This window comes from Giraffa tippelskirchi, chromosome 5, assembly GCF_054371585.1.
Source record: "Giraffa tippelskirchi isolate mGirTip1 chromosome 5, T2T-mGirTip1v1.2.pri, whole genome shotgun sequence".
Taxonomy (NCBI): Eukaryota; Metazoa; Chordata; class Mammalia; order Artiodactyla; family Giraffidae; genus Giraffa; species Giraffa tippelskirchi.
The window spans coordinates 98368429-98510467 of NC_137279.1; the positions used below are offsets into that span (position 1 = coordinate 98368429).

Sequence of the window (142039 nt, forward strand, 5' to 3'; positions counted from 1 at the left end):
CAACAGAGGATGAGATGGTTGGATGGCATCACCAACTCAATGGACATTAGTTTGAGTATGCTCCAGGAGTTGGTGATGGACAGGGTAGCCTGGGGTGCTGCAGTCCATGGGGTCACAGAGAGTCAGACACAACTGAGTGACTGAACTGAACTGACTGAATAGTTGTATGTCAATGATCATTATTTTAGTTGTTTCTTCTAGTATTTACCTTCTGATAGATTTGTATTGCTATTTTTTACTTATCAATTTTAAATGGTATCTATATGCTTATTATTATGGTAGTTGATATTTTAGATTTCTTGCACCATCACCACCCATTTCTCCACTCTCATCCTCAAAACAGAGTCAGTGATACAGTTAAACCAGTAGTTAGATGTTGCATTGAAGGAGTTCAATGTGCCAACCCTAAATGTGCCACTCTGGTGTATTGACTCTTTTGAGTTAAAGGCACTTGAAAAACAGTGGCTACACAAAGGACATTCTGATCTTCCTTCTTTTTCTTAAAAGCAGGAGATCAAATTCCCATGTGAAAGATGTCCTTTCTCTACCAGAAGGAAAGAAACATTCTTGATCAAGGACGTGCTGAAATAAATCTGTACAAACTTTGTTTAACTAACCCTCACCTTCCTAGTCACTTCTTCATTCATTTAACTATCCCAATGCACTCCCCCCCCCCCTTTGCCTAGTTACATTTTCACAATTTTACTACTTGCCAGTTCAATATACTTGCACTCAACTCTGCTTCTGTGGGTCCTCACTTTTCTTGTGAAGACTCCCATATACCTGTAAAAAACATATAATTAAAACTTGTATGTTTTCTGCTGTTAATCTACCTTCTGTCAGTTTAATTCATAGGCCCAGCCAGAGACTCTAACAAGGTAGAGGAGAAATTATTCCTCCCCTACAACATTATTATGATTCTGTCATTCACAGATGAGCTATTTACTTTCTCACATGTTTTTTGTTTCTTGTATAATTGTTAATGACTCAAATTAATATGAAGCACTGTATCATAGGGCTTTCCACGTGGTGCTAGTGGTAAAGAACCTGCATGTCAATGCAGGAAATGTGAGACTCAGGTTCAGTCCCTGGGTGGAGAAGATCCCCTGGAGGAAGGCACAGCAACCCACTCCAGTATTCTTGCCTGGAGAATCCCATGGACAGAGGAGCCTGTCAGGAGCCTGTCCATAGGGTCGCACAAAGTCAGACACGACTGAAGCGACTTAGCACGCATGCACTGTGTCATAAAGTTATTATGTCAGCATTAGATGGTCTAGTGACTGCCCATCTTCCAGCACTGAAATTACTTGTGAGGTCATCTCAGGAAACCAATTTTACCCTAAAATAGAGTAATACTTGTGTTATCCTCACAAAATTCTTGGAAGAAGCAACGTAAAATAACAGAAGAATGAGGTAATGAATGTGAAAGCTCTTTGTAAACTGTTGACCTGAAACAGACTGCCAGATATTTTTCCAGCAAAGATGGGTCTATTTGGGATCAGCAGAAAATTGCAATTCCAATGATTTGCAACCAGGGCCAGCCATGTGCAAGTCCTTACATAGCATAGGGAGGAGAATGCTTTTATAGAGAGAAAAAGGAAGTTGGGAAGGCCACAGTAAACAAAGAGTCTATGACTCTTCATTGGCTGAATCCATGTAAGGAAAGAAATGAAGTCCTTCTTCCTATTGACTTCTGCTGTCTCTCAGGGCATGAGAACTCTCCATTCTGATCTCCCAACTTCACTTAAGTGGGGCTTCTGTTTAATTTTTTACAAAACATTAAGTGTAAGGGAAATAAAAAGCAAAATAATTAGACCAGGGGATTTTCACTATTTTTGACCATGAAAACAGAGTTCTAGTCTTCATTCCTCTCTGAATTGACCGTGAGAAAATCTTTTCATATCTAGGGTGGCTGTTTTCTAACTGGTAAGGCAGGTAGGCCTACCAAAGACTATGAATTACTAATTTATGTCTACACCACTGACACTACTTGGATATATAACAATCTGCAAACTAAATTTGTATTACTAGACAATCTTTAACTACCTGCCAGCTCTGAGTATTATTTTGCTTCTAAATGAGACATTAATTACACTCAAGCTATCACTGTCCCCACAGACACAGCAAAGTAGAAATATCTAGGTAGGAGACTGCTAGAGTGACTGTTTCCTGAAGACACAGGAGACTGTAAGATGGGAAGGCACGCAATATGTGGTAGATCCCGTAACAAAATCAAAACTGTGAAAACAATCAGAAATTAATATGATTAATTAAATGGCTGTTGAGAACATTTTGTTCACTGTAAGACGGTTATGTACATCGGGAGGGCTTGGCACACACAATGAACCTTCCCCGCGGGTTTGCGACTGAGAAGGAAACCTTCATACTCTCGGGTTTCCCAGCGCGCCTTGCGCTGCTCTTGGCGGGAAAGGTGACCTGTAGTTGAGGTCAAAATCGACTGTCTCGCCTGCGCAGGCAACCGTTGAAGGAAGGCGCATGCGCGACAGACGGCGCGCGTGCTGTTTCTTTCCGGGTCTCCTGATTGCTGGCGGCCGGACTCTCAGACGGTACGTACGTAATACATGTTTGTTTCGTTTTTGTTTTCATTCTTTTCGTCTTTTGCTTTATAATGTCTTTCTCCGTTACCTCCCATCTACTTTTAAATTTCTTAAGATCTTAGTGGTGAAACATTCAGGGGAGGGGGGAAAATCTATACCTGCTTATTTTTCACAGAGGTGCTTGAGGTCAGGTGAACTCTGGCATCCAGTCCAGGCCTTATTAGGATAAATGGTTACGGTAAATAGACTCTTCTGTGTGAATTCTTCTAGATGAATTGTCTGGTTAAGCAAAGTGAAATTGGGACCAAAAAAAAAAAACCCTCAAAACTTCTATCAAAGAAATGAGAAATCTGAATCAGTCCAAAAAATCTAAAATATGTTTTATTGCTGTTTTATGGCTGTTCCACAGAGTAGGACAATATGTTATACCCAGAGCCATGCTCAAGTTCAGGGAAGGAAAGTTACGTGATTTGGTCATTTTGAAACTACAAATTTAAAACAAAAATTAAAAAAATATTTTAAAGGATTTGGCAGGGGCAATTTTTCATTACCTACCTGTGCAGTGTTATCAATGTTTGAATACTGTGAAGTGAAGAAAATAGTAGACTGTGCTTCAAAAAAAAAAAAAAAGCGCTCTTTTAAAGCGCTTTCTTAATAATCCCTTAAAAAAAAAAAAGACTTTTAAAGAGCTTTCTTATTAACCCTTTTTTGTGTTAGGCTTGCTAGTCAAGCAGCTTTAACAGTTTACCTAATTTTATAGCAAAATGAACCTCTGTTTTCAAAGATTCTAAGTAAAAAAAAAAAGTCCCGTTATTTATTCCCATAAAACTCTTTTGACTTTACATGTAGTGAACCAGATTAGGGATAAAAATAAGATCTGAAGTTAAAGCTTGTATTTCTGTCACAAGGTTGAATTAAAGAAAATATCAGAAGATGGCCACTGCACAATTACAGAGAACTTCCATGGTATGATTTCTTGTATTTTAATATATCTTAATTTAGCTAATTTTATTGTTTCTTGAATTATCAACTATTTTTATGTTTGAGAGAGTTGAACCTTTGAGAGTTTAATGATGCCAGTAAACTCCATGTTTTAAGAAATGAAGATATTTGCTAAACTAAATTGAATTAATGGAGAATTTTATTGGATGCTTGATGCATTGCATTAAATTGCTGCTTCAAATTCAGCTTGCATTAGGTATCAAATGAATGCTATTATGTTGCCTTGATGAAATTATCACTAATAGCAGTCATCTCCTAGAACATGAATTTTTATGCCCCACAAATATAAAATTGTCTTCTCTTCACATATCTTGCATTACAGTTACCTGGCTGTGTTAAACCCAGTCAGTGACTAAAGAGAAAAGAAGGAAAAAATTAGATAGAAAAATCAGTGCTATCTATCCATGTGTTATGCAGTTAACCTACAAGGGGATTTCTAATGATATTTAAGCAGTTTTTGCCTGTTACCTTTAGAATGCCACCCTGGAAACACCCTCACAGTGTAGAAGCCATCCTGATTTTCTGGGGATTCTAACCACCATGGTTAAGAATTTTGAAGTACCATGTTTATGCAAAAAAAATTAGATCTACTTTAAGTTCAAAAAGACTATATTTTTAGTAAAGCTAAATATAATGTTTTTAATTTCCCTTGAATTTTAGAGTGCACTAATATTTCCTAATAAGATATCAACTGAGCAGCAGTCTTTAGTGTTAGTGAAGAGGCTCCTAGCAGTTTCAGTATCCTGCATCACATATTTGAGAGGAATATTTCCGGAATGTGCTTATGGAACAAGATATCTAGATGGTAACGTAATGTTTATTTAAAAACTTCCTTTAAATGTGGTATTTTTTAGCTTGGCTTGCTTTAAAATGGTAGTTTTTTACTTAGAGGTTTTGTTTTTATAATAACTATATTGAGATATGATTCGCATATCTAACAAGTCACTGATTTAAAGTGCAGAATTCATTGATTCTGGGTATATTCACCACAATCAGTTTTAAAGCATTTCATCACCTCAAAAGGAAACCCCATACCCAGTAAGTCACTCTCTACTTCCCCCATTTCCAGTCTTAGGCAGCCACCAATCTGCTTTCTGTCTTTTATGGATTTGCCTATTCTAGACATTTTAAATAAATGAAATCATATAATATGTGGTCCTTTGTAATTGGCTTCTTTCACTTGGCAAAATGTTTTTAAGTTTCATTCATTTTGTAGCTTAGATTACTACCTTTTTTTTGCTGAATAGTATTCCATTATATGAATATACCACATTTTATTTATCTATTACCAGTTGGTGAATATTTGGGTTGTTTCCACTTTTGGCTTTTCAAATAATGCCACAATTATATACAAATATTTGTGTGGACATCTAAGTGATTTTATAAAGTATATTCAATACCTTTGAAAGCACTTAATCATAAAATTTTCCCTCAATCTCTCAAGTATAATATCACCTGACATTACGTTTATAATGATGAAATAAATAGGTAAAAACATCCTATTACTTATAGTCTCCTACAGTGGTAGTATATGTTCTTGTGTTATTTTAAAGAAGTGAAAGTAATACAGCCATTTTATACTATAAAAATGACTTACTGTCTATCACATAATGTGTACCTTATATTGTCCACCAACTTTGTTGGCAATATGTTAAGTACCATGTTATGTGTAATATCTTGTTAGTTCATATTACAGGCCTATGAGTTAAGATACTATTCCTGTTTTTCACATATGAAACCTGAGACTGATTGATCTTAGTCCTTTCCACTGTATTAATAATTGCTTCCTTGCTGGGCTCTGTCTAATAACCTTTAAACTTCTTGGTCTTTTGCAAGTATTTAATCGGGATAAGGGGCCAGAGCAAATTTTCTAAGACTCTTAGATAACAATGGCATGAAAGCATTATATCTAAGTGTTCTATAGCTTTTAAAATGGAAAATTTTTTCTATCCACCAACGTGCATCCTAATCAATTATGATGCTATTTTATAATAAGGATAAAAAGATGATTTGTTTCCATGCAACCTTTCTTTCTTTAATTTTATTAACATCAATCATCTGGAAGTTCATTGCTATTAATAATAAACCTGTAATACACAACTGAAGGAAATAATCTTCAGTATGGAGAAGGAAATGGCAACCCACTCCACTATTCTTGCCTGGAGAATCCCAGGGACGGTGGAGCCTGGTGGGCTGCCATCTACGAGGTTGCACAGAGTCGGACACGACTGAAGCGACTTAGCAGCAATCTTAACTCTATATCCTTATTTTTGTATTTAGATCTTTGTGTCAAAATTCTGAGAGAAGATAAAAATTGTCCAGGATCTACACAGTTAGTGAAGTGGTAAGTAAAATAAATAACGAAAGAAAATTATCTTTCTTAAATCATATTTTTTTGGTACCTTGTATACATTTAAGTGTTTAACTCAGTTTTAGTGATTTCCCCCTTTAACACTGGATACCACTTCTGCAGATCTTTGGATTTTTGCATTAAAATTTTCTTTATTTCATGCTCCATGTGAGCAGGCTTAATTTTCCTATTTTTGTTCCTCTGTCTTCCTTTTTTTTCATCCCCTGTTGACATTTTATATCTCTACCACATTGTTTTGTTTTATTGTTTAAGCTAATAAATAGGGAGCGTCATTATTAATAATAACTGTGTATTAGTAATGAGATAATGAGACATTAAAATAACTATTGTCTGGAAGTGCATTCAGTCTAAAAATGAATCCTTGATTATTTTTTAGGATGTTAGGATGCTATGATGCTTTACACAAAAAATATGTAAGTCAGTACCTCTTTATTCTTTTTTTTCATAGTTTATATTCTATAAATGTGACAGCGGTTACCATATAGTAAAAGATTAATTTAAACTAACTTGGGTATAGGCAAGCCCAAAGCTAAAAGTTTGAATATTTTAAAGATTAATATTCAACTCATTTAAAGCTAACAGAATTATTACTTAACAAATTTTGACAAGCCCGTTTTGATTATTAGCACTCATTTGCCATGCCCTTCTCCAGGAGATCTTCTGCATCCAGGAACTGAACCTGTATCTCTCATGTCACCTGTATTGGCAAGTGGGTTCTTGACCACTAGCACCACCTGGGAAGCCCCATTTGCATTAATAACGTATATTAACTTATAAAAACTTAATGAATTAAAACATCCTTTGAAATATTTCTTTCATCAGTTTCACATGCCTTCTAAAATCATATTTATACTAATAATAAATTATTCTTCATGAGAGTTTAAAAATAAACTTACATGTAGTCTAGGTTAAACAGTGACAAGGCTTTGTGTATACTTACTGAGCTTACATTTATATCAACAAAGCAAATCTAACTCTAAAAAATTAAGAAAAAGATAAAATTTTATCCATGGTCACCAGCCTTCTTCATTAAGACATTATGTTTTTAATATTCATTAAATGAGTGCCTGTTTTGTGCTAGGCACATATATTCTAGGTAGGAGCTGGTAAGTTAAAATGGTCAACAAGACAAAGAGGGCCTCTTCTATAATGGGAAAACAGCCAATAAAACAAGGAGATTAGATAACATCCAATTGTGTTAAATGCCGTTAACATTTTAAGAAAAAGGATGTGGCAAATGGAGAGGTGGTGTAACTTTAGATTGGGTAGTCTGAAGAGCTTCTCTGAGGAGGTGATACTTAAGCTGAGACTCGAATTAGAAGAAACCAGCTAGGCATTGATATTGGGAGAATATTCCTGACAGAGCAGCAAATGCAAAGAGTTGGAGGGGAATTTGGCCAGTTCAAGGAATAAAAAGAAGACCAGAATGATTGGAGTGTGATGAGCAGAGCAAGAGAGTGGCAGGAGATGAACTTGTGGAGATAGGGCCAGAGCATTCAGGGCTGAGTAGGTAGAGCTTGGACTTTAAGTACAATAAAAGCCATTTGGAAGATTTGAGTAGAAATGTATCATCATTAGATTTATATTTAAAATTAAAAGAAAAATCACTTTGCTATTTAGAGAATATGCCATCAAAGGAGAATAAGATTGTAATTAAGGTCAATGGCACTTAATCCATTACTGAAGTACTGATGAAAAATAATGGTGTCTTAGACCAGGATGGGGCTTCCCTGGTGGCTCAGTGGTAACGAATCCTCCCGCAGTGCAGGAGACCCAGGTTTGATCCTTGGGTCAGGAAGATCCCCTAGAGGAGGGCGTGGCAACCCATTCCAGTATTCTTGTCTGGAGAGTCTCATGGACAGAGGAGCCAGGCAGGCTACAGTCCATAGGGTTGCACAGTCAGACACGGCTGAAGCAACTGAGCACATACACACATAGACCAGGATGACAAAGGAAAAAAAATGAAGATTCAGGATATATCTGACAGAACTGATTGGATTTGTTGATAGATTGGTTCTGGAGTATAAGGAAAAGGTCCAAACTGAGGGTGACTCGGATTTTGGCAGATTACTAGAGTGAATGATTTCCTGTGATTCTCTATTCCGATAGGCCCCAAAGCCTCTTCCCTTTGTTCAATGAGCAGGGCCCTGAACTGTTTTTCTCGTCTCAAAACCAGTTCTCATATTGGGTAAGATTTAATGAGTTATTTCACAATAACTCATTAACTGGCAGTAATGCCTCATTTGCTTAAGTCAGTGATATGAATTTTGACCTTCAATAAGATAACTAGAAATAGATATTTGGGGGAATAGGGAAGGATATCTGAGATACTGCTTTACCTGCAACAAATCAAGTTTGTTTTCTGCGAGATTATTTTTATTAGAAATAAATGTTGAAATAGGACAGATAATTCTTATGATCCATCATGCAAAAATATAGAATAAAAATAAGATTTTTGTTCTTTGTTATATTTCAGCTGAGGATGGTTGTTCTAGCTGTAAGTATTTTTAAATTGTATGTTCCTTATAAAAGACTGTTAAATTCAGCCTTGCTTAATTAAATAATGCTGAAACCATCTGTTTATTGTATCATTTGATACAAACCACTGATCTGTTCATTAGAAAAAAGTAACATTTATTGCGGGGGGGGGGTGGGTTCTGTATTTTGTTTTACTGAATTCATTTAATATTTTAGTCTAAATATCCAGTTTAGTTCTCCTTATATGTAACTTATGTAACTCAGTTGTAAATTATTTTTAAATAGGTGTACACCAATCCAGAAGACCCTCAGGTATGTTTAAGTTAGTAAAGAAACATAATGCCTGTAATATCTATAAGTAACATAAAAGTATAATAGTTTCTAATGCTTTAATTGTGCTTTTGTCAATGCACTTTCACATATATTTTCACATTTGAACTTCATAAAGACTTCTGAGTTAAGACAAGCCTTGTATTGTTACCCTTAAACAGATTAACACCCTTAACTACAAGGGAGATTGTGTGACTGATTCAAGGCCACAAAGATACAAACCATTAGAAATAACCTAAATCTCCTGACTTCTGATCTTTTACAGTGTTCTTATTTTTAACGGCATACTTTTTATAGAATTTTAAAAGGAGTTGAGTTTTAGAAAAATAAGATACTAATCCTTAATCTTTGACTGTAAACCCTAATCCAATCATGTCTACCTGTTCATCTGACAAAGAAAGTGTTATAAGAAATGAAAGGGAAAACCAGAAGACGAGAAACAAAAGGGTGTACTTCCCTGCTGACCCAGGGGTTAGGAATCCACCTGCCAATGCAAGGGACACAGGTTTGATCCTTGGGTTAGGAGGATCCTATATGCCCTGGAACTACTAGGCCAGTGCTGCACAACTACTGAGCCCACGCATCTGGAGCCTTCTCTAAATTCTTTTCTGCCTTTTCTAAATCCAGCTTGTACATCTGGAAGTTCTCAGTACATGTACTATTGAAGCCTAGCTTGAAGGATTTTGAACATTACCTTGCTAGCATGTAAAATAAGTGCAATTGTATAGAAATTTGAACATTCTTGGCATTGCCATTCTTTGGAATTGGAATGAAAACTGATCTTTTCCAGGCCTGTGGCCACTGCTGAGTTTTCCAAATTTGCTGGCGTATTGAGTGCAGTACTTTAGCAGCAGCATCTTTTAGAATTTGAAATAGCTCAGCTGGAATTTCAACACCTCCACTAACTTCGTTGTAATGCTTGTGCTTACCATATAGTAAGGATTTAAGTCCTGTGCTTAACCATTCTGTTAGTGGAAGAGGTGTGCTACCTCCTTTACCTGCCTATTAAGGAGTTCCTTCCCTCTGGTATGTAAAACATAAATTGCAGTGAGTGGGGAGTAAGTCTTTCACTGGCACTGGAGTCCCAAATCCCAGGCCCTGGAAATTGACTATTTAGAATTGGAAAGTTTCAATGGATGAATATGGATTATCATGCAGAAAGAATTATTAAATGGTGAGACATAAAAAACATCCATATATAGCTACTTAGCCACCAGTATTATAGATCAGATTTGTAACTATGATATTTTCTATTTTAGACAATTTCAGAATGTTACCAATTTAAATTCAAGTACACCAGTAATGGACCAGTCATGGACTTCACAAGGTAATTATTATTCTATAGTGTTCTCTTCATATTGCAGATTACCACTTATTCATAATAATACTGTATAGCTAAACTTCAGAAATAATTCTGAAACTTGTTGAACATCCCTAATGTACTATCAAGGATACAAAATATCCTTGGAGTGGCTACAAGCCAGAATTCTGTGGATAATTATATATATTTTAATTGTGAAACAGAGCCAAAGAGTAGGAAAGCTATTGTATGCTTATGTGACTAGAAATACAGTAAAATTCATAATTTGTTTCCTTTAAAAAACATCTGACATAAAATGTGTATTAATATATGTAAATTAGTTTAGAATTATAATAACAATTATATTAATTTTTTATAATAGTGGTATTACACCCATGAAATAGTAACTTTTTTAAATTAGTTTATTTTCTATTTTTTAACTTTACAATATTGTATTTGTTTTGCCATACATTGACATGAATCCACCATGGGTGTACATGTTTTCCCCTTCCAGTACCCCCATTCCACCTCCCTCCCCATCCCATCCCTCTGGGTCATTCATCAAACCTGGACTGGCGATTTGTTTCACATATGATAATTTACATGCTTCCATGCCATTCTCTCATATCATCCCACCCTCGCCCTCTCCCATAGAGTCCATAATACTGTTGTATTGATCTGTGTCTCTTTTGATGTCTCGCATACAGGGTTATCTTTACCGATTGACTAAATACCATATGTATGTGTTAGTATACTGTTTTGGTGTTTTTCTTTCTGGCTTACTTCACTCTGTATAATAGGCTCCAGTTTCATCCACCTCATTAGAACTGATTTGAATGTATTCTTTTTAATGGCTGAGTAATATTCCATTGTGTATATGTACCACAGCTTCTTTATCCATTCATCTGCTGATGGGCATCTAGGCTGCTTCCATGTCCTGGCTATTATAAACAGTGCTGCGATGAACATTGGGGTACATGTATCTCTTTCAATTCTGGTTTCCTCAGTGTGTATGCCCAGCAGTGGGATTGCTGGGTCATATGGCAGTTGTATTTCCAGTTTTTTGAGGAATCTCCACACTCTTCTCCATAGTAACTGCACTAGTTTGCATTCCCACCAACAGTGTAAGAGGGTTCCCTTTTCTCCACACCCTCTCCAGCATTTATTGCTTGTAGTCTTTTGGATAGCAGCCATTCTGACGGGCGTGAAATGGTACCTCATTGTGGTTTTGATTTGCATTTCTCTGATAATGAGTGATGTTGAGCATCTTTTCATGTGTTCGTTAGCCACCTGTATGTCTTCTTTGGAGAAGTGTCTGTTTAGTTCTTTGGCCCACTTTTTGATTGGGTCTTTTATTTTTGTGGAATTGAGCTGCAGGAGTTGCTTGTATATTTTTGAGATTAATTGTTTGTCCGTTGCTTCATTTGCTATTATTTTCTCCCATTCCGATTGCTGTCTTTTCACCTTGCTTATAGTTTCCTTTGTTGTGCAAAAGCTTTTAAGTTTAATTAGGTCCCATTTGTTTATTTTTGCTTATATTTCCAGTATTCCGGGAGGTGGGTCATGGAGGATCCTGCTGTGGTTTATGTCAGAGAGTGTTTTGCCTGTGTTTTACTCCAGGAGCTTTATAGTTTCTGGTCTTACATTTAGATCTTTAATCCATTTTGAGTTTATTTTTGTGTATGGTGTTAGAAAGTGTTCTAGTTTCATTCTTTTACAAGTGGTTGACCAGTTTTCCCAGCACCACTTGTTAAAGAGATTGTCTTTTCTCCATTGTATATTCTTGCCTCCTTTGTCAAAGATAAGGTGTCCATAGGCACGTGGATTTATTTCTGTATTATCTGTATTTCTGTCCTTGTGCCAGTACCGTACTGTCTTGATGATTCTGGCTTTGTAGTAGAGCCTGAGGTCAGGCAGGTTGATTCCTCCAGTTCCATTCTTCTTTCTCAAGATTGCTTTGGCTATTCGAGGTTTTTTGGATTTCCATACACATTGTGAAATTATTTGTTCTAGTTCTCTGAAGAATACTGTTGGAAGCTTGATAGGGAATGCATTGAATCTATAGATTGCTTTGGGTAGTATACTCATTTTCACTATATTGATTCTTCCAATCCATGAACATGGTATATTTCTCCATCTATTTGTGTCCTCTTCGATTTCTTTCACCAGTGTTTTATAGTTTTCTATATATAGGTCTTTTGTTTCTTTAGGTAGATATATTCCTAAGTATTTTATTCTTTTCATTGTGATAGTCAATGGAATTGTTTCCTTAATTTCTCTTTCTGTTTTCTTGTTGGTGTATAGGAATGCAAGGGATTTATGTGTGTTGATTTTATATCCTGCAACTTTACTATATTCATTGATTAGCTCTAGTAATTTTCTGGTGGAGTCTTTAGGGTTTCCTATGTAGAGGATCATGTCATTTGCAAACAGGGAGAGTTTTACTTCTTCTTTTCCAATCTGGATTCCATTCATTTCCTTTTTTGCTCTGATTGCTGTGGCCAAAACTTTCAAAACTATGTTGAATAGTAGTGGTGAGAGTGGGCACCCTTGTCTTGTTCCTGATTTTAGAGGAAATGCTTTCAGTTTTTCCCCATGTAGGATAATGTTTGCTGTGGGTTTGTCATATATAGCTTTTATTATGTTGAGGTATGTTCCTTGTATTCCTGCTTTTTGGAGGGTTTTTATCATAAATGGATGTTGAACTTTGTCAAAGGCTTTCTCTGCATCTATTGAAATAATCATATGGTTTTTATTTTTCAATTTGTTTATGTGGTGTATTACATTGATTGATTTGCGGATATTGAAGAATCCCTTGCCTCCCTGGATAAAGCCCACCTGGTCATGATGTATAATCTTTTTAATATGTTGTTGAATTCTGTTTGCCAGGATTTTGTTAAGGATTTTTGCATCTATGTTCATCAGTGATATTGGCCTGTAGTTTTCTTTTTTTGTAGCATCTTTGTCAGGTTTTGGTATTAGGGTGATGGTGGCCTCATAGAATGAGTTTGGAAGTTTACCTTCCTCTGCAGTTTTATGGAAGAGTTTGAGTAGGATAGGTGTTAGCTCTTCTCTAAATTTTTGGTAGAATTCAGCTGTGAAGCTATCTGGTCCTGGGCTTTTGTTTGCTGGAAGATTTCTGATTACAGTTTCAATTTCCGTGCTTGTGATGGGTCTGTTGAGATTTTCTATTTCTTCCTGGTTCAGTTTTGGGAAGTCGTACTTTTCTAAGAATCTATCCATTTCTTCCAAGTTGTCCATTTTATTTGTATATAGTTGCTGATAATAGTCTTTTATGATCCTTTGTATTTCTGTGTTGTCTGTTGTGATCTCTCCGTTTTCATTTCTAATTTTGTTGATTTGATTCTTCTCCCTTTGTTTCTTGATGAGTCTGGCTAATGGCTTGTCAATTTTATTTATCTTCTCAAAGAACCAGCTTTGGCTTTGTTGATTTTTGCTGTGGTCTCTTTTGTTTCTTTTGCATTTATTTCTGCCCTAATTTTTAAGATTTCTTTCCTTCTACTAACCCTGGGGTTCTTCATTTCTTCCTTTTCTAGTTGCTTTAGGTGTAGAGTTAGGTTATTTATTTGGCTTTTTTCTTGTTTCTTGAGGTGAGCCAGTATTGCTATGAATCTTCCCCTTAGCACTGCTTTTACCGTGTCCCATAGGTTTTGGGTTGTTGTGTTTTCATTTTCATTCGTTTCTATGCATATTTTGATTTCTTTTTTGATTTCTTCTGTGATTTGTTGGTCATTCAGCAGCGTGTTGTTCAGCCTCCATATGTTTAGAATTATAATATTAACAATGATATTAATTTTTTTATAATAGTGGTATTAAACCCATGAAATCATAACTTTTAACTTAACAAATTGGTACGTTAATAGGAATAAGACTCTTAAGTAGGAAGACATGAAGTTATGTTATTAAAAGCCATGGATGTCATAAAAGAAACTGTGTGATTCTCTTCTAGTAAAAACCAAAGCAATGAACCTAGTATGTCATCTGCTGACACCAAGAAAGCAAGTATTCTTCTCATTCGCAAGATTTATATTCTAATGCAAAATCTGGGACCTTTACCTAATGATGTTTGTTTGACCATGAAACTTTTTTACTACGATGAAGGTACTATTTCCAGATCATCCTGTTTTAGTTGGTACCTGTATATTTTCTTATTAATGAAAGTTAGTTTCCATCCCAAATATTTTTAGGTGCCTAAATTGTTCTTTTATATATATATATATATATATAATATTTTAATTTATATTTCATGTTGGTATTTGAAAAAATGTACACTTCTCCAGTAATAAGAACATGTCCATTTGAAGCTCAGCCTCATTCATAACTAAAGAAATGAAGCAATGAGATACCAGTTTTCACTTACCAGATCATACAGCTTATAAAATCATTATTGGCAGGGGTGTGGGGAGAAGCAAGCACTTTTGTATACTCTTGAGGGAATGTAACCATTAATGTGCCATATAACATTTTAAGAGGACTATTTGGCAATATAAAAATGTTAAGTGCACGTTCTCTTTAATCTAGAAATTCTGTAGCTAGAAAATTATCTTGGGAATATACGTAGACAAATATGCAGGGTTATATGTTTATGTATTATGGCATTTGTTAAACTGGAAACAAACTGGAAATTTAACCTTTAATGTTCTTTATTGGAGGATTGAGTAAATAAATTATAGTGCATCTATATAATAGAATGCTGTGCAAGCTATTTAAAAGAATGTGCTGATAAATTGTTATCCAAAAAATATTAAAAGCAGATTTAAAAGTGATATTAAAAACAGCTAGGTACAGAAGAATATGACTTCATTTGTGTTTTTTAAGAATATATATATATATATATATATTACATGCATAGTATCTTCTAGAAGAACACAAAGCATCAACAATAATAATTAATGTTTACTGAATACTTCCTCTGTGTCAGTTCTGATCATTTTATAGACTTCAGTACCACAGTGACTCTATGAGGTTGGTACTAGTATTTTCCCCGCTTGACAGATGAGGAAACCGAATTAAGAATGACAGATAGTTTCCTCAAGTCACATAGCTAGTCAAATGTAAGGAAAAAAGTTTACCTTTAAGGAATAAAATAGGAACTTGGAGATAGTAGGAGACTGCTTTTGACTAAGTATTATATGTCCCTCTATACTATTTAAAACTTCTTCAATATGCAGTATATTCTATAAAAATAAAAATTAATATACTTCCTTCCATTTCATGAACAGCATAGTTTATATTTACTTTTCTGAAGTTACACCCCCAGATTACCAGCCTCCTGGTTTTAAGGATGGTGATTGTGAAGGAGTGATATTTGAAGGGGAGCCTATGTACTTAAATGTGGGAGAAGTCCCAACACCTTTTCACACCTTCAAAGTAAAAGTGACCACTGAGAGAGAACGAATGGAAAATATTGGTTCAGGTATATTATCACCAAAACAATTAAAAACACCACTTCAAAAAATTCTTACGGACAAAGATGATTTAGAAGATGACCAGGAGCATTATATAAGTGTAAGTACATTTAAAGAGTTACAAAGTACAGTAGTAATAAATGTTTTATTCAATTCTGAGTGCTTTAATAGCTATAAATACTTATTATCACCATAAACTCAAGTTTGAAAGATACCATAAAGAAGGTTTTAAAGTTTTAAAGTGGTTTTAAAACTTTTCACATGGGTGCGAAGAATATTATTCTCAGAAATTTAAAAGCACAACTATTATGAATGAAGTAGGGAATGGTCCTGGAGGCCCAGCCATTCACCATCTCACCTACCCTCATGGTGGACTCTTAAGAAAACCCCTTCGTCTGGAGCATAATTTGAAAACCATGGAATCCCCTGGTGGTCCTGTGGTTAGGACTTGGCACTTTCACTCTCTGGGTCTGGGTTCAAAAAAAAGAAAAACCACTGAATGACTCCAGTCCCCCAGACTAATGCTGGAATCTTTTCTTCAACACCCCTATTAAGTGTTCATGTAAGCCTGTGGTTGAATTTCTTCAGGGCCTGAAAACTCAGTGTCCTGAAGGAGCTTGGAAGTTCCTAGAAGGCAGGAAAAGTGTCTTATTCAGCTTTGTATTTCTTGTGTACCTAGCATTTAGATTTACAGAATGTATTCTCAATATTGGTTGAATGGATGGATGAATTGAAGTATTTAAAAAGGCTTTTTTTTTATTATAGCGTCATTCCCAGAAAATCTTTCATCATTATTATGTTTGTTCTTTAATCTCACCTTTGTGGTTTTCTCTTGTCTCATTTTATTCTAAATTATGATCACAGTTCTTATGATAGGGACTAACTATTCTGTTTTAGCCTCTGTAGCCAAATCCTTACAAATAGAAAACTCAATTTTCAACCAGTTCAGTCAAGAAGGAATCGTCTTCCTAAAACCTAAATGCCAGTCTTGCTTTATAAACAAATATGGCTGGGATTTATGAAGCATTCTTTAAAATATTTAAAGCTCTTTGACGTATATCACAAAGGGAATAATAATTATAAAGTAGACATCAAACCTTTGCTATTTCTGTCATACCATAACTGTGCTTATCTTTTCCCAACTCCCTGAAGAGAGTTCAGAGTTTATACTAGTATCTCTACAGAAATTTCAGAGCTACGGAAGTTGTAGCTTATTATGTCACCATGTCTAATTCAATGCTGTCAAACAATAGTAAGATCTGGGGTTCTTAGAATCATCATACATTTTTCAGAAAGTTGTATATTTTTACTGTCTACCTTAAAGCAATCTTGAAAAGTAAAGAAAAATAGGATATTATGCTTTGGATAAATAAGCTGCCTTATAGTAAGTATCGGACCACTTTATTTGTACAAAGTGTGAGGTCATTGTAATTTTATGTTATATTTAACCTTCATGTAAAACAAGCTTGTTAATAAATACTACCCAGTTGCTTTAATTTCTTTTTGGAATGTGTCCATTGTTTTCCTTCATGTAATTATGTAGGATGAGTTGGACACTGAAACTAAAATGGAAGAGCAGGAAAAAAACCCTGGCTGTTCTGTACGTAGAGGTGAGAAGTTAATGAAAATGTAAATTAATTCACTTCCAATTCAGTTTATACCATTTTAACTCTTTTATTTATTTATTTTTTTAACAGAACCAGGTTTCGTTTGTGAGGAAGATGAAATGAAATCTAAAAGAAGTCCAGATTTTTCAGTTTCTCATTCTCAGGTATAAACTTCACAGTTCTATCTCACTTTTAACTTGAATTTTTTCAAAAGACAGGTTCTTATATGCTTATCTGGTTATTTCTCAGATTTTCTTATATTCTAGGTATTTTAGAAGAGAATTAGGTGTTAAGAATGCTTACTAACAAAATTTGGGAATTATATGTTGAAAAGTTTTGAGTGTATTATTGTTTGATTTGGTTAGTAATAAACCTAAATACTGTTCAAAGAATCTTAGAATTTCAGAGGTATATAGAATCTTAAGCAATTATTAATTTAACTCAACCACCCTTTGTATTTGCAAATGGAGTATATAATACATTTTTGTTGCCTTGGAACAGAACAGAACATGTTTAATTTTGTTTTCTATATATAGTAAAATCCTGAAATAACATTTAGAAAAAATCAACATGAAAATAATGGGGCTGATGATTGCCTACCTTTTTCTGCACAGCCCTCTCCAGTGGGTGTGGGCTGAGTTCTTATCTTCTGAAAGAGTGACATCTAGTGATAATTTCGATCTTTCTCAATTCCGTGAATGGTCAATGTACAGCATACAGTGTCAGTTCCAGTATCTTTACCTTTGTACTTTTTATTACAGTAAGAATCAACACAAAATTATTGACTTTCATTAACTCAACATGGCAACACCCTAAATTTTACGTGATTGAATTTTTGACCCCCATTATTATGAAAAGCTTCTCTTGTATTATTTTAGTGGTTTCATGTAATTATTTTCTTTTCTAGGTTGAGCAGCTAGTCAGTAAAACATCTGAACTTGATGTGTCTGAAAGCAAAACAAGAAGTGGAAAAATTTTTCAGAATAAAATGGTAAACGCATCTCTTTAGAGTTGATTTCATTCTAACCTTGTTATTTTCCCCGTAGTTTATTTTGCTTTTAATACTTCATTTATTGGACCAACATTTAGTAAGCACATACTATTAATATGTGTCACTTTACTAGGTACTGGAAATATAATATGCTCTTAGCTTAAAGTTTAGTAATTTGAGGTAAACAAGCAGTGATATAGCACTATGATAGCAGTCAGAATAGGCTACATAGAGAAACAAAGGAAAGACTGATTAATTTTACTGAAGGTACATTGGGGAGGGAAATCCAGAAGAAGCTTTGAGAAGTGACACTATCCTCCAGACTCCCAAGGAAATTTCCAGGAATGCTTAAAGTGTTCCCATGTTCTATCTTGTGAGTGGGTTATCTTATTAATAAGACATTAAAAATGATTATACATTAAAATATATATACATACATATCTTACATAAAGTGAATCTCATATTTTAAGGAAAAAACACCACTGCTTTATTTTAGTTTTTTATATGAGTTGTACTAAATACAGATTTGGGCTTCCCAGGTGACACTAGTGGTAAAGAACCCATTTGCCAATGCAGGAGATGCAAGAGAACACGAGTTCCATCCTTGGGTCGGGAGGATCCCCTGGAGTGGGAAGTGGCAACCCACTCCAGTATTCTTGCCTAGAGGATCCCATGAACAGGGGAGCCTGGCGGACTGTGGTCCATAGAGTCACAAAGAGGAGGATACAACTGAGGCAACTTAGCATGTATGCAAATAGAGGTTTATATTTTATTTTAGCTCTTTTAAGTTACTCTCCAAGGCTCAAAGGTGAATAAAAAGCGTTCTGTAAAATATATGAGCTATTATATCAGGAAATTCCCTGGCAGTCTGGTGGTTATGACTCCATGCTTTTGCTGCAGGGGCACAGGTTCAATCCCTGGTCAGGTAGCTAAGATCCCACATGCTGCACAACTCAGCAAATAAAAAGATAACCAAAGTTAGGAAACAAATGGCACACTCTAACAGTGGTATGCTGGAGGATTTCTTATCCCGTCTTCATTCAGTGACATCATGTTTTTCCTACCTATCTTGAAACTGGACATAATGAAAGTATTCACAGCATTGTTGTTGTTCAGTGGCACAGTCACATCTGACTCTTTGCATCCCCACGGATTGCGGCACACCAGGCTTCCCTGTCCTTTACCATCTCCCAGAGTTTGCTAAACTCATGTCCACTGAGTCGTTGGTGCTATCCAACCATCTCATCCTCTGTCATTGCCTTCTCCTCATGCCTTCAGTCTTTCCCAGCATTGGGATCTTTTCTAATGAGTTGGCTCTTCATTTCAGGTGGCCAAAGTATTCGAGCTTCAGCTTCAGCATCAGTTCTTTCAATGAATATTCAGGGTTGATTTCCTTTAGGATTGACTAGTTTTATCTCCTTGCTGTCCAAGGGACTCTCAAGAATCTTCCCCAGCACCACAGTTCAAACGCATCAAGTCTTCAGTGCTCAGCCTTCTTTATGGTCCAACGCTCACATCCATACATGACTACTGGAAAAACCATAGCCTTAACTAGATAGACCTTTGTCGGTAAAGTGATGTCTCTGCTTTTTAACATGCTGTCTAGGTTGGACATAGCTTTTCTTCCTAGGAGCAAGTGTCTTTTGATTTCATGGCTGCTGTCACCATCTGAAGTGATTTTGGAGTCCAAGAAAATAAAATCTGTCACTGTTTCATTTTTTCCTATCTATTTTCCATGAACTGATGGGACTGGAGGCCATGATGTTAATTTTTTGAATGTTGAGTTTTAAGTCAGCCTTTTCACCCTCCTCTTTCATCTTCATCAAGAGGCCCTCTAGCTCCTCTTTGCTTTCTGCCATTAGGGTGGTATCATGTGCATATCTGAGGTTGTTGATATTTCTCCCAGCAATCTTGATTCCCACTTGTGCTTCATCCAGCCCAGCATTTCACATGATGTACTCTACATATAAGTTAAATAAGCCAGGTAACAATATATAGCCTTAACGTACTCCTTTCCCAATTTTGAAGCAGTCCATTGTTTCATGTCCAGTTCTAACTGTTGCTTCTTGACCTGCATACAGGTTTCTCATGAGGTGGTCTGGTACTTCCTTCTCTTGAAGAGTTTTCCGTAGTTTGTTGTGATCCACACAGTCAAAGGCTTTGGTGTAGTCAATGAAGCAGAAGTAGATGTTTTTCTGGAATTGCCTTGCTTTTTCTGTGATCCAGGGGATGTTGGCAATTTGATCTCTGGTTCCTCTGCCTTTTCTAAATCCAGCTTGTACATCTGAAAGTTCTTGGTTCGTGTACTGTTGAAACCTAGTTTGAAGGATTTTGAACATTACCTGCTAGCATAAGAAATGAGCACATTGTACAGTAGTTTGAACATTCTTTGGCATTGCCCTTCTTTGGAACTGGAATGAAAAGTGACCTCTTCCAGTCCGTTGGCCATGCCTTAACTCAGGATTTATTTCCCCCAGAGAACTGGTTAAACATTTACCAGAACACCAATGATGATAGTGCCATTTTTAGGTGTCCTTTTTCCCCCACGTTCTTGATGGAAAGTTAGAACTGGAAAGTAAGAAATAAAAGGATTCCAAAAATTACTACCTCTAGTAGCAAAATGTTCTTTCTAGGCAGCTTCTATTTAAGATGAGTATCCTTTACTATCCTTTACTCCACCGAAGTACTCCTAATTTTGTCAGTAGTGACTGTATTATGGTTAGAAACAGGCAGGAAGTGAAAATATTTATATAGTAAGGAAGTTATTGAAAAGTACATTTCAAGCATCAGAAAATAAATATGTACTTTCAGAGGATAATACTATGACAACTAATAACTTGTCACCATATAATACTCATTTTAAAAACTGTATGTGTAGCATTATTCACAGTAGCCAAAAGATGGGGGAAAAACCCTAAATGTTCCTAACAGATGAATGGATAAACAAAATGTGGTATATCCATATAGTAGACTATTATTACTCAGCCATAAAAAGGAATGAAGTATCAGTCCATGCTACAACTTGGATGAACCCTGAAAACATTATGCTCAGTGAAAGAAACCAATCATACACACACACATGCAAAAGTATTATATGATTCCATTTATGTGAAAGTCCAAAATAAGGATTTCTGTAGAGACTAAGTCTTAATGCTGGTGGAAGAATGGGGGAATAGTGGAGCGATAGCTGTACGAGTACAGGATTTCTTTTTAGAGGATATATTGTGTACTTAGTCATGTCCAACTCTTTGGAGCTTCATGGACTGTAGCCCACCAGGGTCCTCTGTTCATGAAGTTTTCTAGGCAAGAATACTGAAGTGGGTTGTCATTTCCTACTCCAGGGACTCTTCCCAACCAAGGGATCAAATTCAGGTCTCTTGTGTCTCCTGCATTGTCAGGCAGATTTTTTACCCCTAGTGCCACTTGGGAAGCCTTTTAGAGGATGAAAGTGCTCTAAAATTGACTGCGGTGATGGTTGCACAACTCTGTGAATATACTTAAAATCACTGAAATTTGTATATTTTAAATGGATGAATTTTATGTATCTGAATTATATCTCAGTAAAGTTGTTTTTTAAAAAACTGCATATAGTTGCTTGTGGTTGAACAGTCATGCTGATTGTTCTTTGAGAAATAACCAATTGGTAATCATTCTATCTTTGTGGAGGCTAATGGAAATCAACAAGTAAAATCTTCTAAGGAAAATCGGAAGAGAACTCAGCTTGAATCTGGGAAAACAGTAAGTCTTATAATAATATATAGGTTGAATGAAATGGCAAGTATCAGAATATTATTGCTGTAGATTAAGTTAATGATAAATGTGATATCCCTGGATATACCTCAGAGCTCTTGTTTTCAGATCTTATTTAGATATATTTAATTTTAAAAACTTGGGTGATTTTAAAATAAAATATGGTACATTGTTTTATTAATTTTCCTATGTAAACATTTACTGTCTTATTCCATGAATGATTTGAAATAGTTGGAGGCATGTATAAAACAAAAATCAACATCAGGAAAAATATGACTAGAATAAGAAAAAAAAATGAGAGTACAAGAATACTCAGGCCATTTTATTTATGTAGAATTAAAATTGGGCTACAGATTTGATCTGAGCTTTCTACAGATTAGAACTAAAGTAGAAACAAGTTAAGTTACTAAATCCACATGTTCTCTAAAAATATAGCATCTCCTCTTGGTACCTTAGAAAATTTTCTTGACCTAAATTCTGTAACAAGTTGTATTATATTTGTAACCTTATTTTAGCAAATCAGATAATGTATTTGTCATTTCTGAGATAAATATTTATGTGTTTTCAACCAGAATTTTGAGTATTATTACTAGGTTAAAATTAGACAACTTAAGGACTTCCTTGGCAGACCAGTGGTTAAGACTCCATGTTTCCAATGCACAGGGTGTGGTTTTGATCCTTGGTCTGGGAAATAAGAATATACATACCATGTGGCATGGCCAAAAAGTAAAAATCTTTTTAAAAATTAGATAACTGAAAACTTGACAACTCTTGAAAATCAAATGTTAAAGGGGTAGTCTCAAAGATATAGTTGGTTAATACTGTTTTCATTTTATGTATCTTAAAAAGGAAATGGAATAACCTGACATTTCATTAATAGATTAGGTTCTTTCGTTTTTCCCAATATTTTAGGCCTTGATTTTATTCTGCAAAATCATAATCCAGTTTGTATCATTAGTGAGTTTTACCAGAGAAATAAAAACTCAGTAAATCAGAATCTTCTTAACAATTTTCCTAATTCATCCTCCCATTCATTCAAGGATACACTGAACATATAAAATCTATCAGTCAGTTCAGTCACTCAGTTGTGTCCGACTCTTTGCGATCCCGTGAACCCCAGCATGCGAGGCCTCCCTGTCCATCACCAACTCCCGGAGTTTACCCAAACCCACGTCCATCGAGTCAGTGATGCCATCCAACCATCTCATCCTCTGTCGTCCCTTTCTCCTCCTGCCCCCAATCCTTCCCAGCATTAGGGTCTTTTCCAATGAGTCAGCTCTTCGCATGAGGTGGCCAAAGTATTGGAGTTTCAGCTTCAACATCAGTCCTTCCAATGAACACCCAGGACTGATCTCCTTTAGGATGGACTGGTTGGATCTCCTTGCAGTCCAAGGGACTCTCAAGAGTTGTCTCCAACACCACAGTTCAAAAGCATCAATTCTTCGGCGCTCAGCTTTCTTAACCGTCCAACTCTCACATCCATACATGACCACTGGAGAAACCATAGCCTTGACTAGACGGACCTTTGTTGGCAAAGTAATGTCTCTGCTTTTAAATATGCTATCTAGGTTGGTCATAACCTTCCTTCCAAGGAGTAAGCGTCTTTTAATTTCACGGCTGCAATCACCATCAGCAGTGATTTTGGAGCCCCCAAAAATAAAGTCTTGACACTGTTTCCACTGTTTCCCCATCTATTTGCCATGAAGTGATGGGACCAGATGCCATGATCTTAGTTTTCTGAACGTTGAGCTTTAAGCCAACTTTTTCACTCTCCTCTTTCACTTTCATCAAGAGGCTCTTCAGTTCTTCTTCACTTTCTGCCATAAGCGTGGTGTCATCCACATATCTGAGGTTATTGATATTTCTCCCGGCAATCTTGATTCCAGCTTGTGTTTCTTCCAGCCCAGCGTTTCTCATGATGTACTCTGCATATAAGTTAAATAAGCAGGGTGACAATATACAGCCTTGACGGACTCCTTTTCCTATTTCGAACCAGTCTGTTGTTCCATGTCCAGTTCTAACTGTTGCTTCCTGACCTGAATACAGGTTTCTCAAGAGACAGGTCAGATGGTCTGGTATTCCCATCTCTTTCAGAATTTTCCACAGTTTCTTGTGATCCACACAGTCAAAGGCTTTGGCATAGTCAATAAAGCAGAAATAGATGTTTTTCTGGAACTCTCTTGCTTTTTCGATGATCCAGCGGATGTTGGCAATTTGATCTCTGGTTCCTCTGCCCTTTCCAAAACCAGCTTGAACATCTGGAAGTTCACGGTTCACGTACTGTTGAAGCCTGGCTTGGAGAATTTTGAGCATTACTTTACTAGCATGTGAGATGAGTGCAATTGTGTGGTAGTTTGAGCATTCTTTGGCATTGCCTTTCTTTGGGATTGGAATGAAAACTGACCTTTTCCAGTCCTGTGGCCACTGCTGAGTTTTCCAGATTTGCTGGCATATCGAGTGCAGCACTTTCACAGTATCAGCTTTCAGGATTTGAAATAGCTCAACTGGAATTCCACCACCTCCACTAAGTTTGTTCGTAGTGATGCTTTCTAAGGCCCACTTGACTTCACATTCCAGGATGTCTGGCTCTAGGTGAGTGATCACGCCATCGTGATTATCTGGGTTGTGAAGATCTTTTTTGTACAGTTCTTCTGTGTATTCTTGCCACCTATTCTTAATATCTTCTGCTTCTGTTAGGTCCGTACCATTTCTGTCCTTTATCGAGCCCATCTTTGCATCAAATGTTCTCTTGGTATCTCTAATTTTCTTGAAGAGATCTCTAGTCTTTCCCAGTCTATTGTTTTCCTCTATTTCTTTGCATTGATCACTGAGGAAGGCTTTCTTATCTCTCCTTGCTATTCTTTGGAACTCTGCCTTCAGATGGGAATATCTTTCCTTTTCTCCTTTGCTTTTCGCTTCTCTTCTTTTCCCAGCTATTTGTAAGGCCTCCTCAGAGAGCCATTTTGCTTTTTCACATTTCTTTTCCATGGGGATGGTCTTGATCCCTGTCTCCTGTACAATGTCACGAACCTCTGTCCATAGTTCATCAGGCACTCTGTCTATCAGATCTAGTCCCTTAAATCTATTTGTCACTTCCACTGTAAAATCATAAGGGATTTGATTTAGGTCATACCTGAATGATCTAGTGGTTTTCCCTATTTTCTTCAATTTAAGTCTGAATTTGGCAATAAAATCTATCAGGCACTGAAAAATACCAATGATACAAAAAGCAAAACATGATTTTAATCTTACATGATGCCAAAGTGAAATGTTTCTCTATTTGCATCTCATTTTTTAATCTTCCCCCCTTCTCACTCCCCTCCAAATATTTTACTGTTTTGAGATGGTGGTTTAGTTACTAACTCATGTCCAACTCTTTGCAACCCCATAAACTGTAGCCTGCCAGGCTCCTCTGTCTGTGAGATTTCTCAGGCAAGAATACTGGAGTGGGTTGCCATTTCCTCTCCAGGGGATCTTCCCAACCCAGGAATCAAACCCAGATCTCTTGCATTGCAGGCAGTTGCCTGCATTGGGGGCAGATTTTTTTACCAACTGAGCTACCAGGGAAGTTCTACTCTTTTGAGGACATAATATCAAGTCTTCTAACTACTCCAACATCCCTAATGAAAACCTTACACTTTGCAAGACTGTATTCAGCAGCCATCAGGAAATATAAATAACAAAATTTTTAAAGTAAGAAAATGAAGGAATGGAGGAAGGAAGGAAGAAAGGGAAGAAGGAAACTCAGAGACATAAAAAAACTCTAAAATTAAAGATATTTAAACTGGAAAGTATTCTTAGTAGTTGTTTTCTTTTGACAGGTCCTTCATCACTTTGATTCTTCTAGTCAGGAGTCAGTGCCAAAAAGAAGAAAGTTTAGTGAACCGAAGGAGCGTATATAAAAATTTTTTTTTCTGCATGTTTGCAGAGTTCTTCACAACACTTAAACTAAAGGTTGTTATATTACTATTTTAAGGTGTGTTCGTCCTACCTCTGAAAACTTATATATAGTCTTAAGCAGTCAGCACACTAAAATGAATCCTTAACTATCATATTATGATCCTTAATCTTATCTGAGACAAATTCAAGAGAACTTTTGTATAAAAACAGAAATACCAGTGTCATAATTCTATTAATTATCCTCTCGATATTGATGTATATCTTCCATTTTGGCAGACACTTCCTTTAAACACATTAATTTTTTAAGGCCCTCTAAAAGCCATTTTTTGAAGTAAATAATGTTTATTTTTGTATTAAATTTTTCTAAAAATTCACTTTTTACCTATGTTAAAACTACAGTTTAACTGGCTGTATTTGTTAATTGTTATTAAAACAATGTCTTCAGTACTTTGATACAGTGTATTAACATGATAATATATAATGTACAGTTTAAAATTGGTGCTTTACCTTTGTTAACAATTTTTACAAGACAAAATGACTGATTTTAAAATGTAGCATTTTTGGCAGCATAAATAAAATATTGTTCGGCATCTAGACTCTTTCATGGCTTCTGATTTTTATTTAAATAGTAGAAAATGTTTAGGCACTAATTTTGAAATCATTGTGGTAGATGTTTCTTTCAAGAGTTGAGCACACGTCCTAGAACTTTTGGGTGGTAGTGTGAAAGATATTGTACCCTCAGTGAGAAACCTGGGACCTGGTTCTAGACTTGACTATTTCCTGTGCTCTAGAAAAGGAAGGCTTAAAACTTAAGTCTGTTTGCCTCCTGCATTTTCAGCAGCCATATTCTAAAAAATATACATTATCCACGAACTTGCCAGTAAGAAACAGTAATGGAAAATGTTAGTATGAATGCTGTGGTGGAAATGTGCCTATCCTGTTTAATGTAACTAAATAAACGTGCACAAACTGACCCAGATCAAGTTTTTCTGAAACAGGAAAGTTAGGGATAAGCTAATTGTCGAAAACAACCAATTTTTAAATGTTTATGTATTCTTAGCTTCATTGGATCCCAACTCATCTCACCTAATTGTCTCAGTATACACTGCTACAGATAACACCTGCTACACTGAGATTGCCCAACAAAAACCTTTGTAGATCGCCAGCTGGTGATAGCTCACTAAACGCTTTGATTGGCCGGTTTAATAGGGGTGGGATCGCAGCCCTCTTTCCTCTCTCTACCGAGGTTCTTTCATTGGATTGACCAGCTGTCAGGTTAAACCCAAACCTGCCTCCTTTTCGTGGTGTTTGTCTGGAGCGCAACACAATAGCTGGGGGGAGAGCCTCCCTCGTAAGCTCTAATTGGCTGAACTCAACCTTGGAGGTTTCTGATTGGTCCAATGAAGAAACACCAAGGTAGGTTGCCTAGTGATCCTGAGGAAGCTGATGTGTTATTCTTTCTCTGCATCGAAGGATCAGGAAGTTTGTTCTCTCTGCGTGGCTGAGAAGTTTTCCACCTAGCAGGACGGGGGTAGGGGGTGGGGGTGGGGACAAATGTCCCCATAAAATAGAGCGCAAGCTGCAACCTGCGTTTGGCTGTAACCTAGGAGTAACGTCAGGTAAGCAACGGGGGAAATACATCTAACGTCCAAAAAAATCCCTCCAAATATTTTACTTCATGAAGAGAAGGAGGTTTATATTTAATTTTGGGGCCATCGGTTTTTTTGTTTGTTTTTTAATAGGATTTTTAACTAGTAAATGTCCAGGGATGATTAATTCTTCGAAGAAAATCCCCACTCTTTTTTTTTTTTTTGCCCTGGAAATACTAAATTTCTTGGATTGGATTAGAAAATAAGCCCTACACAGTGCCAGATAGGGTTAGTGCCCATAAGCATTTATTTCATGGTTCTCTTCTTTTTTCACTCTTAACTCCTGCCTCCCATCAAGGATTATTTGAAATACAGCCTTGAACAGAGTCTTTTGTAAGTTACTTTATTTATATTTATGTTTTAAATGTTCTATGCATTTCTGAATATTCATTTTAATCAGTGTATATTTGTCGAGCAGTTATAACGTTAAAGACATTTGTGCTAGTTGCTATGGAGAATATAAAAACCCAAGAAGACAATATCCCTGCCCTCAAGAAGTTTACAGTTGAGAGACAGCCATACCAAAAGAAAGACTATAATAAATACTTCAAAGGAAGTAAGTATAAATAAAGTTGTTTGAAAGTACAGCTGAGGGAGAGACCTAGCCATGGGACGCGAGGTAATGGAAAAGCAGATTCCCTGAAGGCTTTACAGTGGGTCCTCAGTAAGACTCAAAGAATGAGTAGAATTTAGAGAGGAAGGGAAAGGGGAGAGAACTCCATCCAGTGCAAAGGAGGACATGACATGTTCGTGAAATGGCTTAACAGTACATAATTTGGAGTAATGGGAAATATTGTTAGAAGATAGAATGAAATCCAATCACAGAGGCTCTTGAATGTGCTCTTTTGACCTTGAAAAAGCTATTATTTTCAATAATTGCTGATTTAAAATACTTATTGTACTTCATTTTAAGAACTGGCATTTAGGTTTATGTAAAGTATGCTAATTTTAAACTTTATCACACATGATAGTGCAATTTTTCTTGACTGTTGATTTTTAAAACAGCTGTTGTTCAGTTGCTCAGTCGTGTCCAGCTCTTTGCGATCCCATGAACTGCACCACACCACACTTCCCTGCCCTTCACCATCTCCCGGAGTTTGCTCAAACTCATGTCTGTTGAGTCAGTGATGCCATCCAACCATCTCATCCTCTGTCGCCCCTTCTCTTGCCCTTAATCTTTCCCACCATCAGGGTCTTTTCCAGTGAGTCAGCTCTTTGCATCAGGTGGTCAAATGAACTCCATGAACAGTACGAAAAGGCAAAAAAAAAACCCAAAACTTGTAGTGCATGATATAAAAAGCCTGATTTTTTTTGTAATTGAGAAAGAATTTGCTAATCTTTTAACATTCTCTTGCCAGTATTTTTTGTTGTCACCTGTTTATGTATTTGCAAGATGATTAGCCTAGGAATAGAGATGAAAGTTTTCAGCTATATGAAAATGCTATACATGATATTCTGAGTGTTATTCTCTAGACTGATGATCTCCAAAGTGGTTGCATGAAATGAGTCATTTGGGTTTGGGAAGGAAGTAGTAGAACATGTATCTATTTAGTTTTTCTTAAATTTTTTTTTTTTTTTTTTTTACTAATTTTTGTGTTTTATAATGCATCATTGAATATTTTTAGAAATTATATATAAATTAGGGTATGCTCTTTGGAGCTGGATGCTCACATTTTTTTTTGCTGTTCCATATTATTTAACTTGTGGAGAATCCATTTTGTGAAAGGAATCACAAAGATGGACATTCCCTCCTAGGTTATAGGTTATGCACGAGAAATCAGCAGGCTTAAAAAACAATATCATTTCTCCTGGTCTTTAGAATTACTGATTTGATTTCTTGTCAGTGCCTCCAGTGCAGTTCAACTTGTTATACTTTGGAAAAGATACTGTGTTATCTACCTAATTTTTTCTGGTCGTTACTCCTTCCTTTCTCATTTAAGTTTGTGAATATTTCTTATCTGTATACATTTTTAGTATGCATGTGTTAATATCTAGATGTTTATTTACATAAGCATACATATAGATATTTTTTCATCACCCTCTCCAGAAACAGGTGAGAATGACCACCTTAACTCACCGGGCCCGTCGTACTGAAGTAGGGAAGAATTCTGAAAAGAAGGTAGAAAGTGAGGAAGACATGAGTCAAGACCGAAATCAAGACAATGAGGACACTGGAGACTCTAAGGATATCCGCCTCACCCTTATGGAAGAAGTATTGCTCCTGGGACTAAAAGATAAAGAGGTAATGCAGTTTGGTTTGCTTGGCTGTCTCAAAGACTTAAATATTGGAATGTTTTTAAGAAGTATCTGGTAAATATTTTCATTAATGCTAAACTGGCCTTAGAATTGTGCTTCAGCCATCTGGGCATGGGGAAGTCTGGGAGGATGGCTGATACTTGGAGGGTAAAATCCAGAAGTATAATCACTTGAAGTGTAATTACAGAATTACTCCAAAATTTTAGAAGATACAACACAGTGTAAAGTGTTTGTAGTTTCCCAAATGAGATTGATGGTGAAATGACCTCTTACTAAACTAAGAAAGAGGACCTACACACATTGAAGTCTTCTTGAGTTTTAGGGAGAAAAGTCTTTTAAATGAAAAGACAAGGAACATGTGTGGTTAGCTGCTTACAAAAATAAATAGTGGGTAGGTTTCTTATAGACAATGGCAACCCATTCCAATACTCTTGCCTGGAAAATCCCATGGACAGAGGAGCCTGGTAGGCTGCAGTCCATGGGGTCGCTAAGAGTCGGACACGACTGAGTGACTTCACTTTCACTTTTCACTTTCAAGCATTGGAGAAGGAAATGGCAACCCACTCTGGTGTTCTTGCCTGGAGAATCCCAGGGACGGCGGAGCCTGGTGGGCTGCCGTCTATGGGGTCGCACAGAGTCGGACACGACTGAAGCGACTTAGCAGCAGCAGCAGCAGCAGGTTTCTTATAATACAGTAAAAATAACTTCTATTCTGTGGATCTTTAGAAGTTAAAGATCAACAATTGATGAGGATTATTTTAGAAAATATTTTAAAATTAATTGCAGCTTTCTCTTTTTTCTAATTTTTCCCTTATTAATAGAATATTTATTTTATAATGAGATTAGTTTTGAAATAGCAAGTTTTGTGATATAATCAGATATTTTTTTGGCTTTTCTATTAGTAGTATACATTATCCTTTATTTGTAATTTAACTATTTATTGTGTTTTCCCTTCACTTTCTTCCCTTATGAAGTGGTTATAAAGATACGTAAGTAATATTTTAAACAATCTACTTCCTTTTTAAGAAGGCTTTGGTAAATACAAAAAAAGGCATATTTATTATTGCCCTCAGTTTTGAAAACATCAAATTTAAATGTTACTTTATATTAAAAAAATACTAAGTGTGGCTTTGATAATTGTCCTTAGATAGAAGTGAATTGGCTACATACATCTAGTAATATCTCTTCTTTACTACACTGACTCCTCAACTTGAGAATACCCTTGTTTTACTTTGTATTATGCTATTTTTTTTTTCTCTATCACTTTTCCCTCTTCTGTTTTTTATCATGTCAAATTACCAACTTGAACAAGATTATAAGACATTATAGACAATATAGCCTGTGTATTGTTAAAACTAATACTAGAGACATGCCTACGTGTACTTGGCCAAGACACAAATATACCAGAAAATCTTGCCTGGAAGTACAGTTTCCTGTTTGCTGAGAAGGTTGGTGAGGCTCTAGTTTTATAAAAGTTTAATAAATGAAAAAGCAAAACTGACTGTCTTTAAGACAAAATCAGAGTAGGTCTGAAGATTAGGTGGTATAAAGATTTTGAGATGTTTACATAGTGCCTCAGAAACATTCACTGGCTATAAAAGAAGAACATATTAGATCTAAAAAGCTGTTTTGTTTGGTTTAGTTTTGAATAAGAATGATTAATTTCCTGCTGAACCTAGATACTAGAATTTTTGCTTCAGTTCTGTAGCAAAACTTACTTTGGACTTGTCTTTTGGACACAGAAACTTGTGTTTCTGAGTTTATAATAGTTAATATAAACTTAAGGAGATAGGATAAAAAAATGAAGCTTGTTTGAAGATATGATCATAGTAGGTGTTCGATATACTGGTAAAACACTGTACAAAGATGGGTAGATAATATCCACCTTTTGAATTGTTCTTATTTTATTTTGGGGATTAGTTGATAAGTTTTAGCTTTCTGTTGGCTCAGAAAGAATGAGAAATGATAAATCCTCAGGCATACAAAAATAGAAGTCAAACTTTCTGATTTATTAAAGTTGTAATAGTTGTTCCAAAATGCCAATCGCATAGCTCTAAGAATATTACATTGATTTCCAGCTCAACTTGTTTTCTTATCTCTCAAACCACTTGTTGATTTATTTAATCAACATTTAATGTGCTTAGCATTATACAGGGCTTCCCAGGTGGCGCTAGTGGTAAAGAATCTGCCTGCCAGTGCAGGAGACGCGGTTTGATCTCTGGGTTGGGAAGATCCTCTGGAGCTGGAAATGGCAACCCACTCTAGTATTTTTGTCTGGAAAATCCCATGGACAGAGGAACCTGGCAGGCTACAGTCCATGGGGTCGCAGAGAGTCAGACACAACTGAGCAATTAAGCATAGCATAGCATTATACAGGTAGCAAGATAAATATAAAATAGTATAATATATTGTCCCCGTCCTCAAGAAACTTGCATTCTAGCTGGGGAAACAAGATCTATATCTTTTTAAAAATTAAGTTGTCCAAAGCTCCAACAACAGCAGAATGGATAAAAATGAATCATTCATTTACTTAAATGAGTATAAATATATTTTATGTAAAGAATGAAAATGAACATTCTTATAAAACATATATGATTTTCATATAATGTTCAGTAAAGGAAGCCAGACACAAAAGAATACATATTGTATGATTATGTATATGTAAATTTCAAAAAACTAAGCTATGGTGCTTGGGGTTGCATATTTAGGTGGTAAAATTATACAGAAAAGCTATATAGAAAAGGGGATTACAATATTTGTTAGGGTAGTGGTTACCTTTTTGTGAGAAGTAGAGGAGGAGGGAGTGTTAGTGATTAGAAAAGAGCATGAAGGGGCTTTTCTAACAGTTTTCTGTTTCTCTACTTGTAGAAAATTTCATAGATATTCACCTAGGGATAAATCATTGAGCGTTTCACCTTTGTGTACTCTGTTCTGTGTGCGTTATATTTCACAATTCAAAAGATTTTTAAAGTAAATAACAATTTAAAAACACCAAGTTTTTCCATGTTAGAACAGTAAGTGCAGAGGAAGTTGGAGGGAGGAAGGATCATCATAGGTTGGAATAATTTGGGGAAGAACAAAAGGCAGTGAAACTAGCTGGACCTTTAAGAATGGGTGTTATGCTTGTACGCTTAGTTGTCTGACCCTTTGAGACCCATTGGACTGTAACCTGCCAGGTTCCTCTGTCCTTGGGATTTTTTAGGCAAGAATAGTGCCATTTCCTTCTCTAGGGGATCTTCCCAGCCCAGGGATCAAACCCAGACTCCTGTGTATCCTGCATTGCAGGCAGATTCTTTACTGAGCTATCAGGGAAGCCCATAGATTTACATAAATGCAGAGAACGGAACTCATCAACTTCTGGATGAGTTAGCAATGGTATCTTGAGCTTGATGAATTTGGGAGATAATTGAGTACCAGTATGACTAAAATATGGACTTCCCTGGTGACTCAGTGGTAAAGAATCTGCCTACAATGCAGGAGACACGGATTCAATCCCTGGGTCAGGAAGATCCCCTGGAGAAGGAAATGGCAACCCACTCCAGTATTCTTGCCCGGAAAGTTCTATAGACAGAGGAGCCTGGTGGGCTACAGTACATGGAGTCGCAAAAGAGTCAGACACAACTTAGCTGCTAGAACAACAACCCAAAACAGCATGACTGAAGTAGGTGGTATTCTTAGAAAATAATGATCTCATTGTTTTCTCAAAATTGACAAGTTAGACTCAGATCAGAGTAGAAATTTTGAGTGCCAGGCAAGACTTGTAGACTCCTTCCTTTAAGTAAAAGGGAATCAGCCTAATGAAAACAGCAACATCCATTTCATTTTTGTGTCTAGTTGGAGAATATTTTTGCTCTATTTTCTTTGGTATATGTTTTGGTATATGTGTAACTTCATGTTTTTACATCATTTGTTTGTGACATGTCAAAAAAAAAATTCTTAAATGTTAACCTTTGCATCCCAAAGTTAACTTTTGCTGAAGATTCCCATTAAATTTTCTATGTAGAACCTAATGCTATAATTTTTTTTAATTATATTTTAAAAAGCTGTAAGAAAATAACATAATGAGACTAATATTTCAAGAACTGTAGGCCTAGAAAGAAATTATAGTAGGTCTTAGAGTCAAATTGCTTGTGAAATATTACTGTCATACTTTTTCAAGATTCTTCAGAGGAGTAGCTGCCATAGACTGGTTTAAAATATTAAGCTTCATTGTCTTGTGAAATAATCAGGAAATTTAAATATGTGTTGAAGAGTCTAACCTTTCAAATACATTTAACATTAGATATTTCCTTGGTTCAATAACACTAAGTTTAACTGAGAAAATTAAACTTGAGTACCAGCATGACCACAATAAAATAGGTTTATTTCCTGTTGAAATCAAGATCCTGTTTGTCATTATCGCCTTTCTTAAAAGTTTTTTTATAGATACTAATATTGACTCCTGGACAGCTAATGCTTTAATTATAATATATTTAAAATTTCTCCTTTATGAAACTCTTTATAACTAAGTCACCTATAAGAAGCATGAACCTACTAATGCTTTTGACTTTTGGTCATAATCTTCTAAATTTGGATAGTGTTTTTTAACCCTTTCCCTTCTTTGCAAAACTCTATCTTAATAATGCCATTTATTGAGTACTTCTATGCACTCTAAAATCAACTGCGATGGTGATAGCAGCCATGAAATTAGAAGACAATTTCTTCTTGGAAGGAAAGCTATGACAAATCTAGACAGTGTATTAAGAAGCAAAGACATCACCTTGCCAACAAAGATCCATATAGTCAAGGCTATATGGTCTTTCCAGTCGTCATGTATAGATGTGAGAGTTGAACCATAAAGAAGGCAGAGCACCGAAGAATTGATGTTTTCAAACTGTGGTGCTGGAGAAGACTCTTGAGAGTCCCTTGGACTGCAAGATCAAACCAGTCGGTCCTAAAGGAAATCAACCCTGAATACTCACTGGAAGAACTGATGCTGAAGCTCCAATAATTTGGCCACCTGATGCGAAGAATGGACTCATTGGAAAAGATCCTGATGCTGGGAAGTACTGAAGGCAGAGGGAGAAGAGCGCAACAGAGGATGAGATGCTTGGATGGCGTCACTGATTCAGTGGAGATGAACTTGGGCAAACTCTGGGAAATGATGAGGGACAGGGAGACCTGGCGTGCTGCAGCCCATGGTGTCGCAAAGTCAGACGTGACTCAGTGACTGAACAACGACAACTATGCAATGTGACATAAAAGCTTTTCACCATATTTCACATGTCACTGGAGTAAAAATTGACAAGAAGTGTTCACTGGTATGAAAATGTGTTTTCTTTTTTATTTTTAATTTTTTTTTGTTTTCTTTTTTAAATTTTTATTTATTTCTTTTTGGTTGTGCTGTGTCTGTTGCTGCACGTGGGCTTTCTCTGGTTACAGAGAGCTGAAGGTGGGAGAAAAGGGTTACTGTCTAGTTGCAGTGTGCAGTCTTGTGGTGGCTTCTCTTCTTGCTGAACAAGACCTCTAGGCATGCAGGCTTCAGTAGTTGTGATGCACAGGCTTAGTTGCCCTGGGGCATGTGGAATCTTCCTGGCCAGGGATCAAACTGGTATCCCTTCCCTTGCACTGAACCACTGAGCCACCAAGGAAGTCCCCTGGAAATATATTTTCATTCATTCGTTTAGTCACCAAAAATCTATTGAATATCTCGTATATGCAAAGTGCTGAATAGTAGAAGAGAACAAAAACAATAGTCCCAACTTTTGAGATTATTTATAGTCTATGACCTGAGAATGGCTGGAGAAGTTAGGAGAGGGATCAGAAAAGTCAGTAGACTGTTGCAGTACAGTAAGATATATGCATACTATGTTCTGAGCACTGAGGGAACAGAGAAGAAAGACACCTGACTTGGATGGGTGTGGAAAATAATAGGTGGGAGAGGGAAAGAGAAAAGATACTGGGGAAGACTTCTGGGAGTTGATAAGTCTTAATTTGAATTCTGAAGATGAGCAAGAGTTAGTCAGTGAAGAGTGTTTCTAGGAAAAAAGAACATCAGTTGAATGTTTGTAATAATTTCAGTGATCCATAACTGGAATAACCACAGATATTTAAATGAATCCCATTTCCTTTAAATGAACTCAGATGTTTTAAAGAAGTACCAGAGCTGGACATCCAGTTATGTGTTTTATTGTTTAACTTTTCAAAAATTATAAAATATAACATATCCAAAAAGTATTTAAAACACATATGTAAAATATAACAAGTAGTTTTAAACATTTATGTGGCTGTCTTAATTGCAACATGTGGAGGCTTTAGTTGAGGCATGTGAACTCTTGGTTGAGACATGGGATCTAGTTTCCTGACCGGGGATTGAACCTGCATTCCCTGTCTCGGGAGCATGGTGTCTTAGCCACTGAACCACCAGGGAAGTCCCCAAAAGCAAACACTCATGTAACCACCAGCAATAGAACATTGTCAGCATCCTAGAAGCATCATCTTATGCCCTTCCCTAATCACATGCTGCCCTACCTCCCTATAGTTTTAACGTGTATAAATCCCTAAACAATATATTTCACTCTTGCTTGTTTTTTAAACTTTATGTTTTTGGGTTAATACTACCGTGTATTCTTTTGTTCAGTATGTTTGAAATCCATCCATATTGTTGAATATAATTAATTCAGTTCATTACAGTGTAGTATTTCATTATATGAATATATGGCCATTCTACTAGTAAATGGACACTCAGGAGTCCATTATGAATAGTGCTGCTAACAATATTCTTGTACTTTTACCAGTTATGTTCTTTCAAACAATGCCACCATTCATACCTATAGAAACTGAATAAAACTTTCATTTTAAATTATAAATCTAAAATATGTTAATGCTTATCTTTTCAAACTTAACAATGATCCTTAATCAATTGTCATTTACTCATTATAATTTATTAGCAATGGGAGATTGGAAGTGCAAATTTTTTTAAAGCTGGTTAAGAGATACCCCACGTCCAAGGTAAGAGAAACCCAAGTAAGATGGTAGGTGTTGCGAGAGGGCATCAAGAGGGCAGACACACTGAAACTATAATCACAGAAAACTAGCTAATCTGATCACATGGACCACAGCCTTGTCTATCTCAATAAAACTAAGCCGGGCCGTGTGGGGCCACCCAGGACGGATGAGTCGTGGTGGAGAGGTCTGACAGAATGTGGTCCACTGGAGAAGGGCATGGCAAACCACTTCAGTATTCTTGCCTTGAGAACCCCATGAACAGCATGGAAAGGTAAAAAGATAGGACACTGAAAGATTAACTCCCCAGGTTGGTAGGTGCCCAATATGCTACTGGAGATCAGTGGAGAAATAACTCCAGAAAGAATGATGGGATGGAGCCAAAGCAAAAACAATACCCAGCTGTGGATGTGACTGGTGATAGAAGCAAAGTCCGATGCTGTAAAGAGCAATATTGCATAGGAAGCTGGAATGTTAGGTCCACGAATCAAGGCAAATTGGAAGTGGTCAAACAGGAGATGGCCACAGTGAACGTCAGCATTCTAGGAATCAGCGAACTAAGATGGACTGGAATGGGTGAATTTAACTCAGATGACCATTATATCTACTACTGTGGGCAGGAATCCCTTAGAAGAAATGGAGTAGCCATCATGGTCAACAAAAGAGTCTGAAATGCAGTACTTGGATGCAATCTCAAAAACAACAGAATGATCTCTGTTCGTTTCCAAGGCAAACCATTCAATATCACAGTAATCCAAGTCTATGCCCTGACCAGTGACGCTGAAGAAGCAGAACTTGAACAGTTCTATGAAGACCTACAAGACCTTTTAGAACTAACACCCAAAAAAGATGTCCTTTTCATTATAGGGGACTGGAATGCAAAAGTAGGAAGTCAGGAAATACCTGGTGTAACAGGCAAATTTGGCCTTGGAGTACAGAATGAAGCAGGGCAAAGGCTAATAGAGTTTTCCCAAGAGAATGCACTGGTTATAGCAAACACCCTCTTCCAACAACACAAGAGAAGACTCTACACATGGACATCACCAGATGGTTAATACCGAAATCAGATTGATTATATTCTTTGCAGCCAAAGATGGAGAAACTCTATACAGTCGGCAAAAATAAGACTGGGAGCTGACTGTGGCTCAGGTCATGAACTCCTTATTGCCAAATTCAGACTTAAGTTGAAGAAAGTAGGGAAAACCACTAGACCATTCAGGTATGACCTAAATCAAATCTGTTACAATTATACAGTGGAAGTGACAAATAGATTCAAGGGATTAGATCTGATAGAGTGCCTGAAGAACTATGGACGGTTTGTGACATTGTATAGGAGGCAGGGATCAAGACCATCCCCATGGAAAAGAAATGCAAAAAAGCAAAATGGCTGTCTCAGGAGGCCCTACAAATAGCTGGGAAAAGAAGAGAAGCAAAAAGCAAAGGAGAAAAGGAAAGGTATTCCCATCTGGATGCAGAGTTCCAAAGAATAGCAAGGAGAGATAAGAAAGCCTTCCTCAGTGATCAATGCAAAGAAATAGAGGAAAACAACAGATTGGGAAAGACTAGAGATCTCTTCAAGAAAATTAGAGATACCAAGGGAACATTTCATGCAAAGATGGGCTCAATAAAGGACAGAAATGGTATGGACCTAACAGAAGCAGAAGATATTAAGAAGAGGTGGCAAGAATACACAGAAGAACTGTACTGAAAAGATATTCATGACCCAGATAATCGTGATGGTGTGATCACTCACCTAGAGCCAGACATCCTGGAATGTGAAGTCAAGTGGGCCTTAGAAAGCATCACTACGAACAAACCTAGTGGAGGTGATGGAATTCTAGTTGAGCTATTTCAAATCCTCAAAGATGATGCTGTGAAAGTGCTGCACTCGATATGCCAGCAAATCTGGAAAACTCAGCAGTGGCCACAGGACTGGAAAAGGTCAGTTTTCATTCCAATCCCAAAGAAAGGCAATGCCAAAGAATGCTCAAACTACCACACAATTGCACTCATCTCACATGCTAGTAAAGTAATGCTCAAAATTCTCCAAGCCAGGCTTCAACAGTACATGAACCGTGAACTTCCAGATGTTCAAGCTGGTTTTGGAAAAGGCAGAGGAACCAGAGATCAAATTGCCAACATCCGCTGGATCATCGAAAAAGCAAGAGAGTTCCAGAAAAACATCTATTTCTGCTTTATTGACTATGCCGAAGCCTTTGACTGTGTGGATCACAAGAAACTGTGGAAAATTCTGAAAGAGATGGGAATACCAGACCATCTGACCTGTCTCTTAAGAAACCTGTATTCAGGTCAGGAAGCAACAGTTAGAACTGGACATGGAACAACAGACTGGTTCCAAATAGGAAAAGGAGTCCGTCAAGGCTGTATATTGTCACCCTGCTTATTTAACTTATATGCAGAGTACATCATGAGAAACGCTGGGCTGGAAGAAACACAAGCTGGAATCAAGATTGCCGGGAGAAATATCAATAACCTCAGATATGCGGATGACACCATGCTTATGGCAGAAAGGGAAGAAGAACTAAAGAGCCTCTTGATGAAAGTGAAAGAGGAGAGTGAAAAAGTTGGCTTAAAGCTCAACATTCAGAAAACTAAGATCATGGCATCTGGTCCCATCACTTCATGGGAAATAGATGGGGAAACAGTGGAAACAGTGTCAAGACTTTATTTTTGGGGGCTCCAAAATCACTGCTGATGGTGATTGCAGCCATGAAATTAAAAGACGCTTACTCCTTGGAAGGAAGGTTATGACCAACCTAGATAGCATATTTAAAAGCAGAGACATTACTTTGCCAACAAAGGTCCGTCTAGTCAAGGCTATGGTTTTTCCAGTGGTCATGTATGGATGTGAGAGTTGGACGGTGAAGAAAGCTGAGCGCCGAAGAATTGATGCTTTTGAGCTGTGGTGTTGGAGAAGACTCTTGAGAGTCCCTTGGACTGCAAGGAGATCCAACCAGTCCATCCTAAAGGAGATCAGTCCTGGGTGTTCATTGGAAGGACTGATGTTGAAGCTGAAACTCCAGTACTTTGGCCACCTCATGCGAAGAGTTGACTCATTGGAAAAGACCCTAATGCTGGGAAGGATTGGGGGCAGGAGGAGAAGTGGATGACAGAGGATGAGATGGTTGGATGGCATCACCGACTCGATGGACATGGGTTTGGGTAAACTCTGGGAGTTGGTGATGGACAGGGAGGCCTGGCGTGCTGCGATTCATGGGGTCGCAAAGAGTCAGACACGACTGAGCGACTGAACTGAACTGAAAAAAAAAAATCTCCGTGAACAATCTGTAAGGTAAAATCAAAATCAGTTGCAATAAGTTAGTACACAACTTGTAGATAAATGGCTATAGGTGGAGAAAATTGCTCCTCTTTGAAAGCTGCTCAGTCCAAAAACATTTTATTACAATCAAAAGATTAAAAGTGTAATTTATAATTTAGGTCACAGCCTGTTCTTTTAGTTTCCTGATTGTACAAAATGAACAATAAATCTCTTGTCACTAGTATTGCCATTGTGAATAGGGCAAGTGTATCAGAAAGACTCGTTTGTCAGCTTTTATGGTTTTAACATGGGCTGTTACCCAAAAAAAAGAACTTTTGTCTTGCTCTTTTTTTAAAAAAAAAAAAATTTATCTAGTCAAGTGATCCCAAAGAATTATTTACTATTGGTTCAAAAGGTAATAAACTGGGAGACTGAAGTCCTATTTTAACAGTAGGAAAATATAATTTAAGCTGTTTCATTGAGAGCCTGCCTCTGTATATGCTCCTCAATACCCAAATGCATGCTGTTTTACCATTTCTGGTATTGATGTTAAGACAAAAACCATGCACTTAAATTTGGACTTTTGGCTCTGACCACTGCTTCTATAAACTTGATGTGAGCCATTTCATCTCTTTTGCCTCCCTCTTCATATTTTATTAGTATAGCAATAGAGTTTTCAAAACACTTTGCACTTTCTCTTCCTTGATCCTGCACAGCAAATATTATCCTCTCTTTATGGGAGTCAAAGTTAAACTGTAACAATAAATTGTGAAATTTATGTTCAAACTGAGCATATATATACTGACATGTTTCAATTCTCATTTCCTTTTCTGTATGTTCTGTAACTGTTTTCTTTGTTGTTACCATGGGGATTACATTTAACATCCTAATGTTATAACATTTTAAGTTGAACTGTGGTGTTGGAGAAGACTCTTGAGAGTCCCTTAGACTGCAAGGAGATCCAACCAGTCCATCCTAAAGGAAATCAGTCCAACTTAAATAACACACAAAAACTGCTTCTGTACAGCTCCACCCCACCCCTTTTAGTTATTGATGTTACAAAATTACATCTTTATATATTTTATGCCCTCAAACTTAAACTAATTACACTGCATTAGTCTCTTAAATTATGTACAAAACAGAATACAGAATAACAAACCAAAGTTACACCAATACTCTCTTTTAGACTAATGTTTTAAAGTGTATTAGGAGAAGGCAGTGGCAACCCACTCCAGTACTCTTGCCTGGAAAATCCCATGGACAGAGGAGCCTGGTAGGCTGCAGTCCATGGGGTCGCGAAGAGTCGGACCTGACTGAGCGGCTTCACTTTTACTTTTCACTTTCATGCATTGGAGAAGGAAATGGCAACCCACTCCAGTGTTCTTGCTTGGAGAATCCCAGGGACTGCGGAGCCTGGTGGGCTGCCGTCTATGGGGTCACACGGAGTCAGACACGACTGAAGCGACTTAGCAGCAGTCTCTTAAATCATGTAGAAAACAAAAAGTGGAATTGCAGATCATTTTTACTATAATACTAGCTTTTGTAATTGTCCCTGTGTTTACTTTACTGACTTCTTTCTTCATACTGCTTTGAGTTACTGTCCAGTGTCCTTTCGTTCCTACCTGTAGGGTACCCTTTAGTATTTCTTGCAGGGCAGACCTAGTGGTAAGGGACTCCCTGAGCTTTTGTTTGTCTGGAAGTTTCTCAATTTCTCCTTCATTTTTGAAAGATAATTTTGCTGGATAGAGAATTCTTTGTTGACAGGTGTTTTTTTTTTTTTTCCTTTTAGAATTTTGAATATATTAGCCCATTGCCTTCTGGTCTGTGAAGTTTCTGATGAGAAATCTGTTAATAATTTTATTGAGGCTCTCTTGTATGGAACAAGTGGCTTCTTTTCTGTTGCTTTCAATATGATCTCTTTGTCTTTGACTTTCAACCATTTGATTTTAATGTACCTCGGTGTGCATATGTTTGAGTTCATTCTATTTGGAGTTCATTGAGCTTCTGGATGTTTACATGCATACCTTTTTATCAAACTTGGGAAGTTTTAGACCATTATTTCTTCAAATAATCTCTCTGCCCCTTTTGCTCTCTCTTCTTCTCATATACCCAGAGTGTGTATGTTGGTTCACTTTTGTTAATATCCCACAGTTCCCTGGGATATGTTCATTATTCTTCAGTCTATTTTCTTTCTGTTCCTCAGACTCAGTAATTTCAGTTTGTCCTATCTCCAGGTTTGTTAATTCTTCTGCCTGCTCAAATCTTCCTTTGAATCCCTCTAGTATATTTTTGTTTCAGTTATTATACTTTTAGCTCTAGAATTCCTTTTTGATTTATTTTTAGGTTTTCCTGTCTCTTTACTGATATTTCCATTTTCTTCATACATTATTTTCCTGACTTTCTACACATCTTCCTTTAGTTATTTGAGAATCTTTCGTTTTAAAGTATTGTGTACAAGGTCTGTCATCTGGTCTTTCTGGAACAGTTTCTATTGGTTTATTTTGTTTCCTTTGAGCGATACTGAACTGTTATTTTGTATGTCTTATGATTTTTTGACTGAAAATTGGACATTTGAGTGTAATGATAGGTAACTCTGGAAATCAGATTATGTCCCTTCCCCAGAGTTTGCTAGGTTTTTTTTTTTTCAGATTTATTTAGGTATAACTGAAAAAATTGTGAAATTAAGTATACAACATGATGATTTTGTATATGTATACATTGCAATAAGATTACCCCATCACATTAATTAACACACCCATCACCTGATGTATATTTACCTTTGTGTGTATGTATGAGAGAACATTTATTCTCTTAGCAAATTTTGGTTATACAGTGCAGTGACATCAGATACACATCACCATATATAAAATAAACAAAGATTTACTGTATAGCACAGGGAACTATGTTCAGTATCTTGTAATAACCTATAATGGTAAAGAATCAGAAAAAAGGAAATATCTATATCTATCTAACCAAATCACTTTGTTATATATGTGAAACTAACACAAAATTGTAAATCAAGTGTACTTTAAGAAAAAGTAGGTAGCAATATAGTGTTGTCAATATAGTCACCACGGTATACATCAGAACCTTACTCATTATGTAACTGAAAGTTTGCACCCTTTTCCTAACCTCTCCCTGTTTTCCCCTACTTCCCAATCCCTGGCAACCACTTTTCTATTCTCTGTTTTTAGGAGCTCAGTTTGTTTGTTTGTTTGTTTTTAATTTTACATGTCAGTGATACCATGCAGTGAGTGTTTGTCTTTCTTTCTGGCTTATTTCACCTCCAGGTGAAATATCTCTGGGGCCATAATGCCCTCCAGATTCATTCATGTTGTCACAAGTGACTGGATTTCTGTCTTTTTTAAGACTGAGTAATATTTTTTTCCTTGATCCATTTACTCACTGATGGTCACTTATATTGTTTCCATACTGTGGCTATTGTGAAAAATGCTGTGGTTTAATACAGATATCTTTTTGCAATAGTGGTTTTGTTTACTTTGTATATATACCCAGAGGTGGAATTGCTGGATCATATGGTAATCCTGTTTCTAATTTCTTGAGAAACCTGCATACTGTTTTCCATAGTTGCTCTACCAGTTTACATTTCCACCAACAGTATACAGAAATTCCCTTTTCCCCACATTCTTGCTAGCATTTGTTATCTCTTGTCTTTTTAACAGTAGCCATTCTAACAGGTATGAGTTGTTATCTCATTGTGGTTTTTTAAAATTAACTTGTTTATTTATCTGCATCAGGTCTTAGTTGCAGCACATGTGATCCTCAGTTTCTGTATGCCAACTGTTAGTTGTGGCATGTGGGATCTAGCTCCTTGACCAGGGATCGAACTCTGATCCCCTGCATTTGGAGTGTGGCATCCCAGCCACTGAACCAACCAGGAAGGTCCCTCATTGTGGTTTTGATTTGCATTTCCCTTATGATTAGAGATGTTGAGCACCTTCTCATGTGCCTGTGAGCCACTTGTGTATTTTCTTTGGAAAATGTATGTTCAGGTTCTTTGCCCATTTTTAAATTGCACAATATGGTTTTTTGCTATTGAGTTATATGAGTTCCTTGTATGCTGTGGATGTTAATCACTTATTGGATATGTGGTTTGTAAATATTTTCTCCCATTCCATATGTTGCTTTTTCATTTTATTGATGGTTTCCTTTGCTGTGCAGAAGCTTTTTAATTTGATGTAGTCCCCTTTTTTATTTTTTTTGCTTTTGTTGCTTGTACTTTTGGCGTCAAGTCCAAAAAAACTGGAGAGAGCTTATCCTCTGTGTTTTCTTCTTGTAGTTTTACTGTTTTTCAGATGTTATGCGTAAGTCTTTAATTCATGTTCAGTTGATTTTTGTGTATGGTGTAATGCTTTTTTTTTAAATTATTGTGGTCTATCTCTGTGCTGAGAATTAGCCTAAGGTGTAGAATTAAGGTCTTTTCAAGTCTTTTCCGAGCCTGTGCCTTTCCTTGGTCGTTTACAATAATCTTCTAATTTCCCCTATGTATGTACTTGCTTTTGAATGTCCTAGTCTTTGGTATCTGACTCCAAAAAGGAGAGAAGAGAAAATGAAGAGGAAGAAAAAGGCATCAACCCTTTAAATCACCTGGCAGTCACTTCAGCCAGAAGGTGAAGGGCTTGCAGCAAATGAGGGAGGTTACAACAATGGTCTCTGTGTCTGCACTTCCATGATTAGAATGCAGATCCCTGTTATTTGGAGGGCAGAGTCCATATTGCCTACCCTAGCTCCTAGTAAGAGCATATAAGCTGCATATAAGCCACATGCATGGCTGCCTGCCATGGAGTTAGGGGATGGGAGATGGGTAGCCTGTGCTAAACTAAAATTTGAAATTGACTAGAATTAACTGTAATTAGTGATCCATGGCTTCCCCTGGAAGTTGGAAACCTTCAATAGCCTCCCAAGTTCCAAAATACTTATATCAGACAGATTGTACTGATAAAATTGTTGTCTAGGTAGGAAAACAGATTTCTGGTACTTCCTACAAGGCAGCTTTCCAGAATCCCCACATTTCTTTTTTATATATTCTGGCCATGTTACTGTCCCCATAACTTGTTTTAAATTCTACATTTCCTTTCAAAGCCCATTACAAATCAAAAAGTGACCTTGCGATTCTCTTAATTCCCTTGCATTTATCATACCTCTCAGTGTCTTTAGTTACTTCATTTTCTAGTTGTCTTATGGGCAATCAAAAAGGTACAAAATTCCAGTTAAAGTCCAGGAGATATAATCTTCAGCATGATAACTATAGTTAATAATATTGTATATATTAAAGTTGCTGAGAGAGTAGATCTTAAAAGTTCTCATCACAAGAAAAAAATTGTAATTAACTATGATGTTAAGATTTATTGCCAGGATCCTTTCACAATGTGTGTGTGTGTGTGTGTGTGTGTATATATATATATATATATATATAGCATCATTATGTCATATACCTGAAACTAATGTAAAGTTATATATCAATAAAAGAATAGTATCCATATAAATTTATAATTTAAAAATTGGGAAGTAAAGGAATAAAGATGGGAGAAAGTGTAGGATGGTATTAACTTTATCTTTTATAGTAAGTCAATTAGATGTTGTCTAAAATTGAAACATTTGAACAACAAAACTCAACTTCTTAATAATCTGTTTTCTTAACCATAGAAATAAGTATGTTAGGAAAATCTGTTGTAATAAGAAAATGATTGAAGTTCAGTAATTCCTTCAGGTTCACTTTATTTTCTCTTTGTGTTAAATTTCAGTAAAATTATGTTTATTACACTTTACTTTAAAAATAGCACATGTAGTATGATTTACTCCATTTTTAAAAAATGTGATGTCATGTTACTTGAAATTGACATAAAGAGGAAATTGAGGTTAACCTGAACATTGCTTTTCCTCGTCACTTACTTTTCATAAATATCATTTACTAAAAGACCCAAATAAGGTTAAAAAGAGCTTGTGAAAAACGTAAGACTATGTGTAGACTTTGTTTGGCTCCTAATTCAAACAAACCAATTATCCTAAAAACTGTGTTAAACAATTAATGAAATTTGGAGGCTTACAGAATATTTGATAGTATTAAGGAATTGTTAATTTTTTAGGTGTGATAGTATTGCAGTTTTTTGTTTGTTTTTGGCCACACAGCTTGTGGGATCTTAAAGGTTCCCCAACCAGGGATCAAATCCAGGCCCTTGGCAGTGAATGCCAAGTCCTAACCACTGGACCAACAGGGAATTTCCCAAAAATGTTTTTGAAAAAGGGTATTGGGATCATGTTTTCTTAAATCATGGTTCCATTTTAGGCTATATTCTATTGATCCTTGTTATGAAAAGTTATGAAATTCTCTCACAGTTTCTTCTACCTCTGTGCCTCAGTATTTTATGAAAATTTATAGTGTGTAATTCTTGCCTGGAGAATCCCCATGGACAGAGGAACCTGGCGGGCAACAGTCCATAGGGTCACAAAGAGTTGGACACGACTGAGCGACTTCACTTTCTTTTCTATAGTGTGTACATTCTGTTCCATAATTTATACAAATGTTCTATGGAGGAAAGCTCCAAAACTGTGGTGAGAGAAGAAGCAGATGGGAAAATTGGTGGGTATTAGAAAAGATATGTGTAGTGTATATATAAAGAAAAATCTGGTTTTTTATATATATATGTGCAAATAATAGGATGATAGAATTTATGAGCAATTATTATTTTATATGATTCTTTTTTCTTTTTGTATTATCTAAAATATATGTATACTGCTCAGTAACAGATTGTGGGGAAAGAAAGGCTTATCAGTTACTTACTGTTGCTGGTGCTACAATCATTTTAAAATTGTTTAGAATAAAAATTAAGGACATTTTTACTGATCAGAATGAGGTGTAAAGCTAAGGTAGGAATATTCAAAGATAACCAGTTTTCTTTTATTTTGGATTTCTTTTTCACTGACAAGTCACTGTGCTTAGTCGCTCAGTTGTGTCTGACTCTTTGTGTCCCCATGGACTGAAGCCCACCAGGCTCCTCTGTTCATGGGATTTCCCAGGCAAGAATATTGAAGTGTGCTGCCTTTTCCTACTCCACGGAATCTTCCCAACCTAGGGATCAAACCCATGCCTCTTGCTTCTCCTGCATTGGCAGGTGGATTCTTTACCACTAGCGCAACCACTGTGTTATTTGTTTTTATTTTCTGAACTTTTGATAGTGGCTTTTATTTTTATTTTTTTAAAAAGGAGTTCCTTGGGTTGCCTCGTGGTTAGGATTCCTGGCTTTCACACACACACAAAAAAACCTCAATTGGCAGCCCTGAGAAAACTAATAAACATGAGCAGCTTTGCATCTCCTCACTCAATGTTCTGAATAATCCTAAAAGGATATAGTCTTCATGTAGTTTATTGAGAAATTATATCCATTTGTCATTCTTCCCAATCATGCTGAAATCATCTGTTAAAAAAATTAGAATAACATCCAGGTCACAGTTCCTTATTCCTCATTATGATTAAGCAGAGTGAGCTTTTAGTAATGCTTAATCTCTTTTCTAAAATGCCTCTTTTGGCTCTGTGGACACGGAATTATTAATTGGAATTAGAATGAATCACATTAATTTATAAAAGAGGAAAATAGATCAAATCTTGGAGCTATTCATTTAATAGAGTATTTTTTTTTTTTTTAAGTCTTTACTGAATTTGTTACAATATTGCTTCTACTTTCTGCTGTTGGATTTTGGCCATGAGGCATGTGGGATCTTAGCTCCCTGACTGGGGATTGGACCTGCACCCCCTGTGTTGGAAGGCAAAATCTTAACCATTGGACCACCAGGGAAGTCCCTAATAGAGTACTTTAAAGGAAAATAGTAGATTAACTCTTCTTAAAATAATTTTTAGAGGGAAAAAATGAAATAAAATTCATTTTGCTTATAAAACTTTTTTTCTTGTATAATTTTTGGCAATCCTAGAGATCATCTTGCAGACATTGGGCTTTGGAATTGGGCATATAGAAAAGGCTTCAGGAAGACACAGCAAAATTCCTTCTGTAACGGAAAGTGAAGCAATTTTGATGTTGAATCTTCAGATAAGGGGGGAGAGAAAGATTTTTTTCTGAGATTTTTTTTCCTAATAAAATATTTTTTTAATTTGGAAAAATTAGAAAACCACTTTTTAAAGTAGACGTTATTTTACATAACTGTAACAGTCTTGAATATGCAGTTATATATTTGCCTGGTTTTCATTCAACTTTAATGTAAGGATTTTCTAACATTTTTAAAAGCTCCTTTTAATGATGCTTTACGCTTCTTTGGTTTCTTTCCTCTTTTTACCCCAAGCAGGCAACTTTAAAATCTTTAACCTTCAGAGTTGTTTTAAGGTGTGTCTTTAAAGAGGTCTGAATAATGAACACTTGACTAAGTGGAAATTCAGTGCAAAGGTGTTGATTATCAGAATTTATTGAAATCTTATTGCCCAAACTTTTACAAGAATAAAATAGTGTTATCAAAAGTTTCAATATGTATAATCTTTGACTCAAAAATTTCTTCTAAGAATTTATTCAACAGAAATACACATACAAATAAGTATTTCTTTACAGCATTTTTTTATAATGGCAAAAAACTGTAAGCAACCCAAACATACATCAGTAAGGACTTGAATAGATAAACTATAGTGTATCTAAAATGCAGTACTATGCCCATAACAATAATTGAGGTAGCTGTGTGTTTAGTGATGATGTGGAAAGATATCCAAAATAATGCCTAAGTGGAAAGTTGCCACTCAGTATAATCTTATTTCTGTATGTAATATTAGCAAACATATGAAGTCTAGAAAATATCCACTAAACTATTACATGGAAGTGATAAGATTATGAGACTTCTACTTTCTAAATTATACATTTCTAAAATCTCTCTTCTTTTTTTGACAATTATATATTACATTTATAATCAAGACAAAGTCTACTATTCAAAGATCTCATTCTGCCAGTCCTCCAGTATTTTCTGTCGATCATGAAGCAGTGTGCAATTTTGGTTTCTCAGTAGATTCTAAAATTTTTCTCTTTCCCTTCACATACATAGCCTTTGGTAATTAAATGTAATGGTTGAATGGTGAACTTCAGTACGCACATTCTAGATCATCCTGCATACTACAGCACTGACCCTTTAACACAGAATCTTCATTATATATGGCTTGAGAATTTACCAAGACAGCTAGATAATTTAGAGGAAAATGGACTTCAGAGTTATAACTGTATTTAAAAGTCTTCATGTATATTCTTATACTTTTTAACTATTATGACATGATTCAATAAAAATAAAGTTTAAAAACTGATTTGAAGAGTTTTATATAGTGTGAGATACTATGCTGGGAAAGGGTAATATTGAAAAACTCAGTTTGTACATCCTGGCCATTGTTTCTTTATTTGCAGTACTTCTCATTCTGTTGACAATCTGACATCATTGTTACTGAAACAGAAGTTATATGGTCAGGTAGAAATGAAAAAACAAGGAAAACTTTCCTCTAATTGCTGTATTACTGGTTGAAATGTTTGTACACCTGTTGAGATTCATAGTCAACAGGATTAAAAGTTATACCTAAGTAAATTATATATTCTAAAGTAAACTTATAGTTTAACGTTAACTAGGCAGCTAACTTCTATAAAACCAAGTATTACTCAGGAGTGGGGGGTGGTGGGTAGGCTTACTCCCTCCTTAGAGAGGAGTTATAAGGATTACTCTTGAAGTAGCCATGAGGCAGGCATTGAAGAGAACTAATCCCACCTTTGAGTCTAAGATCAGACCCTCAGGAAATTTGGATAAATCTAGGAATGCTTATAGTTCAGGCTGAGCTTTTGCCAAGTTAACATATTTACTTTAAATCATAAATTTGTGCTTTCCAGAAACACTTATTAAGAAATACTGTCTATCAGTCATATATTCTTTCCTTATATAGAATATATAATAAATTTATATTCTACTGAGGACAAGCAGTTGATTGCAATATAAAATAATAAATGATAGGGGAGAAGTAGACCCACACACACACACCCAGGTGAGGAACCTAACCCAGAGGGTGGAGTGGAGGGAAAGATAATGTTAGAGAAGGTTATGTGGAAGATGTGACCCTTGTACTCAATCCTTAAGAACAAGGAAGAGCTGAGTAAAGAAGAGTTTTGTTTCTTCTAGACAGAACTGTGTGTGCAAAGGCCAGTAGGCAAAAAAGGTGCATTATGAGTACTTAAAATTGTTCCAGAAATCTGGAGAATAGTGTTCTAGGGAAAATAAGCCAGAGAGAAACAAGTAAGCAGCCTCCTGATTTAAGTGCAATAAGGGAGACCCAGGTTCAATCCCTGGGTAAGGAAGATTCCCTGGAGAAGGGAATGGCAACTCACTCCAGTATTCTTGCCTGGAGAATTTCATGAACAGAGGAGCTTGGTGGGCTACTGTCCATGGGTCAAAAAGAGTTGGACACAACTAAGTGACTAACACTTTCACTACTACTTTCACTAAGAAATTTGGATTTGACTGGGAGGAGCAGAGGGAAAGGCAGTTACATAATTTATTTGAGCTTGAAGGTTATGGGAAAAATGGAATTAGAAGACCTCTAGTTCTGTCATATAGTGGTAAGACTTAATTTTTAATGTATTGTTGGGGGAATTCCCTGGTAGTCCAGTGGTTAGGACTTAGTATTTACATTTCCAGGGACCCAGGTTTGATCCCTGGTCAGGGAACTAAGATCTCACAAGTCATATGGTGTGTTCCCCCCACCACCAAAAATGTATTCTTGGCAGTCTCCCAGACCCACCGTGCCTTACTCACAGCAGAAGCAAATGCAGATTTTCTCTAAAGGAAGACATCCTCAGGGACTTCCTTGGTGATCCAGTAGTTGAGACTCCAAGCTCCCAATGCTGGGGGCACAGGTCTTATCAGGGAAGATCCCATGTGCTACATGTTGTGGTCAAAAAAAAAAAGTAAAGGAATACACCCTCAGTTTAGGCCTCCAAAATCTCATAGATTTATGAAAAATTAAATATGGGCCTCTTAATCAAATGTCATCAAACATACAAAGAAAAATACACCCATGAGAAAGAACCAGCAGAAGTAACTGGTTCATTCAAGGACCTTAGATATTAAAATGATCAAACAATATGAAATGTCTATGATATTTTTAAAGAAATAAAAGAATCACAAAATGAACACAAAATGAATCACAAAAGAAGAAATGATCACAAACGACCAGGTAAATGTGATAAACAAATGAAACTTAAAGAGATGTAAAGCAGTGGCTCTGATGGTAAAGAATCTGCCTGCAGTGCAGCAGACCCAGGTTCGATCCCTGGGTCGGGAAGATCCCCTGGAGAAGGGACTAGCTACCCACTCCAATATTCTTGCCTGGAGAATTCCATGGACAGAGGAGCCTGGTGGGCTACAGTCCATGGGGTTGCAGAGTTGGACACAACTGAGTGACTAACACTTTCTCAGGGTTAAGTTTAACATTAAATATCCGCAGCCCGCCAGGCCTCCCTGTCCATCACCAATTCCCAGAGTCCACCCAGACCCATGTCCGTTGAGTCGGTGATGCCATCCAACCATCTCATCCTCTGTCATCCCCTTCTCCTGCCCTCAATCTTTCCCAGCATCAGGGTCTTTTCAAATGAGTCAGCTCTTTGCATCAGGTGGCCAAAGTATTGGAGTTTCAGCTTCAACATCAGTCCTACCAATGAACACCCAGGACTGATCTCCTTTAGGATGGACTGGTTGGATCTCCTCACAGTCCAAGGGACTCTCAAGAGTCTTCTCCAACACCACAGTTCAAAAGCATCAATTCTTCGGCGCTCAGCTTTCTTTATAGTCCAACTCTTTTTTTTTTTTTTAATTAGTTTATTTTCTATTTTTTTTACTTTACATTATTGTATTTGTTTTGCCATACATTGACATGAATCCACCATGGGTGTACATGTTTTACCCTTCCAGAACCCCCCTTCCACCACCCTCCCCATCCCATCCTTCTGGGTCATCCTGGTGCACCAGCCCCGAGCACCTTGTATCATGCATTGAACCTGGTCTGGCGATTCGTTTCACATATGATAATTTACATGCTTCCATGCCATTCTCCCATATCATCCCACCCTCGCCCTCTCCCATAGAGTCCATAATACTGTTCTATTGATCTGTGTCTCTTTTGATGTCTCGCATACAGGGTTATCTTTACCGATTGACTAAATACCATATGTATGTGTTAGTATACTGTATTGGTGGTTTTTTTTCTGGCTTACTTCACTCTGTATAATAAGCTCCAGTTTCATCCACCTCATTAGAACTGATTCAAATGTATTCTTTTTAATGGCTGAATAATACTCCATTGTGTATATGTACCACAGCTTCTTTATCCGTTCATCTGCTGATGGGCATCTAGGCTGCTTCCATGTCCTGGCTATTACAAACAGTGCTGCGATGAACATTGGGGTACATGTGTCTCTTTCAAATCTGGTTTCCTCAGTGTGTATGCCCAGCAGTGGGATTGCTGGGTCATATGGCAGTTGTATTTCCAGTTTTTTGAGGAATCTCCACACTGTTCTCCACAGTGGTTGTACTAGTTTGCATTCCCACCAACAGTGTAAGAGGGTTCCCTTTTCTCCACACCCTCTCCAGCATTTATTGCTTGTAGTCTTTGGATAGCAGCCATTCTGACGGGCATGAAATGGAACCTTACTGTGGTTTTGATTTGCATTTCTCTGATAACTCTCACATCCATACATGACTGCTGGGAAAACCATAGCCTTGACTAGACGGACCTTTGTTGACAAAGTAATGTCTCTGCTTTTTAATATGCTATCAAGGTTGGTCATAACTTTGGTTCCCAGGAGTAAGCGTCTTTTAATTTCATGGCTGCAATCACCATCTGCAGTGATTTTGGAACCCAGAAAAATAAAGTCAGCCACTGTTTCCACTGTTTCCCCATCTATTTGCCATGAAGTGATGGGACCGGATGCCATGATCTTAGTTTTCTGAATGTTGAGCTTTAAGCCAACTTTTTCACTCTCCTCTCACTTTCATCAAGAGGCTCTTTAGTTCTTCTTCACTTTCTGCCATAAGGGTGGTGTCATCTGCATATCTGAGGTTATTGATATTTCTCCCTGCAGTCTTGATTCCAGCTTGTGCTTTCTCCAACCCAGCGTTTCTCATGATGTACTCTGCATATAAGTTAAATAAGCAGGGTGACAATATACAGCCTTGATGTAGTCCTTTTCCTATTTGGAACCAGTCTGTTGTTCCATGTCCAGTTCTAACTGTTGCTTCCTGACCTGCCTCTTGAGAATCCTGTATGCAGGTCAAGAGGCAGGTCAGGTGGTCTGGTATTCCCATCTCTTTCAGAATTTTCCACAGTTTCTTGTGATCCACACAGTCAAAGGCTTTGGCATAGTCAATAAAGCAGAAATAGATGTTTTTCTAGAACTCTCTTGCTTTTTCGATAGGCCTGTCGTGCTGCCGTTCATGGGGTCACAGAGTCAGACACGACTGAGTGCCTGAACTAAAGTGAACTGATAGATGGAGAGTAAATTGGAAGTCAGATATGAACTAACTCTTGAAAAAGCAATATAGAGGCAATGGAAATGGAAAATATATAGGAGAGGTTAAAAGACATGGAGGTCAGAATAAGAAAAATTGAAAGAATTAAGGGAATAGAGGAAAGCCAAAATTCTTAGAAATAAGAATTGACAATTTTGAGAAGTAATACATGCGCCTACAGATACAGGACGTGTATACCAAACAGGATACATAAATTCACGCACAACTTATGTTGTAGTCAAATGGAAAAACACCAAAAGAGAAAATCTTAAAGGACCAAAGAAAAAAGACAAGCCACCTACCACAATCAATAAGAATGATAGATTTCTCACTGCCACAATGGAAGCTAGAAGAGGAGGGCATAATATCTTCAATATGATAAAGAGGAAACTATCAATCTAGAATTTTATGACCAGAAAAACAATGTTTTTAAAACAATAGTAAAATGAAGACATTTCAGATCAACAAAATAGAATTTGCCTTCAACAGACTTTTACTTAAGGAAATTCTACTTTAGGAAGAAGGAAAATGGTACCACAAAGGAGATCTGAGATGCAAGAAGGAATGGTGAGCAAAGAATTTGGTAAGCATCTGAGTAAATCTAAATAAGTACTACCTGTATAAAATAATGATGTCTAATTTGTGAAGTAAAAGATACAATTAGGAAACATTAATATATTGATTTGTTTTAAAAATAAATTAGTATATTAATTTTAAATTAATTATCATGCATGTTAAAATTTCAAAGATAACTTCCTAAAGAAAAGAGAATGTTTAACTTCTAAATCAATAAAGAGGAAAACTGGATTTTTCGTGGCCATACCATTTGGCATGCAGGATCTTAGTTCCCTGCCAAGGATCGAATCCACACCTCCTGCCTTGGAAGCATGCAGTCTTAACCACTGGACCACCAGGAAAGTCCCTGGAATTTTTAAAAGCTGTTTTTCAAGGCTTTGCCACTTAGCTTTGTGACCTCTGTCATGTTACATAACCTCCATAAGCCTTAGTTTCCTCATCTTTAAAATGTGGATAATAGTAGAACCTCCCTTACAGGATTGTTGTGAAGATAGAGTCATATAATGCATGCAAAGAAGCTTAGCACAAATCTACAACATAGTTAAGTGTTCAATATATATTAGACATTACTGTTATGAATAGTGACTTAGTCTTGGTCATGCTTTAAAGCCATGCTAGAATCTGCCAACATCACACCCAGCCTCTCTCCAGTGAGAGAGAAAGCTATACCCAAAGATAGCTAAAAACTGTTACACAGTTCATAACTCTGATAGGTCTTCCTTGTGTTAATCACAACTCCTTGCTTAGAACCTTCAGAATTCAATATTGCCTTTCAGCAAAAAGTTCAGAACTTCAAGGCTTTCTACAGCCTTGCCCGACCAACTTGATCTCATGAGTTCTCTTTAAATCCTTGAGTTAAATCTCTAAACATATTTGAGGTCTCCTTCCTTAATGCTTTTGCTTAAAATGCCCTTTTGAAGAATAGGTAGAATTTGAATGACTTCCTTCATCTGGAAAACCCTCACTCTCTGCTAAATCCAACCTGTTCTTCAAATCCCAGCTCAAGTCCCTTAAGAGTTCTTGACTACTCTAGCCTGAAAGTAATTTATAATTTGAAAAAGTATCATCTAAACCGGGCTTTCTATAATAATTTATACCTGTCTCTTCTACTCCATTTTTCAATTGAGCCTTTATTTAAATTTTATATTGTCACAGAAAGCTTCCCTCAAGTTTGCAGGTCTTTCCAGCTACATTTTCAGATCCTTAAGATAGTGGCTATTAATTGTGTATCTTTGTATTCCCTGTTCCTCGGGAAGGGAAACTAACATGTGAGTGCCTACAATATGCCAGGTATTATACTAAATGGTTTCTTATATTGATAATATATATCTTACTTATTCTTCACAATAAACTTATATAGATATTAGTGCCCTCGTTTTACAGATGAGGACATTGCACTTGAGAAAGGTTAAGTAACATACCCAAGGCACTTAACTAGTCAGTGGCAGAGCTGGGTTTCTACTACACCGTCCATCAACATAGCTTGCAACTAATACATACCTTGGAGGTATAAAAGCTCAAATGGTATTCATCTTTCTACTTGACTTAATTTGTATCCCACTGTGAAATTTAGAATGTCATGGAAGCAAAGAAGCCAAAATTCTTCTCAAAAATTGAAATTTGGCATGCCAATTATTAACTTAACAGCCCAACCATAGGAATTCACAAAGAGCTTGAAGTTAGAAAGTCATACTTTGAGGGGAGGGAGTGGATTAAGGAAGTGAAAGATTTTTTTTCACTTATTCTGTATTTTGCCTTGAGTTCATGTAATGTGATGTGAAATGAATCACAGAACAAAATGGAACATTCTTTGGGTGCTTGCTGCAAGTCCATATCCCTTTCAGAACGTTCTTTCTTTTCTCTTTTCCCCTTTCATAGGGTTACACGTCTTTCTGGAATGACTGCATATCATCTGGCCTGCGAGGTGGCATCCTGATAGAGCTGGCCATGCGAGGTCGAATCTATCTAGAACCCCCCACCATGCGTAAGAAGCGACTGCTAGACAGAAAGGTAGAGCATCCTCCATGAATATCCTCTTATGAGAGGGCAGATACCAACAGTCTATTTTGGAAGAATAGGAAGATTTGAGACGTGAGACAATAAAAGTATCACTTATTCAGTTGTCCCATTGTCTAACAGGTTTAATTATCCTGTAGCAGAGAGAGAAATCTAAGTATCCATGGTCTAAAGGGTTATAAGAAGTTCATGGTTTTGTCTTCCCTTTTTATGCAGAAAAGTCACATCCAGGATGGTGTTGATTATTTTTCTGTATTTATCTATAGCTGTAATATTTTGAAACAGAGTATTATATAGTGAGGAAGTAAACATGTGGTTCAGATACAGTCTTAACTCTGGTCCACCTCAGATAACTTCAGTTTCCCTCCTTCCAATTATTTTGCAAGTCCTCTCTAGCATGAGTTATACCGCTCTGTCCATTTTCTTATTACTCATTTTTTCCACTCACAACTTCACTGTCATACTTAGCACTCTAGTGAAACTACATTCTTAGGTGTCACCAGCTAATTTTCAGTCTTCAATTTATTTTTCTCTTTTAACCTGTATGTGGAGTTTGACACTTTTGACTACCTCCTGTTTGAAACTTCCTCTCTTCTTGACCTTTGTTATATTACATCCTCTTGCTTCTCTAGTGGTACCCTATTTCCTTTACTTCTCCATTCCTTAATATCTAAATCTCAATTTATATCATTTTGTATCCTTTTAGAGATATCATTTACCTTTACAGCTTCATCTATCACCCTTATGGTATTAATTTTCAAATTTCTAGACCTGTCTTCTTTTTCCACCTCCAGGAACATAGTTAACTATTGTCCAGACATTTCAACTTGGCTATCCCATATCAGTTAAAACTAAGCTTCATCAATTTTACCTGAGTTTCCTATCTTTACTAATTGTTTCACAAGTTGGTTTTCCAGGCTCAAAGAGTTACTATTGAATGTTTTTTGTCCATTATCATTTATATCCAGTTTGCCACTGGGGCCCAGTTCAAATGTTAGTTTTATCTATCCATACTAGATTTTAAATTTCTTGAGGAAACAGAGACAATATATTATGCTGCTTTGCTTTTCCTATGACATTTAATGTATGTATAGCATATTCACTGATTTTAATTTGAATGAAGTAGATGAACCAGAGTCTCTTGTTTCTTCTTTTCTGAAAGGTACTGCTAAAGTCAGACAGCCCAACGGGTGATGTTTTACTGGATGAAACTCTCAAACACATCAAAGCAACTGAGCCCACAGAAACTGTCCAAACATGGATAGAGCTACTCACCGGTAAGATGATGCAGAATGATTTAAAAAATCTCACATTTTATAATCTTTACCCTACTCTTAAGGTTGGGAGAAGAAGTATAGAAATTCGGGGTGCTGAGTAAGATACATATATTTCACTGTTAAACTATACTAATAAGGGGCCAAAAAGGCATGATTAATCAATACATAAAGTTTTCCAAAGCTTCACCTTACCTCTGTGTACCTCATAAGCTCACAAGAAATTTTTTTAACATCTGTGTTGATGTGTAATTCACATACAGTTGTTGTATAATTCACATACAGGGTCATCATACAGTTGACCCATTAAAAGTATACAATTAAATGGATTTTAGTATATTCACACAGTTGTGCAACCATCATCACAACCTAAGTTTAGAACATTTTCATCATCCTCAGAATAAACCCTATTCTCACTAGCAGTTTTCCCCACATTTCCCAGCCCTCCTGCCCAGCTCCGACAACCACTAATCTACGTTCTATCTCTGTAGATTTGCCTATTCTGGATATTTCATATAAATGAAACTATACAACTTATGGTTTTTTGTGACTGACTTCCAAGGATAATATTTTCAAGGTTCATCCATGTTGTGGCATGTATCAGCACTTCATTCCTTTTTTCCTCAAAGGCAAGTTCAAAAACTTTAATATGAATAACTAAGCCTATGGCATAAAATTATAGGAGAATATTCCACAGGGCACTTTGAGGTCACAGCCATTGTCACCTTCTGGAATAGTTTTTTTAAATTGAAGTTTTTATTGAGACATTTGTATTGAGTTGGTCAAAAAGTTCGTTCAGTTTCTTCCATAACATCTTACAGAAAAACTCGAAGGAACTTTTTGGCCAACCCAATATATTGCCATGCAGTTGTAAGAATTAATACAGAGAGATACCTTTATATGCTTTGTCTAGAATCCCCCACTGGTAAAATTTCTCAAAATTTTAGTATATGATAATCAGGGTATTGAAATTGATATGATTCACCAATCTTGTTAGAATTTGCCTAGTTTTTTGTTTTGTTTTTTTGTTCTTTTTGGCTGCACCACGTGGCATGTGGAATCTTAGTTCCCCAACCAGGGATCAAACCCTGCCGCCTGCAGTGGAAGCACAGAGTCTTAACCATTGGACAGCCAGCGAAGTCACAGATTTCCCTAGTTTTAATTTGACTCTTTATTTCCAAATAATATTTCATTGGATGGTTATACTACTTTAGTTATTTATTTTATCAATTGATGGACATTTGAATTATTTCCTCTTTTTGACTAGTGTGAACATTCATAGACAAGTTTTTGTGTGGACATGTTTTCATTTGGGGGGGTATATAGTTAACTTTATTGTGGTAAAATATACATATTTATTATCTTAATCATAAGTGTACAATTCAGTGACATTAAAAACACAGTGTTGTATAACTATTACTTCTCTCTACACTCAAAGCTTTCTCATCATCCCAATATCCCTCTTCCTCCCTCTCCTCATTCCCTGGCAACTTCTTATCTACCTTCTGTCTCTATGAATTTACCTGATCTAAGTAACTCATGTAAGTGGAATTATACAGTATTTGTCCTTCTATGCCTGACTTACTTGAAAGCTAAGCATGTTTTCAAGGTCCATTCATCTTACAGCTTACATCAAAATCTCATTCATTTTTATGGTTGAGTAATATTCTGTTGTATGTGATATACCACATTTTGTTAATTTCATCTGTTAATGTACACTTGGGTGTTTCCATCTGTTGGCTATTGTGGGTAATGCTGCTGTGAACCTTGTTGTGCATGTATCTGATAAAGTCATTGCTTTCTATTCATTTGGATGTATACCTTGAAGTAGAATTATTGGGTCATGTGATAGTTCAATAGTTTGAGAAACTGCCAAACTGTTTTCTACAGAGGCTGCAGTCTTTGACATTCTTATCAGCCATGGTAAGATTCCAGTTTCTCTACATCCTCATTAGCGCTTGTTTTGTTTTGTTTTTAATTATAGCCATCCTAGTAGATACGAAGTGGTATATCATTGTGGTTTTGATTTGCATTTCCCTAATGATTAATGATGTTGAGCATCTTTTAATGGATGATTTATGTATCTTCTTTGGAGAAATGTCTATTCAGGTCCTTTGCTCATTTTTGAATTGGCTTCTGTTGTTGTTGTTGAGTTTTAGAAGCTCTTTCTATAGTCTCGACGGTAATCCCTTGTCAGATATATGATTTGTAAATATTTTCTCCCATTCTATAAGTTATCTCTTCACTTTATTGAGAGTAACTCTTGATGCACAAAAGTTATTAATTTTGATGAAGTCCAGTTTATTTGTTGCCTGGCTTTTGGTGTCATATCACTGAAATCTTTGCCAAATCTAATGTCATAAAGATTTTCCCAATGCTTTCTTCTAAGGGTTTTATAGTTTTAGTTCTTAAATTGGTTCTTTGATCCATTTTTACTTAATTTTTGAATATGATATAGAGGTTCAACTTCATTCTTTCGCATGTGGATATGAGGTTTCCCAGAACCATTTGTTAAAAATACCATTCTTTCCCCCTTGAATGGCCTTGGAAGTCTTGTTGAAAATCAGTTGACCATATCTGCCAAGCTTTATTTCTGGACTCTCTATTCTGTTATATTAACCTGTATATTTGTCCATGCTGTTTTACTTACTGTATCTTTGTAGTAAGTTCTGAAGTTGGAAAAGTATGAATCCACTAATTTTGTCCTTCTTTTTCAAAGTTGTTTTGGCTGTTCTGGGTCTTATGCAATTCTATATGAATTTGAGGATCAGCTTTTCCACTTGTGTGGAAAAGGCTGTTAGAATTTTATAGGGATTGGGTTGAACCTGTAGATCTTTTTGGGTGGTTATTGCCATTTTAACAGTGTTAAATCTTCCTGTCCATTAAAAGAGACTTAGGCTGTCTTTCCATTATTTAGGTCTTCTCTAATTTTCTTTCATCAGTTTTATAGTTTTCAGTGTACAAATCTTTCACCTCCCTGGTTAGACTTATTCCTAAATATTTAATTTTCTTACACACTGTTATAAATGGAATTGCTTTCTTAATTTCATTTTCAGATTATTCATTTCTGATACACAGAAACAACTGATTTTTGTGTTTTCATCTTGTACCCAGCAACTTAGCTGAGTCTATTAGCTCTAGTTGCTTTTTGTGTATTTGGGGGGATTTTCTATGTATAGGATCATGACATCTGCATACAGAGATAGTTGTAGTTTTTCCTTCCCAACTTAGATGCCTTTCATTTTTCTTTCTTATCTACTAGCTCTGGATAGAACTTCCTTAAATTGTTGAATAGCAGTGGTGAAAGCAGGCATCCTTGTCTTTCTTGTTCCTTGACTTTTGGGAGATCTTTCAGTCTTTTACCATTGATTATGATATTAACTGGAAGGCTTTCATGAATACTCTTTATCATATTGAGGAATTTTTCTTTTATTCCTAGTTTCCTGGAAGTTTTTATAATGAAAGGGTGTTCATTTTTGTCAGGTTACTTTTCTTTTTTTTTAATTGAAGGATAATTGCTTTACAGAATTTTGTTGGTTTCTAAGTTGCATTTCTGAATCAAGTGACATGGTCATGTGGGGTTTTTTTTAATTATATTAAATGATGTGTTATTGATACATTGTTTGATTTTTATTGAGATATAGTTGGCATAAATGTTACATTAGTTTCAGGTGTACATCATGTTGATTCAGTATTTATGTATATTGTGAAATAATCACCACAATAAGTCTAGTTAGCATCCATTATCACACGTAGTTTTTTTTTCTTGTGATGAGAACTTTTAAGATCTGTTTTCTTGAGTGCTTTGTCGCTTCAGTTGTGTCCAACTCTGTGCGACCCTATGGACTGTATGTAGCCCACCAGGCTCCTCTGTCAATGGAATTTTCCAGGCAAGAATACTGGAGTGGATTGCCATACCCTGCTCCAGGGGATCCTCACAACCCAAGGATCAAACCTGCATTGCTTATGTCTCCTGCATTGGCTGGCAGGTTCTTTACCACTAGTGCCACCTGGGAAGCCCATTTGAAAGTCTGTTTTCTTAGCAACTTTCAAATATATAATACAATGTTAGTAACTATAGTTACCATGCTATATATTACATCCTTAGGATTTATTTATTTTATAACTGAAATTTTGTGTCTTTTGATCTTCACACATTGTGGCATTCTTCCCCTTCCCATCCCTAGCAACTACCAATCTGTTCTCTGTATCTAAAATTTTGGAATTTTTTAGTTTCGTTTTAGATTCCAGATATAAGTGAGATCATACAGTATTTGTCTTTCTCTGTCTGACATATTTCACTTAGCATAATGCCCTCAAGGCCCATCCATGTTGTTATGAATAGCAAGATTTCCTCTTTTTATGGCTGATTAGTATTCCAATGTATGTATATGTGTGTGTGTGTATGTGTATGTTTGTGTGTGTGTATAACACATTTTCTTTATCTGTCCATCCATAATTGATATTTAAATTGCTTCCATGTCTTAGCTATTGTAAATAATGCTGCAGTGAACATGGGGTACATGTATCTTTTCAAGTTAGTGTTTTCATTTCTTTTGGAAAAATTCTCAGAAGTAGAATGACTAAATTATATGGTAGTTATCATTTTAAATTTGAGAAACTTCTATACTATTTTCTATAGTGACTGCACCAATTTACATTCTCACTAACAGTGCATGAGAGTTCCCTTTTCTCTATGTTCTTGCCAACATTTGTGGGGTTTTTTTTAATTTTTTAAATATTTAGATATTTATTTTTATTTATTTACTAATTTGGCTGCACTGGGTCTTAGTTGCAGCATGCAGGATCTTAACTGCGGCATGTGGCATCTAGTTCCCCAACCAAAGATCAAACTTGGGTCCCCTGCATTGGGAGGATGGAGTCTTAGCTACTGGACCACCTGAGAAGTCTCTATCTTTTTTAAATACTTTATATTATATATTGGAGTATAGCTGATTAATAATGTTGTGATAGTTTCAGGTGGCCACCGGGACTCAGCCAAACATATACATGTATCTGTTCTCTCCCAATCTCCCCTTCCATCCAGGCTGCCACATAACATTGAGCAGAGTTCCCTGAACACTTGTTATTTTTTATCTTTTTAATAATAACCATCCTAACAAGTGTGAAGTGATATCTCACTATAGTTTTGATTTGCAATTCCTTGATGATTACTAATATTGAGCACATTTTCATATGTCTTTTGGCCATTTGTATGTCTTCTTTTGAAAAACATCTATATAGATCCTTAGTCTCTTTTGAGTTTCTGTTACATTCCTGGGATAAATTTTACTTGATCATAGTGAATAATCCTTTTATCATGCTGTTGGATTAAGTTTGCTAATATTTTACTAAGGATTTTTAATCTACATTCATAAGACTTATTGGCCTATAACTTTCTTTTCTTGTGATGTCTTTATTTGGCCTTAGTATCAGGATAATCTTGCCTCACAGAATGAGTTAACATGTTCCTTCTTAAGATTTTTGGAAGACTTTGAGAAGGATTGGTGTTAATTCTTGTTTAAATGTAAGGTAGAATTCACTGATGAAGTCATCTGGCCCCAGACTTTTCATTGTTGGGAGGTTTTGATTTTTGATTACTGATTTCATCTTTTTATTTGCTATAAATCTGTTGAAATTTTCTGTTTCTTCATCAGTTTAGATAATTTAAATGTTTCAAGGAGTTTGTACATTTTTTCTAGGTTGTCTAATTTGTTGGCTTAACATTATTCATAATATTATTTTATAATCCTTTTTTTAATCCCTGCAAGGTCAATTGTAATGCCTCCACTCTCATTTCTGATTTTTAGTTGTTTCTATCTTTTTTTTATTTGGCAGTCTAGCTAAATGTTTGTGAATTTTGTTGATCGTTTCAAAGAAACAACTTTTAGTTTCTTTAATTTTGTTTGTTGTTTTTCTGATCTCTCTTTTTGTATATCTCTTCTCTGTTTCCTTCCTTCTATTAGCTTTGGGTTTATTTTGCTCTTCTTTTTCTAGTCCATTAAAGTATAAAGTTAGGAGATTGATTTTAGACTTTTTTAATTTAGGCATTTACAGCAGATTTCCCTCTGCTTTCACTGCATCCCATATACTTTCATATGTTGTGTTTTCATCCAATTCTAAATATTTTCTAATTTCCTTTGTGATTTCTTCTTTGACACATTGGTGTTTAAGCTTGTTTAATTTACACATATAGGCAAATCTTCATTTTTCTTCTTTTATTGATGTCTAATTTCATCCCACTGTGGTCAAAGAAGATACTTTGTATGATATCTGTCTTTTGAAATATATTGAGATTTATTTTATGGCCTAACACATGGTGTCTCCTGGAGAATGTGCCATGTAAATCTGAGAAGAACATGTATTCTGCGAGTAGAGTGATATAAAACTGTCTACTTCTGTCTATTCTGTCCATTTTGCTTCATGTATTTTGAGTCTGTTATTAGAAGTGTAAATATTTATAATTGTTTTATCTTCTTGTTGTACTGAACCTTTTATTAATATGTAATGTCTCTGTGTCTCTTTGTCTTGTATGATTTAAAGTCTATTTTGTCCAAAATTAGTATAGCCATCCCTTTTCTTTTTTGGTTACTATTTGAATGGAATATGTTTTTCCATTCATTTACTTTCAACCTGTCTGTGTCCTTTGATCTAAAGTGAGTCTCTCATAAACAGCATATAGTTGGATCATGTTTTTTAACCCATTCTGCCAATTTTTTCTTATGATTAAACAGTTTAATGTGTTTACATTTAGAGTAATTACTGATAAGAAGACACTTCTACCATTTTGCTATTTGTTTTCTATATGGTCTATAGATTTTTGTCCCTCATTTCCTGCATTACTATCTCCTTTTATGTTTGGTTGATTTTTTTTTTTTATAGTGAAACATTTTGATTCCCTTCTCATTTTCTTTAATGTATATTCTATAGACATTTTCTATGTTGCACCATGGGGATTACATTTTATATCTTAAAGTTATGACAACCTAATTTGAATTTATACCAACTTAACTTCAATAACACAAAAATTCTGATCCTATACAGCTCCATTCCACTCTCTGTTTTGATGTCACAGATTATACCTTTATAAATTGTGTGACCAATAATATAGGTTAATAATTGTTCTTTAATGCATCTGTCTTTTAAAGTATATAGAAAATAAAAAATAGAGTTACAAACCAAAATTAACTTTTATAGTTGTCCACGTATTTAACTTTTATTGGGTGTCTTTATTTCTTCATTACTGCTTCAAGTTACTTCTAGCTTCCCTTCATTTCAACCTGCAGTACTTTTTAGCTTTTCTTGCAGGGCAAGTCTAATGGTAACAACCTTCCTTAATTTTTATTTACATGGGAAAGTCTTAATTTCATTTTTCAAGGACACTTTTTCTGGATATAGAATTCTTAGGTGACAGATTTTTTTCTTTGAGCCCTTTGAGTATGTCAACCCACTGTCTTCTAGCCTCCAAAGTTTCTGATGAGAAGTCTGGTGATAATCTTATTGAAGATACTTTGTGTATGACAACTCACTTCTCTCTTTCTGCTTTTAAGATTATTATCTTTGTAAACTAAATTAATGCTGGAGAGGGTGTGGAGCAAAAAAAAAATCTTCCTACACTTGGTAGGAATGTAAATTGGTGCAGCCACTATGGAGAACAGTATGGAGTCTCCTTAAAAAACTAAAAATAGAGTTACATACAATCTGTCAATCATACTCCTAGGCATATATATCTGAGAAAATTCTAATTCAAAAAGATACATGCAACCCAGTGTTCATAGCAGCACTATTTACAATAGCCAAGACATGGAAGCAACCTGCTAAATGGATAAAGAAGATTTATATATATATATACACACATATATACACACACACACACCCATATATATATGAATATTACTCAGTCATGAAAAAGAATGAAATAATGCCATTTGCATCAATATGTATGGACCTAGAGATTATCGTATTAAGTGAAGTAACTCAGACAGAAAAAGACAAATACCATATGATATCACTTATATGTGGAATCTTTAAAAATGATACAAATGAACTATTTACAAAACAGAAATAGACTCATAGAAATAAAAAACAAACTTATGGTTACCAAAGTGGATAGCAGAGGTGGGGGGGTAGATAAATTAGGAGTTTGGGACTAACAGTTAGCTCAGCTGATAAAGAATCCACCTGCAATGCAGGAGACCCCGGTTCCATTCCTGGGTCAGGGAGATCTCCTGAGAGTGATAGGCTACCCACTCCAGTATTCATGGGTTTCCCTGATAGCTCAGACAGTAAAGAACTGCCTGCAGTATGGGAGAACTGGGTTTGATCCCTGGGTTGGGACGATCCCCTGGAGGAGGGCATGGCAACCCACTCCAGTATTTTTGCCTGGAGAATGCCCACGGAGAGAGGAGCCTGGCAGGCTACAGTCTGTGGGGTCACAAAGAGTTGGACACAACTTAGTGACTAAGCACAGCATATATAAAATAGGTAGACAATAGGGACCTACTGTATAGCACAGGGAACTATAGTCAGTAAATTATAATAACCTAGAATGGAAAAGAATCTAAAATGTGTGTGTGTGTGTGTGTGTGTGTGTATGAAAATCACTCAGTCGTGTCTGACTCTTTGCAACCCCATGGACTGTAGCCTGCCAGGCTCCTCTGTCCGTGGAATTCTCCAGGCAAGAATACTGGAGTGGGAAGCCATTCCCTTCTCCAGGGGATCTTCCCAACCCAGGGATCGAACCCAGGTCTCCTGCACTGCAGGTGTATTCTTTACCGTCTGAACCACCAGGGAAGCCCAAATATATGTGTGTGTAACTCAATCACTGTACTTACTGTACATCTAAAACTAACATAACATTGTAAATTAACTATACTTCAATTTAAAATTGGTTTTAAAAGATTGTTTATCTTTGGCTTTCAATACTTAGATTATAATGTATCTCGGATGTTTTAGTCAACATTGACCTCATTAAGTATCTTAGATTTGTGGATTCATGTCTTTCATGAAATTCGGACCATTTTCAGGTATTATTTTTTCAAATATTTTTCTGCCCTTTCTCTCTCTTCTCTGGGATTCCTACAATGAAAATACTAGTCCATTTGATGGTGTCTCAGAGGTTCCTTAGGCTCCATTCACTTTTTTTGTTGTTTTTCCCTAAACTTTATTACTTCAATTGTACTATCTTCAAATTTGCTAATTCTTCTGCCTGCTTAAATCTGTTTTTGAACCCATATAGTGTATTCTTCATTTTAGTTGTTGTATTTAAGCTCCAGATTTTCTTTTTGGTTCCTTTTTGTAATTTCTGTCTCTTTATTGGTATTCTAATTTTGTTCATCATTTTCCTATCTTTGTCCATGTCTTCCTTTAGCTATTTGCTAAAGAAATCATCATAAAGAAACATCTTTAAAACAGCTGTTTTCAAGTATTTGTCTAGTAAACTTGACATCTGGCCTTCCTCAAGTACAAATTTTGTCTTTTTCCTTTGTCCCTTTTAGTGGGACATACCTTTTCCTTTCACTGTATGCCTTGTAATTTTTTTGTTGTTGAAAGCTGAATATTGAAATCTTATAATACAGTAACTCTGGAAATCAGACTTTCCCCATTCCCCAGGTTTTGCTGAGTTGTTTGTTGTTATTTTGTTGATTGTATTAATGGTTTCTCTGTGTTGTAGATCCAACTGAGGTAAAAGCTTCAGATCTCAGGTCTTTTCCAAGGTTGTACTTCAGAGATTACATGTTTTCTTAAGCAAGCACAGTTTCTTTCTTAAATACTGTGTACATGCAGTTGTTTTTGAATGTTAAAAAAGCTTCTCTTTTAAATCGCCTGGAAGCTGCTTCAGCTGGTGGGGATTGGAACAGTGGCAGCCTTTAGCTGTATGTCAGCCATCAGAAGCTACAATCCATAACCAGAACACTGGTCCTGAGATTTCAAAGACAGGGTCCTTATTGCCCACCCTGACTCCAGCAAGCTACACCAGAACTACACATTTCTGTTGCCACAGCTACCTATCATGGGACTGGGGGCTGAGTAGTCACTGCTGCACTGAAGGCTGAAATTGGCTGAAATTGATATTGACCACAGTTTGCCAGCCTAGCTTCCCCTGAACCTACAAGTGTTTGTGGAAACTCAAGAGTTCCAAAAATAATTGTTTCAGGTAGATGCTACTAGTATAATTATTGTCTTGGTAGAGAGATGAATTTCTAATGCTTGTTGCCATTATCCCAGATGTAGTCTCTCAATGATTAACATTTTAAAGAACCTTATCAGCTATAATCACATGGACCCCAGCCTTGTCTAACTCAATGAAACTATGAGCCATGCCATGTAGGGCCACCCAAGACAGACAGCTCATGGTGGAGAGTTCTGACTAAACATGGTCCACTGGAGAAGGGAATGGCAAACCACTTCAGTATTCTTGCCTTGAGAACCCCATGCTGCTGTTGCTGCTAAGTCGCTTCAGTCGTGTCCGACTCTGTGCAACCCCATAGACGGCAGCCCACCAGGCTCTGCCGTCCCTGGGATTCTCCAGGCAAGAACACTGGAGTGGGTTGCCATTTCCTTCTCCAGTGCATGAAAGTTAAAAGTGAAAGTTAAGTCGCTCAGTTGTGTAGGACTCTTAGCAACCCTATAGACTATAGCCTACCAGGTTCCTCTGTCCATGGGATTTTCCAGGCAAGAGTACTGGAGTGGGGTGCCATTGCCTTCTCTGGAGAACCCCATGAACAGTATGAAGAGGCAAAAAGATAGGACACTGAAAGATGAACTCCCCAGGTCAGTAGATGCCCAGTATGCTACTGGAGATCAGTGGAGAAGTAACTCCAGAAAGAATGAAGAGACAGAGTCAAAGCAAAAACAATACCCAGTTGTGGATGTGACTGGTGATGGAAGTAAAGTCCTATGCTGTAAAGAGCAATACTGCATAGGAACCTGGAATGTTAGGTCCATGAATCAAGGCAAATTGGAAGTGGTCAAACAGGAGATGGCAAGAATGAACATCGACATTTTAGGAATCAGCGAACTAAAATGGACTGGAATGGGTGAATTTAACTCAGATGACCATTATATACACCATTGTAGGCAAGAATTCCTTGGAAGAAATGGAGTGGCCATCATAGTCAACAAGAGAGTCTGAAATGGATGCAGTCTCAAAAATGACAGAACGATCTCTTGTTTGTTTCCAAGGCAAACCATTCAATATCACAGTAATCTAAGTCTATGCCCTGACCAGTAATGCTGAAGAAGCTGAAGTTGAATGGTTCTATGAAGACCTACAAGACCTTCTAGAACTAACACCCAAAAAACATGTCCTTTTCATTATAGGGAACTGGAATGCAAAAGTAGAAAGTCAAGAGATATGTGGAGTAACAGTCCAATTTGGCATTGAAGTAGAAAACAAAGCAGGTCAGAGGCTAACAGAGTTTTGCCAAGAGTACACACTGGTTATAGCAAACACCTTCTTCCAACAAAACAAGAGAAGACTCTACACATGAACATCACCAGATGGTTAATACCGAAATCAGATTGATTATATTCTTTGCAGCCAAAGATGGAGAAACTCTATACAGTCGGCAAAAATAAGACTGGGAGCTGACTGTGGCTCAGGTCATGAACTCCTTATTGCCAAATTCAGACTTAAGTTGAAGAAAGTAGGGAAAACCACTAGACCATTCAGGTATGACCTAAATCAAATCTGTTACAATTATACAGTGGAAGTGACAAATAGATTCAAGGGATTAGATCTGATAGAGTGCCTGAAGAACTATGGACAGTTTGTGACATTGTATAGGAGGCAGTGATCAAGATGATCCCCAAGAAAAAGAAATGCAAAAAGGCAAAATGGTTGTCCAAGGAGGTGTTACAAATAGCTGAAAAGACGAGAAAAGCAAAGGAGAAAAGGAAAGATATACCCATTTGAATGCAGAGTTCCAAAGAATAGCAAGGAGAAATAAAGCCTTCCTCAGTGATCAATGCAAAGAAATAGAGGAAGACGGTAGAATGGGAAAGACTAGTGATCCCTTCAAGAAAATCAGAGATACCAAGGGAACATTTCATGCAAAGATGGGCACAATAGCCGGGCACGGTGGCGCGTGCCTGTAATCCCAGCTACTCGGGAGGCTGAGGCTGGAGGATCGCTTGAGCTCAGGAGTTCTGGGCTGCAGTGCGCTATGCCGATCGGGTGTCCGCACTAAGTTCGGCATCAATATGGTGACCTCCCGGGAGCGGGGGACCACCAGGTTCCCTAAGGAGGGGTGAACCGGCCCAGGTCGGAAAAGATGGGCACAATAAAGGACAGAAATGGTATGTACCTAACAGAAGCAGAAGATATTAAGAAGAGGTGGCAAGAATACACAGAAGAACTATACAAAAAAGATCTTCATGACCCAGATAACGACTATGCTGTGATCACTCACCTAGAGCCAAACATCCTGGAATGCAAAGTCAAGTAGGCCTTAGGAAGCATCACTACAAACAAAGCTAGTGGAGGTGACAGAATTCCCGTTGAGCTATTTCAAATCCTAAAAGACAATGCTGTGAAAGTGCTGCACTCAATATGCCAGCAAATTTGGAAAACTCAGCAGTGGCCACAGGACTGGAAAAGGTCAGTTTTCATTCCAGTTCCAAAAAAGGCAATGCCAAAAAATGTTCAAACTACTGCACAGTTGCACTCATCTCACGTGCTAGCAAAGTAATGCTCAAAATTCTCCAAGCCAGGCTTCAACAGTATGTGAACTGTGAACTTCCAGATGTTCAAGCTGGATTTAGAAAAGACAGAGGAACCAAAGATCAAATTGCTAACATCCATTGGATCATCGAAAAAGCAAGAGAGTTCCAGAAAAACATCTATTTCTGCTTTATTGACTATGCCAAAGCCTTTGACTGTGTGGATCACAACAAACTGTGGAAAATTTTTAAAGAGATGGAAATACCAGACCCATCTGCCTCCTGAGAAATCTGTTTGCAGATCAAGAAGCAACTGTTAGAACTGGACATAGAACAACAGACTGGTTCCAAATCAGGAAAGGAATACGTCAAGGCTGTATATTGTCACCCAACTCATTTAACTTAGATGCTGAGTACATCATGAGAAACCCTGGGCTGGATGAAGCACAAGCTGGAATCAAGATTGCTGGGAGAAATATCAGTAACCTTGGATATGCAGATGACACCACCCTTATGACAGAAAGCGAAGAAGGACTAAAGAGCCTCTTAATGAAAGTGAAAGAGGAGAGTGAAAAAGCTGGCTTAAAACTCAACATTCAGAAAACTAAGATCATGGCATCCGGTCCCATCACTTCATGGCAGATAGATGGGGAAACAATGAAAACAGTAACAGACTTTATTTTTGGGTCTCCAAAATCACTGCAGATGGTGACTGCAGCTATGAAATTAAAAGACGCTTGCTCCTTGGAAGAAAAGTTATGACCACCCTAGACAGCATATTAAAAAGCAAAGACATTACTTTGCCAACAAAGGTCTCTCTTGTCAGAGCTTTGGTTTTTCCAGTAGTCATGTGTGGATGTGAGAGTTGGACTATAAAGAAAGCTGAGCACCAAAGAATTGATGCTTTTGAACTGTGGTGTTGGAGAAGACTCTTGAAAGTCCCCTGGACTGCAAGGAGATCCAACCAGTCCATCCTAAAGGAAATCAGTCCTGAATATTCATTGGAAGGGCTGATGCTGAAGCTGAAACTCCAATACTTTGGCCACCTGATGGGAAGAACTGGTTCCTTTGAAAAGACACTGATGCTGGGAAAGATTGAAGGCGGGAAGGGGACAACAGAGGATGAAACGGTTGGATGGCATCACCAACTTGATGGACATGAGTTTGAGTAAGCTCTGGGAGTTGGTGATGGACAGGGAAGCCTGAGGTGCTGCAGTCCATGGGGTCGCAAAGAGTCGGACACAACTGAGCAACTGAACTAAACTCAACTGGTCAACTATATCCAGTTTGTCACTAGGGATTACTTCACATACTATTTTTATGTCCCCACTTTTACCCCATACTAGATTGTAAATTTAGGGACTGTTTTTCAATAGGGACTGTTTTACATTCCTACCACCAGTGTGTGAGAGTTTCAGTTCCTTCACATCCTCATCAATACTTGTTATTCTCTGTCTTTGTAATTTTATTTTAGCTATCCTAGGGATACATAGTGGTATCACATTGTGATTTTTATTTGCATTTCCCTAATGACTAATGATGTTGAGCATCTTTATATGTGCTTATTGGCCATTTGTATATCTTCTTTGGAGAATTGTCTGTTCAGATCCTTTGCCCATTTTTAAATTGGGTTTGCTTTCTACTATTGAGTTGTACTTTTAAAATATGTTCTAAATACAAATCTTTTCAGATACATGATTTGCAAAATTTTTCTCCAGTTCTATGGGTTGACTTCAGTTTCTTAATGGTATCCTTTGAAGTATAAGTTTTTTATTTTGATCCATTTCACCTAATCTTTTTTCTTTTGTTACGTGTAATTTTGCTGTAATTAAAATTGAAATAAAAATTTCAGTTGAAAATAAAAATAGTTTAACTTGTCTAATCCATATGCCTTTTATTTCTTTTTCTTACCAAATTACCCTGCCTAGAACCTTCAGTATGATGCTGAATAGGAATCATGAGAATGGACTTCCTTGTCTTATCCTTGATCTAAGATGACAACATCTTTCTCTATTAAGTATTATGCTAGCTGTGAGGTTTTCATAAATTCCTCTATGAAGTTCAGAAAGTTTCTGTCTATTCCTAGCTTATGGAGTGTCTTTATGATGTAAGAGTGTTGGATTTTATCAAATGCTTTTCTTTTGTGTATGGAGATGATCATTTGGTTTTTGCTTTTCATTTTATTGATTTTTGTACTTTAAATCAAACTTACATTTCTGTTTTAAGTCCCTCTTTATCATATCACGTAGTTTAGGCGTGGTGGTCTTTGTTTTTTTCCTTCAGCTGAGCCATACTGCTTGTAGGATATTAGTTCCCTGACCAGGGATTGAACCTATGCCCTTGGCAGTGAAAGTGCAGAGTCTTAGCACACCGGACCATCAGAGAGTTCCCTGTGTCTTTATTATATTGCTAGATTTCTTTGTGCATATTTTGTCCAGTATTTTTGTACCTATATACATAAGAGATACTGGTCTATAGTTTTCTTGTGAAGTTTTGTCTCATTTTAGTATCAGGGGAATACTTACTGTTAGGACTAAGGAAGTGTTCCCTCCTCTGCCTCTTCTTTTTTTTTTTTAAGTGTTTGTGAAGGATTGGCATTAATTCTCCATTAATGTTTGGTAGAATTACCAGAAAAGCTGTCTTGACCACACTTTTCTTTGTGGGAAGTTTTAAAGTTACTATTCAATCTATTTACTTGTTATGTGTGCTATGTTGCTCCAGTTGTGTCCGATTCTTTGCGATCCAGTGGACTATAGCCCACACGTTCCTCTGTCCATAGGATTTTCCACGAGAGAATACTAGAGTGGGTTGCCACGCCCTCCTCCAGGGGATCTTCCCAATCCAGGGATCAAATTTGCCTCTCTTATATCTGCATTGGCAGGTTGGTTCTTTACCACTAGCACCACCTAGGAAGGCTTTTACTTGTTATATGTGTGTGTGTATTAGTTGCTCAGTCATGTTTGACTCTTTGCAACCCCTTGGACTGTAGCCCTCCAAGCTCCTCTGTCCATGGAATTCTCTAGGCAAGAATACTGGGGCATTTGGGGAGGGGGGGTGCCATTCCCTTCTCCCCAGGGGATCTTCCCAACCCAGAGATAGAACCCAGGTCTCCTGCATTGAAGGCAGATTCTTTACTGTCTGAGCCACCAGGGCATTGTTTGTTACAGATCTATTCAAATTCCCTCTTTCTTGTTGAGTCAGTTTAGGTAATTGTATTTCAGGGAATTTGTCCATTCTTCTAGGTTGGCTTCCCTGGTAGCTCAGAGGTTAAAGCATCTGCCTCCAATGTGGGAGACCCGGGTTCAATCCCTGGGTTCGATCCCTGGGTCGGGAAGATCCCCTGGAGAAGGAAATGGCAACCCACTCCAGTATTCTTGCCTGGAGAATCCTATGGACGGAGGAGTCTGATAGGCTACAGTCCATGGGGTCGCAAAGAGTCGGACACGACTGAGCAACTTCACTTTTTCTAGGTTGTCTAAATTGTTGTCGTACTGTTTTCCATAGTATTCCTTATAACTCTTTTAATTTTTGTAAGTTTAGTAGTAATATCTCCTCTTTCATTCCTAATTTTAGTAGTTTTGAGTCTTCTCTTTTCCTTGGTCACTCTGGGTTTGTCAGTTTTTTTCATCATTTCATTGAACCAGAGTTTTACTTTACTGATTTTCTCTATTGTTTTCATTTTCTCTATTTCCTCTCTACTCTATTGTTTCCTTTATCCTGCTTTCTTTGAGTTTAGTATTATCTTCTTTTTCTAGTTTTTTAAAGTTAGAAGGTTAGGTTATTGATTTGACATCTTCTTTTCTAATACAAGACTTCCCTGCTGGTTCAGATGGTAAAGTATCCACCTGCAATGCGGAAGACCTGGGTTGGGAAGATCCCCTGGAGAAGGGAATGGCTTCCCACTCCAGTATTCTTGCCTGGAGAATTCCATGGACAGAGGAGCCTGGCAGGCTACAGTCCATGGGGCTGCAAAGAGTTGGACAGGACTGAGTGACTTTCACTTTTCTAATATAGCATTTGGATCATAAATTTCCCTCTTTGCACTGCTTTAAGCTACATCCCATAAGTTTTGGTATGTTCATTCATCTCAAAAGTATTTTTTAATTTTTTCTTGTGATTTCTTCTTTGACTCATTGGTTATTTCAGAGTGTGTCTTTAAATTTCCACATATCTTTTAATTTCCCAAATGTCTTTCTGTTATCAGTTTATAATTCCATTGTGATTGAATAGCATACTTTGTAATTTATTAATGCTTGTTTTATGGCCTAACATATGGTGTATCATGGAAAATGTTTCATATGCATTTGAGAAATATGTGCATTCTACTGTTATAGGGTAGAATATTCTATAGATGTCTTCTGAAGTCTAGTTGGTTTATAGTCTTGTTCAAGCATTCTATTTATTTTTCCCATAGGTGAGACCTGGAACCCTTTCAAATTACAGTACCAGCTGAGAAATGTAAGAGAGAGAATTGCAAAGAACCTAGTAGAGAAGGGTATTCTAACCACTGAGAAGCAGAATTTCCTCCTATTTGACATGACTACTCACCCAGTGACCAATACAACAGAGAAGCAACGACTAGTGAAAAAACTTCAAGATAGTGTCCTAGAGCGGTGGGTAAATGACCCTCAGCGTATGGACAAGCGAACACTAGCACTACTGGTGCTAGCCCACTCCTCCGATGTGCTAGAGAATGTCTTCTCCTCTCTGACAGATGACAAGTATGATATGGCAATGAATCGAGCCAAGGACCTAGTAGAACTGGACCCTGAGGTAGAAGGGACAAAGCACAGTGCCACAGAGATGATCTGGGCTGTGCTGGCAGCTTTTAATAAAGCGTAAAGCCAGCTGTTGGGTTTCTCCTTTTCCATTGCTGGCCAGTGACTATCAGAGACACCATCACCGAGTTTTGTGTGATGAGATGTTTTCCATCTTTTTTTTTTTCCTCTTGAATCAAATTTGTTATTTGGGGAAAGCAACTTCAGGGCTTCTCCGTAGACCTTGTCTCTTATAAGAAGGCTTTATATCTCCCTATACTTCCACTCCAGAGGTGAATAAATTGGGTGAACCAGCACTCACCCAGTAAACATTTTCTCTCATTTCTTGGGTCACTTCCATCCAGTGTGCTTTTGGATTATCAGGAATATCTCTGAGATTTGGATTTCTTTAGCCATAGAATGTGAATGAGATGTAGAGCAAACCATTTATCTCATTTTTTAAAGTTTGTTTTCTGTCTTAAATATATGTTTTCAGCCTATCTCTCAGGCTCTACTAAGTAATGTAGCTTATTGAAGTAACCATCTCTTTGAATAAGGGGCAATGGAAATAAAACTGATTTTTGGAGCAGATGGTCTCTGAGATATAAATGTATGTTCCACTAGTGATTTTCTCATCTTTCTTTTTCTACATTAATGAGAATATTTCAAATGTGATTACCTGGTTCTCACAGTCTTAGAACCATTAATATATTCTCTACTCTCTCTCAGCATTGCGCTACTCCATCATTCATTAGAACACAAATCTAAATTTTAAAAAAAATGTATCTCTCAACCAGCTCTTTTATGCAGTCACCAACACAATTTGCAAAGAAGGAAAGTGGCATCAGAATTTCCACTCTTTAGCCCATGACCATTATCTGGATTCCTCCAGGCTACTTGAAATGTCTCTACTCTGATTGAATTTAGGGAGTTGTAAATTTCAATTGCTGAATAGCACCATCCCGAGTCCAGACAATATATCTAAACTCTAGATCTTGTTCCCTGTTTTGGCTTCCTACATAAATTGATGTGTGTGCGTGCTCAGTTACATCAGTCATGTCCAATTCTTTGTGACGCTATGGACTGTAGCCTGCCAGGTTCTTCTGTCCATGGGATTCTCCAGGCAAGAATACTGGAGTGGGTTGCCATGCCCTCCTCCAGGGGATCTTCCCGACCCAGGAATGGAACCCGCATCTCTTAGTCTCCTGCATTGGCAGGTGGGTTCTTTTTTAGTTCTACCAGTTTATTGCTACGAACCCATCTCCCTCCACCCTCATGCACACATGCTCAGTCATGTAACCCCATGGACTGCAGCCCACCAGGCTCCTCTGTCCATGGCCTTTTCCAGGCAAGAATACTGGAGTGGGTTGCCATTTCCTTCTCCGGCAGGTGGGTTCTTTACCACTAGTGCCACCTATTCTGTGTATATTTAAAGGTCCTGGATGTAGTTTTATCTATATTTAATCCACAGATACCCTCCTAGTCATAGTCTTGTCTCAACACAACCCTTTGTCTGACTCATTCTCTAAAACATTTTTTAAGTCAGTAGTAAAAGCAAAGAGAAGCTTATTGAGAAAAATCGTATTCAGGAAGGCAATTTGATGTTAAAAGCATCCTATATAAAGTCCAGCATTTGGGACTATAAAGAGGACAGGCACCAAACTGTGCTAATCTCAAGCATTTGTTAATGCTGATACTTGAATGGATCTTGCCTCTTGACCACTACAGAGAAACAGTCTATCAAAGGGCTAATACAGATGACCCAGACCTGATACCAAATTTTCCTGATCAGAAGTAATTAAATGAATGATTATAACTTTCCCTCCTCTAAACTTGTCTAACCCCACAAAATTCCAACTCACTTAACTTTTTTTCACTTTAGGTTATCACTTAGGTGACTAAAGATAGAAAGTTTAAATGAAACAAATTCCTAAAAAATGTGAAGCTGAGTAGAGCTTCAGTCTGGCTCCCTAAAACTATAAAAACCAGTCCATGAGTGTCTCTACCTGACTTAGTTTTTCTCTCCATTTAAACAGTTTGTCACGAATTTAAACCAGGTTTTCCTGTGGAGAATTTCAGCTTGATTGGGAGAGTGCAAATTGAGTTCTTTCTGGCAACTCTTGGTCAGTGTTTATTTTTATATTGTATCTCATTAACAGGATGATGTCTTCAGTTTGAATCTGCATAATGTTCACTGCAAAACACCATTTAATGCATATGGCCTTTGCATTTCTGTATAATAAAGATCAATTATTGGCTCCCTGGTGTGTCTGTGCAGTTTTACAACTAAAGTTATTTTAACTGGAAATAACTTTTCATACAAGGCCAGTAACACTCCCCGCTTACACTAGGATACCAGCCTCTGTTTCACTCTGTGTGGAAAACTGTGTATGCATGCTCAGTTGCTAGGTCATGTCTGACTCTCTCTGAGCCATGGACTGTAGCCCGCAGGCTCCTCTGTTCATGGAATTTCCCAGGCAAGAATACTAGAGTGGGTTCCCATTTCTTCCTCCAAGGGATCTTCCTGATCCAGGGATTGAACCTGCGTCTCCTGCATTGGCAGGCAGATTCTTTACCACTGAGCCACCTGGACTCCCTTGTGGAAAATTAGGACTACACAAATATTAGTTATATATATACAATATATATATACACACATACTGGAGGGCTGCTGCTACTACTGCTAAGTCGCTTCAGTCGTGTACGACTCTGTGCGACCCCATAGACGGCACCCCACAAGGCTCCACCCTCCCTGGGATTCTCCAGGCAACAACACTGGAATGGGTTGCCATTTCCTTCTCCAATGCATGCAAGTAAAAAGTGAAAGTGAAGTCGCTCAGTTGTGTCCGACTCTTCGCGACCCCGTGGACTGCAGCCTACCAGGCTCCTCCGCCCATGGGATTTTCCAGGCAAGAGTACTGGAGTGGGTCGCCAGTGCCTTCTTCTACTGGAGGGCAGGGCACATTAAATCTAACCCAAACACCAGCTAATGTAAAGTCTGAAGAATAGTGTCTCCATCTCAAGCAAAGTAAGTTACCCAATTACATCATTATTACTCGGAAGAGAATGAGTATATTCTATCCTATTAATAACTACTTGCAAGTGACACCTGAATTTACTGAAGAGCTAAAAGTCTTAAGTTCCAAGTGTAGGTAACAAACCTAACTATAACAGAGTTAACAACATGTGAAAAGAAAGATAATTAACCTTGTAATTGGCTTATTGTTCTTCTGTCTTTTATAATGTCTACAGCATAAGGGGGGCTTCCCAGGTGGCGCCAGTGGTAAAGAACCACCTGCCAATGCAGGAGACATAAGAGACTGGGGTTCAATCCCTAAGTTGGGAAGATCTCCTGGAGGAGGGCATGGCAATCCAATCCCAGTATTCTTGCCTGGAGAATCCTATGGACAGAGGAGCCTGGCGGGCTTTAGTCCATAGGGTCACAAAGAATCGGACATGACTGAAGCAACTTGGCACACGGGGGCACACAGCATAAGGGACAACATGAAATGTATTTACTAGGATTGTTTACTTCCTTGCTATTTTTATTTCAGAGAAAGTATAAAAACAAAGTATAACAATGTTTATCAAAATATGGTGCATCAAAGTAACTTTTGTGGGTGTAAGTACTTTGCCAAAATACCAGTTCGTAGTAAATCAGTCACTGGGGTTGAGGGCTTAGGAAGCTGCATTTTAACCATAGTCTCTAAAAACTTACATGTTAAAGTTTGAGAACACTTTAATTTATTTGGCTGTGCTGGGTCTTCATTGGAGCACACAGACCTCACTAGCTGTAGTGCACAGGTGTTACATAGGACACAATCTCAGCTCCCAACAAGTCACATTTAAGTGGGCAAATGAGATACTCTGTGAAAAATGCTCAAGTAGAAGTATAAACTTAATTTGTAGAAGCACAAAGGAGTAGCATTCTTCCTGGGAACATTAGGAAAAACTTACAGGGTTATATTTATTTACTCTAGTGGCTTTCATGTATTGAGTACTTTTACTATGTTAACCACTTAATATATTTTCTCATTTATTCCTCAGAACTCTAAAAAACCATAGAAGGTTATTTTTAAAGAAAATTCAGAGGTAGTGAGGCTTGCCTAAGGACATTATACAGAGGCTGACTTCAAATGCATGCTTTTAACCACTGCTTTCTCCTTCCTCCATTTAAACTCAGTCTTGAAAAATCTCAGGTTGAGAAGAAACAGCTGAGGCTATTCTGGGCTAGGAAAACAAAATATAAAAAACGAAACACAAAATGTACAAATAGGGCTTCCCTGGTGGCTCAGTGGTAAAGATCCGCCTGCCAATGCAGGAGACATGGGTTCAATCCCTGGTCCAGAAGATCCCACATGCCAAGGAGAAACTAAGCCCATGGGCCACAACTATGAGCCTGTGCTCTAGAACCTGGGAACTGCAACTACAGAAGTCCACACACGCTAGAACCCATGCTCTGCAACAAGAAGCCACTGCAATAAGCCTATGCACTGCAACTAGAGAAAAACCTGCTGCAAAGACCCTGCACAGCCAAAAATAAAGGAACTTTAAAAAATGTACAAAATAATTTGTCACATGCTAGAATTTCATGAATTGTGTGTGCTTTTCATATATATTTCCATAAGAGATCATTCTAAGAGATTATATTCAAATTGTAGACTAAAGAAGGGTTTTGAAACTAGCAAAATATTTTGTTTACCTTCATTTATTCCTTCTCTGATGATTTCTTATGTAAAAATTTCTGATACATCATTCTTCCCCCTTAATAGCTTAACACTTCTTACAGGTCAAGTGTGCTGGATATAAATTCCCCAGTTTTTGTCTGAGAAAGTCTTTATCCTTCACTTTGGAAGGATAATTTTACTGGTTATAGAATTCTAGATTCATGGGTGGTTTTATTTTTTGTTTTTGTTTTACAACACTTCAAATATTTCACTCTACTCTCTTCTTGCATGAGTGTTTTCTGATATCAAATTTTAACAAAACTATGAAGAATGTTAATTGAAAGATTTTTAAAAATTTGTTCCTCCCATTTTCCATACAGCTAAAATACATATATATTCATATAATTTCTAAAAATGTTTTACTCCTTAAAAGAATAAAAATATTAATTTTTAAATAATCATTGCTTTAATGATGAAATAAGTTAGGTAGAATGGATTTTTTTATATTTTTCTATTACCTATTACATGCGTGCACGAATCTTGTTTTGTATCCCCAGTTCTTCTCAAGGCCTTGGTCTGTCTTCCTTTTCTCCTCAGTGAGTTCCAGGTGTGTATATAATTTGGAAAGAGACATGACTTCTTACTGATGTGAGAAAGGGAGCCATCCCTCCCAGAAAGCAATAAAATTCTCACAGAATGCAAGTCAGAAAACCAAGGGTCACTTCCTGGCAGAAATCTTTTTCTAGCAGCCCAATTCACTGCCATTCGGAGAAGGCCGTGGCAACCCACTCCAGTACTCTTGCCTGGAAAATCCCATGGACAGAGGGGCCTGGTAGGCTGCACTCCATGGGGTCACGACTTCACTTTCACATTTCACTTTCATGCATTGGAGAAGGAAATGGCAACCCACTCCAGTGTTCTTGCCTGGAGAATCCCAGGGACGGCAGAGCCTGGTGGGCTGCCGTCTATGGGGTCACACAGAGTCGGACACGACTGAAGCGACTTAGCAGCAGCAGCAATTCACTGCCATTAGTTTTTCTTTACATTTCAGATTGTAAAAACGTAGATTCCACTAGGGTGGGGAGCAAGTACTCCATAAGAACTCTTCAAATAGACATGCTTTTGTGTAGATTTTTTTCCCCTGAATTTCAATAATCTGCCCACCACTTTGTTTTTCTCAACCTATGTGAACCTCCCCAAGTATAAAATAATATTTTATCTAAACTTAATTTAGAAACTCAGCTAGGAATCAAGAGGCTTTTCCCCCTTCAGAAGGGCTTCTTGACCAAATCCCCATACATCTGCCACATAAGCAAGCCTAGTAGATGTATATCATTCTCCTGATTTGATGGGGGGAAATTCAAAGCCAAAGTTTTTCTCACATTTCAGAGATGCTGAGATCCCACTTCCAATAAAAAGATGAGTATTTCCTCAAAGATTTCTGGACATTTAAAGCCATGATATTAATATAATACCTCAAAATACTTGTGGGTTAGTCTTAATAATATTTTTTTAAAAGTTCCCTCCCAGCTGTGTCACCCCAGGTTTTCTGAACTCCTAGGTGAGGCTAGAAACTTAAGGCTAGAAACTTTAGTTATCTAAACTTTTAGATAACTTAAATTGATTTGTATTGATTGAATTTCTTTCCCTTTGAGAGCAGGGAGGAAGAGATGTTTATGATCAAAGAGGGTAAGACTAGAGAAGGTAACAATAATTGATCATATGCTAAACATTATGAATATTTAAAAGCCTGAACAAATACTTTTCATTTTAACATGATCCTGTGTTAAAAATTAGATGACACTTCAGCCTTTTGCTTCTAGATTCCATCTTACTCTTCACATTAGATACATTTTTAAATGTTTTATGAAACAAGAGAAAAGTACATAAATCAAAATAAATAAAAATCTACAACTCAATAATCAATAGTGAGCATTCCCATGTAACCAGCACCCTAGTCAAGAAACAAAACATTATCATCTCCCAAAAAGCCCCCTTAGTACCCTCTCCCAGTCACTACATCCCTCTCTAAAGGTAACCATAATCCTTTTAATACAATAGACTGGTTTTGCTTTTGAACATTATATAAATGAAATCATACAGTATGTATTTTTTATGACTGTTATCTATGTTACTTTGAAAATTTTGGGTTGTGCTGTGCTGTGCTTAGTCACTCAGTTTTGTCTGAGTCTTTGTGACCCCATGGACTGTAGCCCACCAGGCTCCTCTGTCCATGGGGATTCTCCAGGCAAAAATACTGGAGTGGGTTGCCATGCCCCCCGCCAGGGGATCTGGAGTGATTATAAATAGAGCTGCTATGAACACGTTTTGGTGAATATGAGGATTCATTTCAGCTGGATATATCACCTAGGAGTGGAATTGCTGGGCCATAGGGTTTGAATTACATTTAGCTTTAGTACATAGTGCCAACAGTTTTCCAAAGTATGGTTGTACTAATTTATGCTCCCACCAGCCATACTACAGAGCTCTTAAATTGTCAAGTCATAAATTTGGGGCATATGATGGGGTTGAACACAAATCTGAATAAATGAAAAGTGAAGTCATTCAGTCGTGTCCGACTCTTTGTGACCCCATGGATTGTAGCCCTACCAGGCTCCTCCGTTCATGGGATTTTCCAGGCAAGAGTACTGGAGTGGGTTGCCATTTCCTTCTGCAGGGGATCTTCCCCACCCAGGGATCGAACCCGGGTCTCCCACATTGAATAAATGAAGGCCACTGTTAGTTCCTGTGACAATGTTTTAATTAATAGAAACTGGACTTCTTTGTAGGCTTCAGAGGATCTCTATACCCTGAAAATATGTACAATATTTTTGCATGCATGCACTTGTGCATACATGCACTTTGGAGAGAGAGAAACACAGATTGTATCAGATTCTCAAAGATCAGATTTTCTATACTTTGGAAAACTGGTGGCAGTGTACATGAAAGTTAAACATAATACAATCCTTCACACACACACTAAGAATGACTTATAGGAACCCAGCAATCAAGAAGCTATTTGTAAAAAAAGAAAAAGAAGCTATTTGTCTGAAATTAGCAAACTGTCCTACGTTGGTTATGGTGTGTTGACATAGTCCAAATAGCCAGGTTTCCTGTGGTTAACAGAAAGATTAGCACCCTTGACCACTTAATTTTCCTTTTATTTTGAGCAGGTTAAGTTTTTACTAAAATAATTTCATAATGTTTTGATAACCACATATTTTAATAACTATTTACATAACAGTTTTATTGATAAAATGTACATACCATACAATATGCCCATTTAAAGTGAATAATTTGATGGGTTTTTAGTCCATTCACAGCATTGTGCTATCACAACAATTTTAGAACACATCATAACCCATACCCATTAGCAGTTATTCCCTATTTCCGCCAGTCCTAGGTAAACATTAATGAATGTACTTTCAGCCTCTATAGATTTGCCAATTCTAGACATTTCATATAAGTGGAATCACATAATATGTGTCTTTTGTGACTACTGCTTTCACTTTGCATAATGTTTTTAAGGTTCATCCATGTACTATGTATCAGTGCTTCATTTATTTTCTATACTCCATTGTATAGAAATACCACATTTTAGGACTTCCCTGGTGCTCCAGTGGTTAAGACTCTGTGCTTCCACTGCAGGGGGCATGGGTTCTATCCCTGGTTGGGTAAGTTCTGCATGCTGCACAGTATGGCCAAAAAATAAAATTGTGTTCCCCTCACCACTGTGTCAATAAATAAATAAATAAAAGTGGATTTTTTTTAATAACCAACCTCTTTTAGAAAAAAAAGAAATATCACATCTTAGTTGATGTCTTTAGAGAGTATAATGTGTCCAAAACAAAATCTCTATTTCTTCTAAACCTCCTACTTTTGGATGTCCCCATATTAGTAAATGGTGCCATCATGCACCTAGTTGCTCAGGCCAAAAGCTTTGAAGTTATCCTGTATTCTCATAACAGCAAATTCTGTTGGTTGTACCTTCAAAATTCCATGTCCAGGGACTTCCCTGGTGGTCCAGAGGTTAAGACTCCAAGCTCCCAATGCAGGGGGCCCAGGTTCATTTCCTGGTCAGGGAACTAGATCCCACATACCGCCAGAACTAAGACTTGGTGCAGCCAAATAAATAAATGTTAAAAAAAAAAAAAAAAAAAATTCCATGTCCAGCTATTTTCAACCTTCTCTGTAGTTACTACCTCCTAGTCCAAACCACTGCCATCTTTCCTCTGCAACTGTTATAAAAACCTAATTGGTATCCTGCTGCTGCTTCCACTCCTGTTCCCCACAGAGCAGCCAGAGTGATCCATTTAATACTTGTGTCAACTTGTGTTCCCCCCCTGCTCAACAGCATCTAATGGCTGCCCATCACACAATAAAATCCAAAGCGCCAAAAGCAATCTGCTCCTTGCCTACATCTCCTCTTTTACTCTAGCTCTAGCTACCCTGACCGTCTTGCTGTTTCTCAGATACACTATAAATACATCCCTGCTTCGGGAGCTTTGCATCTGCTGTTCCCTCTGTGCCTGGACCAGTTCTCCCCCGGGGTAGCTGCTTAGCTTACTCCCCACCTTATTCAGATCTCTGTTCAAACATCTCAGGGCAAAGGAGCAGGCAGGCCTGGGAAGAGTATCACTGTTGGGTTTCTTGGGCAGCCAACCCAAGAAAGGATTGAGCTTAGTTAATTCCCGGTATTCTCAGTCTAGTCCATTGGAGGGTGCTAATGGCATATGTATTAAACCCATATATTTCTGTCATTTCACTTTTTATAACGGCCATTCTTCCATACAATTTTGCTTAAGCACTGACAAATCTTACAGTGTTATTCCAGTATACCTCATCTCTCATACTCTGAAAAGATTTAGATCTTCCCTTGAAAAATTCAGACATAAATAAGAAAAAAGACCGAAAGACTAGGAATAAACAAGTAATTCAGGTTCTTTTCTCTCCTCACTCTCCCCTCCAATGTGCTCTTCTCCCTGTATTTGCTTCTCTGTAAATGGCACCATCCTTTACTCAGGAATTTGGAATTCATCCTTAGTTCTCTCCTCACCTTCACTTCCCACATCCAATATCATTTGTCTCTTCAGCTCCTCTCCATTCACATGGCCCTGCCTTTTATCAGGCCTCTCAAGTCATGCCTGATTCTGCAACCCTAGAGTCTTCCTCTCCACTTCAGTTCAATCTCCACAGTTACCTCTTTCCAAATCCCAAATCTACCATTTCCCTGCTTAAATCAGACATTCCCTCTTTGTCTTCATGAAACCTCAACACTTCAGCATGACTTGCAAGTATTCCAGGGACCCCAGCATCCAGAACAGCCTCATGTCTTGCCATTCCACAGGGGTTCCAAATCAGCCTTATTTGCAGTCTCTCCTTAGGTAGTTTTATTTTATTTTATTATTTTTTTCAATATGGACTTCCAGACCCAAGTGCAGAGATGCTGATTCAGTTGGGGTGAAAGAGGGCTGAGGAAATCAGCCCTGTATTTTTATAAAGTTCCCTTGGGCTTCCCAGGTGGTGCTAGTGGTAAAGAACCCGCCTGCCAATGAGACATGAGTTTGATCCCTGGGTGGGGGAGATCCCCTGGAGAAGGGCATGGCAACCCACCGCAGTATTCTTGCCTGGAGAATTCCATGGACAGACAAGCCTGACCAGCTACAAACAGTCGCAAAGAGTCGGATGCGGCTGAGCACAGCACAACTAGCTTTTGTCCCCTCCAACTTTAACTTCTCTGTGCCTTCTCTCTTTTCATACTATTCATGGGATTCTCTCTTGGTTCTCTCCTCCTTACCACTCTTATCATTTGTATCTGTGGCCCTTGCCAACTTTTCCTTTCTGTTTTGGGGCATCTTTTCTACTTTTTTCGATGATCCCATCTAATCTCACAACTTCACTTATATTGTTGTGCGTGTATGCTAAGTCGCTTCAGTCATGTCCGACTCTTTGTGACCCCATGGACTGTAGCCCACTAGGTTTCTCTGTCCATGAGATTCTCCAGGCAAGAATACTAAAGTGGGTTGCCATGCCCTCCTCCAGGGTATCTTCCCAACCCAGGCCTCAAACCTGTGTCTCTTACATCTCCTGCATTGGCAGGTCGGTTCTTTACCACTAGCACCACCTGGGAAATCCATATTTATGTGAAGAAGTCCAAATTTTATTCATATTTGGCTTCTACATTTATCCCAAACTCCAGATCTATATGTCCTATAACGCTAAAATATCAGGTATGGAGATCTCAGAGTTCACTTATCCTAAGACTTCATTGCCTGGATATCTCCACCAAATGGCTCACTGGCTTTGAAGAAGTCAGTGTTTTCAAAATTGAACACCTCATTTTCTATCTACTTCCAATTTCATTTCCAAATTGACTCCTTTCCTTGAATTTGATTCTACAAATAGTCACCTTGAGACACATGGCCTCCTCATTCCCTATATTCAGTTAGCTGCTAATCTAGTAGATTCCATCGCCACAGACTTTCTCAATTAGAATCACTGTTTTCTACTCTAAACTACCTCGTTTGTAGATTAAATCCTAATTACTTCCCAACTAGAGTATTGCAGTGGACTCCTAGCTAGATTGTCCCACTCTAGAATCTTTCTGTTTGGAATTCTAAATGATTTTTTATTCATTACCACTAGATTAATCTTCCTTAAGAACAATTCTGATCTGCCACTCTCTGGCCTAAAACCCTTAAATGTCTCTCCTAGATAACTAAATTATCCACTAGTTTCTTATCCTGACACTCAAAGTCCTCCATGTTCTGGACTCAGTTCTATTTTTCTAGCTTTCATGCTGACCCCATCACCTAGAATACCCTTCCATCACCTTTACCTGGCAAAATTAAAGCTGATTTCAAATACACACCTCCATCATTAAGTCTTCTTTTGGGGGGGGGTGCTTAGTCGCTCAGTCGTGTCTGACTCTTGCAACTCCATAGATTGTATGTAACCTGCCAGGATCCTCTGTCCATGGGATTCTGCAGGCAAGAATACTGGAGTGGGTTGTCATGTGCTGAATATGAACCTTCCTTTGAACTCCTTTACCATTTTATTAACACTTTAGCTTCAAGCTGACCAGATTTTGCCTTGTATAATAATCTGTGTATTCTAAGATTCTCAAATTTTTCCACTAGAAATGTACCTAATTATACAGAAAAATGAACAGATAGCCCTAAGGCTATCTGTCACAACAGGTTCCCTGGAAAATTAAAATTTAATATCAACTTTTCAGTGTTATTAGTTTAGACTGTTTTAATATAAAAATGACGTTTTTTTGACTAACACTCTAGGAAGATGAGTCTCTCTTAACCTTGAGGATTTAGGGTACACCTGGCATACTGTGAAAACACTCTATAGCAAAGACTGCCTTACTATATATATATTCCGTGTAAAACTAGAACAGTACCACCTTCAAACACTCAATATATTCGCGAGTATTTACGCAACGTTTACCATGTACCTAGACCTGTGCTGTTTCAAGGAGCTCAGTCTCCATGGGATGGCCCTGAACAAACAAAATAAACTATACGTTAAGAGTTAAACGATGAAACGTAAGCCATCCTTGTTCTGCTAGACCATTCAGTCTCTCCATTCCACACCCTAAGTGACACACTGGAAGAGTGAGGAGGACCTCTTTCAAGTCCACTCTAACCTCCATATTATTTTCTGGAGATTGATAATTTTCTGCTAACACTGAGCGAAGCTTAATCCTCTTCACCTGGAAATAAAAGGTTTCCATCCTTTCGCTCTCCAATTCGAAGCTCAGAAAAGTCCCCCGTGAGCGACGAGGTAGGGCAGCCCAGTCTGACCCCCACCAAAGGGGTAAAAATGCCAAAGCTACCAGCACCACCCCTTAACCTCCCCCACGTGCTTCCAATTGGTCCTTGTGAGTCACTCTCTTCCCAGATTGGCGTTCCAGCTTGCCCGTCGCCTCCATAGAACCCACATTTAGCCAGCAACTATTGGTAGATCGTTACGTCATTGCCCTATCCACCCTGCTCCCACTGGCTCCCATAGAAAGGGGCGGTCGCAACGTCACAGGCAAGGGCCGCCATTTTGACTGAGCAATCCTAGTGACAGGAGCTGAAGAAGCAGCGCTGGTTGTCCCGTTTCCCCTCCCCCTTCCCTTCTCCGGTTGACTTCCCGGGTCCCCCACACTCCACAGTCCCGGTCCCACCATGTCCCAGAAACAAGAAGAGGAGAACCCTACGGAAGAGACCGGCGAGGAGAAGCAGGTGAAATGGAGGGGGTGCGGTGGGCGAGTTGGGGGCGATTGTGATGGGGTGGGAGGCGGTCTCCCACCAGTGCGGATTGGTCGCCATGGTCTCGGGCTCTGCAGGGGTTGGCCACGTCTTGCGTCATGCAGGGTGAGTTTCAACATGGCCTGCTGCTTTGGCTCTGGTTAGCTGGCTGGATTGTCAATCAGTGTAGTACCCTTCCTGATTGGTCAATAGACCTACTGCTCGATATATTGAAGCTGTGCTGTAATTGGCCGAACCTGAGCGTGGGGCGGGTGTTTGGAAAGAGTGGGTGAATGAAAGGGGGTTGGTGGTCTCGGGATGAGATGTATGTTATTGGTTAGTAGGGGTAAAATGAACCAGCAGCTAGGCTGGGTCCTGCATTCTATATCCTCAGAAAGATACAGGTCAAAATACAGACGTTTGAAAACGATCGGCACTGGGGGAAGGGAAAAGAGTAATTATTATCATGGCTAATTTAAGACGGCAGCTTTCTCAAAGAGACCTATTTTGACCGCTGGAGATGGTCTGTTGCCCACCTTCAAAGAGGACCTTACAAAATTGAAGAGGGCTCGAGTTTCAAACAATATAATGGAGGTTGAACCTAGGAAAGACCCCTAGAGAGTCGTGAAAAGAAAGACGCCACCATATTTCCCCCCGACTTCTAAGGTAGTGGGGACTTATTTCACCCGCAATTCTGTGATGGAAACACGCCAACTTCTTTAGGTGTTTTGTATTTGATTTGTAACATTTAGTACTGGACTCGGGTTCATGAAATACCCCTGGGTTATATCTGGGCCAGGTTTTCAAGGCAAGGGAATGTAATTCCACTGAAAAGAGCCACAGGTTGGCTTCATGTCCTTTTTTAAAAAGTCACTAAAGAAAAAGGCGGCAGGGCCCGCAAAAAGGGAACCAGAGAGTAACAACAACAGTAAGAGACCCTGCGAGTTAATTGGGCTCTTGGCATATTTCCCAAACCTCCATCACTAGGGAAGGTGTTGATTTTTGGGCAGAACTGGTGGGTAAATACTAGTGAACCCACTGTATCTTAATTTTTCTGAGATTAATCTCTGTTTACTTGTCACCTTCCTACTATAATGTTTATGGAAACAATGCTGTCCATTATTGCTGTCCAGTGCTGACCATTGCTAAGGTGGGGCTTTCTGGAGAAGGCCACAGAACTAGCCTCCATAGAGAGATTTAGCAAAAGCCTGGCTTAGAAGGGAACATCGCAGCAGTTATCCCTCTCGATTTCCCATTTGACCTGTACTGTGTTTTACAGACAGCTAGGGATCTCCCTACTAATCTTGCATAACCAGAATCCCTGCTAGCTCTTTTCTGTCTTTCCTAGCTTCTGTTCTAAGCGAGCTACTGCTTGCTCTTTGAGTAAAGTATTGTTCTTCGGTATTAACTTCAACCCAGTACTCACAGGTCACTGGGGTGGTTCCCTGGGTGTAGTGTGACAAACAACTTATCTTTTTTTTCTCACAATACAGTCATCTTGAGCTTTAGGGATTTGAACAAAGGTCTGGCTTTATTTTAGAGTATGAATAGCATGTTTACAAATGGGTAGATCTCCAGGTAAAGGTAATAGTGTAAAAGTTAGCAGATATTAGAAGCAGTTGCTTCTCAGTGTTTAATTTTACTGGCCCCATTTGTTTCCTCCAGGACACCCAAGAGAAAGAAGGTATTCTCCCTGAGAGAGCTGAGGAGGCAAAGCTAAAAGCCAAATATCCAAGCCTAGGACAAAAGCCTGGAGGCTCCGACTTCCTCATGAAGAGACTCCAGAAAGGGGTATGGAGCACAATCTCTTACCCTCTTACTTTGGAACCAAAGGGGCCTTAGGGATGAGATCTGTGGAAGTTCTGCTGAACACTGATATGAAAGTTTTGTTGTTGGGCAGTAGTAAAGAAAAATTAGAAACTTGTAAAAAAAAAAAAACCCAAGGCAAATACTGTAAATTCCTGAAAGGGTATCAGTTATTTTCTGATTTTCCTCAGGATACTAAGGCTTAATGGAGGGGCATTTAGGAATGGCCTTGGGAGAGTGAGGGAAGGATGTCAGAGTCTGGAATGCTGACAGCCTCCAGACGATTGCCTATTTGGATGGTGGGAGTTTTAGGACTGCAGATGTAGGATTAGAGCTAAATTTTGGGGTGCATCATTTCAGAAGAAAGGCCATCTGTCCTACAGATTTCCTCAACTTGGAATGGTTTCTTCAGACCCTTGAAGTTAGCACCAGCCATTAACTATGCTCCCTGAAGAGACTTACTTTTCCAGTCCAGAATAGTCCTTCTCCCAAGGGAGAGTCTTACCTTCATAGCCTTCTAGCTCCTCTTCGGGTTCCTCAGTCCTCAGAGGTACCTAAAGCTGACTGAGGGGTTGTCAGTCATTAACCTAGAGTGTATTTCTCTATGCGGATGAAATGGAGAGGGAAACAGATCCCTGTGGAGAATCCCAGTTACTGAGTCTTAGTCACAGATGATGATGTGATGCTGATTTGCAGTTTACCTTGCTATAAGCAAGACAGGCGTGGGCAGGCTGTCACAGCCATGGAACATGTGTGGGAGTGCTTGGAGTCAGAGGAAAGTACATTATCCTCAGGAACAAGCCCAGTTTCTATTCATAGTCTGAGAGAATAAGTTCTCATTTTGAGGTTGTTAGCTTGAGGTTGATCTCCTACTGATAGCCCCAGGTTGACCCTTTATATATCTTATTCATTTCTGTTTCCCCAGCACCAATCCCATTAGAGGCTAATAGGTCCTTTATAAACCTTTGGGATTAAAGTCAGCAATATGGTTGAAGCATCATGGACTCATGGGGCTACAAAAGGCTATAGGAGCTATCTCTTAACTCCAAAAACATACACCCTAGCTGGGAAACTGCTTACAAATGTGAAAAAGTCAGAAGACACTGGGGAGAAAGCATAATTAAATATAGTTAATACTAAGCTATGTATACATGAGGCTAATCAAAAAAGACTTGAAAGATCTGAGCGTGGATGGAGGTTTATAGGGTTTATAGTGGACCTGAGTCTCCTTGCTTTTGAGGAAGACCAGAGCTCCTCACTCACCTAAACCTCCCTCTTGTCTCTTAGCAAAAGTACTTTGACTCAGGAGACTACAACATGGCCAAAGCCAAGATGAAGAATAAGCAGCTGCCCAGTGCAGGACCAGACAAGAACCTGGTGACCGGTGACCACATCCCCACCCCACAGGATCTGCCCCAGAGAAAGTCCTCGCTCGTCACCAGCAAGCTTGCGGGGTAACCTGGGCCCCCTCTGCTCCCCTTCTCACCCACTGGACTTTTCTGTATCATAGGCAGGGTTAGAGTGGGCACCTAGTTGTCTCTTCTCAGCTTGCTCTCCAGAAATGACTATGCTGCTTCTGGGGGCTGCTGCAAATGTAACATGGGCTAAAGAGAGGCTCTGAGTTCACTGCTTCGGTTAAACTGAGATTTCCACACCCTCATGTGGCCCAAGTAGGGGCTCAGAAATAGGAGCCTAGGATTGGATAATGCTGCAGACTTTCATTTGTATGAGAAACGGGAGATTTCATTTCTCCTTTTGGAAGAGAATGTGTCCCAAAATAGGTGAAGCTAAGCCTTGGGAATAATATGACAGGTTTAACATCCCGAGGCTAACCTGAGATGATTGGGAAAGATAGATTGAATGAGATCTGTTTTCTGTGCTTTAAGTGTTTTGTCCTTTGGGCTGCTATTGCTTTCATGTTTTCATTATGGCAGGTTTAGCAAATCCTCAAAAAGAAAAATTGATGTGCTTGCCTAAAACTATAATGCCCACCTAACCTTCTTTACTCAGTGCCCTGGAGGATATTATTCATGTGAAATGGGCACCTTCTCTCTCTCTTCCAGCATGTTGCTTTTTGAAAGTATCATGGGATAGTGGGAAGAACACTGGGTTAGCAGTCAGGATATCTGGGTTCTGTTTCCATTCAGTTCTAGACAGAACTGGCCTGTAGCCTTGGTCGAGTCCCTCCACCTCTCTGGATTTCTGCTTCCTCATCTGTAATATAGATCCAAATGTAGATCAGATTGGTTCTGATTCTAACATCCCGAAGAACTCTGTGCTATTCATTGTAAAACCACAAGTGAGGAAGGACCATAGATGAGACTACAGAGGAGAACTCATTGAAGACCACATGAGGAGAGAAGTTGCGATTTAGGGATTATAAACAGGCAAGAGGACCTCATGAGTGTCATGGTCTTTGAGGATCAAGAAAAAAAAAATTCTAAGAAGCTAACCATGAAAGCTCTTGCCTCTGCTCTCACTTCTTTCCCACAGTCTGGGCCTTGGCTGCTAAAAGGCTCCTCTGGGAGCCAGGCTGTGGGCCTGAAGAAACACGCTCAGTCATGCACATGTGGAGTCCCACATTTCAGATGTTCTCAGCTGCCAGGTGTATTGTTAGGGAGACAGGAAGAAAAGGGAAGAACGGTCGCTCCTGGGCTTAGTGCTGCTGTGGGGCTGGAGCAGCAGGTTCTCAGGAGATGATTCACCTTGGAGAAAGCTGAGGAAGGTGGTTAGGGAGAGCTAGAAGGAGCTCTGAGAAATCTCTGCCTTTCTAGAGCTCAGCTCCTGTGCTCTGAGAGGTAGCAACGCTGATCATGAACCAGGTGGAGGAAAGAGGGGCTGCAGGTGACCAGCATTGTCTGATTATCACTAGCTTGGCCTGAACCATACTGAATGCAGTCTGCTAGTTAGGACAGGGAGGGCCAAGTGAGAGCTAGCAGTTCGAGAGGAAGAGTCTGTCTGTAGTCCTCTCTTGACCTCTCAGCCCACCAGTTCTGATATGCCACACATCTGGCCCAATGAGAACAACTGATGAACTTGCTGATGCACACATGAGGCACTGGGGTGTGTCTACACATCTTTCCTGACCAGCCATTCACTTTTCAGGCCGTCATTCAGATTGGGTAGGAAAAAGTTGGTGAGGAAGGAATGGAGAGAGCAGGATGCCGTGATTCCCTGGCTCCTAGGGCAACTCCTTGACTGTCACTTGTAATTGTATATAATTTTTGTGTTTCTTGCTTCATTTCCTCATACCGTCTTCCTTAGTCTAAAGTCTATGTGGGAAGGGGAAAATGCCGAACATCCTTGTATAGTTTCCTCAACTGTCCCAGACATGTTGTACATAGATATGTCATGTTATTATATATATAAATATATATATAATTTTGTACGTTTTCTTCATCTCCGATCTTCTCGAATTTTGTACTCTTTTCTGTCTGAGCTGCTTTCTCTATCAGTCAGTGTGAATCCTCAAGACTGAAGTCACAGTGAGTCTCAGTTTTAGGAAGCAATAGAAGAAATAGGGAAATCAGAAAGCCTAGGGGTCTCTCTTTCACCCGGTCATCTTCAAAGCTAAGGAAACAAAGAAACAAGCTACTTTTTGTAGATGCCACCTGCTTCCACAGCGTGAAGTGCATAGCTTCCATGGCAAAAAAGAGTCATTTTGAAATTCAGTTTGCTTTGATTAAACCTAGAGTATTAAGTCCATCCAAAACAACACGTGTGTTGTCTGACCCTGGCCTCCATGCAGCTGCCACCTCATCACTCTGTGCCCCCCAGCCCCAATTCGTCCATCTCCACTGCGGCAAGTGGCTCTGGCCATGCCCCTGAAACTGAGCCTGCTCTGAAAACCTCGTTATTTTGATCTTGTCTAAGGAATTTTTTTCTTTGTTTTCTTGAATATCTCCAAAAAGACAGAGAACAGTTTTGTAACTAGACGAAGACAGGAATTTTCCTTTTCTTTAAAAAAAAGAAAGACAACTCTCTGGATAGGATTAAGACATGTGCCATGTATCCCCAGTATTGACAAATATGGAAGAATGATGGGGTAGAGACTGGGGTGGAACTTAGGGTTTTTTCCCTTACTACTTGACAGTGTTTTCTTTCTCTTCTTCTGTGTTCGTCCGCAGTGGCCAAGTCGAATGATGCTGCCCGGGGCTCCGCCAGATCCTGAGACGCTGCCCCCTGGGTCCTGTGCTGGCTCCTGCCCCTCCCTGCTTTTGCAGCCAGGGGTCAGGAGGTGGCTCGGGTGCGGGCTGGAGAGGCAGAAGCCCCTGCCCGTCGGTGTCCCAGCGCATGGAGCCCCTTGGGCCGAGCACCAAGACCTTGACTCTTTTTTGTTTTTCCTTTTTTTCCCAAGTAATTGCTGGGAGACATCTCAGTGAAATACTGGGGGTGGGGTGGGGTGGGGCGTTGAAAGGGTGGAGTGGGAGATGTGAGGGGTTATGAATTAGGTCTTAGAGTTGATAACAAAAACATTCCTAACTATCCTCCTCCTTGGCCTTGTGGCTGGTGTGGGGTGGGGGTGGGGTGGGGGAGTGAAGTGGACTAAAGGTGAGGGGTTCTAATTGAGCTGTGTAGAAGAGTGCCTTGCTAGCTTGGATATGACTGGGGACCTGATGTCAGATAAAAGAAACCGTCTAAATATGAAAGATGCAGATGACTCCTCTGGTTCTGCAGAACAAGCTAAGAACTGAATGTTAATGGTTTGGGTGGGGAAAAAAGTGCTGTCCTTGAAGCCGATTTGCTATGGGAAGAAGGGCAGTGAGTGTGGGAAAAAGGGGATGAGTGTGGAGAGCACTGCAGAGCCCAGGGGACTTTTTCAATATTTGAAATAAAAAACAAACAAGAAGATCCACGGAAAAAAAAACAAACCAACCCAGAAATACTCTGCAGCAGTTGGTGTGTTTTATTGGGGTTTGGCAAAAGGGAAGAAAATAAGACTGAAGACACCATTCAGGTGAAGCTGGTGTGGGATCCTGAGCCTCTAACTAACAGGGGCCCTTCAGATGGGATGTGTCTGGGTTCCCCATTTCCATCATTTAGGGAGAGGGTGCAGGGATGTTGGCGTATAGACCAGGACTTCTATAGCTAATGCAATGATTAATCTTCCTCAGGTTCTGACTCACAAAATGAGGGGTTTGCGGTGTTTGATCTGAAGGGTTTATTGACACCTGAAGATTACTCCAGGCTAAGCATGAAAGGAAGCCACTCTGTTTTCCCTTTCAGTCTTCCTTTCCTTCTCAAGTTCCCGTGTCTCTGAAGAATTGTAACCACTAGTGATCAGCCTTTCTGCTAGTGGCCAGCAGGAGGCAGAGTCACTTCTTTCCTCATGATGTGCTAACCATTGCTGAAATCCTGCCACTGAAAGGGGTTTAAAACTACCTGTAAGTGTAATTTACAAAAGTGTTGCCAAAGGAGAAACAGACACACTTTTCTTCTGTCACACTCACACCAGTCTACTGTGTGTGAAGATGGAAACTTGCCCATTTGCCCAAGTCTGATTAGGAGATTTTACCATAATTATCTTCTTAAATGAGCATGCATCAAGGAAGACAGAATCCCAGAGACAGTAGATATTCTAGAGAAATTTCTATCTCATTGACAGGGTGGAGTACTTCTAAACTAGAGAAGGAATGTTGTTCTCAGCGTGTGATTCATTTTCTCTTCTTAATCAGAAACTTTCCAAATAAGTTTTCAGCTTCTCAGGAAGCTGACTTTCTCTTTCCTAATTTAGTCAGGGGACTGCGATGCCTCCTAACCATCAGCCTTTCTGAACAGCATGCTAGACACTGAGCTAGGTGGTTTGGAGATACATCAGAGAAAGGCATGCCTCACCTTTAATGGGGTTTCTTATCTAACTGGAAGAAAATAACATGAAAAAGTTCATACACTTCAGTAGTATAAACTTACATCTTAAAGCTAGGAGATGTATGAGTGTTTATTATGATGGAGTTTCTGAGTCTTATTCCCCTTAAACCAGTCCCATGACTTCTTTTTGAGCACATTGTCCTTACTTTTATGTTTGCCAAGTGGCAACAGCTGGGCAATAAGGTCAACAAGGCTCCAAATGTGGAAGCATCTAGTTAAGTTCCATAAGGTCAACAAGGCTCCAAATGTGGAAGCATCTAGTTAAGTTCCATTTACTATAAAGAGAAGGGATGTTGACATAGAAATGTTATTTATAAGGTGGCAGTGCTAGTTTACTGAATTCCTTGAATTAACATCTCTTAACTTTTAGGCTTTTACATGCTTTTTCCATTACTCTTGGCTTTCCTGGTCCTTAGGTTTAAGCTGTAGCCTTAGGAATCCTGGGGTGCCCAGAAATGGTCATTGCTGTTTCTGTTCCAATTTAAAACCTGCCTTTCCTTTTCCTTTACTCCCATACTACAGGGCTAGGCAGTCAGGAAGCCCGATTCTGCAGTGCTTCAGAAAACTTTCCTGTCCATTGTTTTAGCTTAGTGTTTTATCTTTATTCCAAAGAGGGGATTCAAGGGTTCTGCCACTCCTCCAGCATGGTTGAGTGATAATTGTGTTGACAAGTCTCAGTTGAGCCATCTGATATGCAGGGTGGCAGGGATGAAGTCACTATTATTATTGCCCAGCCACATTTATTTTAAGCTGATGTGGCCTGAGCATGGAAAACACAGGCAAAAGAAAAATATCTGGGAGTATTGCCATTGGAGATATCTTCTGTTGGTCTGCCAGCCACACCCACACTAGCAGCCCTCCTGTGTATAATGCCCTCTACTGGATCTTGAGGGAGGCAACAAGGAAAGGAAAGATCTCTTCCCTTGGAAGCTAAGGTATGACAGTGGCATGCAAATAAAAGCAAATTAATGTAATAAGATCCCACAAAGCATACGGGATCTTAGATCCTTGACCAAGGATCAAGCCCATGCCCCCTGTGGTGGAAGCACGCAGTCTTAACCACTGGGCCACCAGGAAGGTGTCCAGATTACTGTAGTTCTAAGCAGAATTCCTGTGAACTAAGAGGAGGGTCAGGAGAGGAGTTGTTGGCTGAATTTCCTTAGAGATGGGTGACTTACTTAAAAAGATAAGGCCTCCCATACTTGGGCAGTGATATTTTAATTCACAAGTAATTGTTGAACTCGGGAAATACTAGCAGTTTTTGACTCTTAGCTTTGCAATTGGAAATATTAGCAGTTATTGGGCAAATAAGCAGTGTAAGAGATGGTGTCTGCCCTGGAAGAACTGAAGCCTCCCTGAGACAGCACTTCTACATATAATGCAAGATAGTGGTAAAGGAATTCTGAGAAGGGAAAATTCAAAGAGCTGGAATCACCAGGTAAATATTAGTGGAAGAAGTGGAAATTGAATTGGCCTTAAAAGATGGGTAGTATTAAATAATCTAGTTCAATTATTAGTTGATAAGTGCCTATAATATGCCCCTGGAGTAGGAAATGGAAACCCACTCCAGTATTCTTGCCTGGGAAATCCTGTGGACAGAGGACCCTGGCAGGCCACAGTCCATGGGGTCGCAAAAGAGTCAGACACCACTTAGTGACTAAACAAACAACTTTCAAGAAGATTCCACTCTGGTGGGGAAACTACACATGAGGAAATCATGCTACAGTGTTAAACTTGCAGCAGTAGAAGCTTAGCTACATAGAGGAATAGGGACAAGTATTTAATAGTAGTTAGATCTAGCCCACTGCTAAGACCTTAATTTACATCATCTCATTTAATCCTCACAACAGTTCTACGCAGTAGATAGTATTGCCATTATACAAGTGAGAAAACTAAATCAGTAACTTGGCCAAATCACACAGCTTCTGAGAGTGGAGGCAGAATTCCAGTGCCTGCAATGGGATGGCGAAAAGAGTGATCAGGAAACGCTTCTACTACCTGGACTGGTTCAATCCCTGGTTAGGAAATTAAGATCTCAAGCCACACAGCACACCCCAAAAGAAAGTAATCAGGAAAGGGTTCATGGAGCAAATTCTGAAGGAGAAACAAGATTTTTCTAGAAAGATGTGAAAGGGCATTTTGGTAGTAGGACCAACACTGAGAGAAGGATGAGGCAATGTGGAATCCGCTAATTTTGCAGTACAGTATCAAGTGAGTCCTAGGGAGGGACCGGAGACCAGGCCAGAAAGGCAGACAGAAGGATATGATTTGCAGGCAGGCATAGGAACCATGGAACTGACTGCAAAGAAGAAATCTAGTTGGTTCTGTGTTTTAAATAGGTCACTGCCAAATCGTGTGGAAATGAAATTTAGTCGTTTAGTCACTCAGTCGTGTCCAACTCTGTGACCCTATGGACTGCAGCATGCCAGGGTTCCCTGTCCTTCACCATCTCCCAGAGCTTGCTCAAACTCACATCCATTGAGTCAACGATGCCATCCAACCATCTCATCCTCTGTCATCCCCTTCTCCTGCCCCTAATCTTGCCCACCATCAGGATCTTTTCCAATAAGCCGACTCTTTGCATCAGGTGGCCAAAGTATTGGAGCTTCAGCTTCAGCACCAGTCTTTCCAATGAGATTTAGAAGTGATAGATTTAGCGATGGACTGATTCTAGCATCAAGTTTCCTGGTTTTAAATCCTGATTTTGATACATTTGAATGACTTGAGACAAGTTTCTTAAACTCTCTTTGCTTCAGTTATTTTATAAAATAGGAATGATGTAGTACCCACTGTACAGTATTGCTGTGATGATTAAACAAGATAGAGCAGGTAAAGCCCTTACTTCAGGGATTACAGCAGTGCCTAAGATGTGGTTCCTGCCCAGGGAACTTATAGACTGTTGAGGGATATACTGAAGATAGGTAGACTGACAATAATTAGAGTAAAGGATTCGGAGCTAAGATAGGGAAGAGCATAAAATGCTCTGGAAGTACAGAGTCTGGGCACACACCTAATTTGAGTAAATGGGAGAACAGCCAGGAAAATCCTTTCACAGAGAGTAGCTTCTGAGCTGAAATATGATGGAATAGTAGGACTTAGGGAAAGGGGTTAGATTAGGAAAGGGGGCCTTCCAGGTGGAAGGAACAGTCTGAAAAGATGCAGAGGTATTACATTCTGGAAACTTAAAATAATTGAGTAAATGTAGCATAGTATGCAAGGAATGAGGCTGGACCTGGGTAGAGGTAACCAAGGGTTAGGTCACAAAGGGCCCATTAGGCTTCATCCTGGAGTCATTGTGAAGCTGCTGAATAAAGATTTTGAGCAAGGAAATGACATGATCAGATTGGCCCCGTAGAATAGTCTTTCTGATTGTAGTGTCAGGAAGAGACTGGAAATGGTAAAATGGGTGTATTAAAGATACTACTAATGGGATGGAAAAATTGGGAAAGGGAAAGGCTACTGTGGAAAGGAAGATGATGAATTCAATTTGAGACATAAGTTCAACAAACATCTAAGTGGAGAATTCTGTACTTGTAAACTGTTAACCATGGGTTAGTTGAGGTACAATAACAGCCTGTATGTAGCTACAGTACTATAGGTTAGATATGAGGAGGAAATAAGGTAATAATAGTGGGGATGAAGAAGAATGAACAGACTCACGAGATACATGAGGAGTACAATCAACAGAATTTGATGTGGGGAGTGGGACTCGGGAAGAGACAGGACTCGATTAAAAAATTCTGAGGTTTCTGGCCTGAGTTACTGGGTAAACTATGATGCTGTAATCCAGAAAGAGAATACAGCTGGAAGAGCAAGTTTGGCATGGAAGACAATGAGTTCATTTTGCAGAAGAGTTGATATGAGGTGCCTGTAGGACATCCAAGAGTAGGTTACTAGATTTATGTTAAGTTACTGGATTTATGCATCTAGAGGTTGGAGAAAATTTCAGAATAGGAGATACAAATTCTGTAGACCTCAGCATACACTAGTAAAGCCACGGACATGTAAGTATGGAGAGCAGAAAGACTGACAAACTGACCCGATGAAGGCTGACACCTGAAGGAAACAGAGAAACAGGCTCACCAGAATAGAGTCAGGATGATGTGGTGCCCAATGACAGAGTTAATGGAGAAACTGAATCAGTCAGTAGTGTAAAGTACTGTTACAAGTTAAGTTTAACTTTCACTGTGTAATAAAGTATTAGTTGCTTAGTTGCATCTAACTCTTTGCAACCCAGTAGTCTGTAGCCTGCCAGCCACCTCTGTCTATGGGGTTCTCTTGGCAAGAATACTGGAGTGGGTTGCCATTCCCTTCTCCAGGGGATCTTCCCTACCCAGGGATTGAACCCGCATCTGCTGCATTTCAGGCAGATTCTTTACCATCTGAGCCACCAGGGCACCCCCAAATTTCAAGAAAGCAGCGTGCCAAAATTGTGAATAACTGTCAGGATAATGGTTTAAGGGGTGTATGTATGTTTCTACTTTCTGTAGGTTTCAAGATTTTGACAATGAGCATGTATTTAATGATGAGAGGTACTTTTAATTCTAAAAACAAGAATAAAATCACAGAATTTTTTTTTTATGTACGAAAGGGTGTCAGTTTGATTTACCAGTTAGTAATCTTTTTAAGATAGCATATTAAAAAACAGAGACATTACTTTGCCAACAAAGGTCCGTCTAGTCAAGGCTATGATTTTTCCAGTAGTCATGTATGGATTTGACAGTTGGACTGTGAAGAAAGCTGAGTGCCGAAGAATTGATGCTTTTGAACTGTGGTGTTGGAGAAGACTCTTGAGAGTCCCTTGGAATGCAAGGAGATCCAACCAGTCCATCCTAAAGGAGATCAGTCCTGAGTGTTCATTGGTAGGACTGATGTTGAAGCTGAAACTCGAATACTTTGGCCACCTCATGCAAAGAGTTGACTCATTGGAAAAGAGTCTGATGCTGGGAAGGATTGGGGGCAGGAGGAGAAGGGACGACAGAGGATGGGATGGCTGGATGGCATCACCGACTCGATGGACATGAGTTTGGGTAAACTCCGGGAGTTGGTGATGGACAGAGAGGCCTGGCATGCTGCGATTCATGGGGTCGCAAAGAGTCGTACACGACTCAGTGACTGAACTGAACTGAACTGAATCTTTTGGGACCAGTTTCAGTGTATTGGTAGAGGTAGAATCTTGCTTGTAAACCTGAGTGGTGTGTGAAGGTTTTGTTGTCTGTTATTGTTTTAGGATGGGAATGATAGGCATGTATATTTACCAAGTAAAAGGAACAAGTAAAAGTAGAGGCATCATAGAGAATGATGATAACCAAAAAGCAGGGCTTCAACAAGGGTGGGGTGTGGAAACAAGAACTCAGGTGGATGTGGTTAATTAAACAAGAGTTCAGCAAACATTTATTGAGGACATATGTGCCAGCCTCTGTACAAGGTGAGGTACTGAGGTTAGTCTAGTTAGCAAGCTGGCTGAGTAAGAAATTGGTCTAAAGCAGAAGGACATATGCCTCATCCTGCTTAAGACTCAAGGTGAAGATACAGAACTTTGTTTGCAAAGTAGAAATAGAGACACAGACCTAGAGAACGAATTTATGGATCCCACAGTGGGAAGGGGTAGTGAGAAGAATTGGGAGACCGGGATTGACACATATACACCACTATGTATAAAATAACTAGTGAGAACTACTGTATAACACAGGGAACTCCACTCAATGCTCTGTGGTGACCTAAATGGGAAGGAAATCCAGAAAAGAGGGGAGATGTATATGTATATATATAGGTGATTCTGAGCACACATAGCTGATTCACTTTGCTGTACAGCAGAAACTAACACAACATTGTAAAGCAGTAAAAAATAATGTTCTTAAAAAAAGATGAAGATAAAACAATGGGTAAACTCACAGCTGTTTGTGAATAGGGGTCAGTGATTTATAGGAGTCCTTGTCTGACAGCTTTCCTGTTCTTTGTGGAATAGGATGTGAAGTCACTGCTTGACAGTTAGCAAGGTGGGAGTTAGGAGACTTAAGAAGAGTGGCCATAGTGTTGAAGAGAGGATGAAAGGGAGGAGGATGAAAGAGATGACAAAAAATACTATTATTAAGTAAAAGAATTAGGAAACAGTGTTGAGGATCTAACAGAAACTGTGAACGTATAATCCTTGGAATGCGTAACCCATTGGAATGGTGGTCATTGTTCAATCACAAAGCCGTGTCAGACTCTTTGCAACCCCGTGTACTATAGCACACCAGGTTTCCCTGTCCTCCACCATCTCCCAGAGTTTGCTCAAGTTCATGTGCATTGAGTCAGTGATGCTATCTTACCATCTCATCGTCTGCCGCCCTCTTTTCCTTTTGCCTTCAATCTTTCCCAGCATCAGGGTCTTTTCCAATGAGTTGGTTCTTCACATCAGGTACCCAAAGTATTAGAGCTTCACCTTTAACATCAGTCCTTCCAATGTATATTCAGAGTTGATTTCCTTTAGGATTGACTGGTTTGATCTCCTTGCAGTCCAAGGGACTGTTGAGAGTGTTCTCCAGCATCACAGTTCGAAAGCATCAGTTCTTCGGCACTCAGCCTTTTTTATGATCCAACTCTCAATGACACCGTTGGAATGGTATCAGTTCATTTATTTCTGCTGTTTTCTCTAGCAACACCTAGCTGCCTGGGTACAAGAGCAGAGAAGACTTATTATTGTGTAGATCCTGGATCATGATTTGTAGACGGATGAAGAGGATTGACAGAGGAACAAGGGGACAGAAGGTGTTGGTGAAAGAAGGAATACTTGATTCAGACTGGGTAAGAAGGTAGGCTAAAGAAAGTATGACAAACTCAGGTCAAGAGAAGTCTTAATAAGGTCAAAGAGCAGATGATTTAGAAGTGATAAAGCTGGAAGCTCAGGACATAGTGTCAGAATGATGTTGGAGTTTAAGATTTCAGAGTTGGAACTCTTCCATGTCATGACAAGGGCAATAGAAACGTGTGTTTCAAGTGGAATAAAGGTAAAGATCATTGGGGTATTAAAGACTTAAGGGAGTTTCCATATCAAGCTGCCAGGATAGGTGGCTCATGTGTTTGAGCTTTTGTTCTGTCTTATTAAGCCTAACTGTATTTTTTTTCATAAAAGGAAAATTGAAGTGTCTAACTTAGAAAACAACAATAGCAACAGAAAAAGAATTATGGGCTTAGAGTGTTGGGTCAGTAAATCAAGGTGTTTAAATGAATCTAGAATTATGCAAGACTGGGGAGGAGAAGATGAAGCCAACTTCCAGTCCTGGTATAGGAGGGACCAAGAATAGCAGAGACTGTGAAGGAAAATTTAGCTTGACAGAATGAACTCCAAAGCAGGAGGAGTTGCATGCAAATGTCTTGGAAAAATAAGGACCTGAGGATGGCACTAGGCAACTAGGAGTGTCTCAGTTCCCCCACTTTCTGATATAGGAGGGGAAAACCCTGTAGGTCTGCAAATAAAACCATGTTTGAGGGTGGCTTCAGTGTAATTTAAATGAGTGGGTTGAGGGAAATTCTCTAAAGAGGAGTTTCTGTGTGAGGTACCAGAGAAATGACGGGACCAAGGTTGAAAGTAGGAGAGTTCTGCATTTGGGGCAGAGTCCAAAGATTATAGAGATGGCAACCACTTGTGCAATGAATTACCCTTAAGGCTCCCAACTTGGTTCAAAAGTTGTTTGGTAGAGTCTTGACTGAAGGCCTCACAGGGTTATGGAGTTCAGTGTCCTCAGGCCTGCCTCTCAAGCTTCTGAGGGGAAGATTAAGCATTCCATCTCTGCAAAGACATTCTGGGGAAAAGGGAATGGAATAGTAGTTTGAACAGTGATCACAAAGGAACAAGTAAGCTAGACTAAAGGAACAACTGGAGGAGGGTCCTTCATTCACATCTTTATCGAGTATTTGTTGACCTCCTACCAGGACTTTGTCATGTTCATTGCTACATCCCCAGTATCAAGTGTTTGGCACATATGTGTTCAATAAATATTTGTTGAAGGAATAAATTGTTCACTAACTTATGTTCAGATTAGTCTGTGAGTACTTGGAAAAAAGTAGAGTTTGACCTGTTTCAACAGTCTCTGAATGGCAGCAGTAGTGGATAAGCCAGGAAACAAAACTTCTGAGAGAACCATGTTGGAAGGTTACTCCCCACACAAAGCTGGGTCTCCCTCTTGGAAAACTTTTAGATGAGCCACATGACTAAGAACAGGTAAAGGTCAAGTGCTCAGAATGTCAACCAAGGATTGCTTTTTCTGTGAAACATTAACTTCTGACAGGAAGAGAGCACTCAACACTGACAGCCACATTGTGGTAAAGTGGCCCCTTCAGGTAAGAGAAGAGTTTTGGTATAAACGGAAGTTTTAGTGACAGAAGCACTTAATGTTTTTATAATAGATGGACTTTTTTTGAACCTTCTGATACATTTATCATGGGTAGATACTAGAGAGTAATACAAAATATGAACTCTTAGTTATTAAATCTTTATTATTGTATTTAGATTGAAAAGACTGAACTGAGTAGAATTTCCACAGTACAAAAACTTTTCTCAAATTATTCATGTTAACTGCTAGAGCAACAAGCATCGTTCTTGATCAAGTACCAGCTACCTACCTACCTTACAGTCCCAAACCCAATTAGTAACATCAAACTGATACTTGCACTACAATATTTATATTTTTAACTGCATGTAAAACTCTCATGGTAGAAATTCAAACATAAGTAGACCTATGAGGGAAATTTTGGGGGGGGTGGGTAGAGATAACTTAATCTACCTTCATACACAGCCTGAATCAGGTGGATTCCTTGAACTGTCTTTCACAGAACCTTTAATCACCCCACGCAGATACCACCTACTCAAAATATACAAGGGCTTCCCAGGTGGTGCTAGTGGTAAAGAACCTGCCTGCCAACGCAGGAGACATAAGAGACTTGGGTCAGGAAGATCCTCTGGAGGAGGAAATGGCAACCCACTCCAGTACCCTTGCCTGGAAAATCCAATGGACAAAGGAGCCTGGTGGGCTACAGTCCACAGCATAGGGTCACAAAGAGTCAGACATGACTGAATCGACTTAGCATGTATGCATGCAAATATACAAAGGGAAGTCCTGGCATCATTCAGTGATCATGAGTCCTGGTTTGACATTAAAGTCCATGTCTGAAGCATCTATTGTGATAAGGAAAGTCTGAATCACCCTCAGACTTCCCTCTATTACATTTCTGAGTCATTTCCTTTTCTACTGACCCAAACTGGGTACGTGCAGGAACTATCCAAAAGTACAGAGTTTTGGAACCACAAGGACATTTGAAATCATTGACTTCAGTGAAACTGTGGCCAAGAGATCATGCCTTTTCCCCAGTTGCACAGGCTCTGTCAGACAGCTCAAGGCCCTCTTCTCTAGAAGCTGACCTCACAGCAGATTTGGGACTCGAGCTGAAATTTTTTGTTGCTGTTTTTAAAAGTAACAAACAAAATACTCAAGTTGGAAGTTTGAGAGGAATTCAGGGCCCAGGGAAACAAGCTGCTGTCACATGGTGTTCCCTTCAAGTAATCTGACCTGTCGCTGGTGCTCCCGCAGTGGACCAAGGAGAGGACTTGTAGGACCAGCATGTTATGACTTCCGCCTTGGGACTATTAACATTTTGAACCAGATACTTTGTTATGGGAACTGTGCTGTATATTTTAGGATGTTAACAGTCTCCTCATTCTAGCATCATACCCACTAGATGCTCAGTGAGGACAATCAAAAAAGTCCCCAGACATTGCCGTGTGTCCCCTGGGATCCCCTGGTTGGGAGCCACTGCTGACTAAAGGAAGAGGTTCTTGTAACTCATGCCTGGGGCTATTTAAGCCTCTCAGCAGTGCCTGTTGTTATTCCTGCACCCTTGTGCCTGGATTTTCTCTCACCTTTCCCCCGGGTCCTCTAGGCCTTCATCAGATGGGATCCTCAGATGGTTGTCCTGAAAGTGGCACCTGTGGTGAAAATGGGAAGCAAAAATTTCTACCCTTCCTCTCTTGCACCAAGGGGATCCCCCTGGCTGGATAGGAATTTACATAATTGGTTAAAATAAGACAAAACATATGCAAACTTAACTCTCAGCTGTAACTGCTGTGAATCAAGGAAAGAGCAGAACTTTTAAGCCCCTTTCCTATCTTGACAGTGAGCTGGGAGGGGGAGATAAGGGCATACCAAAGGAATCTGCCCTTTCTGCACAATTTCCCCTTGACTCAGCTGTCCTACTTCCCCTCCTCAGCCCACACTCATCCTCACCAATGCCCACATTTAGCACTGCAAGCCTGTGTTGTCATAGAAAGAAACCAGATGGTTGCTATGAAGATTTGTTTACATACACACACACAAACACACACACACACACACACACACTCGCACACACCCTAGGGCATGGCCCAGGCAAAGCAATGGCGATAAGTGGCAGTTCTTCCTGGGATGTGTGTTTTTCTTTCTCTTAATTTGCTATTACCCCCTCACCTCTTCTGTGCACCCCATGTTTTCATGCTGCTTCTTCCTGCTCCCAGATAACACTTCCACTGACCAGTACTGTTTTTGAACATCTCCTTTGCCTCAAGAAATCACAGTTTAAGAACAGAATTACTTAACCTCCATCCCTTAATCTGTAATATGAGGAAAATTATAATACAAACCTTAGATGGCTTTTGCTAGAATTAATTTATATATATAAAGAAACTTGTGACTGACAAAGTACATTCTCAATGAATGGAATTTGTTCCTATGCTAAAATAAAGCCTGCTCTGGGACAACTGGGAACCAGCCACAGTTGCCTTTGGAAATCTTAGCTCATGCTTTCTCTTTGATGGAAGAAGAAAGCTATTGAGGGAGTGTCCTTTGTCCTGTAGAATGATGGAAGAGCAGAATTGTGTGTGAAGGGGAGATTGCCTTGTTTTTTGCCTTTGTCATACTCAGTTGGAAAGCTGTTTGGGAAAGGAAAATCTGCATATATGATCTCTTCCTCTGTGCAGTCTGAAATGAAGGCCATGGGAAAGAAAAGACACAAGACGGAAAACCATTGCCTGGCTGAAGTGGAAGCACATAAAGGAGGCAGAGTGCTCTCTGGGCCTTGGGCTCTATCTACTCTTCTCCAGCAGACCCCTCTCCAAGAGGAGCCTGCCTGTGTCGGAGTAACAGGCTGGGGCTTATTCCTACTGTAGATTCTATGCATGGTGTCTATTGATTTTGAGGGGAGAAAAAAAAACAAAAACCTGGAATTTTCTGGAACTTCCCTGGTGGTCCAGTGGCTAAGACTCTGCTCCCAATGCAGGGGGCCCAGGTTCCAACCCCTGGTCAGGGAAGTAGATCCCACTTGCCCCAACTAAGACTCAGCACAGCCAAATAAATAATTTTTTTTAACTGGAGTTTTCTAATATCAGAGAGCAGGTACTTCCACCCCTAAAAATAGGTTAGATTTCTCTTCTTCAGCTTGAATTTAGTGTGGAATTATGTTCCTACAGGAAGTCTGAGTTCTTCCCAACACACTGAGGAAAATAGAAGAAAACATTATGTACCTTGCATTTTCACCTCTGTCCTATGTCACAGAATAGACATTGGTGTCCTATTTTTCAAGTTAAAAAAAATTTGATTGAAAAAAGAAAGGTAAATTCTAAACTGAGAATTGTGGTTACATCTGGAAGGGAATTAGAGGAATGGAACTGGAGGTGATAAAAGAAATTTAGTCTCATCTATAATGGTTTGCTTTTGTTCACAAAGAGTATTTAGGTATTAACTATGTGATTAAAATTAAATTTTGAATAGTAAGACTATTTTAAATAGTAAGACTATTTGACAAACTTTTAATGAAGCTCAGAAAAGGTAATTTATCTAAGGTCATTTGATAATTACACACTCCAGAGTCCATGGCTGCCTGCCACCCCCATCCCAACCCAGAGCACATGTCCTATGCGTACCCTCATAGGGAACTAGGTTTGGAGCCAAGAGGGAGTCCTGAGCTTTCCCTCTCATGGGCAGTGGGGTCATTGTAATGGACCCTAGACCTTAGCTTGCTTTTTTTTTTAATATCACTAAAGGGAAATGTAATCAAACCATATCAGACCAAGTTGATGACAACCCTATGACTTGGTCTGTGAAGTATGACTAAATTACATAGACTCAAAGGGAATAGGGAAGGATGTAAAGCAGGATTGATAAAGGAGATTATGTTTTGCACTTAAGATTTTAATTGGATGTTTCAGCTGGGGTACCAAGACATAATAGATATGGAATTCCAAAGAGTGACAACAGACAGAAATGCAAAAGTTTAAAAGGAAATTACCAAGGACCAGCTCCACAATTGGCTGCCGTCTATGGGGTTGCACAGAGTCAGACACGACTGAAGCAACTTAGCAGAAGCTCCACAATTCTTGAACCCTCTTACCCATTTTAAGAGTATAAAAAGTGGGGATAGTGTTTACAAGGGAGACTTCTTTGGAGAGAGCTAGGACCCTGTTGTGAGTCACATCCAATCTGGGGGAGAAGGTGTAGGCAGTACTCCCCTCTTTTCAAGCCTAGAAGGAGAGGCCTTAAGGGACCACTGAAGCATCTGATGTTTGTTCCTGGGTAGGAGGTAATCATTAGACTGTGTATGACTCACGGAAGAGGAATTTCAAGGCAAAAGTTGGCTAACAAGGGAGTCTGAGGTAACAGAGCTACATCTTGGAACTAACTGCACCCCCTTCTGACAAAGGGTCAAATATACATGAATCCTGGGAACCGAGTATGGAGCCAGTTTCAATCCTACTCAAGAGAACTCCTGGAAACATAGTGGGACTCTTAACAAAAGGTTCTGTATAGAATGGATCTCTGGAAAACAAAAGGATAAGTGAGGGAGTGGCGGCCATAGAAATACATTGTGTCATGTCACTTAACTTCAGGGAAGCTGATGTTGCCTTTGGAGGGCCCAGCAGGGAATCCTCTGATGGATCCACACAAATGCCCACCAGACAGTCAGCTTTCAACATCAGCATGAGAGCATGAAGCCACCAAGAACTTTCCTCCCACTTCCTGCTGCTCCTTTCCTGGAGGTGTCAGTGTCAGCATCTAGGAAGTGAGGAGAAGCCAACTACCGCCCTTCCACAAAGCCCACTTGCCAGCTGTATTGGTCCTAACTGTGGCGGGGGAGTGGGGGCGGGGTGCAAACGCTCTCACCTGTAATGAAGACTGTGTTTGTTCAAATATTTCTGAATCATGAGTATGTTCTGCTACTACAGAATTGAACTTTAATTTTTATTACATCCTTTCAATTGGTACTTGTTAAACATTCCAACTATCATCTTTGTAGTTATTCTGTGAGGCATTTAATTGGCACTCATGGAATAAGATTATTCCTTCCAGTTTGTAGTCTGAAGTGCTTTTGAAAGGCTAAGATCCTCTCCACAATAAAGCAACTCAAAAGAAGGGAGTTTTAGGGACTTGGGGTTTGGTAAATCTGGCTGAGACCAAGGGAATTTAAAATAGACTCAAAGTCATTTGGGACCTTGAGGATCAACTAGTTCTGATTCCTCCTGAATTAACCTTTTCCATAGCACCCTGCCAAGTGATCATTTAGTTTTTTTCTTGAATAACTCCAGTGTCTTAGAATTTACTACTATCTTCACCCTCTTAAAACTCGTCAAGTATGTGAGGACCACTTCTCTATATATCTCATTTCACTAGTCTAAACATTCTCCCTTCCTTCAGTTATTGCTCCTTGACCTGGTGTGGACTTCTGGCATCTCCCTGACTACTTTCTGGATGAGTTCCAATGGTGTCAACATGCCTCTATAAGTTTGGTCCAGATGTGACCTGACTGAGGCAAGAAGAAATAAATCATCACCTCCTGGTTGTAGACTTGGACTGTGAGAGAGCCTTAGGTCCTCTTAGATTTTCTTCAGTGTGAACCCTATCACACCATTGACTCATTAAAACTAATTAAAACCTAGAGGTGTAATGTTGGGGATGAAATAGAGTTGTTTTATTTTTATTTTATAAATAATATATGAATACATTTGGTTTATAAAACATAAATAATAGAGATTAAAATCTTCATTCAAAAAAACTACAGACAAAGGCAGTCTTCCTTGATCATTTCCCAAATCCTGGTCCTTTAGTTATGCATCCTTCCAGATTTTTTCTGTCTATTTACATGTATATATATATATATTTAGAAATATGTAGTTGTATAGGATTTTTCAAACATACACAGTACCAGATGGTTTGTGTTATTCTACATCTTTTTTCACTATAATTCAGACACTTTTTCATATATGTACATATAAAGCTATCTCACTCTTTGTAGCTGCTATAGTAAGGATCCCATAATATGAATGTATAACAGTTTAACCATTCTGTTGTTGGGACATAGATTGTTTCTATTTTTTGTTATTACAGTGTTTCACAGAAAATTGAACAATAGTGGACTCCATTGTCAGACTTAACAGAGGAGAAGTCTGAGTTCCATATCTCAGGCCAAAATGAGAAAAATTAAAATTGAGATGTAAACCAAGTTTACTACTACCCCTTTCAAACCAAGTTTACTACTACCCCTTTCAAACCAAGTTTACTACTCTTCATTGTTGTTTTTGTTTGTTTTTTGTTTGTTTGTTTGTTTTTTTCAAGAGCATCTCAGCTAGTCTTGGCCCTTTGGTCTTCCAAGTAAGTTTTGGAATCAATTGATCCATTTCCTTATTTGGAACTATATTCAACCTATGCATCAGTTTGAAGGAGAACTGACATTTTTACAATTATGAGTCTTCCTATATGTGAACATGATTTGTGTCTCTATTGGGTTTTATTTAATGTATATCAATAGAATTTTACATTTTTCTCCCTATAGTTTTACACAGAGTGAAAGAGACTGCTAGTTATGTTTCCTTTCTTCTATAGCAACAGAATTCCCAGTTTTTAGCTGGGTACACAGACACTCAGAGTAAAGACTGTATTCTTAGAATAAAGACTCTTGCAGGTAGGAGACCATGTAACTAATTTCTAGTGGTGTGTGCCTGTGCTCAGTCGCTCAGTCATGTCTGACTCTTTGAGACCCTTTGGAGTGTAGCCCTCCAGGCTCCTCTGTCCATGGGATTTTTCAGACAAGAATACTGCAGTGAGTTCCCTTTTCCTCCTGCAGGGTATCTTCCCGACCCAGGAATCGAACCCATGTCTCCTGCATCTCTTGCATTGCTGCATTGCGGATGGATTCTTTACTACTGAGCCATCAGGGAAGCAATAATTTTTTTTTTTTTAGGGAAGCAATAATTTTGAGCTAACAGGATGTTGACAAAAAAGATATACAACTTCAGGGAAGTGTCATTAAAGAAAGCTAGATACCCTTTTCTACTTCCTGCTGGTTAGAATGCAAATAACATGGGTAAAGCTAGCCATCTTGGACCATGAGGTAGAAAAGTATGTTTGAAGATAGCAGAACAACATAATAGAAGGAATATAAGTTCCTGATCGTTATGGAGCCACCATGCCAACTCTTGGTTTGTTCGAAAGGAATACGAACGAATATTGGATAAGGCAAATAGCAATGTCTGTCACACTTCTGAAGGGCTACTGAACCCTAATTCTATGCTAGTGTTACCTGTGGAGACTAGGGCCTGAAATTATGATCTTACAGGCAAAGATGATGGATTAAGTGTTACGATGGCAAGGTAGGAAGATACTGATACTGAAGGCACAGTATGAAAGAATACGATATTCAGTAAGAAGTGTAGAAAATGTCAAAGAAGTTTAATTAATGATTTTGACATTAAAAACATGAGATCAACCTTTAAGTGTGTGATCAACAATGATCTTTAGAGATTGTATATGAGGGAAGGTTTAGGGGAAATGATGTACATTTTAGAAATAAAGCAAAAAGATGACTATATGATCTTTTAATATCATGTTAGAGCATTTTCAGATAAGTCCACCAGAGAGTCATGAGATTGTCTTGGGGGATGTAATTCCGTTTGATTAGCACCCAGTTTTTCAACCTTCAAAAATTAGAGGATCATGTGATAAAGTATGATATGAAGAGGCCTTAGAAATAGCTTAAAAGCAAAAGATTAGACTTGATTTAGAGAAAGAGAACAAGATGCTCTAGGAGTTCTAGAAATTTCTAACAGCCGAGTAGAGAGTCTTCCCAAACTTGAGTTATATATAGGGCTTCAAAACAAAAGACAAATGTTGCTTTATAGGCTGAGGAATAGAAGAGTTGAGTAATTAAGAGAGACAGTAAGAATAACAGCAAGGGTTTTCTAATTAGAAAGGGAGAAGGCAACATGGGGGGCTTCCCAAGTGGCACTAGTGGTAAAGAATCTGCCTGCCAGTGCAGGAAACATAAGAGACGGGGGTTCCATCCCTGAGCCAGGAAGATCCCCTGGAGGAGGAAATGGCACCCCACTCCAGTATTATTGCTGGCAGAATTCCATGGACAGAGGAGCCTGGCGGGCTATAGTCCATGGGGTTGCAAAGAATCAGACACAACTGAGTCTGAGCACAAGCATAAGGCAACATGAGATGCTAAGTATGCCCAACTTCAGGCCCCAAGGACTGGAGATCAAAGCTAGTAGAGTACATCTTAGATATTATACTAAGGCTTTTTTTTTTTCTTTTGAAAGAAATGATGTAAATGAATTCTCTGAAACAAAGCCTCATTTTAAGGAGGAAATGTGCTCACAGTTTGGGGACATTTCAAAGGATTCAATACATGCCTACAAGAAAGAATGGCATAGTCAGGATGTCAACAATGCTTTTCCTGTTAAGGACTGTGGCCAATATAGCTATCCTAAGAACAAGAGCCATTCTTGATGTGTGTGTGTGCTTGCACTCTCAGTCATGTCCAATTCTTTGCAACCCCATGGTCTGTAGCCCACCAGCCTCCTCTGTCCATGGAATTTTCCAGGCAAGAATACTGGAGCAGGTTGCCATTTCCTTCTCCAGGGGATCTTCCCCATCCAGGGATCAATTCGTGTCTCATGCATCTCCTGCATTGCCAGGCAGGTTCTTTACCAGCTGAGTCACTGGGGAAGCAGAGCTCTTCTAAGTGAACTAAAGTTCCCAGAGGACAAGCCCTCCTGGACATGCTGGAAACATGCTGACTCCTTGCCTCTGAGCTGTATAGACCCTCCCCCCCACTGGTTAGAATAGCGCTTCTCTAGGGCCGTCCACAGCAGTCTGGAAGGTGGTCTGCCTGTTAATCTTATATAATATGGATGCCTGTTTTATGATAGTGTCATACTGTGTTCTTTCATCCTGTTAGTCATCAAGCCCTATAGACTCTGCCTCCACAATGTCGTGTTATTTTTTTCCATTTCCACTACCACCACCTGAGTTCAGGTCAAATTCTTGCCTATCATATTGCAGTAGCCTCCTAATTTGGTTACTTGCGATCCTTTCTCTCTCCATCCATTCTAAAACCAACAATTTGAGTAATGAACCTAAATTAGAGCATATATCATGGTACTGTAGTTCTTGTTATTTAGTTGCGAAGTCATATCCAACTCTTTGTGGCCATGTGGAGTGTAGCCTACCAGGCTCCTCTGTCCATGGATTTCCCAGGCAAGAATACCGGAGTGAGTTACCATTTCCTTCTCCAGGGGATCTTCCTGACCCAGGGATGGAATCCACTTCTGTGTTGGCAGGCAGGGGAACTGAACCACCAGGGGAGCCCACTCTAGTTCTTAGAGGTCCCCAACTGCCTAGAAAAGTTCTAAGCTTTTCAACTGGTTTTCAAAGTCCTCAATAATATGACCCCATCCTGCTTTTCTAGCCTTTGTATATCCCATATTAATAAATATTCATATTTATCCATTCAGCAATGGGGTGTTTGCCATGGGTCGGGCATAGCTAGGGTTACAAAAGAAAATAAGGTATCCAAGCGGATTGCCAGTGGAAAAGATGAAAAAAACTGAAGAGTAACTAGTATGGAAGAAGGAAAACCAGGAGACTATGGTGCCCAAAAAAATCACATGAAGAAAATGTTTCAAGAAGGGAATGATTAAATACATATTAAATACTGCTAAGTCAAGTAAAATGAGGACTCCAAATCAACAATTGTAGTTTGGCCATGTGAAGGTCATTGCTGACATTGACAAGAATAGTTTCAGTGGAGTAGTGGGAATGAAAGCTTGGTTGGGGTGGGTTCAAGAGAGAAAATAAAGTAAGGAAGTTGAAGGTTTTTGCTACACAGGGGAACATCAAGAATTTAGGTTCTAGGGACTTCCCTGGCAGTTCAGTGGCTAAGAATTCAAGCTTCCACTGCAGGGGGAATAGGTTCAATCCCTGGTCAGGGAACTAAGATGTTGCATGCTATGCAGTGCAACCAAAAAAAAAAAAGAATTTACGTTCTGGGAAGTCTTTCTAAACATGTGAGAGAGAACATCAGGTTTGTTTGGTGATGGAATTATTCAGTATAGAGAGAGAATTGATGAAGCAGGGGATAACTGCTAGTACTTGGGGGGGCAAAGAAGATGGGATCCAGTGCACAAGCACTTGATCTGAGATAGCTGAGAAATTTCAATCATTTTAACCATAGTGATGGCAAACAGAATGGAAACAGGAGTAAGTAAGTAGACTTCGTGGTGAGAAATAAAGGTTTTCTCTTGTGATTGTTTCCATTTTCTCAGTGAAGTAAGTTAACAGCTGAGAGTGAGGAAGGGAGGAGAGAATATGGGAGGCTTAAGGACATAAGAGAGGATGTGCAATAGTCATCTTGGATCACAGGAGACTGAATTGATTAAGCAAATACAATCGGATTACTGAGCACTTGAGATTTCTAGCTATAATTAAGGTGACACCTGCAATGCATTTCCTTTTTTAGCCTCTGAAGAAAAAGCTTTTGCACACAATTTTTTAAATTTATTTTTAATTGGAGGATAATTGCTTTACAATATCGTGTTGGTTTCTGCAGTGTATCAACATGAATCAGCCACGGATATATGTATGTCCCCTCCCTCCTGAACCTCCCTCCCACCTCCCACCACATCATTGAGCACACAAATTTGCTCAACCTCTCTCCCCTTGATCTAAAACTGCATTCTAGAAAGCAGAGCAGAAAACACTTCCATAATGTCTTCTTCCTCTAGGTTGCCTAGCCCAAAGTGAATTTTCCAACCTCTCAACTCCAGTATTAAGCTGTTGATGCCTCCTATAAAGCATAAATTCCATCTCACATTATGGTTAGTTGCTGTGCAAGATTGGAAGCTCCTTAAATAGAGAAACTCTATCTTATTCACTACAACCACAAGATGTTTCTCTCTATCCTCTCTACCACATATTATAAATCTCTCTGGTTTTAGGTCTTGCCCAAATACATAATTGTGTGTTACGAATGCCCTATTTCCTTACTAAACAGATAGTTTCAGAAATAAGAAACTTGCTCACCTTTCCTGCTTATGTACCTCAAATATTTTGCTCTTGAATTTTAGCTATTATTTTTACACATCTTTTAACAAAAAGAAGTTGCTTCAATAAATGTTAATTCATACATGTGGTATGTATCAGGATCCTTGTCCTCAAGTTTACCCCTAGAGTCAAATGTCTTAGAGGAGGTGCTGACAGAGCAAGGCTTGTAGGTAAATAGCACCAGAATACAGAGCTGGGGAATGGGAGAAAGCAAACAGGGAGACAGAAATAAAATTTAGCTGGAGCAGAACAATTTTGTCAGTTTACATAAAGTGATTCTATAGGGCAGTCCCCTGCTTGTTTAACTTATATGAGAATACATCATGATAAATGCCAGGCTGGATAAAGCACCAGCTGGAATCAAGATTGCTGGAAGAAATATCAATAACAGATATGCAGATGACACCATCCACATTGCAGAAAGCGAAGAGGAACTAAAGAGGCTTTTGATGAAGGTGAAAGAGCAGAGTGAAAAAGCTGGCTTAAAACTCAAAATACAAAAAACTAAGATCATGGCATCCAGTCCCATCACTTCATGGCAAATAGATGGGGAAACAGTGGAAACAGTGACAGACTTTATTTTCTTGGACTCCAAAATCACTGCAGATGGTGACTGCAGCCATGAATTTAAAAGACGCTTGTTCCTTGGAGGAAAAGCTATGACAAACCTAGACAGTGTATTCAAAAGCAGAGACATTACTTTGCCAACAAAGGTCCGTCTAGTCAAGGCTATGGTTTTTCCAGTAGTCATGTATGGATGTGAGTTTGACCATAAAGAAGGCTAAGCACAGAAGAATTGATGCTTTTGAACTGTAGTGTTCAAATCTCGTGTCCCCTGAACTGCAAGGAGATCAAATCAGTCAATCCTAAAGGAAATCAACCCTGAATATTCATTGGAAGGACTGATGCTGATGCTGAAGCTCCAATACTTCCGCCACCTGAGATGAAGAGCCGACTCATTAAAAAAGACCCTGATGCTGGGAAAGACTGAAAACAGGAGGAGAAGGGAATGACAGAGGAGGAGATAGTTGGATGGCATCACCCACTCAATGGACATGAGTTGGGGCAAGCTCGGGGAGATGGTGAAGGACAGGGAGGCCTGGCCTGCTGCAGTCCATGGGGTCGCAAAGAGTAGGACACGACTGAGCGACGGAACAATAGGGCAGTCCATTGAGCCTCCCCATTTCCAAGGAGCTGAGGATGTGCAAAATAACTATAGAGCACCAACAGTGCCCTCTTATTTAATCCATATTACCTAAGACTGTTGTTCCCCATCTGTAGCAGAATTTACTCATCCCTTTTCCTCAAAGTCTGAGTGACTCGATAGTTAAGGCTTTGCGATGGGGAAAACAAAATAAAACAAAACCTCTTGCACAAAAACAACAGCAGGGGCTCGCATATCACGGCTTAGGGAAGCACACAGAGAGCCATTAATAGGAGGCCCAGGTGGGCGCGAAGCCAGAGCGCAAGCCCACCAGGTTAGGCGCCGAAGCTGCCGTTACGTAACCCGCCGCGAGAGGCTCCAGGGAGCCGGAAACCCCGCCCTGCCAGGCCCCGCCCCTGCCCTGACCGCCGGTTAGGTGCAGTGCGCAACCGCCGGAAGCATTCGCAGCCTTCCCCATTTAAGGGATACAGTGTTTTTTTTTAAGAGCTGCTGAAGCCATTTAGGACTGCCCTAAAACCGTGTTCTCGGAGCGCCTCTCTCAGAGGTTACTTCCGCTCTCTTCAAGTTAGGAATCGGGTTCAGTCTCCACTTTTCTCAGGCGGCAGCGGCAGCGGTTCGCGATGTTCGGCTTCAAGAGAAACGCAGTAATCGGACTGAATCTCTACTGTGGGGGAGCCGGATTAGGACAGGGCAGCGGCGCCTCCTCTCCGGGGGGGCGGCTTTTGGCTGCGGGGAAGGAGGCCACGGCGCGGCGAGAGGTAGGGGGAGGGGAAGCCGGCACAGTGATTGGCGGAAGCGCCGGCCCGAGCCCCCCGGCCACTCTTGCGCCGGACGCCCGGAGGGTCGCGCGGCCCTCGCCCATTGGCGCCGAGGGCCCCGACGTCACCGCGACCCCCACCAGGCTGCTGTTCTTCGCGCCCACACGCCGCGCGTCGCCGCCTGAAGAGATGGAATCCCCGATCTCCGACGCCATCATGTCGCCCGAAGAGGAGCTGGACGGGTGCGAGCCAGACCCTCTCGGGAAGCGGCCTGCCGTCCGGCCTTTGCCTTTGTTGGTCGGAGAAGCCAGTAACAACAGTCCAGGCTCGGACGGCTCGCTGCCGTCGACGCCGCCCCCAGCAGAGGAAGAGGAGGACGAGTTATATCGGCAGTCCCTGGAGATTATCTCTCAGTACCTCAGGGAGCAGGCTACCGGCGCTAAGGACACGAAGCCCCTGGGCGGGTCTGGGGCCACCAGCCGGAAGGCGTTGGAGACCCTGCGCCGAGTCGGGGATGGGGTGCAGCGCAACCATGAGACGGCTTTCCAAGGTAAGGGGGTTAGTCCTGGAAGTCGTGCTGCCTTTTTTTTTTTTGCAGCTCTCTGGGACTCACCCATCTTCGGTGGGTGGAAACAGAAACGAGTCTGTATTGAAAGGACTCTCCTATTTCTGAAACCCGAATATTCTGGCCGTGAGTCATTGTTTCCGCCTACTTAATTCTTTTGGAAATGGCAGCTCTGTTCAAAGCCCGGAAAGGGTGGGATGTCAGTTTTCAAGTGGGATCGCCCAGAGTGCTGTAAAGCCCGAATAGCAATTTCCCCCGCTGTGGGTGGGCAAGCGAATCGTGCCCTGGTGTAGACAAAAGCGACCGTGAGAACTTGCATGCTTTTCTTCCTCTCAGGCATGCTTCGGAAACTGGACATCAAAACCGAAGACGATGTCAAATCTTTGTCTCGAGTGATGGTTCATGTTTTCAGTGACGGAGTAACAAACTGGGGCAGGATTGTGACTCTTATTTCTTTTGGTGCCTTTGTGGCCAAACACTTGAAGAGTATAAATCAAGAAAGCTGCATCGAACCACTAGCAGAAAGCATCACAGATGTTCTCGTAAGGGCAAAACGAGACTGGATAGTCAAACAAAGAGGCTGGGTAAGTTTGTTTTAAGGTCGAGTAGGGGACTTCGAGTGGAAATGGATGGAGGATTTTATAAGAGAAAGAGGATATCTAAAGGTTTTTAAGATGCACAGCTTAGTTTTCAAGGCTCTAATTGTGGACCTCTGGTTGCATGGTGTTGATTTAAGTAGTTGGTCAGTAAGGATGGTGGTGTGAGTGTCTTGAATTGTTGCATCAAAAATCCTGATTTTCTTAGGCTGTTTTACTGTTTGAGTCTTTTGCTTCGGGTATTTTATTATTCAGCTGGTTACTCCTCACCCCAGTTAATTCAGATTATGAAGAAATGAAAGAAGAATCCCCTGGGGATGATAGTTAATATATTCTTGAGCGTGCCCCACCTGCCTTTTAATTGCATAACGTGTCTCCTTTGTAGGATTGGGGGTAAATAATTGATTCCTCATTAGGTTTGGGGGGAAATTATTAGATATTTTAATTCAAGATATTTTAATTCATCTTTTCCTTGTAAGTAGTGTTTTTAAGTCACTGGAAGCCTGTGCTTGAAAATGTGCTTTTCTTTTTTGTTTTCTAGGATGGGTTTGTGGAGTTCTTCCATGTAGAGGACCTAGAAAGTGGCATCAGAAATGTGCTGCTGGCTTTTGCAGGTGTTGCGGGAGTAGGAGCTGGTTTGGCATATCTAATAAGATAGCCTTTTAAGTGCAATAATTGAATCTTCAACCACCAAAACAGCCACCAAAATCACCACTGTGAACGCACATGTATTTATGAAGTTGGATGTCAAGCTGTGCAGGCCATCACCTAGCTATGGATAAAACCAAGTGACAGCAGGATTGTGGCTAACAGGAATAAATACGTGAAAAAAGTAATCTCCCTTGAAGAGTCAGTGTCTGAAAGAAGCTGAGTGCCGTTTCAGCAACAGGCCAACTAGGAGGCCATGGAGATGGACATTTTAGTTTTAGTGAAGATGGTAGAATGGAGAGACTTTACCTTGTCTAGAACAGGAAATTGTCCAGTGGCCAGGCTAGTCATAGATACGCACACTGAATTCATAAACTTCTATAGTGTTAACATAGAAGCACTAACAGCACCAGTGGCATAGGTAAAATTGATTTAAGCTACAAGTAATAGAGCTATGACAGGAAGCCTCAGTACTGTACAGCAGAGTGTGAAGGGAAGCTTTTTCTTCTGTAGTTAGCTTTCCTAGGTGTGATTCTTCAATAGACCAAGTGCTCAGGATGTTTATACCTGTTCTACTACTCTGGCTAGGTTTGAGGGATTCTTATTTGCCTAATGTCATGGCCAAGAATACTGAAAGTTTGAATAGAATTACAAATTTGGAATGTTCAGTTTTGAAAAACCTGTATTTGTCTGTAAAAATTGTTTATTTTTACAGCTTGGTATTAATCAAAAAGGCGATAAAACAAAATTTTACTTTCATTTTTTCATACCCTTAAATTTACAGCTTCTGTAGTTAGGAACCTGTTTCTTACAGCTTTTCTATTCTAATCTTTGTTCTAGTCAATACTAGATTGTATACAGAACCCGCTGATGTAATTGTATGCAACCTGGTGTAGTACAACAATTCTGATAACTATGCAGGCTTTAATTTTCCTATCTTGATTTGGGTAAGTATTTCTTAAACTGCTGTTTGGGGTTTTTTTGTTTTTTTAATCTGGGACTGAGAAATTAATGGGAATTAATCCTTTCAGTTTGTTAACACCTGGGTTTTCAATAATTGAGTCAAGGTTTTAAGGTTTATTTTGGGGGGGTGGAACACACAGGCTGATGACTTTCAGATGATGGGCTCTGATTGGGCAACTACTTACTTTTGAGTTCCTTCCATTTGACCTAATTTAACTGGTGCAATTTAAACTGAGTTCATGAGCTCATCTTCAAAGCTTTTGCTAAAAGATTTTCAGCTGTTGCAAATGGGACTTGTTAGGAATATGTATAAAAAGATCACATCAGGTGGATGAGAGACACTTGACCCCTGTTTGCTTAATAAATTGTACAATAATGGCTTGGCAAAGCAAGCTATAGTCTAACCATGGTGCTATTATTAGGCTTGCTTGTTAAACACAGGCCTAAGCCTAGCCTGTGAATAAAACAAATACTGATTTCATTTTTATTAATGATTCTTGAACTTTGTTTGAGATTTTTACATTGGGATCTCTGGGTTTCAGCCTTTATGTTTTATCTAACTTACCATTTATTTCTTATCCTTCCTTAAAATATTTGCTGCTTATTCTGCTCCCTCTACATATATTTATATTAGTCCCTACAAATTTACCTTGCCATTCCTGAACTCTTACTAGCCCTTTTAGTTTTTGGCATTAGGAACCTAAGTGACCGCCCACAGAGTCCACCGACCTTCCTCATTTTTGAATTTTATCTTAGGAGATGGCAGTACAGTGGATGCTGACAGTAACAGTCATGAGGTGAGAAGAGTCCCTTCTTGTGCTAGTATCTTACTGGTTGTTGCATAACTCTGGGGAGAAATTTTCAAAAGTCCCCTTAGGAGTTTTCAGAGAAGGGGACAACTTCTTAGGTGATTTTCTCTAGGTACCTTTGCATTTGAATATGCTCACTTAAAATTGATGGGCTCTGTTAAACCTCAAAGTTATATAGAAGTTACTAGTAAACTGAAGAAAACTATAGTGGAACCAGGATCATTTGAAAACTTCAGCCTCTGAATGTGACCTTTAGTTTGTGGACTCCAGACAAAATTAGACATGAATAAAATGACTAAGAATGTAATAAGGGAACAGTTGCCCTGCCTGCCCATCTCTAAGCCTTAAGGTCATCTAGCTAGAGCTATTTTTTTATCTGTGTATTTATCATTGTTGATCAGAAACCACTTATTTATATCATGTCTATATCTCTAAGGACCTAAAAGCACTTTATGTAGTTAATTAATCTTAAGATCTAGTTAAGGTGACTGAAAGGCCTGTCTCCCCATAGCCAGTTGTGGAAATAAGCACAGAGTTGTAAATTGATGGAATTTAGGGGCCCCATTTCCACTTTACTAAGTGTGAGTGCTGAAATGTAAAGGAGGATCTAAAATTGATATTTTGGTCAGCAGCTGGCAATGAGGGTTTAGGGAGCCCAAGTGCTTTGGGGCAAGGTGAGTGCTTCTGTAGGGAGAAGAGGCATATGTTCTAAGTGCTGACTAGCTGCCGTAGTGCAGGCAAACCCTCCACAATGGAAAGGGAGGGGCTGCTTGGAAAGATGGCTCTCAGCAACTTCTATCTGATGCTTCTCTCAGGGAAAATCCTGCAGTCGTTTAGTGTTGTCTTTGTACATTCTGTTGGGGGTGAACACCTTGGTTCTGGTTAAAACAGCTAATGCTGTTGACAGCTGTGCCAAGAAGGGTTAGGACCAACAAACTAATGTGGGCTCTAAAATGTAGTGTGTTTCCCTAACTTCCTGTTTTTCCTGAGAAGAAGAAAATAAATATTTTATTCAAATACAAGGTGTGGTATGGGTGTTTTCTAATCAATGCTTGTTTTCCTTCCCCTTCTTAGGCAAGCATCTGAGGGAAGTCAGCTGAGCAAATAAGTACAGTCTAGGTGAATTAACCAGCAAAAGCTCCATAAAGCTGATTTGCCTTAGAGTGAAGGTCAGTTCCCTTTAGAATAACTCTTTCATTCAAATAGAAGTGTTGGGCTTTTAATTACATGTATTACTGTTGTAGTTTGGAGCAGTTCCTGTACATTTTAATACAAAAATCAATACCCTGTCCCGGTTTCTTTTAGCCACCAAATGTTGGTATAACTTGAAAGTAAGGAGGTTCATAACAGCAGTTATTGTATTATTCTTATCTCACTCAACCTTTTGAGGTGATTGAAGGGGCTAGAAGAATTAATACCCAAAGTTAAGAATTTTGATAAGATGGTTGGTACTGATGTTTCAGTACTTTTCCCATTTCCTCCCAAAAAGGAGGTGTGAATTAGCAAGTCAGTTTCAGAAGCACTGTCCTGTCTTTATTTCAGTTACCTTGAAAGAGAGTGGAGTCACCATGGAAATGTGCAAATATGAAGTTTGCATTTTGGTTTTAAACCCTGACCACAAAATGCTAATCGTGCAAACCGGATTCTATGCTTCCCTCACTTTGTGTTACGTACATCTGGCAGCTCTTTCTGAAGCCTAACTGCCAAAAGATGGTAGTTTACAGAGAAAACTTTTACAACTGAACTCCCATACAGAGGTGTGCAGGGAGAGTTAGCAAAGGACATGAGAGCCCAAATCATGATCAGTGTCAAGTTCTGCTGAACAATATTGTTTCTCCCATTGCTGTGTTGCTATCTGAAGCTATTTCTGTGGCAATATTCCTTAGTTTAACACCTTATAAACTTGGGTCAAATGGTAACCAGTAACATGAGTCACTGTGGGAGTCACTCAACACTTGCCTCATTTAAACACCACCATGCTTGTTCTTTCAGTTCCTGTTTGTGACTTGAGTACCAGCTCTTGGTTCATACTGTTTCAGAACACTGTTCTTAAAGCAGTTTTAACAGCTGGAGGGTTTTACAAAAGTTAAAGTGTAATACTTGCCAACTGGTGTGTAGCATGGCTCCGGCCAAATGCCCAGAGCACAGACCATTAATTCCTGGAGTTCAAGATGATCAGCTGAGTCAGTCTTAATTTATCCTAGTTCTTTTTGGCCCTTCTTGTTCAATGATTACAGAACTTTATCTTCTGGAACCCTCCCACACTGTTCAAAGGCTTCTCAGTTTCAAGATTTGAAAGCTTGACTCTCCCTCTTCTTGAGTTTCAAAGTTGTTACAGTGTTATCTTAGTTATGTGAAGCATGTGGAAAGATGGGGGTGGGAATCTGCCTCCAGGCAGATGTAACAGACCTCAGAATTTCATGTTCTTTAACTGGTGATTCTTCTGGGGAAAAAAAAAAAACATATGGCAGGCTTTTATTCCCAGCTATACCTGGTATCTCTTTGGCAGTTCATTTCTGTACCTATATAGAACAATAATGCTTGACTGTTGCGAAATGTGTTTGGGCCAAGAATACTACTATGGATTTTACCCCTTCCAAGTATCTATTTCCATGGCTCGTTTCTCCCATTTGGTTTCTGTATTTTTACTAGTTTACCTTCTCTCCTCATCCCCTGGTTAGGGATTACCTTAGTTTGCTAAGAATGTTTCAATACTGCAATGACCTGGGACATTTTTTTTTCAACTGAGACATTTAATGAGCTCAAGGCAGCCAGATGTTTGAGATTTGTCCATCACTTGGCAGGGGACTGCTTACTGTGCACTTTAGGATGCTGGAGTTAAGAAAAGACTAATTTTTCCCCTCAACTCAATCAAAAATGACAAGGAAGGAGTGGGAGGTTGGGGGTAAGTAGATGTAAGCTTTTATATGTAGAATGGATTAAAAAAAAAACCACCTAGGGAACACTGGAAACTTCACAGCTAAATGCACAGTGAACTTTGATTGGGTCCTGGATGAAAAAAAAGCTATAAAGGACTTGAACAATTAGGGAAATTTTAATATAAGCAATATGTTAGGTAGTATTGATCAATGTTAAATTTCTTGAGTGTTTTAATTATATTGTGGTTATGTAAGAGAATGTCCTTGTTCATAGGACATACATCTGAAGAATTTATGCATAACAAATCCATGGAAAGAAAGCAACTGTAGCACAGTGCTAAAGTTCACAATCTAGTCAAAGTGATAACAGGCAGAAGTAATTAAGAGTACAGTGCACATGGTGCTTAAAGGTATTGTAAAATATATATATATATATATATATATAGTAAAACAAGGGCTGGGACAAGGCAGGAACATTTGAAATTGGACCTTAAAGTGAATAGAAAATGTGCACAAAAGTGTAGAACAGGGAAAGAACCTCTAATGGAGGCTATGAAAAGGAGATTTGTAGATAATTTTTTTTCTGATTTCATCTTCCCTGCCTGTCTTCCTTCCCCCTTCACCCTGCATGGCCAGTGAATGCAGTATCTCTTCAGTTTCTTCCATTATGGCCTTATATAGAAGTATTGGAGAACACTGGTAGGAAAAAAAGGTCTCTTTGGTTTTAAAAGTATGAATTTGGTGTAAATGACATACAGCTGAATGGATTGTGTTTATCTGGGAAGTAAAGAAGACAGACTCTTGGCTGTTTCCTCTATCTTGTTAAAAGTGGTAGTCTTGAACACAAAACCTAAGGATCATAGCCATCACTGGATCCTGGTGTAGGAGCTGGCACTGGCAGACCTGCTTTGAATAAAGTTGTCATAAGAGCACCACCTAGGTTGGTTCACTCACACCTCTCACCGGCTATCTTCACCCACTCAGGTTTACATAGGGAAAGGAAAATACAGAACAGCCCCCAAAAGTCATTTAACGGGACCCCAAGAAACTGAATGACGGCACCACTCTCCCTAATCCTGTTCCCGTGGGAGCCTCAATTACAGCTATTCCCATCCTGGTTCAAAAAACCAGTTTGCTCTGACTGCCCAGACTTCCCCACAGGCTGCATTCTTGCCCATGAGCTCATTGTTTTGGCTTCTCTGCCTGTATAAATCCACAGACTGCCAGAAGTCTTAGTCGCAGCCCCCTAGCTAGCTGAAGCTGCATTCCATTCAGAATTGCACCACCCCCGCTGTGGTCACATGCGTGTTTATTCAGGTTACCCTGGAGCAAGGTGTGCTGGGAAAGAGCCAAGGAAAACTGTTTTCTGGATTTCTACCTGAATTAGATGAGTTTCCACTTTAAGAAATGCCTTCAATTCTGTGCCCCTAAAAACAATCTGTTTTCTAGTTTACTAGGAGAAGCTGGTTTCGAAAATTGTGCCGCACATTTCATAGACACGCCTACAGGGCTGCTATGACTCAGGTGTTCAGATTTGGAAATGGGTGGGGGGGCGGTGGTAGGTAGGGATTTTCCCTTAGAAACACTGCTTTCAGAAACTACTGAATCTCTATGCCCAGATCTTTAAAGCCATTCATCCTCAGCTCATACCTCTATTCCTGAGGTTGCCTGGAGTGATTCCCACCCATCTCTTGTCCTTGGTGGGAAGGGGCGGGGGGACAGCTGGGCTACTGCAAGCAGCAGTTTCACTGCTTTGTTAAAATTTCCTGAGAAGATAGCTTGTTTATTTCCTTAGACCCTGAAAGCCCAGATCTAAGGCAAGGTGGGGCTGAAGGGTAATGGGAAGAGCATTTCTCGTTGAAAAGTTTGGTGTTAATACTGTATGCCCAAGCAGTATCCTCCTTTTCTCTCTACATCGTTTTCTGTTTTGTTTTTTTTTTTTAAAAAAGGCCAAAAAACAAAACTGCAGACTGACACTGTGGGAGGTGACATTTTTTTCATTTCTCAGAAATCCTCCATGAGGCAGAGAAACAGAAAGAGGGAAACAACTTCATGTTGAAATGACGTGAGGTTTTCTGTGTGCATGTTTTGAAATGAGGTGGCTTGTTTTCAGCTCTAAGGAATAGCAGCTCTGCAGAGGAGCTTGGTAATGGCAGAGGAGTGGCTGGCTACCTGCTTCTTTGCCCTTTTCTCTCAAAGTTTGTTCGTTGAGGTGAGGTCTGAAACAGGGTAGAGGTTCTGTACCCTGTTTTCCCCCTCATGAACCATAATGATCAGTCCATTTCACTCAATGCTGTTGAGTGAAAAAAAAACTTATACAAAGTAAGGATTTGGTCAGCAATCCCAGAAGTAGGTTATTTTTAAAAAGCAATGCAGCTGAGTTGCTTTTAAGTACACAACACATCAGCACAACTTTGATAAAGTTTGTCCTGGGGGGGAAAAAAAACGTGACTCAGTAATGCATAACCCTATGTTTGCATGACAGTGTATCTTACACAAAGATGATGTATATTTAATTATTTCCTGGGGCCTAAACACTGAATATATTTGAAAGAATCTTCAATTCCTCGAAACTTTTAAGTTGAAAAATGAAATTTAGACAGGATTCGCCTAAAATGCAGCAAAATCATGAAAGACATTTGAAAACAACAGAAACAGTTTATCCCATCCAAGTTCTGGATCACTGTGGCCCAGTAACTATTTTGATAAAGTGTGCTCTGTGGGGATGAAATTGAATAACAGATCAAAGGAATTAAATTTTAAAGTGAAAATACTAGGTCTCAGGGCTTAATTTTCCTCCCTGTAAACTGTCTTTCCTATCTTATTATTGCAAAGATTTAAAGAGAGATTAGAAGGCTTCCCTGGTGGTCCCGACGTTGAGAATCCACCTGCCAATGCAGGAGACATGGGTTTGATCCTGATCTGGGAAGATCCTATATGCTGCAGAGCAACTAAGCCCGTGCACCATGACTCCTGAGCCTCTGTTCTAGAGCTCAGGAGCTGCAGCAAGAAAAGGCACTGCAATGAGAAGCCTGTGCAGCAACGAAGACCGAGCATAGCCATAAGTAAATAATTTTTAAAAAGAATACATACAAGTGCTTTACTTTAAAGCACTAAACAAACGTAAGGGATTTGGGGAAATGTCCCATAAGGACTGACTCTTGACCATGTCCAAGTCATTGAATTCCCAGGGAGAAAACACTAAGAAGCTGGTATTGATAAATAGGAGATCAAATTAAAAGGGTCTGCAGCTGTGTTTTGAAGCAGAGGGGACACAAACAGGGTTTTCTGTGCCTGGGCATTGTAGGAGTTCAACCAGATGGCAGAAATCCCAGGGGTAAGTTAGCTCCCTACCAAATCTTCCCTGTTGCCTGTTTCTGTATAGCTCAAAAGCTGAGAATGGGGGACTTCCCTGGTTTGTTGTTTGTTGTTGTTCCCTGGTGGTCCAGTGGTTAAGAATCCACCTTGCAGTGCAGAGAATACCAGTTCCATCCCTGGTCTGGAAAGATCCCACATGCCTCAGGGCAAATAAGCCTGTGTGCCACAACTGCTGAGCCCAGACCTTGGAGCCCTTGAGCTGCAACTGCTGAGCCTGCATTCCTAGAGCCTGTGCTCTGCATCAGGAGAAGCCCTCGCAATGAGAAGCCTCTGCACCACAACTGGAGAGGAGCCCCTGCTCGCCGCAACTAGAGAAAGCAAGAGCTAAGAACAGCTTTTGCCTTTTTAACTGGTTGGGAAAAATTTGTGACTTTAAAATTACATGCAATTAAAATTTCAGTGTCCAAGTTTGGGACAGCCCTCTTGGTAAAAATCCTGCCTGCCAATGCAGGAGACATAAGAGACGTCGGTTCAATCCCTGGATTGGGAAGATCCCCTGGAGGAAGAAATGGCAGCCCATTCCAGTATTCTTGCCTGGGGAACCCCATGGATAGGGGAGCCTGGTGGGCCACAGTGCATGGGGCTGCAAAGGGTCGGGCACAACTGAAGTGACTTAGCAGTAGTTCAACGAGTAAAGAATCTGCCTGCAATGCTGGAGACACAGGAGATGCAGGTTTGATCCCTAGGTTGAGACGATCCCGTGGAGGAGGAAATGGCAACCCACTCTAGTATTCTTGCCTAAAAAATCCCATGGGTAGACTATAGTCAAAAGGGTCACAGAAAAGCGAACACGACTAAGCGACTAAACACACCACATATGACCTTAGTATTGAGTAAAATCAGGTTTGGGGGGCTTCCCTGGTGGCTCCTGACAGTAAAGACTGCCTGCAATGCAGGAGACACAGGAGATGCTGATTCAATCCCTGGGTCGGGAAGATCCCCTGGAGAAGGGAATGGCTATCTACTCCAGTATTCTTTCCTGGATAATTCCATGGACAGAGGAGGCTGGTGGGCTACAGTCCTGTGGGGTCACAAAGAGCCACAACTGAGCGATAACAAAGTTTGAAGGGAACAAAGTCATGACCATTTGTTTACAAATTGTGTACGGCTGCTTTTATGCTACAACACCAGAGTCAAGGGTTGCAGCAGAGATTTATGGCCTGCAAAATTGAAAATATTTATACTCTCTGGTTTTACTTTTATTTTTTTAATACACCTTGCAACATGTGGAATCTTCGTTCCTCGACCAGGGATCAAACCCACACCCCCTACACTGGAAGTGTGGAGTCTTAACCACTGGACCACCAGGGAAGTCACATCTTTGGTACTTTAGAAGGAGGTTGCCCTCTCATCTACTTGAGCTAAAAAGGAGTCTTACGATGTCATGAAAGAGTCAGGCAACCAAGAATCAAGGCAAGAGGAGGGAGGAAGAGATGAAAGAAGGGGTCTGGTCCCAGGGCAGATTAACTCTGCCCCCTCCCATCAAGGGCAAGGTCTTTGCCACGTTGCCATTTATTCTAGGGATACCAGGGACACACATATCCTCCTTTTTAGGAGTAACCTCAGCTTCTCACCCTGTTTCTTTTCCTCCTCACTCAAAGTTCTGTAGAGCTGTCTCTAAGATTCAGGCAGGGCTCAGAGGAGTACAACACACAGACATACATCCTAACTCCAACCTGGAACCTTCCTGAAATTGAACCCATTTCTCTAATACTGAGATTCTTTGCCAGGACATTCAAACACAGCTCTCTGGTGCTCACTGAAAAAGTACTCTGGTCTCTCCAGCCCCTAGCCATCTCTGCATCTCCCCTTCAGCTGATGTAGCTGATTGGTTCCCTAGTTCTGACTGCCATGGCTCATGCATACCTTGTTTTGGACTAACTTGGCACATTACTCCCTCCAGTCCTTTCTAGGGTCTGACCTCAGCCATGAAACACCCTCCTCTAGAGTTTTCCCCAGTCTCCAGGGTCAAGGAGCCCGAAGTCAGATTGAAGATCTGTTCTGTCTAGTTTGGTTAACCCAAACTGTTTATCTCTCTTGTTGACAGACTTAGTCTTAGGTACTTTCCTGAGGCTTTCTACTTCCTGTAGAAGGTGCCTCCCACCCTTTATAGCTGACATCTCTTCATCACCTGCCTGTGACAAATAAGCCCCACTCTGCCCTAACTTCCCCACCCAGCTGACTCCCAGAACCAGAGATGATGGATTTCAGGGATGCTGGTAGGAGAGAGGGTGGGAATGTGGGAACCCCCACCCCCACTCCACCTCCAAATTATAATCTCTAGCATGATTCTCCATGCTTTAAGGAGAGGTTTTCCTGTTTCAGTTTACTCTGGTGGGGGAGGGTGTTAAGTTCAAATGAAGTCTATTTGTAAAACTAGGGAGAAGGGGAAAGCAGAAAATGATAGAGGATCTGGTTGGAGAGAATCTGGAATGAACAGTTCCTTGCATTTTGTTCTCACTCTCATCCCTCTGCTCTCCAGGTCTATCTAGATCCTCCCTCAAGGGCTCTTGAGAGAGGGTTTCTTAAGACACTCTGAGACACTCATACCATCACGTGGGTCAGCACCTGGGCCCTTGCGCTTGGCTTCACTCCTAGTTACCACAGAAGTTGAATCTGGACCAGTGAAAACTACGGGTCTCTTCAGACCCACCCCTGCAGCTGTGAGTACCTGCTTGCAGGGAGGCCCCCAGTTGGGGAAGTCTAGAAGCTAAATTTAGTCTGAAGGCTGAAGCGTAATTGGGTGGGTGATTACCCTGGGGAAGGGGGGAGGGGGGAATTCTGACCCAGCTGAACAGAGACCTCAGAAGTTCACCTCGTAAGTCCACGGATTAGAACCACAGTCACCTTCCCCCAGCAAACACTCAGAAATGAGAAGCCCCAGCAATCTGCTGGCCTTCTGCACGCTTGATCTCTCTTGTGCTTATCAAGATTGTTCCTATCGCCACCCCACCCCCACCTCAACTCTCAGGGGTCCAGTTCCTCTGAGTCCTTCCCTAAATTCCCCCCAGAGCAGCAAGGCTAAGGGCCCCTGCACCACATCTCCCTGAACTTGGGTTGCAGCTTCCTCTCTCCCAAGTCCCTCCACAGGGTTTCAGAGGTCAGCAAAGAGGTGTCTGGCCACAGTAATCCCCTGAAAGAGGCCAGGAAAAGGGGTTCTTGAGGCCAGCTTCAGCTTCCTGAAAACTTTCACAGGGACTCCCCTTCCCGTTCTGACCTCAGTGACCAGAGGAAAGAATCCTTAGGGGCTGCACTGAATCCTAGCTTTAAAATGAGAGGGGAAAGGGAGCAACCCCCCCAGATGAAAGCCTGCATCCTGAGAAGTCAGAGGCTGGAGGCTATGAAGGAGCTGGGGGCTATCAGAGAGGGAAGGGAGGTGTTGAAGCTGGGGGAGCCCTAAGAGGGGCTGTGGCTGCATTCCCCACCTGTGATTGGTGCTCAGGCTAAGGCCAAACTCCAAACCTGCCCGGCAACAGTCCTGAGAGGCCCTAAGAGGGAGGAGGAACTTCGGGGAAGTCAGCTGAACTGGGGCCACCGCCCAGCCTTCAGCTTCCAGGAATCGCTGGGAGGGCCCCAGCTCTTCACCACACCCCTCCCTCGGTCTCAGGACTCCGCCTTCAGCCTTGAGTGTTTGCAGGGTTGGCTCAGGCCCCACTCCCCTGGTGCCCCCACATCTTTGATCCCCTTAGAGGTTCACCAAAGAGGGGAGCCCGTCTGATGCCTGCAGAGACAGAGACTGGGCCTCCTCGGTACCCCGTTCTTCATTTCCCACCCTGGAGGAGTCAGTTTCATTTTCCTTTCCCCCCATTTTCTTCTGCCTCCTTCCTGACACACTGTCCTCCCGAGATGGTACCTTTAGTCTTCCTTCTCAGCCACTTCCAGCCCAAGGAAAGCCTGCTTTCCAAGGCAACAGAATGACGTGAGGGAGCTGCCAGAATGGAGAAGTCCTGTCCCCTTGGGTAGCTCTGGGGTCCTTCCCAGAGTCTGGGTGTGTCTAGGTGTTTGTGCTCAGGACAGTAGTCACTGAGTTCAGCTGTTTCTGCAGGCCTTTATTTATGATCTTACTCGGCCAGACTTGTGGAGGTGAAGGAATGGGAGAGGGATCTTCCTAATGGGGAGAGAAGCTCAATTCTAGTGCACTTCCCCCTTTTCTAGGCATGAGGACCCCTCCCCCAGAAGTGTGGCTTCCACAAGTGGTGATCAGGACTCAGAATTGTAGGGGTGGGGTCGGGGAGAGGATTTGTGTTATGGAAAAGGCTGTCGGCCCTCACACCACCTCCAACGAACTGTTTACCTTGAGAGCGGACATGGGCGTTGGGGGGTTGGGAGGAGACCAGGGTGAGACATCTCTGAAGAATGTGTCTTTGGCTGGACATCCAGTACTGCCTCAGCTCCACCCTAGACTCCACCCCCCAGTCCCCTAGAGCCAGGCCAGGCTCCTCCTCCTCCTCCAGCCCTTTCTGCTGAGGGAAGGTGGGGGTGGGGTGGGGTGCGTGGGAATCATTTCCTTTCCTCCCACTCTATAAAAAGCAATAAACCAAGAGCTTAATAGGGAAATGGGTAATAGCAGAAAAGATGAGAGGGGCAGGAAGGCAGGGCCAAAGAAAGGGAACAGGAAAAAGGACCCCTGAAAAGGCAGCTGTCATTCAGCTCTGCCCCAGATGGAAAAAAAGTGCTACTAGATTCCAAGAGACTTTACAGAAGGACCCAGCCTACCAAGAAACCCACCGTAGACCGAACAGTTTCTGTTTTGGATCCAAGTGCCCAACTCTGTACCTAAACTGGGGCAAGTGGTGACCTCTAGTGGTCGATGACCAACCTGCAGGGCCTGTGATCAGCCAGGACCTTCTGCCTCTGACCAAGGCTTCATTCTGGTGTCAGGTGACTGGGGCTCCCTCATTAGGCTTTCTGCGCCCAGCCTCTCTCCTTCTTGGCTCCAAATGCTGTTTCCCTTCCCACCCTTCATTCTCATCTCACACAGCTTGCTTAGGTGGCCTGTACAGCTGGGTTCCCACGAGGACAATGAAGAGCCTGTTACTCATTTGTCATAATCATCTTTAATAAAAATAAATTAGTTCTGGAGTAGGAACCATTTTAGGAGGTGGGGAGCAGAAGCAGGGACTAGGATGTCTTATTCTAAACTTGCTCTTGTCCATCCTCTGCCCAGCTGGTCCCTGCTGTGGGGGACAGTCTCTCTTCCTGGAGGGCAATTGCTCACCCCCACCCCTCATTAGCTATGAGAGGAAGGGATAGAGACTAGGTAAGGGGAGAAAGGGTCAGAGGACAAAAGGATGGTTTAGATGATATGTGGCCTGAACAGGAGAAATGAGGGTTAGGACACAAAGTTGGGATTAATGTGAAGGCCAGACTCTTTAAGTAGCTCGGATTCCCGAAGAGCTGCAAACTTTCTTTCTTCTCAGCCCAGAAAACTCTCTGGGAAACAGGCATCGTCTCCTCCCGGGGGACTGTGTAACTTCTTTTTGAGAAGTGATACAGATGTATGGGCGCACACACATCCATACAGGCCCATACACATTTGGGTGCATGTGTGCACACACGCCATCACACCACCACACAGGCACAGACCCAGCCACACATCTTGATGGTCACTGTCCGTTGTCTTGCCAACTTCCACCACCCTGGGGGACATCTCTGGTGAGACCAGGACAGGCTGGAGGGCCAGAGGATACAGAGTGGGGTGATTGAGGGGTGACTGATGGTGGCATGAGAAAACCACGAGGAGAGGGTCTCCTGGACCCATTTCAGGCAGGCTCTGGGGGAGACCGCTCCAGGACATGGGCACAAGAGCGGCAACAGGTGGCTGTGTAGTAGGGGTAGACGCAGAGCCGGGCCTGCACCACCAGGGGACAGTGTGGAGAGTTGTCCTTGCATTGATCATCTGGGGACAGAGGAGGCCATTGGGCACAAGAAGTCACCAAGATCCATCCCGCTGGAGGCGTGCTGCCCACTCCCACTCATCCTTCCTAATCTCCACCCACACTTCAGCTAACTCCGCTCTACTGAGGATGGGGAAGAGGGAGCTCTTTACCAGGGCGCTGGCTGCAGGGCTGACTGTTACAGGATCGTTTCCTGGCGGGCCGCAGGTGAAGAGGGCATCGGATGCTGAGGGTCTGATTGGCGGTCAGGCACTGGACCTCCCTTGTCTGCATGCCACCCTGGCAGGAGCGAGAACACTGGGGAGACCCCAGCTATCAAATCAGACCTCTGCTGTGCTCCAGGCTCCTCCTGCACCCCAGGCCTCCTCCTCCTCAGAGGAGTTGGGGGGCCTCTCCTGGAGCATTATCAACCCCCACACAGAGGGGCCCACCTCTCCTCCCAGTCTAGGCAGGGGGACAAATTAAACTGCCCCTAGCCTTAGCTAGGGGGCACAGAGGGATGTACAAGGAGAGAAGCCTCTCCTCTCCTGGTAGTCCACACTGGATAGGGCAGGGGAGCCAGGCACTCACCAGACTCCAGGGTGTAGAAAACCACCGGTCCTGGCAGTCCTGCCCCTGACAGGGCTGCAGGGCAGGGGGCCTAGGCAGGTGGGAACAGTTGCTAGGAGAAGTCACGTTGAACTCAGTCCCTAGTTTGGACACACAGATGACATCTCTACGCTGTGTGCCAGAGCCGCATTCTGAGGAGCACTGACAGAGGAGACAGGAAGGGAGAGCAGGATTACTCCTGCCTCTTCGCCCCCAGGAATCCCACCCACGGGCCCCTCCCAGGCGCTCAGCTCACCTCCGCCCAGGGCCCGGTGTACCAGCACCACGTCACCTCACAGGGCCCCAAGCTGCAGGCACGCATGTCAGGGGGCCGGCTTCCCGGTGCACAGGTCTGCTCACCGGCTCCTGCCCCTGCTTCCTCCTGGCTTGTCCTGTGGGCCTCCCCACTCCCAAGGCAGACCACAGAACGTCTCTGGATTCCTGTCCCACACTCCGCTGAGCACTGGTGGAAAGCAGAGTGTGAAGGGAGACTGGGGTGACAGGGAAGGGAGGGGGCCAAGGACAGACACATCCTGGATCCAGGAGTTAAGGAATGCCCTGGGGGACTTTTGCCAGGCAGGGTTCAGGATGTTAGTGTAAGTTTTTCTCCAAGTTCCCAACATTGGCAGTGCCTAGCACATAGCAGGTGCTTGCCCAGTCAACGTTTATGCAACTGTGTTGGGAAGACACCTGAGAGGGTGTGATGGGTGGTTGGGGGCACTAGGGGTGTTGGGGCTCAGCAGAGGGGGGGCCCACCTTGGAGCTCCAGTCGCTGTGGAACCAGGCCGTGGTGCAGGGCCCCATGTCACAGGCCTCTCTGCTGGGGGGCCGCGGGGGCCCTGAGGCGCACTCCTGCTCACTCACTTCATCCCCGTTGTTGCCGACACAGCGGACCTGCCGGCTCCTCTGGCCGCGGCCGCATCGCACAGAGCACTGAGGGGACGAAGGGCACTGAGGGCTGGGCTTCCCAGGCTTCCTCACCGTCTTCCCTCTCTGGGGCTTCTAAACCAGGATGGGCCTCTGATGCCCGGCTCAGAGGTTACGTGGCTTCATGGGCTGAGTACAAGGCATGTCTTAGCTCCCTTACAGTTGGAGGCTTGTATGAGATCTCATTTGTAAAAGTTTCTGCCGGTTAATACAGAGTTGGGAAAACTGCAGCTCTAGCTCACTGGTGCCCGCACCTGCAGGATCCTCCCCATGCAAGAGCCTGTTTGCCCGGGGCCACTCACCTGGCTCCAGGGCGAGCGAACCTCCCAGTGACCGCAGAGGCGCAGCTGGCAGGACTGAGTGATGTTGGGCCGGGGCAGGTGCCCGCAGCGCTCCGGGGGCACTGAGGAGCCGCCGCCCCCAAACTCCTGCCGGCAGCGTAGCTGACGGTGCTGGGTGCCAGGGCCACACGAACGGCTGCAGGACGTCCACTCGCCAGCCTCCCAGCTGTGGGCAGAGGCGGGGAAGGGACAGAGACACAGATGGTGAAAACAGAGATGTGTGCAGCTGCTGTATTCAGGAAAGGGGACAACAGACTGGGACTGGGGACCTGTCAGAGGTGAGTGGGCTTATTTAACATTTGGAGTCTGGGATCCCTTGTGGGACTCAGGGTTGTTTTGCGGTGGCTCACACGGTAAAGAATCTGCCTGCAGTGCAGGAGACAAAGGTTCGATCCCAGGGTCGGGAAGATCCCCAGGTCAGGAAGATCCTCTAGGAGAAGGGAATAGCAACCCACTCCAGTATTCTTGCCTGGGAAATCCCATGGACTGACTGGCTACAGCCCATGGGGTCAAAAAGAGCTGGACAGGACTAAGTGACTAACACACACACACACACCCCCCTCACACATCCTCAATTGTACAAGGAGCTGAGAGAATGTAGCCAGGAGACCCTGTATTGAGTGCAGAGTCCAAGTGAGATCCTACGGGTGCGAGGATGGGTCTCCCAGGGGCAACTGTTGTGTCCCTAGGACCCTAGCCCTCCCATGGGGCAGACTCACTATGGTGGGCACGGGGGGCCGTGGCAGGGCTCTTGGGAGGCTGGGGGCCTGGCACCCATGGCACAGCTGCGTTCATCCAGCTCCTCTCCTGACTCTCGAGAAATGCAGAGGAAGATGGGGCGCCAAACACCTGAAGGGGGATAAAGGGAAGCCCGGGGAGGCGGGCTGGTTTGGCATCCAGTGTCAATGGGTCCCAGGCACTGAAGTCTGAGTTGGCACAGAGTCAAGGTGTGATGCATGCCCAGGGCAGGGGATCAGGAGTGCCAAGCCAGGGATATGGGCCAAGGGGGCTGGTGTGTGAAGTCTCACCTTTCCCACAGGATGCTGAGCACTCTGAGTGTCCCACTCGTTTCCAGTATCCGGCTGGAGACCCCAGGGGTGTCCTGGGAGGGGGTGGGGCGGGCATTTGGGGGATCCTCACCTGCCGCTGGAGGGTGCCTGGGGTGCGGGCAGGGCGGGGCGCTGAAGCAGGAGGGGGCTCTACCCTCAAAATCTCTGTGCGGAGAGAGTTGAGTAGACAAATCAGACGGGCCTCCTCACCCTCAGCTTCACCCCACCTCCTTCTAAGTCTGGGGGTCAAAGTCTTACCAGGCTGGAGCTGAGGAACACGGGGCTCTGGGGTGGGGTTCTCAAGGTTTGGGGGAGGTGAAGAGATGACATACTGATAGAAAACACCTGGATTTTCTTCCTGAAAGATCATCTGGGAAGAGAAAGAGAAGGTAATGAATGTTTGGGGATGGCTAGGGGGCATCCGCCAGCCTTCTGCCCATCCTGAGACCCACAGCTTCCCCTCAGAGGAAAGGCCTCCCGCAGCAGTGCGGCCTCCCCAGGCCCAGGCCCCTCGCTCACGTAGACATCCATGGGCTGGGTGGTGGGGCCTTCTGCGGACAGACTCTCCCCAGCGCCCTCCTCCCGGGGAGGACGGTTGTACCGGAAGACAGTCCCGCCGGCAGTGTAGGACCCAGGGGGATCCACAGCCCAGTTTCCATTGATGATGGACCGGCCTCCAGGACCTCGAAGTGCTGGAGGTGGCAGATCAGGACATGTGAGGTCATCCTGTCCTTCTCTCCCCTCACTTCCTTACTGGCGGGGAAACCACATACCCCCCACAAGGTGCACACCCCCCGATGCTCCTGTGGCTTCCTCATTGCCCCCACCTGGGAAGGAGGGGGAGGAGAGCCCTGACTTCACTGGTGGCTTGTTTCCTGTGCTGAATGGGGGTGTGCTGGGCAGAACCAATTGACCAGGGATGGAGTGGGGACTTGAGACTCGGGGAGCTCAGGGACTCACCAAGGTAGTTGGAGCTGGGCCGGAGCTGGGCGATCTGGAGTTGGGAGGCCCCGGCAGGAATGGACAAGATCTTCTGATAACCCAGAGGGCCACCCCGCTCAGTGAGGTTCCCTGAGACGAGGCGACAGGTAGAATCATCACCCCCACAGACGCCACAGCCATCTGGATGCCGGCCAGAGCCGAGGATGCCATCACAGCCAGGGCTCTGGGGGAAAGCAGAGTGAGGCAGAGGCTGATGGAAGCCAGACGTCACTTTGCACCCTGGCCTGGGCTTCTTGGACCCTTCACCTCACCACAGGTCTCGACCTTTGCTGTACAAGTGAGACTGTGTCTTTGTCAGCACCTCCATACCCAGCTAGTCTCCAGGAAGCTTGGACTGGCCCAGGGGGGCTTCTCACACTGTTCACATCTTTTGCTCAGCCTCACTCGGCAGGTAAGAACCCTCCTCTTTGCCATCTCAGCCTGGTGTTTCGTCATTGTGATAATGAACAAGGAGGCTCTCTCGGCGTGTGTGTAGTAGTTATTAACACTGCCCCTCTCCCCATGCATGTGCCCCCTCTTCCCTCACCAGACAGCGTCCAGCCACACAGATGTCCAGGGATCCAGGCTGACACAGGGTCCCGTCCTGGACCTTTTGGGTGTGACGGACATAGAAGCGGAAGCCACGGGGACGGCAGTTCAGCTCACAGCGCTGGGAACCCTGAACTAAGAGACGGGGTAGAAGGGTGGTTAGCTAGGTTCCCTGGCGGGAGGTCAGTTGGGAAAGACTCCAGGGCCCTGAGAACAGCCCTTATGTTGGCAATAAGGCATCCTGAGGTTGCTGGGGGCCCTGTGGTTGAAGGCAACGCAACAATTCTGAAAGGTCAGTTTGAGGGTCACACAAAACTCAAGTCAGATCAGCTGGGATCCCTGGGACTAGGAAAAAGGCTGGCAACTCTGAGAGAGATACTTGAAACTATGATTATGTGAGTTCAGAGCTCAGGAGGGCTTGTCTTGGTATCAAGGTGACACAGGTCTAAAATCCAAAGGATGGTAACTTGGGAGAAAGTGATGTAACATGGTCCAGGATCAGTGGCACACCCGCAGCCGGCTGTCACCACTGGACAGGATCTCTCTGCCCATGGCTGGCCCCTGTCATGTCCATTCCACCTCCTGGGTGGGTTTCTTCCCAGAGGAGGTCAGCTGAAGAGCATCTCTGAATGCAGCCCTCTCCCAGCCCGACTCCTTGGCTGATCATCCCCCACCATCTGACAGCCAGGGCCCTGTCTGAGACCCCCACCCCTTTGTGGGCCTGTTCTGTCTCTTTACCCCAGTGCTGGGAAATAAGGAAGACAATGATGCAGGAGAAACACAAGAGCCTACAGAGACAAAGAGGGCTGAGTCTCCTTCCCTACCATCCCCCAATCTTCAGCCCCCCTGTCCCAGGGATGGCTAGAAACCTTACCTTCCGTGAAGGGCTCCCACTGGTACAGTTGGCCCATGAACTCCTGGGAGTCAAAGGCTGCACACTGCAGGGCCCGGGGGTCTGGCTGCTCATTGGGGCAGGGCTGAGGTGGGGGATACAGAGGAGTCAAAGCTGGGGAGGAAAATGGGGGTGTGGGTCAGGGCTGGATTTGGGGGGTAGAGAGGAAGGTCAGGCCTAGGGAAGAGCTCCAAGCCCCCTGCCCTGAAGAGGTCAGACACCAAGGCCCTTCTCCCTCAGGTCCAGATCTGACAGGCTAAGGACCCAGACTCGGGGTCAGGGAAGCAGAATTGGAAGTCTGGGAGGGGTCCAAGAAGGAACTCACCGCTTGGCTGCAGGCTCTCAGCTGTTCACTCTCCCCAGAACATCTTGGGACAGGGCTACTGGGAGCAAAGAGGCTCCAGAGAGGGCTGGAGTAGGGGCCAGAGCTCAGTAGAGGCAGCCAGCCATCTGGGTGGGGAGGGGCAGACTCTGTGAGGGACCCATGGAGATTCCCCCCAGGTCTCCACTGCTCCTGGCTCTGCTGGCCTCGATCCCAAGGCACAGAAAGGAAAGGATTAGGGTGTCTCTCTGCCAGCCAGGGACTGACCCAACCCTGGGAACTTGGCTTTCTTGGCTGAAGGGACAGGTGAAAGGAGCTACCTTCTCCCGGGGAAGGGGGATGAAAGGAGGGCTCTGTGCCAGAGGCCTGGGCTCTGGAGTGTGGCCCTGTGGGGGCAGGCCTGGCTCTAGAGGGCACTGCTGTCTGAGCAGCTTCTGGGCTTGAGGGTTCTGCTTGGGGGGGGAGGGTGTGGGCAGAAGGTTCTGTAGGAGACAGTTCTGTTTTCTGGGTGTGGTTTGCGGAAGATGGCTCTGTTCTCGGAGTCAGGGATGGAAGATCTGAGGTTTGAGAAAGTTCAGATCTGGGTGGTCTTCGGGGATGCCTGCGGTTCCGATGGAGCGGCAAAGCAAAGGGCACCCTCCCATAGCCAAACATTCCTGGTTTGATGGGGTCTCGAACCCGGGACCTGAGAAGGTGTTGCAGACGTGGAGTCACAGCGCTGGCCATCTCTGACCCGGCCTCCCCATCCTACTTCCTAGCACCAGAGGAGCCTTTCTAAGCCCTGGATCCTTTTCTACCTTTTCCTTCATCCCAAGCCCCGCCCCAAGGCACCACCCCTACCTCAAAGCCCCACCCCTCACCTCCTGGCTCCTTGAGTCTCCGGAGCCTCCTCTCTCCCTAACTGAGAAGCAGGACCTCGAAGCGGGCCACCTCTTCCTCGAGGTGGTGGCCTGTATAGGGGAAGGGTTTCTCGGGAAGTCTGCGGTCTGGTGCCTTGACCCCGGGGAAGCAGAGCTTCTGGATGTCTTGGGGGCCGGGGGGGAAGGGGCAGGCCCTGGTGGAGTTGAGTTGTAGGGAGCTGACATGTCCGGCTCCGGCGCTGTACCCCAACCCCGCAGGGCTGGGAGCAAGAGGCCCACTGGTCCCAAGGACCCCAGACCCCTTCAGGGCCCTGGTTCTCCTCGGGGGGTGTCTGAGGAGAGTGTACAGACAACACCTAGGTAGACAAAAAATTCAGACAAAATTAGAATGATTTTCGAGGGAACTATACAGAATATCTAGTCCACGCTGAGGCTTGGGGCAGTTGTTACTGACTCAAGGTCATATTCAGTAGCAGAGGTGGGACTTAAAATGATTTGGCAAGGAGTTAGGGAGTTGGAGAGGCTGGAAGGCCAAGTGTGAGAGAAAGGGGCCAGGGCTTATCAGAGGCTGCAGAAAATGCAGATGTGGTCTGGAGATTGTGGATAGTGGGGAGACAGAGAGATGAAAGGATTGTAGCCTCTAGTCCCTGGCTCACCTCCTGATCCAGGCAGAGCTGAGGAAGGGACAGAAGCAGCATCAGACACAACGGGGGCCTGCAAACCAAAAGCAGGAGTGAAGGTATCAGACAGGAGCCTGAGGAGGTGTTACACTGCGCCTCGCCCCCAGCAGGCTCCCCACATCCTGATACCAACTTCTCAGAAAGCAGAAGTTACTCATCACTTCCACCAGCCCCTCCCAGAGAGGTCCTTTCCCTCACTTCTATAGACTGAGAGTCAGTTATTTCCTCCACCCTGGCCCCCTACCACTTACCTGCCCGCCCACTTCTCCATCGCTCCTCCCTTGATGGCCCTGGGCCCAGGGAGGAGGGGACCGGAAGTAAACACTCTACTGTGGCATCTGGGCTTCGGGTGGGGGTTGAGCTTTGTAAGGACCCGAGCCTGGTCCAATCTCCGGAAAGCTGGGGGTTGGGAGGGATGACTTCTCAGAAGGACATCTCAGAGTGAGAATGGAGGGGTGAAGATTGCCCCATCCCTTAATGATCCTAAGGGTGAGAGGGAAACGGAACACTGCCTTTGTCCATCCACCCAAGCTGAAGGGGTGGAGGTCTGCCCTCAGCCTCCCAACTCAGGCACAGTCCCCTCCCTCAGCTGCAGGAACCTCTCAGCTCCTGTGTCCTAACCAATGACTGTCTCTAGGCCAGCTCAGACACATGCATCTTTCTTAAGAGGGTTGAGGAGGGAGGCTCAGTGAGGACTTTTCAGACATCCTCTCTGAGCTGCTGACTGGAAGCCCCCTGGGCTTTCCATTCCCACCTGCCTCTCAGCCTTTTCTTGCCTTCTTAGCTAATAAGGTCCTGGAACACCCAGACACACTGTGCCTGTCTAAAACTTTTCAGCCAAGGGATAAATTAAATGGGCTGATGGTTTAATCTCTAGAGAAGTAGGTGATTTTTCCCAGTGATATTTAACTTCCCCCTAGAGGCCAGCTTCTGGCATTGGGTCAATGTGGCCTTCCTTCAGGCAAGACTCTGATGGCTGGGGGAAGCTGGGAAGGGGAGATGCAGCTAGAGATGCTGTTGCTCCCCAGTCATTCATGGGTCTATCTTCTGAAGAGCCAGAAAGTCCATCCTGAAGTCTCAGCTTGATCACTGGAGAAGTGGAGCTTGGAACCCTCCCCTGATCTAAGCCTGGCTCTCCCATGGCTCCCCCTGGCCCTCCAGTCCCTTCACAATGAGCCCTTCCCACCCCCACTCTTCATGCTGCTCTGAGCTCTGCTTTCCAGGAAAAAAAAAAATGTTTCTGTTGGATCTGAAAGGCACCCGGGAGAGGAATCCAAGGAGCTAATGCTGAGGTGGGCCAGCTCAGGGGCAGGAAAATGACAGAGGGAAGGGCAGGAATGTGCTTGGAGGTAGCAAATCCATTCCCCCTCACCTCTCTGAGACCCCAGGGCTTCGGAAGTTAAGGGAAGGATCACCGTGGTGGAGCCTGTGCCCAAACGGTCTCCTCAGCTACTTGGGGTTGGGAAGGGGTTGCTGATGGCTGCTCCTTCCCTTGGCTGGGCTGACCACTGAGGTCAGCAACTCCGCCCTGATGAGGAGGCGGGTAGGGGCTCCAGAGAAGGGCCAACATTCCACCCAAACCTTCAGTTTTCTGCTTGACTCCCTTCCTGGTGGTTGAAGGGAAGGAGATGGGAGGATGGTCACTGCCACTTCTTGCTGCTGGGTCCTCTCTCCACTCCCTCTGCCTCTGCTTCTCTCTGCTACCCCAGGCCTGTGTCTAGATGTCTCTCTCTATGGGTCTACCCAGTACACATAATCCTGTCCTGAGCTGGGTTTGGCTTTGGCAGCTCCCTGGAGAAGTGAGGGGTGGGGGGTGGGGTGACGTGAGCTCCTGGGGCCAGGGCCAGGCCTGGCTCCCTCTCTGGAAAAGTCCTACCCCACCCCCTGCATAGCTGGGCAGGGGGCCGACACACACACACACACACACACACATATACACCCACTGCAGAAACAGATACACATTTGTGGTTTTCAGTCTTTTCATGTTTTTCATGTTTCTCATCTGGTGAGTCTCACTGTCCAGAGTGAAGAAAGGAGAGGTCAGACAGAACTGGTCATTCTTGGGCCAGGCTGACACTGGTCTAGACAAACCTGGGCTCCTCCCTGCCACAACTCCACACTGGCCAGTGGAGATCAAGGAGGAGTGACCTGGGCAGAACTAACCCTTTCACCCCCAAGAGACCTACCTCTGGGGAACAGTGGCACTGAGGGGCAGGGGTGGGTCAGCGGGCTCCAGGGCTGGCTGCAGAGCCCCTATCTTGGGTGAGAACTCCTTGGTCCTCCTTGTGCCCGCCACTCCTGGGTCCTGGAGGCCCATCCCAACAGGTGTCCTGCCTTTCTAGTCGTCAGGCTGAGCTGGATTCAGGGCACCCACTTGTATCCCTCCCAGCGTCCCTGTCCCCCAACCCAGGACGGAAGCGGATGGCAGGGTTGGGTGGATGAGGGGAGGAGCGCATCATCCAGAAATACCTTTCCAGAGGGGAAGGGCAGGAGGTGCC

At 40.7% G+C, this 142039-nt stretch overlaps 5 protein-coding genes, 2 long non-coding RNA genes and 1 other non-coding gene across 31 annotated transcripts in view; 6 read left to right on the plus strand and 2 right to left on the minus strand.

Moving 5' to 3' along the window:
- The first annotated feature begins 2505 nt into the window (after positions 1-2505).
- Positions 2506-26310, plus strand: HORMAD1 (HORMA domain containing 1). 3 transcript variants are annotated; one of them, XM_081487757.1, is made up of 15 exons: positions 2506-2796; positions 3467-3524; positions 4221-4365; positions 5841-5904; positions 6308-6344; positions 8408-8428; positions 8695-8721; positions 9999-10066; positions 14010-14161; positions 15309-15568; positions 17012-17078; positions 17166-17239; positions 17983-18066; positions 21733-21804; positions 25638-26310. In XM_081487757.1, the coding sequence occupies exons 2-15, from the start codon at positions 3492-3494 to the stop codon at positions 25716-25718; spliced, it is 1185 nt and encodes a 394-aa protein (XP_081343883.1). In that variant the 5' UTR covers positions 2506-2796; positions 3467-3491; the 3' UTR covers positions 25719-26310. The 3 variants fall into 3 exon arrangements, with proteins under 3 accessions (XP_081343883.1, XP_081343882.1, XP_081343884.1); XM_081487756.1 differs by having other exon boundaries at positions 2506-2567; XM_081487758.1 differs by lacking the exon at positions 8408-8428 and having other exon boundaries at positions 2506-2567.
- An 824-nt stretch (positions 26311-27134) lies between these two features.
- Positions 27135-76974, plus strand: GOLPH3L (golgi phosphoprotein 3 like). 4 transcript variants are annotated; one of them, XM_081487760.1, is made up of 6 exons: positions 27135-27335; positions 27664-27698; positions 29413-29607; positions 55885-56016; positions 57185-57299; positions 74374-76974. In XM_081487760.1, the coding sequence occupies exons 3-6, from the start codon at positions 29425-29427 to the stop codon at positions 74799-74801; spliced, it is 858 nt and encodes a 285-aa protein (XP_081343886.1). In that variant the 5' UTR covers positions 27135-27335; positions 27664-27698; positions 29413-29424; the 3' UTR covers positions 74802-76974. The 4 variants fall into 4 exon arrangements, with proteins under 4 accessions (XP_081343886.1, XP_081343889.1, XP_081343885.1 ...); XM_081487763.1 differs by lacking the exon at positions 55885-56016; XM_081487759.1 differs by lacking the exon at positions 27664-27698.
- LOC145505493 (uncharacterized) lies at positions 50511-53696 on the plus strand. Its single transcript, XR_014053072.1, has 2 exons — positions 50511-53143; positions 53204-53696. It is a non-coding gene; the product is annotated as an uncharacterized LOC145505493 (long non-coding RNA).
- Positions 50519-50591, plus strand: TRNAV-UAC (transfer RNA valine (anticodon UAC)). The gene has a single exon. It is a non-coding gene; the product is annotated as a tRNA-Val (tRNA).
- Positions 76975-87425: 10451 nt separating the features above from the next.
- Positions 87426-109245, plus strand: ENSA (endosulfine alpha). Of its 4 annotated transcripts, none has more exons than XR_014053068.1 (5): positions 87426-87623; positions 89295-89420; positions 90723-90889; positions 101945-102092; positions 109007-109245. XR_014053068.1 is itself a non-coding variant. In XM_081487765.1 (4 exons), the coding sequence occupies exons 1-4, from the start codon at positions 87567-87569 to the stop codon at positions 101952-101954; spliced, it is 360 nt and encodes a 119-aa protein (XP_081343891.1). In that variant the 5' UTR covers positions 87426-87566; the 3' UTR covers positions 101955-103303. The 4 variants fall into 4 exon arrangements, 2 of the variants coding, with proteins under 2 accessions (XP_081343891.1, XP_081343890.1); XR_014053069.1 differs by lacking the exon at positions 109007-109245 and adding an exon at positions 102421-102780 and having other exon boundaries at positions 101945-102295; XM_081487765.1 differs by lacking the exon at positions 109007-109245 and having other exon boundaries at positions 101945-103303.
- On the minus strand, positions 100316-105556 carry LOC145505492 (uncharacterized). 2 transcript variants are annotated; one of them, XR_014053071.1, is made up of 4 exons: positions 105392-105556; positions 105205-105270; positions 102948-103090; positions 100316-101958 (listed from the first exon to the last, which is right to left on the minus strand). It is a non-coding gene; the product is annotated as an uncharacterized LOC145505492 (long non-coding RNA). The 2 variants fall into 2 exon arrangements; XR_014053070.1 differs by lacking the exon at positions 105392-105556 and having other exon boundaries at positions 105205-105277.
- Positions 109246-116366: 7121 nt separating the features above from the next.
- On the plus strand, positions 116367-121220 carry MCL1 (MCL1 apoptosis regulator, BCL2 family member). 3 transcript variants are annotated; one of them, XM_081487786.1, is made up of 4 exons: positions 116367-116584; positions 117047-117167; positions 117519-117766; positions 118320-121220. In XM_081487786.1, exons 1-4 carry the CDS (start codon positions 116480-116482, stop codon positions 118434-118436), a joined length of 591 nt encoding a protein of 196 aa, XP_081343912.1. In that variant the 5' UTR covers positions 116367-116479; the 3' UTR covers positions 118437-121220. The 3 variants fall into 3 exon arrangements, with proteins under 3 accessions (XP_081343912.1, XP_081343910.1, XP_081343911.1); XM_081487784.1 differs by having other exon boundaries at positions 116367-117167; XM_081487785.1 differs by lacking the exon at positions 117519-117766 and having other exon boundaries at positions 116367-117167.
- A 10276-nt stretch (positions 121221-131496) lies between these two features.
- The window catches only part of ADAMTSL4 (ADAMTS like 4), a 10980-nt gene continuing 437 nt past the window's right edge, over positions 131497-142039 (minus strand). For 2 of the 13 annotated variants that reach the window (XM_081487772.1, XM_081487771.1), the window contains exons 2-19: positions 142011-142039; positions 139793-139940; positions 139518-139575; positions 138862-139217; positions 138005-138686; positions 137662-137764; positions 136786-136922; positions 136218-136422; positions 135777-135949; positions 135516-135627; positions 135237-135422; positions 134928-135057; positions 134170-134374; positions 133697-133873; positions 133197-133403; positions 132923-133102; positions 132505-132649; positions 131497-132354 (exon numbers count right to left, since the gene is read on the minus strand). The exon at positions 142011-142039 is cut by the window's right edge. In XM_081487772.1, coding sequence (XP_081343898.1) covers positions 132218-132354; positions 132505-132649; positions 132923-133102; positions 133197-133403; positions 133697-133873; positions 134170-134374; positions 134928-135057; positions 135237-135422; positions 135516-135627; positions 135777-135949; positions 136218-136422; positions 136786-136922; positions 137662-137764; positions 138005-138686; positions 138862-139217; positions 139518-139575; positions 139793-139812 — 3213 coding nt within the window. In that variant the 5' untranslated portion in view covers positions 139813-139940; positions 142011-142039 and the 3' untranslated portion in view covers positions 131497-132217. Of the gene's footprint in view, positions 132355-132504; positions 132650-132922; positions 133103-133196; positions 133404-133696; positions 133874-134169; positions 134375-134927; positions 135058-135236; positions 135423-135515; positions 135628-135776; positions 135950-136217; positions 136423-136785; positions 136923-137661; positions 137765-138004; positions 138687-138861; positions 139218-139517; positions 139576-139792; positions 140025-141122; positions 141270-142010 lie in introns of those variants that run through there. The other 11 variants (XM_081487777.1, XM_081487776.1, XM_081487767.1 and 8 more) reach the window with 9 other exon arrangements.

Bases quoted from the DNA above. Each gene is read 5' to 3' on its own strand.
- HORMAD1 (XM_081487757.1), top strand. From the start codon at position 3,492: ATGGCCACTGCACAATTACAGAGAACTTCCATG. The intron at 4,366-5,840 runs GTAACGTAATGT...TTTTGTATTTAG, and splicing joins TGGAACAAGATATCTAGATG to ATCTTTGTGTCAAAATTCTG. The intron at 8,722-9,998 runs GTATGTTTAAGT...TTTCTATTTTAG, and splicing joins CCAATCCAGAAGACCCTCAG to ACAATTTCAGAATGTTACCA.
- GOLPH3L (XM_081487760.1), top strand. From the start codon at position 29,425: ATGACCACCTTAACTCACCGGGCCCGTCGTACTGAAGTAGGGAAGAAT. The intron at 29,608-55,884 runs GTAATGCAGTTT...CCCCTTTCATAG, and splicing joins TGGGACTAAAAGATAAAGAG to GGTTACACGTCTTTCTGGAA. The intron at 56,017-57,184 runs GTAGAGCATCCT...CTTTTCTGAAAG, and splicing joins AGCGACTGCTAGACAGAAAG to GTACTGCTAAAGTCAGACAG.
- ENSA (XM_081487764.1), top strand. From the start codon at position 87,567: ATGTCCCAGAAACAAGAAGAGGAGAACCCTACGGAAGAGACCGGCGAG. The intron at 87,624-89,294 runs GTGAAATGGAGG...TGTTTCCTCCAG, and splicing joins AGACCGGCGAGGAGAAGCAG to GACACCCAAGAGAAAGAAGG. The intron at 89,421-90,722 runs GTATGGAGCACA...CTTGTCTCTTAG, and splicing joins TGAAGAGACTCCAGAAAGGG to CAAAAGTACTTTGACTCAGG.
- MCL1 (XM_081487784.1), top strand. From the start codon at position 116,480: ATGTTCGGCTTCAAGAGAAACGCAGTAATCGGACTGAATCTCTACTGT. The intron at 117,168-117,518 runs GTAAGGGGGTTA...TCTTCCTCTCAG, and splicing joins CCATGAGACGGCTTTCCAAG to GCATGCTTCGGAAACTGGAC. The intron at 117,767-118,319 runs GTAAGTTTGTTT...TTTGTTTTCTAG, and splicing joins TAGTCAAACAAAGAGGCTGG to GATGGGTTTGTGGAGTTCTT.